Below are 144,179 nucleotides of genomic sequence, written 5' to 3'. Positions count from 1 at the left end.
AGAACGACGGCGCGGCCGAAAAGTCGTCGTCGACCGCCGACGACGGTGGCCACAAGCAGCCACACCAGCAGCAGCGGACCGTCGGCAGCGGCGGCGGTGGCGACGGTAAGAAAGACAAGTCGGCCGCCACCAAGGTGGGTTCCAGGGCCGCGGAAACGCATTCCAAGCGGTTGGGCTGGCTGAAGGCGTTCCGACGCAAGTCGTCGGCCGACACGAGTTCGGACGCGACAGCCGCGGCCGCCGCCACTACCAGCGCGCCGGCGGCCAAGACCGCGAAAAACAAGCAGCAGGCGGCCGCGACCAAATCGTCTGCCGCCGGTAGACAGTCTTCGTCGCCCAGGCAACAGCAGAAACAACGCGCCTCGTCGACAGCCGGCGCCGCCAGGCCGAGACAGCAGCAACAACAACAGCAACAACGAACGACACCGGTAAGCGACAGTAAAAAAATAATAATGGCGTTGCAAAAACTAATTGGTTTTTCGACCCTGTTGTTTTTTATACGTGCGTCGAGATATTTATTTTTTATAAATTCGCTAAAACAAAAGTTTCGTGCGTCATTTTCCCCCGTGTCGACGACAGCTCGCGTGTTTCTCCGGTATCAGAAACGCGACACGATTGTTGGTTCTGGGGGTGGTTCGTACAGTCGATCGCGCGGTGGCGGCGGTGGTAGCGAATGGCACGCGCGAAAACTAAACGTACTTACGCCACTTTTGTTGATGTTGCGCAACCGCACGTTTCGATTACAAGTATAATACGATTTATTACGGTTCGTTAAGCCCACCGTCGTCCCGTCACTGTGGTTAGAGGAGCTCTGTCCTGAACTCGGATCGACCCGCAGCGATGACGGGTGATGTGGCGGAAGATGACACGAGGGCGGGTGTCTAGTTCTTAGTCTCTAGGTGCTGTTCATATTAATTTAATTTTACCGCATTGAGTGGCAACGGCGTCCAGATAACGGATTAATAATACCGTAGTGCTGTGTGTATCTTATTTTTACCTTTTTTTATCTACCGTACACTAATGTATAAGTAGTAGATAATAATGCAATAATACGTAGAGAATAATCCGCTTATTGCGATAACACGGGACGGACTTGTGGTGCGCTTTGAAATCCCTCTCGAGATAAGTTGTTCTATTCGTCGGAAAGCTCGAATAATAAAAACAAAAACCGAGCGCAGTTAAGTCAACAACGTATGTTGTGTATATGATGTGTGGCCGCAAAACGTACCGCGTACTAATCGCCTCCTAGCGGTTATATTTGTTGACCTTTATAAACGGGAATCTAGGCGATAACCGATAATATTTCGAAAAATATCAATGTGTTTTTACAGTAAACAGTAAACATATTACTGTGAACGTTGGCATTGGGCGGCGAGATTACGCGTAAACGTGACTATATATCACTATATCGCTGTTTTTGTTGTCGTAACGTTTTTCGGTCGTCAGTTTTATCCACCGTAGCGGCGGCGAATGACGAAAAATGTGTAAAATCTGCAGCTCTTCATGCATTGGCCGTCCCAAATGTTATGACGGGCTGAACATAACACGTGTTAACCGCTATAGCAACGAATATATTAATATTATTATTTATCTTAATCCGATGAATTCTGGCATCGAAGAAAAAGTTGGGATTGATTTTTATTTGTACACATGACTCGTGTGTTGTTTTGTGGCGAGCGCCAGCGCGTTTGAGCTACAGAAGTATGTGTTAGTGTGTATGTGTGTGTGTGTGTGTTTATGTAGTTTGTACACTAGCCCGTGCCCATATTGATTATGTAAAATTGTAATAATAACATACTTATTACTTAAACCACACGCATATTGTGTGCGTGCGTGCGTACATTCCTCTTGGCGTTGCCAACCGATGTATCGAACCTAGTAGTACACCTAAATGTTATAATACTATATTTTTCTCTTGACGATAATAATTATTTTTTTTTTTTTTTTATTGTCATCGGTGGACGATTTTCAAGACCTAAAAACCGATGGAACAGACGATCACCTGGCATACAATGCACAGATTGCATCGCTGCATACTCGCAGTAGGTTTTTTCTCCAAAAATGTTCTTTAAAACTATTTCTAGAAATCACGACGATTGTCGACGCACCTGCGTGTGCGTGCGCGCGCTACCGAGATTTTAGTAACGTCCGTAATTGTCGCGGTGACGTGCGTCGTCGTTGTCTCGTAAGCCGTTCTGGTGTGTTGTACGCGCCGCGCTCCGATTATAGGTAAAACTGGGATACCACAATAACGTTTGGCAATCGGAAAGGGGCGTAAATTTTATTTTTGGCACACGTCGACACTACTATAATAATGTTATAATATTACACACTCGTATCATACGTTGCTGACCACCGTGCATCGACGGCGACGATGTTTTTTATTCTCTGCCACGATGACGACGACAATATTAATATATTTTATTTTAAATATGTTCTCCGCTACACATTGCATAATAAATTTTAATATGATATATCATTTTGGCCAAATTTTGTTATTTCATTTAAAAGGTTTTTAATGCCATTACGGGTTTGTGCCTGATGGACAACTGCAAAAACGTTGGACGCGCGCAGTCGCGTTTCGATTAAAACCATTCATTCGCTTTTTTGTCCGCGCAACGCAGTCATTGTCATTTTTGCATTCGCGCACAAAGGACCAACTGTATTTTTATTTATTGCTCATCTGAAACACACACGCTCTATTTAAATTACATTTATCCCTTAGTCACAAAAGTTGACGGCGGTATATTGAGTCATCGCACGCGAATACACGTGAGGAGAGTTGCAATAATAATAGTAAGCGAGTGCAATGTTGCAATGCACTCGTTGCACGTATGCACTACATAACATAGTAATAATATTAATATTATATTATAAGATTATTGTTGTGTTATTATTATTATTTTTATTCTTTCAAAGTATTGTCAGTTGTCGCCGTTGTCCGGCAAGGTCATCGTCGTGGTAACTACGCATCATTAAACATATGAAATAAAATGATCATAACGATTTTAATAATATTTAAACTGACTTAAGTGCACCTTGTTGAATGAGCGCTGGTCTGCCAGAGAAGTTTTCGATGCGTATTTGCTGTTTACCTAAATTTTTTTACTTGACAATATCGACAACGGGAGTCATAATAACGATAATACCACATGTTTGAATCTGTATAGTCGGTGGAATTTGCGTGGTCCTATAATCTGGACGAATACGTTGATTTTTCTCTAAAACACTCTTTATACGTTGTGACAATGCAGACGGTGTACGACCGGTTTTCGGGTGGTGGGAACTATTAATGACTTTACTGGTTTCGTTTATGTGAGTATATTATTATAATATTATTACATCACGCATTATAATATTTCGCGTATGGTCGTCTCGTCTGTTTGACGTACCTATGGTAATATTTTTTTCTTCGTAAATAGTATCTTTGATATTATATTTGTATTCTCCTTGAACGTCGTAAAATACGATAAAATATAATTGTTAAACGAAAGGATAATATTATTATAGTCGTTACTGTGGCAATGTCGTCTCGCATGGCCTTTACATTTTTGTCGTTTTCCATCTGGACAAAAACATTAATATAATAACGTGCGATACTGCAATTAGTTCAGAAAAGAATAACAACCGTGTAATTTTTATTAACGCGCATGGTGTTACGACACATTTGTTTGATGAATAAAAATTTTTAAAAAAACATTATTTCCCTTTTATTTCTCATAAACTTCGCACACTATATTTTATCTCGCGGACCTTTTAATTTATTTTTATTTCATTCAAGTATTATTTTACTTTTTTCTGTTACACCGTGTCCGTGTACAAGTATATTATATGGTAAATGGTTGTAACTCGGCATTGTTGGAATGTGCAATAATAATTTTTTTTTTTACATTTGAATATTCTTATTTTTTACCTTATACTTATGGTTGAAAAATGAATAAAAATAAAAATTGTATGTTGTGTCTGGTTATCGCGATGGTAACAATTCGAAGCAGTATATTATTTTTATTTCCCCTTTAGATTCGTTGAATAATGTAAAATATAAAATCATATTTATACTCTTAAATAGATTCAAGTATATACAATTATATAGGTAATCTGTTGTAAGTTTTGACCTCGTAAAATCTTTTTTCACCAGATTTACCATTTATAAAACATATTGATTATTTGAAACAAATTAATAGTTTTAACTTAGCGTTTAAAAAGCATTTAAATTTAATACATAGTCACATAAGTACATATATTATAATAAATTGTAACTTCCATTATACTGAATAAGATTAAAATATGTCTGAAACACGTGACGTCTGGCGATATTTTTTCAACTGTATGGTTTTTGTTTTTAATGTTACGTTTTATAATTTAAGCCACATATAATTATCAGTTAATTGGTTGTAAATTACAGCTAATTGAATGCCATGCTTAGGAATTACCGACACTACTTGTAAATTTACTTTATATTTAAGTACTATGTGTACGACAGAATTAATTGAAATGTTGGGATATTACTAATATTGATAATCGTAATTTTCGACACATAAAACTACTAAATAAAAAAAAACTAATTTCTTAATATAACACTCACTTTTCAGGGTCAATTTATGTTATCGAAAATAACGTGTCAATATAATGTGCAAAGTGCATATTTATTTTGCTGAGCGATTATAAAAAGTAAATCACACGTGCGCGTTTTATTATTTAGTTTAAATGTTATTTAACAAGCCATGTTTCCTCGTGGAATTAAATTTGGGAAAACAATTTAAATTCTAATTTAATCAAACAGAAAATGTATGCATTTTAACTAGTGTATAGAAGAATTTAAGAAATTAAAAATATACCGACTAAAGGATTAAACCTAATTCGTACATAAATGTCTAGCTTATCGGATAAAGCCGTGAATTTGCATCGATAGGTAGGATAATTTCCCGCAATTATTCATATATTATTCGAATAATCCCGTATGTATAATTCATAATAGTTTTTTAATCAAAGTTGACAAATGTTAGCACGTGAAACCTATGAAGTATCCAGGAAAGCAAACGTTTAAAAATATTAACCAATTACTGCACACACAGCACCGTATCATTCAGTATAAAGGAGACTGCCGGCTTGATTAAAACTTTACAAAACCGTTTTGATAGTTTATTTGTTACCTAACTACCACACAGTTAGGAGGTGAAGAAAGAGTATGAAGGGTCCTTGAATTATTATTTATTCCTGGGTGTTCTTTCATCACACTGCATTTATCGAACTTCCTTTTACTTTTTATTCACTTCGCGGGTACGTACATTATGGGCTATATATATAACACATTATAAATTTGTTTATTTTTTTTACTCCCGCCGTTCGATTTCAAAGAATCCATAAAATTATTAACGACAATAATAACATCAACAACAACAATAACAACAACAGTTACAGTTACAGTAATTATTATCCAATTTTATTTTTATTTTTATTTTTACGTCTAAAAATCGGCGTATGGTTTCTTCGAGCAATGATTTACGATGGGGAAAGAAAAAGGGACTCGTACAATATTATTTATTAAAATTCCAATGTGGCCGACTCCGCTCAGGATGACGTCATCAAAAAGAAGCCGTTTAGTGATCAGACCTCACCCCCACAACCCTCTGTTGGTAAAGTTCTTCTAACACTAGCCGAGTGTTAAACTTTTGGCAATAGTTTCTATTTGTTCAGTAGAATTTTTATCACTCAACTGCTCACCGTGGTTCTCTTTTTGAAAAAGCCGATCCAAGTTTAGACTATAAAATAAGACAGTTGCGTTTTTCATCCCTACCGCCTCCTCATCCTTAACAATATTTTAATAAATATTAACGGCAAACGCGTAAACTAAAAGCTAACGAACAACCCTCGCCGGGTTATTTATTTTTATGTTGTGCGCCACCGAGTCTGTGTCGTGGGACATGGGTGGAGTGAGTAATACGGGAGGAGGACGTCGATGAAACTTTCTAATCGATACACACACATACTACACCACGAATGCCGTCGCTTGTCGTTCCATTTTCGTCACAGTCCCAGTAAATAATTATTATTATTATTTAAAAATATATTTATTATAAATGTTAATATTATATTTTTTATAGACAACGGTAATAACGATTAGCGTGTGTACATATTTTGTTTGTCAGCGGTAAACAAAACAGACCGAGCGAGTGTAACGAGCTAAACTCTTATTTCGTGCACACCGCGTACGCGTTATATTTTCCCACCGACGCTCAATTGTCCGTCATTGCCTCTCTCTTGCTCCTTTTTTTGGAGTAGGTCATTGTCTCATTTATATATATATATATATAAAGAAAATAAAACCCTTTGGTATGATATTGCCGCCATTGTGGATCGTTTAACAACGGTGTACCTACACGATGGTTGTCCTAAAAAATCGATATTGGCAGTCGGTATACTTTAATAGGCTTGTATAATACGCGCGCAATAAAAATAACTCGTACGTGCGGCGCGCCCGTATAATTTTCAATACGTGCCTACCTCTACTCCGCCTTAAAAAAAATATTTCTATATATTATAATACCGTGTATGTACGCACACATTATTGTTGTTATTATTATTGCACGAGTAAAAACAACAATATTTAATCGCCGCAATGGGCGCAGAGTACACATCACACGTCTATATTATAATGCCGTAAGTAGGTTATGTGCGATGTACATTGGTCGTTGTCGTCGGAGGGTTTCAGTCGTGTTCTGAATGATGAATTTATTTCCGTTTTTTATTGTCTCCCGTTTTGTGTTTTTACGTGACAAAACGATGTCATCCTTCGCACTCACGCTGTGCTCGGTTTATTGCCGATGCCGTTTTCGTTTTTAATATTTAACGACACGCGCGCACGCACATTGTAATGTAATAAAAAAATTGATAGGACGTCACCTATATTTTATGATCAATCGGATTTTGAGATGCCGATGTGGGTTATTACAGGGGTTAGATTGATAATTCACCTCAATTGGCCGTCAATCCAGACTCAAAGTATCACTTTTTTCCATTTATAAAATTGTGCCCTATCTATTTATTTATTGTATTATTATATGCGATATACAGAGATGAATCAATTGAATATTATTTAGTTAGTACCGTTGCCATCACATATCTATGTAATTTTTGTTTTGTATATCAAAATATTGTTTAAACATTTTTTTTCCCAGCTTGTATTATTCGTGATGTATATTTATAAACGGCAAACATACCTCGACTAGCCTGTCGTCATCGAAGGGTGAACATATTGTCGGTGCAGACACGATTTCGTATACCCTCCTACGCCGACCCACCCATAATACAATCCCTTACACTAGTCCTCGTCCACCCTCGTCGATAACACCGCCACAACTCTGCTTCCGAGCACGTTGTTGTGTGCGCACACGGCATTGTGAAGCTCGGCCCGACTGCCAGGCGCCCCATGTTGCTTATAATCGCGTGTATGCATACCGGGTGTGTTCTGGGAGTTTCTTTTCTCTCTGTATCTGCCGAACATGGGTCGCTCATATTGTTCATCATCGTAGTAATTCGGTCGAATTCTTGTAAAAATCTTCGTCATGTTTTAATGCATTTCTTAACCCACGACGTGTATAACGAACAAAAACAAACAAAACTAAATACTTAATACTTACTCCGAAACGAAAAAAACCATAAAACCTTTGTTGTTTTCTACTGAGGGTAGAAACACGAATATGGCTGACGATGGTTTATTTTACAGAACGACACAACATGTACGCATTAGACATCTACTCGCTTCGCTGTGCAAATACTTGATAACTTTTATTATATCATTCATTCTCTTGTGAGTTGTGTAATGTGTATTTTGTGCATATTGGGCGCGTTCTCTTCGTTTGCCTCTGCCGCTGATGCCGCGCACCAACTAAGAACTACCCGATCTACTTATAGCACGGACGACAAAGTGTTCTTGTTTCAGAATGTCACCGTACCAGCGTTATTTTAATCGGTTTATACGACCACTACCCATTTCATAGACGCCACGACCCAACCTCAGGTCGATTTAATCTATATATACCCTCTACCCCTCCCCTGACATTGCATGGACGCAAGAACTTGCACATTATACACACTACACGATTACAATAATACATTAACGATATTCGTGCAACGTAATGCGTTTGACCTTTTGAATTCTGATATGGGAAAATTGACTGGCTCCGGAGTGACATTGAGTATATTGTACGGCCGGTATAAGGGTTCCGACGAATCGACTTGTCACGAAATCGGTCGCTTGGTATTGTTGCGTGTCGTGAACGTCGCGGAAAATAGTTGTGTTCGGCCGGACATAACATAATAATATCATATTAAATATTAATGTTATATTATTGTCATGGAGATTTACGTTAAGAGCAGGACGTTATACCCGCATAACGTGTTGTTTCCGTGTTACAAACGTCACAACACATTTTTATGATTAGATTAGTCCATTTAATTCTGTTATTTGTAATATTAGATTAAATTGATCTACTTTAAAAGAAAATTAAAGGTAATATTATTATTTAGAGAGCACCCTTCGTTGGCTTTATTTTTTAATATTTCAATTTTATAATTGTATATTTTTATGAAATTTTAAGACACTCATAAATTATTTGATAATAAAAATATCAAAGAAAAACCTTCGTGACGTCCTGGATAATATTCTTACCTTAAAGTTTTACAGTAGATCACTATAATGACAATTGAAAACAGATATTTTGAACAAAAAAATTGTCATGGTACGCGTTATTAAGACAAAGACAAACACATGCGGGTAGAGCGTCCTTAAAGATAAATTACGATCGTCGACGGTGGACAGAAAACAGTTTAATGACTTTAATGTCATCGTCTTCAATAACACGGTTGTGTATCATGCCGCCTCTGGGAAACACAATACCAATATTAATAAAATCATTTATGATATTTATACATATAAACCAATCGACCGAAGACGCAGTATTGTTTTTTTTTCGTATGGCATCGTGATAACGATGATATTATTATATTTTATCGTACTCTCAATTCAATATTTATCATTCGAAAACGTATAATATTATTACGTTTAGGAGTCGACGACGATAAATGGATAAAAACGTAGTGATATCCATCGGCAATGCGAAACGTTCGCAAACGCCTCGACAAATTGACAGAAATATAATATTATACTCATGATATTGAAATACGTTATATCTTAAAATTAATAATATTTTAGTTACTATACCTAACCTTCACTAGATGCAGTGCCCTTTTGTGTTATCTTTGTCTTACAACCATGTACAGTATGGAAGAATTGTGTTCAGCAGTACCAATTTTGTATAATAAGCTTCATTAAGTAGATAAATATTATTATCAAACTTTAAAATAAGAATGTAACTTGTAAGTATTTTTTTCGTGGTTTTTTTACGATTTATTTTTTTTTCAAGCAAATTATGAGAATATTAATATAATATTATAATATTATTATTGTGATATACGTCATACTCATACCTGAAATATTGTAAAAACCCACGATAAAGCACAGATAGTTGATAAATTCTCTCTATTTTTGAATTGAACGTATTACACCAGGTTGGAACTGCTAAACATAAATTTGATTGTTGCGTGTTAGTAAGACGAACACAGTACACAAATTTGTGTTAAGCTGAATTCATTTTATGTAGTTAGTTTTAATATTACAGTAAATTAATTTAAGAATATTATTTGTGTCCTCTAATCGGTTTTTTTCCGGCATTAATTTTATTGCAAGTTTTAATTTAAAAATTATGTACAATATTATGACATAAAAATCTACATAATTCGCTTGAAAATTAATTATAACATAACAAAATACTAACGTGAGAACTTTGATAATATTTGTACATTTACTATAATATTAGTATCAAAACTAACAATATAAAATAGATAGTGCTAAACGCAAATTTGCCGTGTTATATCTTTATAAATTATACCAGATAACATGTAGGTATCACGTCTTCTTAATCATTTTACAGTATAGTTTGATTTTATAAAACCATCAAAACTTTATATTACTCGGCAACCGTCGAAAATCTTTTGATCTGTTCTCAAAATAGTTTTGCGATGCATTATGTGTACAGCGTTTAATGTTTTATTGTTATTTTTTATTTACCCAAATGATTGCACATAATAATAATAATAATAATAATAACGACAATTATTTGTCAATAATTTTTGGCATCGACGGCGATATTATGCAGCCCATCCAGTTGTTGTTGTTGTTGTTGTTGTTGTTTAACGTGGTTATCATTTGTATGCGTATGTGCGACAGGTTTTTGTTGGATGATGATGCATTGCTTTAAACACATGATAATACTATATAAACCCACTTCTAAATTTACTTCCATTTAACGAATTTTTTTTCCATTTTAATACCGTTTATAAACTTTGTTAAAACTAACAATATTGGTTTTAATGAAATTGATAATATTTCCCACATTTTGTTGTATAAAAACTACAAAATATGTATTATGTTTGCCCACAAACGAATTATGTTTAATATTTTTTTTCCATAAACGTATTTAATCTGTATTTATTGTTTTATTTATTTTTTTATTTTTTTTGAAATTCATGAGCTTAATCTAATAAAAACACGAAACCGCCCACACTATATAGACAGTGACTTTTATCTGAGTTTGTTGTTCGTTTTCCACTCAATATCATTTGCCTGTCGGACACTTTTAATTAATTTTATTCACTATAAACTAACTAAAACCAATTTTGCTATAGATGTATTAAACTAAAAACACACAAAAGCTCTTTTAAAACTTGAAAATCAACAGCGTTATAAATTTAAAATTGTGTTATGATGTTATGGATTTTATTATATTTATTATTTTTATATTTACATAATACGCAAGGTTGAGTACTATTAATTCCATGGCAAACCATTTGGGATTGTCAGGGTAAACGATTTCAAATAAATATCACGATGTCGTTTAAAGTGGGATTTACGTCCAGTTATGTTTATTGTAACTTTTTTGTAACATTCCTAAAACGTAAATATTAGTTTTTCCATAAAAATAAAACAGCTTATACGTATGTGTATATGTGCTTCATTCTAATAAATTTTTATATTCGTGTGTATAATATTATATTATGTATTTTCCTTGTTTTAAGTTAATTTGAAATCACTTATTTAATCACACGTAGTGTGTCAAAGTTTACAAATACAGTCGGGAAACGAAAGTGTCATGAAATTTGTTGATGTTTTTTTCAGTATTTTTAATTTTACAACTAATAACTATTTGTCAAAATTATTTACATAATTATTATACATAATTATTTCGTCTAATCGATCAAAATTACGTCAAAAAATAATTCAAAGTAAATTATTTGTAATCACACAATATTACTTATCCTTATCGATTTTTATGAAAAATAACATGATCGTATGTATTTAAATTCTTTTTATTATAACTGTTCTATAGAAATATTACTTATATTTTTATGTATTCTCTGATTTAAACTATATTTATCGTAAAAAATATATAGTTCAGTAAAATTGTAATTTTAAAAGTATATTTTAACTTAATGTATTTTTTTTTATTATGATGATATTGATTCCATTTTATTATTGACCACACACACATTTCGAAGGTCCTAGCTGACATAAATATATCATATTAGAAGGCGTTTTGCGTAGGCAATTCAATAGCGCCCTTGAACATTGTTACAAAATAATGTAATTCGCTTCACGTTTTTAATTACACATTAATAGTGCTAAATAAGCATATACTGTCGTTAATGTTTTTAATCATTAGTCTCAATTAAAATTGTATCATTTGACATAATTTGTTTGAATTCAAATTAAAAAAAAAAATGCACACGCGATGCCTGTTTTGAATTGTGATGTATTTCAATGAAGACCAATTGTTATATTATATGAGTATCGTCATCATACCTACGTCGCATAACGCTATAATACTTGGCCAGAAATATATTTTATTGTAAAAAACAAAATTATAAATTCTTGGTATTATTCATGCACCAAATCCGCCCCTGGTCAAGTAAAATAAAAAAACATCACGCACGTGTTTAACCGAAATAAGCGTTTGGTTATTGTTCAAATTATTTTCAGGACCCGAAATAAATATTATATAATTTTTAGTTGTAAATTAAGTCAGGAGAATGGTGAAAAAGGTGTCAATTGTGTTCGACGCATTAATTCGATTACGTATTAATATTTAATAGGAAGGTTGCCTGGTTTGTGGTTCGCTTAAGTTTTAACCGTCGTACGATTTCAATCATTACTATGATTCGCAGTTACTCTTTCAAATCCCTTAGAATTTTGAAATTTGTGGAATGTCATATTATTTTTTAGCAAGTAATGTTTCGTTGTTTGTTATATTGTATTTCAATCAATCCGTTCATGAATGACCTCGTATATCACGAAAAAATAATATTATGTTTATGTACAACACAGATATATACAGCAAACTAGATTGGTTAATTGTGAGAAGAGTTGAAGTTACTTCAACCACTATGTTGAAAGCTCATTGTTCTTTAAAGGTGTGCGACCATACACCAAAATGTAAATACGTAAATTACGGGTCTCTATGTGTTAGGTTAAAAAATAGTATACATGATAAAATGTGTAACCTTACCACCCCACAGGCTTCAAATTTCAACTTCATTCGGAATGAATAAAAGACGTATAATAATAATATACACTAATAGTGTTATATAGAAAACTTTCCGATCAAATTTATTGTAAATCTATATCTATGATGTACGACGACAACGAAAAAAACCTGAATTTGTCGTGCGACCTACGAAATGATCAGGTACGATTAGATCTGGCGATCGCGTATCGCTACGATACGGTAAAAAGTAACTAGATATTACGTGGGTATTAAGTGCGTGGGTACTACACTATCGACTATATGTTTGGTGCGCGTGTACGAGTGTATGCGTCGTAGTAGAATTACGGGCGCAAACACTTTACCGGCGTCGATTATAATATTATCATCAAGATGATTATGACATTATGACCGGCGCAAAGACGAGACACTCCCTCCACACCGGTGCGGTGCTCCGTGTATGCCGACGCTTGGGTGTGCCGCGGCAAAGTTTTCCGAATGGCGTTGTTTGCGGTGTAGACGACCGAGCGATAATATTATTATTACGAGTATGAAGTATATATACCGTGTATGAAGTACTCGGGCACGTCGGGTTGACGTTTTACGGTTTTCAAAAGTATGGCGAATGGGTGTGAATGGAAGACGTCGAAAACCCTGTCGGTTTGATATTATTATTACAATATTGTGTTTAGAGGTATGACGTAAATGCGGGCGCGCGTGCTATATCGATTGAACGCCGCCGCCGCCACCACCGTTCGCGGACAAAGACGTCGTTTCTGGCTGCGGAAATGAACAAGGGGGGGCGCACGCGCGCGCGCGCTCTAACAAGTCGCGGGGGCGCGGTGTTCGACCTGTCGTGGTCAACGGGGAGGCGAGTGGGCGGTGTATGCGCCCTGCCAGCGAAAAATCGCCACGGCGAGATGCCGCCCGTGCGCGGGTCGAACGCCGCTCCACATTTGTCATTGCGCCACGCACTTCTGCGGGCGGTGGGCGCCTAGAGATTTTCCAAAAAAAAAAAAAAACCACAACGCGACGAAAACGTCGTGATATCCTAAACGACTATTGTTGTGTACGAAAAATAGACGGCTTGGTGACGCGTGACGTACAAGACGGTTCGGTCACGAAATTGATTCCAACGCTGGTTAAGTCCGCGTGAACCTTTGGAGATTTTAAACACACTTAGTGCGTGGTTGGGTTAGGTCGCGTTCGATTCACTTATTCCGGTGTGCCCCGTTACGTTACCGTGTGATTATTGAATTGTTGTAATAGTTGTACGTTTATTAATTAAAAGTTAAAAAGCATATTGATGATAAAATAATGTATATAACGAGAGACTACGTATTTAGGTTGATGGGGTTGCGGTATTTTTTTTTTTATTTTTTTTTGAGTAGATAGTTTTTGTCATTTGTGTGTACGTGTTTATCTGTATTTCTAATATACGCGTTAAACTACTAATTAAAAAGTGTATTATAGGTGCTTAGGTATATGTAGCCGTAGTTATGATAAAGATTTTTATTAATCCGTCAAACTGAAATATTGAATTAATTTATTTTTTAATCTCTTCTATTTAATATAACCTTAGTTTTTAATTGTATGTAACCACTTCGGTAACATCAAATCGGCAAATCTTCGATTGCACTTTAATGCAGTGCATGACTTATCCATATGTATATAATATTGTGCTGACAATACAGGTCTTTTGAGGTCATGTGTAAAACAATGACAACAATAAGAAGCTATATTCATAAAAGTTTATCAGCAAATCCCTTCTGTGCTAAGTATTTATGTCGTATTTATTATTTTATTATCCGTGGTTTACAGCTACGGCGTCGTTTATCATTTTTTGTATCATGTTTAAAAGTTAAGCTCGACTTAACTTCGGAAATTTTCTGTTAGATTGTGGCTAGTGAATATTGTCACGATTACAATGGCCAATCAAAATACTATAAAGGTCACACGACTCGGTAGATGACTTAGCCGTGAACAGTGAACCGAAATTAAAACGATTTTTAATCCATAAATATTTGGTTTTTTAGGCATTTTATTTACTAGCAAGCCGATCTGTTGATTTAAAACCGTCTCAACGCTGCTCGTCATGTAATATATATTTAATATTACGTTCCCGAAATAAAAACGACGCGCGTACGTCGGTCGTGTCATGTCGAAACGATATTATATTATCATTATTATTATAAACGTGTTGATCGTCGCAGGATCTAGATCTACCCGCTACCCACACATCCGCTCAACCCTCTCTCGCGTGGCGTCGTGTCCTCTCCGAACCGCTGGCATGTGCCGTTGACTATGAGCTCTGCCTCGTCGCAGCTTGGTTGTTCAGCGTATTTATTTTTACACCAGGAAAACGATTTTTAACGTTGGCAAGTCGTCGCGGCATTTGACTAAAATACATATGCTTCGTGCCCCGCACGCTGCTGATCGTCTGGCGCACGGTAAAAACCTACCGACCCCCCGCGCACCGTTATCGACGATAATAGCAGTAATAATAATTGCCATGCACTGATAATAGTTTAAGATTTCATATATTATTATTATAGGTTGTGCAATAAAGATTAATCAGCGGTCAGATTTCTTTCATCATCGCTGCCAGTCAGTCGCGATTCTTTATTATAAAATATTACCATCATAATAACAATAAAAATATTTTATTTTTTTGTAGTTTAAAAAGGCTGTCAATTTTTATATGGTGTAAACTACGAATTAAAACTCTTAATTTAGATAAATAAATGTAAGAGATAAGCTTAAAATATGAACTAAGGTTACATACGTATATAAGAAAGTCGAAAATCAAAGATTAATATATATTGCGGAACGGTTATTTAGGTGACAATAGATGGTAGAATAAGTAGGTATAACAAATAGGTGGTAGATTTTAGCATTAAAAGAAGAAATAAAGTTAAAATTTGCATTGTGGCACCGGGATAAAATATATTATATAAATAATATTTTGAATGAATTAAGGATAAGGCAGTAGTCGTGATGAATGATGATTGATTATATATCTTGAAAACGAATTAAGCGTAAGACAAAAATTTGTTTCGGACATGTTCTAATTTTAACTGATCCTTTGCAATATATAGATAACACACTACTCCACCATACTTTAAAATGAATAATAATTATAATAATAATAATATATTGTACTTTTGTTAATCATTGATGTACATAAAAGTTTTATTTGCGATATATATTTTTTTTTAAACCGCTTGTATTATTATTACTATCCCTCTCGCCGTTGTCGATGAGCGATTGTTTCTCGGTTTTTCAATAATTATAGTGACTAACAGCTGTAGGTACAAAATAAATGAGTAAATGCTCGTCGGTCCTGTAGTATTGATTTAATGTTTTTATGACACAAATTATAATATTGTTAATTCATTCGGCTAAAAATGTTTTTTTACATCTTTGGTATCTGAACAAAATGTCAAATCATAATAATATAAAACACTTTAATAATATTATATGCGTGTCTGATGTGTCATTTACGTAATTACTTATTTAAAAATAACTACGCTATGTTTTCGGTTCATTGACCATTATACGTCAGTTTTTACAGTAGTTGTCAACTGATAGTTCAACAATTGATATTTTTTGTTTATTAAAATTATAATTATTTTTGCATAGGTATTTTTTTTTGTTGATGACTTTTTTGTATTAAGGTTCATTTTTGAAACTATGGAATACATTTATCACATAATTTTTCTTTTAGTGAATGTAATATTATTATCATTTATCGATATTCGATAGACCTTTTAATACCTACGTAAATATTGATAAGAGTTCAATGCCCAGTTGTAAATCATAAGACACGTGGTAAATAAATTTTTAAAAACGACGTTTCAAGGTTTCTCGATTTATTTGTTTGAAAAAATTTAATATAGGTGTTATAATTGCATTATTTCTTCATGATTTACTTTCCTAATTTAAGGGTAATTTAATATTAAAAAAAACGACGAAAAAAATTATTTCACTTTTCGACATTTATTATTGTGTATTGTGTTTTATTATAAAATAATGACATAATCAATTAAACAATGTAGTGTTTTTATTTGTTAATTTAGAAAAATTTATTGCATAAATCGATTTAATAAAAGGCAATGAATGTTATAATTATTATTACGTTGACCACTTACCGACCGACCTTCTCTACAATTATAAGTACAATAATGTTCAATAATCTTTTCATGACCTAGTTTCTGATTTATCTCTTAAAAAGTTATTGTTTAGTACCGAAATTGTCCGGTGTTATGAGTATTTTCATTCATTCGACTTAACTTTTGGACTGAATATTGAAGTTTGTTTACTAATGTATACAGCGCACATATTAACAATTATCAATTATATCATTGTCGATCAATTTTAGAAATGAGACCAGGTCAGCGATGTTAAATATTGTGTTATTGTAATACAAACTAAATAATATTCTACTATTATTGTTCTTGTTCGATATTAACATTTTCTTTTTTACTAACACTTTGTATGTTTAATACTCATCATCAGCACTCACATCGATTTATTGATAAATTAGTTTAATAATTAATAAATTGTAATAGCTATTATTTCATTTAGTGTATTTTTAATAAATGATTTATCATATCTGTGCAGTATTAGCATACTAAATCTCACCCAAAATTCTCTGAAGTCTCCTTTATTTCTGTCGTAAATCTAACTGCTGCGGGGGCTTTTACGAGCTCACGTCTGCGCCTTTATATAAATACGGTTTTCGATCATTTAGGATAGAACACAAAAGATAGTTATCAAGCATTAGTATCAAAAACCTAACAAAATAATCTACGTTGTAATGTACAATATGAATTGGTAGTCTACTAAAATAAAAAACAAAATTTTGACACCTGTTGAAAATGTCAACAGATTATGCACACAATATAAACTTAAATTATACGACACAATTCGTTCATCGAAACTATAAAAATTCTGAACATTTTGCTGTTTGATAATCTCATCCATCATCTACGTTGCACAACACAATATAATATATACATTTAACACATTTTTCTTCTTTTTTTTTTTTTTTGTTGTTTGTTGAATAACACATATTAAACTGATATGTGATAATCTGTAGTTCGATTAAAAACTGATTTTTGTATATAATATATCATATACACAAGAATTATCCTAAACAACAGAAACTTTGAAATAATGTCTACTCTATGACATTTCCACGGAAACCAATTGGTTAACCTGCTGCTATAAATTATTTTTAGTGCCAAAACTACCGTCACTTATTACTTTTTTTTTCAATAATTTTGTTACTATAAAAAGTCAGCAATATAATGGCAGAATATACATTGCAACCGTTTTCGATGTTAACGTAGCAAACCGACATTTTCTTCAGGAAGCGATATTATAATTATTAGCTTTACAGATTGTTATTCGAACGTTTGGTGGTTTATTAATTTTAATAATTATCATTTTGATCGTAATGTAACTTTGAAGGTCATTCGGTATTGTTGATAATTGATAAACGATTACGATAAACGTTTTTACACGATTTTATTTTCCATCGCGCACGTATGTCTGTGCAAATACACGCATATTACGTGGTGCATTATTAGTAAGAACGTAAAAATCACATAGGTTCATTACAATAGGATATCGTTAGTGGATTGTTTCTTAAAACAATTGTGATTTTTTAAATTCGATGGGTAGGTTAGATGGTTTGTTTATTTGTTGTGTTGAAACGCGTGTATCGTCATAATTAACTACAATCGTAAGTAATAAAAACTAGACGACTCCGTCGTAAAAACATCAAAGAAGAAACGAAAAATTGTACACCAACCTACGTGTGTATAGAAATAAAACCCGTTGTTTTGATATCCTTGAATTAATATTGTGCAATAGAAATTCTATCGAATTAAAAATTCTTTTATATTATTATAAATGGACAAATCAATTTTTTATAGATTTCCCGAGTTTTGTGAATACTTTTTTTTTTAATTTTCTTTATAAAAACGCATTCAAAAGTGTATACGGATAGTCGGATCGCCTAATGTTTTAAATACATTTTCTTTTTTTAAATTAACCCTAAATAACTAGCAGTTTTGATTATTGAAAATTGGAAATCGGATGACACAATACTTCCAATAAAATGAACTACATAGCCACATTTATATAGTGTACATTGGCCGTTAGCACTTGCGCGTAAAAATCGACGACCGGAAGTATGTTGTGTTGTGCTATGCATTGTTTGTTCGTTTATTTGGATGAGCCGGAAAAATGACAGGAAATAAAATAATAATCGCAGGATTTAATAGTGTCATTGTGTGGTGTTAAAACTTCTATTATAGGATGCTGTTTAGTGTGAATCCTGTTAGAAATGTGTGACGTCGTTGTTACAAAAATTAACGGAAAAATAATTAAAACCCATGTAGAAACATATTATACAACTAGGTAGGTATTTTTATTGCTCGCGATATTACAAAGTTAATCAAACGTACGATTATAATTGGCAAATGCCAGAATATAAAAAAAATTATTAATAAAAACAATAGCAAATAGGTATATTGATTACAATTTAAAAATCAATAACGTCGGTGTATTATAATGGTATAAATATCGATAACAACGAATACGTTCTAATGAAGTGAGCTTTTATTTTTAACGTTATTATTTTTTACCGGTCTAAGGATGTTTTATTTGTACATATACATGAAATATAGGATTCGTAATGAGTTGAATAATATTATTAGGATGATGAGCGGTATTATATTTAATTTGATCATCAGTGTTATTATTTAACAAAACTTTTCAGTACCTACGAGAAAACAATAATATTTTAAGTTACGCGTGTTTAACTATATTGTAATATTATAATAATCGTGTACGTTATGATTTATGGTCGTTGCCGGATTTGAAATCGTATTGTTGCATGCCTGTAACTATTTAGACAGCTGCTGCTAACTGACTAATGCAATTGATTTGATTTGCATGCAAACCTTTTATTGAGCTAATTTTAAAAATGCATAACTCTTATACATAATCCTTTCGCGTATTATGCCGTCTTTTAAAATAGTCCAATGATTATTTAATGTAATCGTTACTATTTTTCTAATGTCTTTTATATATCGACTACATCCGCATATAATCATTACACAATATATAAATTAATAAAAGGCATAAATAGTTTTAAAAAACAAATGGATAAAAATTAAATTTGAATTTTCAGTTTTACAATATAATTGTTAGATAATTTTTCATTTTATTTTATTCAAGTTTCATCTGACCTAATTAGTACTAACTCAACAAACAATTATTTAAATAAAGAAATATAATTGTGAACTATAAATGACCAATTGTATAATGTACATGTATAGAACTATTGAAGTAGTACATGTATATAATACAATATATTGTTTAGATCTCTTTTCTCTGTCTCTATAAAACAACATTACTTATAAGTTTTAACGTACCTTCATGTATTTTTCCAATTAGCTTCATCCACTCTGAGAATTGAACCAGACCAATTATAATTAAATGTATAGCATTTTTCTCTCGAAATTACAAGTCATCGTTTTTTTTTTTAACCTACAAAGTTCAACTCTGTCGTTATAATTTATTAAGAATCCATTAGACGTGTTTACTGTTTAATTGTTGGTACTTGGTATTATCATCGTTTATTGAAGTTTTCATACATTATACATTCAAAGTTATTAGATAACAAAAAAAAAATTTGTTAAATAGTTTCATATTTCCACGAATTCGACTAGTACATTGCTTAAATTTAATATTAACTTAAATAATTAAATATGTTATTAAAGGTAATAACTAAATGGCATTAAAACATTAATCATATTTTTAAGTTAAAATAGTATAGTGTCATAAAACATGATATGATTATTAATTAAAAAATATGATGATTAATTTTGATTGTTACTGACGTATTCGTTTTATTTTATTTATTTTTTACATTGGGGTTGATATATATTTCAAAAAATTAATAAATGTGAATTTTTTTATTTAAATGATTTGATATTTTTATTACTATTTCTATCAATGTATGTATTTTTTATTACGGTTCTTAAACACAGTGTCTACATTTTGTAATCGAAAATTTCTGGACTAATTGTCGTCAATCATACTACATACACTGAATCACATGAATAATAAATAATTAATATTAATTTAGTTTGAACATGAGGGTGATGCGATTTAAAACCAGTTTTATTATTGGAATGAAAATTGATTGACCTTTTAAAGTTTTTGACGAGCGACGGCGTTGACGGTGACGACGACAACATTCGATACGATTCCACGACGAATTGAAAATTATTAATCGATATAAAGTGTTCGTATTATGTATTTGAAGAGCTTAGGCTTTTTCAGTCGAAGATGATTAAAAAATATACTTTACATGTCGTCCGTGTATCGTTATCGTCATTATGACGTACGGAAAACAATAGCCGAGACACAGGTGCGATATTTTAATTTGCAACTCCGATTGGACGCGACGAGTGATGTAAATAAGTTATCGAATATGCGGTTGCATTCAAAGCGTGTTTTTGTCGCCACTTGCTACCATTCGGTAAAATTTAAAGAAAAAAAAACACATAGTATTCAAGAATACATAAAATTGTTTGAAATACTTAGTCTGTCAAGCGGGGACCTTACACACGCACATCTTTACACAGGACTTAACGTCATAATATCGCATAATATAATGCTCGTGTTGTCGTCGTCAGGATTCCGCGACAGTTGGACTTTGTGTCGGCGATTATCTACCGGCGGCGACTCGTTATTAATTTCGATCGACGATTTGTGTGTGCTATCGTCCGACCACAGCGTACGTCATCGCACGTTCGAAAACGTTCAAACGAGTTTTTCCGTAGGGCCGACGACTTGGGAAACGAAACGCAAAGAAAAAATAACAAGAATAACACCGAGACGAAATGGACCGTGTAAAAATCTCTCGTCGACGGCGCGAAATGGAAAATTGGAAATCAAAGGCTGGCGGCGAATAACAATATTATTACCGTAGTCATCGTCCGTAACGCGCGTCCGGATTTCTATTTGTTTTTGACGTTTCGTCGTCAGATTTTCTATTCCCACATCGGCGGCGCGCGCCCGAATAATGACGGCGATCGGGCGCGCGTGTGGGACCCGCGCCCGAGAGTAGTTTCACCTGACGCGAAACCGCGGCGGCGAACGCGGTGTCGTTGTGCAAAAGTGTGACAAGCGGCCGCCGAACCGAAAAAAAAAAACAATATTTATCTCGACGGTGCGACGACGTTCCTATTTTTTTTTTTCCCCATTTTATTGTTATTAATCTTTTCGGCGGCCCACAACGATTCGACACGTTCCCGACAAATATTTTTCAACCCACAGAAGAGCCCCCCGCTGCCTCTACCCCTTCCCGAGATTTCTTTCTTGCAGCGGCGAACAAAACGCGCACACCGAACAGCAACTATAATATTATAATAATGTACTACCTCTCCTAATGTAATAATAATAATAATAATAATGTATAAAACACACACATACAGAGAGAGATGACGAGATAGCGAATGATAGAGAGAGACGGACGGCAAAAAAACAACAAATTGGCAACGTAGTCTTCTCGGTCGCGGCGGTTGTACGCGCTTGACGGTGCGGTGCGTGTGTAACGGCGACAGCGCACTCTGCTGTTCGGTTGCGCCAACAACAAAACTGCAGCGGCGGTGGCGAATCGACCAACCAACAGACAGACCGATCGACGAGTGCACACGACGGCAGCGGTGGGACCAGTTTCTTGTCGTTTGTCCGAGACGGTGGAAGTGGCGCGCTCGGGGTCGTTCCGGAGGCCTCGCAGACTTAGTGCCGATCGCACGTCGTGTTTGTCCGTCCGTTCGTCTGGTGGTCTTTTGACAGTTGTCGTCGGCGGTGGCATTTACGCGTGATCGCCAGCGATCCGATCGTCCAAACGACGATATTTTCTTCCGGCTCGGCGGTGAACCCTACCAGAAGCACGTCATCCACATAACGACGCGATGTCCGTTGCTGCCGCTGCACCGACGACATCGTCGTAAGTCCGGGGACCGGGCAACGTACCCCAATTTTTCGCCAGTCGTCGTGCCCCCCTAGTCTCGCCGCAAGCTCTCGCCGGACGCGAACACCATCCGGCCACCGGAACTCGCGACGATGAGCGTCAGCTACATCACTTGGATGCATCAAACCGACAGTCCGGTGTCGCTACCGCCGGTAGTCGAACACCTAGCCGCCGCCGCGGCGGCCGCGTCCCAGCCACTGGCCGCCGGCGCTTCGGCGTCCGCGCAACAGCAGCAGCAACAGACGGCCACGGCGTCGGCCCAACAACCGCCGCCGGCGTCTTCGCTGCAACCCGCGGACCCCGCGCTGTCGTCGCTGCCGTCCACGTTGCTGCCGCCGCCACTGCCGCCGCCGATCGTCCAATCCTCCAAACACCTACCACTACACAAGGCGCGCGTGCCCAACTTGGCGTTGTCGGCCACAGTTTGGCTTCCGCCGCATCTGCAGACTACGCCCAAGACGATGGTAGCCGGCGGCGCTGCCGCCTCGGCCGCAGCCTCTGCCTCGGTCTCGACCGTCTCAGCGGTAAGTCGTCGTCGCACCACTCCGGCGGCGGGCGTAGTATTATTATACAACACTTGGTTATCGTTTCTTTTTCATATTTTCGTTGTTGTCGTCGACGTCGTTGGTACACATAATGAAACATATTGTAATGTAACTGATTAACGGAACGAACGGCGTTGTCGGTGTGTACGTGTGAGGTGGGTGGTAGGGTTACCGCCGGCGGTACTTTCACGTGCCGCCGAGAGGCATGCCCGTTATCTACTTCAGCGTTACCATTTTATAACGATTATTATAATATTATTATAATTATTATTATTATTATTATCATTATTATCATTATTGCTCATACTACGATTATTATTATGTTAATATCATTATTATAATAATATGTATATACTATTATTGTACGTGCACGAAAAGAAATGCGCATTATCGCCGTCGTCTCGAGCGCGCGCGCGTATCAAGTGCCGCCGAAAGGATTAAAAACGTTTCGTTTGTAAGAATTAATTAACGTCGTCTTTCGACCAGGTAAAAATATCGTGGTGTGGCAAGTCGCCCTTTCTCGTGTAGAATAATGATCCCCCGTTGTATGTGACTGACGTCAGTGGAAACGGGACGGTGATCGGCTTGCGGTTTTTTTTTTTTTTGTCCTACCGATTTTTTTTTTTATTTTCATATTATAATGTATAGTTTTTTTTTTTTTTCACGGTCGCAAATCGGACTCGGTCCTATGTTTTTTATTTATTTATTTTTTTTTTTCACCGTTTTCGCTCGGGCCGGCACGCATACACACACAATATAGGTACACGCAATTATTATTATTATTTCGCCTCGTTTCCTACCGAAAATCACCGTACCGGAACAATCCATTTTACTCGACGGGTTCACAATACCGTCGTCGTCGTCAGCGGCGGCGGCGGCGGCGATGATTATAATGATGATAACAACAGTGGTATACCGTGCCGCCGAACGGTGTCCGCGGACCGATGATTTTCGCATGTACAGATATAAAATGTAAACAAAAACGTATTCTCAACAACAACCATATCAACAATAATAACGATGATAATAATATTATGTGCGGTGTACACGTTGTAGTATAGGTCTGCTCTATGCGGTCTCTGCGACGATAGGTTTTACAGTTATTGTGTATGTGTGTGTGTAATAATATTCTCCTCTACTCGGTTCGTGGTCGACGTAGGTACTTCCCCTCTCCGCAGGTCGCACGTACATGCACGCACGCACACGCGAGACCGGAGTTCTTCAACGCACACCGATCTCCGCGATCCAGCCAGAAAACACCACGCCCCGCTCGGCGTACCCATCCGTCGTCGATCGTCGTCTTGTGTGCATTAAAACGTGTATTATTATTATAGACCGTATATTGTATACGACGAGAAACGTTCCGTCGTCGGCCGAACGACTGCAGCCAGCCACAGCCACCTGTCCACATATTATTAGTCATCATCCTTGTGTATGTCGGTGGACCAGAAATCGAAGGGGGAACGAAACGGTGAAAAAAATAACTCAAAAAAAAAAAAAAAGGTCGTCTCCGGTGTGATAGGATATATCTATACAATATATATTGAAAAATATATGACAACGAGCGCAACACAATGCTCCAATAATACGACGATGGGGTTTTCGCAGACTGTTTTCCGACGCGCAACCGTCGACGTGTATATATTTTAATATTATATTATCGCGGACGGCGCAGGCCTCCCGCTGTGGGTCGCCAAGTGCCAACGTTGTCCGAAACAGGTGATGCTCTCGTGACTATCGATTCATACGACGAGACTTAAGAGTGTATGCCACATGTCGGCTTTTTTGAGACTATTTCGGCCCTCTCGGACACCGCTTTTTGTTGTGTCGTCAGTCCATTTTTGTACGGGTCCGCGAACGCAACACATCCTCCTCCCCGTCTATAGACATTAAACATTGATACAGACGTAGCGTTGTATGGTAGTATCTATGTGTGCCAATACGACTAATACCGGGGTGTTAGTTGCCAACCGCCCAACATTATCCATCTCGTTTGTTTTTACTCCCGTTTGAAATATATGAGTTTGTCGCTGAGAAGCTTCTATGCAAGTGACAGAACCATCGTTTATCTCTCCGTTATGCGTTTGGGGACCAAAAAATCATATGTTTGAGCTGGATATGACTGCCTTGTAGTATTCGTGTCTTGTTACAAATGTATTCGTCATAATATCCTCAATTTTTATAATCTGCAATCGGGTAGCTTACGATGTTATAAAGCGCATATAATTTATATTGTCATATGATATGAGCCGTGTGCTTGCAAGGTAATTCACCTCATGACGTGTTTATTTTGCGAATTTACACGTTGTTTCATCATTATTGCAATAATATATTACATTTTTTTATTATTAATTTTATTCCTGTTTCGTTCTTTTCATTACTATTATTATTTCGCTAGTGGTTTGCGTTTTAGAATTAGATACAATTTGAGAGGGGCAGGTGTAGTATTCGAATACCGAAAGAAAACTGCGTATTTTTCGCAATCTATATTTATACAGATGCGAGGAATCTATGCTATTGCTGCTGTACATTCGGACGGAAATCGTACAGACACGAAAAGATGCATTTGGTATTCCAGTGTGTATACGTATTTCTACGTCGTTTCGTCTCGTGTCCGGGCCGTAACATAATATAAAATAATAAATATTATATTTTAACGATTCGGTTTTATTTTTTTTTACCCGACCAGCAGCCGGTCCCGAGAGTCTGAAAGCGGCTTACTACTACCGATGTACTTTCATAATGCATTAAGAGAGTATAATATATTATTTTATAGGTATGCCGTTTTATCGATGCATTTTTTATTTTTTTATTTTTGTTATTTTCGTATGTTTCGATTATAAACTCTTTCTGCGCGTGCGTGTGTATGTGTTTGTATTTGTATAATAGGTACGACGAGGGTCGTTGAGTTCTGTCGGATTTTACGTAACTATTTTACATTTTCTTTCCTCTTGAGTTTATGTATATTATGTATGTTATATTATTATACAGTTGTCGTTGCGTCACAATAAAAATATATGTACTTCACACGACAGATGATCGGCTTTTCTGTTGAGTCGCGTCGGTATTTATAATAACGTTATAATATATTATGCCATGGGTACAGTAAAAACGTCATTATTATTCTTAAAAAAAAAAAATAAATAAATAAATAAAACGATAAACATTAGAGTATAAATTACCAGTCTTAATGTTATTACTATAATAATATATTCTATGCGTATTAAGTCTCCGCCGATCGAAAATTGATGAAATAATTTTACCATATGTGTGTGTTTTATGGCTTGCACGCGCGCGTTGTATCGTGATTTAATGCAATAAGGGTGATGGTGCTGTCTCTTCTCGATCAGCCTGTGTGTACGCGATTCACTTGACTACCGTATAGCATGTGCATTTCAAAAAAGTTATTATTTTCGTTGTTTGAATTTTAGTGTATATAATATACAGACACGCGTTTATATAAATGACTCTTATTTTTATATATAATTTATACTGTACACTTGCACAGTATATTTGGTAATAACGTTAAATTATTATAAATTATTGATTTTATTATTGTCGTCGTCGTGCAATTGCAGGCTGCCAACAGTACGTATGTGGGTGGTAATATTTGCAAACCCTTGTTATTTTTTATTCAGATCATTATCGTCGTTTATTACTTTTTTTCCTGGAACTGGCGCCGCCTTTACTGACGGGTGGGGAGACATGAGTAAATATCAATAGCAACCTACGCAGTCCCATCAGTATTGATCACTATAAAGGAGTGTGTATTATGTAAACACTACACACCCTTCGTGTCCAAAATTTCAACGTATTCACGGTACACCCAGAGTAGAATATCATTTTGCCGGTAGTCGACTGACATCCCGTCTTACCTTTCTAAATCGTCTTATCGAGCGCAAAAATGACTCCTATAACTGTGCTTCACGTACCAAAATCGTCATCCTGCACCTGTCTCACCAACACACACGATCCCCTACGCGCCTATATGGTCATGTGAATAACGTCGATTTCCGATCGTCTGAAAACTGTTTTCGGTTTAACATTATCGCAACCACTACCGATTTGCACCATCCCGCGCCCTGCCGTGTCCGTTTTACCCCGATCCGTTTGCTGTTCGCGAGATGTGACTTTTGATTCACGGCTAGAACTTTGTAAAATTATAATCAAAACGATTAGGGACCTCTAAATATGACAAATTACCCCGCAACGCCAATGTTCTTGTATTGGCCGATCACAAACCGGTAACGATTTGTCTCCGCGTATACGATGTGCACCACGTATACTATTATCAATAAATGGCACGACAAGTATGTGTAGTTTAATATAATAATACGATATTGTTGTGAGTTACTCAGCCCCTTAATCGATGTGTAAGTATTATATACTATACGACTATCGACGCTAACGGTACGTTACCATAAATAAATGTATATCGTTTCTTGGTTGTAAAGTCGCTGTGATAATATAGCGATTATACGCGATTGGAAGTCTCTGTGACTATACGATGCGGCATCGGGAGAGAAAGAGTGACGGAGACGGAAAAAACCAGTTGCGATTTTAACGAGGTCGAATGCGGCAGCAACCGTCGTCATCGTCGTGCAATGACGGCAATTGATTGTCGGCGGGGGGCACACCGTTGCATCGAGTGTACGATGAAATTTCGGTCATCGTCGATTTAGTATACTATAATAGTGATAATCAGTGTTCGTAAGTTCTCGTGCACTAAAAAATGTACATTTATGTCTCACAATAATCGCTCGATTAGTGTGCGAAAAAAAAGAAAATGATTTTAAGTGTAATAGGCGCGGAAAATAAAGTATTTGAAAGCATCGCTTGATTAGATATTCAAAATAAAAATTGATTGGCGTTGAGAAGGCGCCGACCCAGATAATATTTAACGATTTCAATTATATTTACTTTTTAACAAAACCTCGAAATGAGCTAAAATAAGCGTGATAAAATCGCACATTTTGTGTTACTTTATAACTGCTCAAATACGTGCTTTATCTGCCGACTCGAAGTGTTATTTTAGCGTACATGCATTGTTATCTGTCTGTTCCAACCCGCTTGCAATCACGTAGACCGCATGTAATATTTGATATTTAAAACCCTGCCCATCAAGCAGTGGTGAATGCCGAAAACAACTAAATGAAAAAATTACTTTTAATATTTAATTTTATGTATCTAATGTAAAAAATACCTTAAAAAAATAAAATAAACAAATAATAATTATAATAGTTTTACAAATATTTAGACTTAAATATTATACATATTAATGAGATTAATTATGGGTGATGAACAAATTTAAAAATATCTTTTTTTTGTGTTTTGATCTATTTGTAGTAAAAAAATTGGAAATTTTCCAGTAACTTTTTATAGAGATTCACAGTGGCTTTTTTACCGATACTTATTTTTCACTTACCATCAGCGGTGTTTATTAAAATAATATTCGGTTTCTCTACCGCAGCGTTGTAAATAATATTATATTAGTGATATCCCCAAATAATAATAATAAAAACATATATAAATAGGTACAATTAAACAAATAAAAAACAACGCTCGCGTTACGTCGAAAAACAACCGTAACCGGTTCGTCGAACCGTTGGAAATTACTTGAGACTTTCACGCATCGAAAGACTCTGCAACAGTAATATTATTATAATGTATAATATACATTTATATATAATATTATACACCTCCTACCTCCCTCTATGTATGCTGACGCGGCCCATCTCTGCTATGATGTATACTCAAGACGTCGGATTGACGCGTTTTATCGAGCTTCTCATAACCATATCTACAATATACCGTGTTTTTATTTATTCGTCGCCGCGTGTCCGTTTTGTCGACGACCAGAGTATAATACTCTAATACGTATTTACCCGGCTCGTCGTGCGTAAGCTCCCCGTAAAGAACGCTGTGTGATTCATTAACATATCCATAAAAAGACGTAGTCGTTTGTCGTCCGACTCGTGACGTCGTGCGATGCATAATACACGGTCGCTTACTGCCATGACTAATTTTATTATTTTTACCCGACTGCAATCTAAACAAATCGATAGGACGTGTGTGCACAACGTGTAATATTCGTATATAGAACATCGCCTTCGCCATCAATACCCGTCCGATCGACGATTATTTCGTCCCGAACGCGGCCTTTCGAAATGGCTCGTTATTCCGATCTAAAATAAATGTTTGAAAATCGAATCGCGTACGGTTACAATAAATTATTATACGTCTTTATAATAACTAATTGATTTCTGTTTTGTCGATCCATTCGATGTAAATTAATGAGGGTGGAAATCATCTAGCGATCTGTCAAAGTGAATAGGGATCTAAGCCATGCATACAGTAGTACTCGCACGAAACGACCGTGGAAAATATCAAATGTTTATGGGTTCAAAGTTTGGTTCAAATGATAGGCTGAAATTCGGGCGATTTGTTTCTTATCCCCGTGATACATTTATTGTAATAATATATTCCATGCTTATCAACAATCGCAAAATCGATAATTGGTCTCAGTTTGAACACGATTCCGGGGTCATCGCCTCTTCTGTCATTCTTACGGTCATGTCCTATTAATTTATTTATTATCTAAAAATGACATATGGTATATATAAGTTGATATTATGGAAAAAAAAATTATTAACTTAGTTTAAAAATAGTCAATCAGTTTTTTTAATTAGTATGTGGATCTCATAAAGAGTATTTTATGCCTATACATGTTAAATATGTATTTTATTATTTTATCAAGAAATATACAAGAAATAATAGTTATCAGTTACTACCATCATGAGAGTATTAGATCATTTTTATTTAAAGCTGTGTTACCTAACACAGTAGTTAACGTATAAATAAAACCAAAAATGTCAAAAGCACATTTAATTTTAACTCGTTGGATTATTTTTAAATCAATTGAAAAAAGCCAAGTTTTTACAACAGTCAATTAAATTATATAGCCAAGTTAAACCTTTTATCTAGTTAATACCTTCGATATTATCCACGGTGATGATGGGGGGGGGGGGGGAAGTGGAGGTATTTGAATTTGGCATCGTTTACGTTGTAACTGGCCACTGTGACCACCGTGACTCTACTTCTCGTCGACAAGTCTATGGCTCGGCGTACCGGGCTTGTAAGAACGTTAAAATAATGTTCCTAAATATCGTTATTACCTCATTTGTCGATTGCTACGGCGTGTGTCGTAACCGTGTGCCGCGTACCTACATAATAATATTACTATTACCAATAATTTGCAGCGCGTTTTACCACAATTATTCGTCATCATAATAATATCACCATAGCCGGTGTCGGATAGTCGGATTACTTTCGTTGCCCCGCCGAGTATAGTGTTATGAATTGCTACGGCTAGTGCGATACACTATATCGCGTCTATAGCCTCGAAAATGTGTATGAAAAAACATAAAACCGTGTACACGCGTATTCAGATACAACCGCGAGATTACCGCGATGACATAATGTGTTTAATATTTTAATTATCATGACACCGACCGTAGTGTATCGATGTGCCGTAACGTTACGCGATTTTACTCGACCGTTCCAAATTTCCAACGCATAATAACGATTGTAATTATATAATGATCGTAATATCCGTGTGTGGTATGTACAAACACACACGAAACGCTCGATCGGCAGCCCCGCTGTTTTCCGGAGATCGTTTTCCCCGTGTGTCGGCTTGGCCGTTCCAATCATTGTGTTCGAGTCGTTGTAATAATAATAATATCGTTCTCGGCGGACAAAAGACCCCTACCTAACCCGTTTCTGCCTACGGTGTAGGCACAGGATAAGGTTAGGCGTATGTCGTCATCGTGTATTGTGTGTATCTCGATGATACTGAATAATAATAATAATTGTTATTATTACTATTATTATTATTATTGTTCACGGAAAGTTGGTCGAAAGACGTTTTCGCGTGACTATAACAAAAAGAAAAATATTTAAGTAGGCGAAACACAATGTGACTTGGCGACTGCCGCCAATTTGAAGAGGAATATGTTATACAGTACCTATTATAATGTAGTAATGCTTCTATGCTGCTTGTACGTCATCTCATCGTTTACCTATTCATCGAAAATGGTATTTTTAAATGACATTTCATTTTATTTTTTTCGGCGGAAAACGAGAATAATGGATTGGTTAGTCGTATGGCGTTTCCGATGTTTATCTCTATTTTTTCATACGTTTCAATTGTATATTCCTTGAATAAATATTTATCCATCATTTATTATTGTGTTACATCTTGTTTGTGACGGCCGCCACCCCGCCACCGAGCCGTAAAAAAGTATATCACCTATTGCCACCGTCAGCAAACTTTAATCTAGAAATTCGTTATTCATCATCGATATTTCTCTATATATAACAAAATCTCAAGTTAACGTTTATGTCTAGTAGGTATGTCATTTATATTTGAATAGAAAAAAGATAAATGCTCCTTTGTTGACATTGTGTTTCTTTACCCATATTATTACCTATTATAATCATGTCCTAGCATAATATGTGTTCGCTGTATTGAATTGCATTATTTCAAATGCGTGTCTCTATTTTACAAATGCTGTACAAGCTTATTTTAAAATATTGTTTAAAAATATTTGACGTATGGTTTTTATGAAAAAATATAAATAAAATGTGCGACTTTAAGGATTGTCTTGTTTATTTACTATAAAATCATGCATTAATTATATATTATTTATTATAATATTTTATTATTATTTTTTTTTAAATAACCGTTTATCAAAATAACCGAGTACAACTGGTAAAACAGAGTCACCAGATGGCTGGGTGATACATTTCATTCGGTGGCGTAGCGATAAAAAAACAATAGTATACCAATTTAACTTCTCCGCTAACAACGATTTCTCTGCTCTTCCGGCCGATCGTTGCGTAAATAAAAATGATATGAATGTATTATTAACGGAATTCGTACAATAGTTATTTGTCGCATCATCATAGGTACATGAAACGAAAACGTGACAAGTTCAGAGCCGTATTTATACGACCTCTACTTGCGACGATGTCGAATTACTGTTTTTTTTTTTAACTGTTGCGGATGTTGTGCCCCCTATGGTGACATTCGGTAACGGTGGTGTGACGAGTTATTCCGTTACTATCGCGTGCAAATCATATCATTAAATTTTGCGTTCGAATGAATAATTAGATACAAAGAGACTTAAGATGAGTTTTGGAGGACCTCCTCCTATTTTGCATTATTTTACACTAATGACTTACAATAACATATTTGACTATCTTTTAATACCACTACACCTTGATTTTTTTCATTCCAAAAGGTATTTTACCTTTCCGAAACATATTGCAAAAATGTAAAAATAAAAACAATATTGCAATAAGTTAGGTAATAATATATTTTTTAAATTTTAAGCGGTTTTCCATTGGAGTCATTGTGTCATGTTTTCCACATTTTTTGTTATACTATAATATTATATAGTATTCACGGACCAAAATATTGTTATAAAATCGTCCGACAAAGGTCAAATCATATTTAAGTTTATTTCAAGACTAAACGTGCGAAATGTCTAATCATCTTTGTATAACTAATACCTAAATATATTATACCTACGTCACTTCACAATTACGCAATACGATAAACATAACCAAATATAGTTAGGTTGAGTAGCAATAGTCCAATGTTTTGTTTTTTTTTTCTGTCATACAGTTCAGCAGCCGTGGCGTGTCGAAACCGATTTCCTAATACCGGCCACAACTCACAAGAACTGTCGACTATGGTTGAGATCAGTTTTCCTCCGTATCGAATTTTCGCGTATGTGACGCAATTTAATACGTTTGCAACCGACACGTGTGCGTGTCCGGACAAGCGTATTTTTGTAATTCTTTTGAGTGTTCGGTGGGTCGTGTTTACCTACGAAGTGCTGAGTTTTATAGCTGGTTAGGTTGTGTTCTACCGCAACGCTTTCACTTTTCTTTTCTCTCCGATCGTACACGACTGCGGAAAATTATATTTATACGATAACTACGTCAAAACGGGGAAAATCGCGTTCGAAAATGGGCCGACGTTCTGGTGGTGGAATGTGAAACAAAAAAAAAAAAAACCCTGAATAAAATGAGTATCACACGCGCAATTGTTCGAAAAATATATTCCTTATATCGTATATAATATTGTGTAATACTATATTAGGTTTTTATCATATTATATATTATATTTACTACAGATATAAATAATTGGTACATCAGCTATTGTACATCTGTGTCCTCGCAACTTCACTTTTTTGTTATTTTTAAAATTACCCATCATATGCATTGTGTTGTATACGTCGATATTTCAATTTTTTTATTCTATTTATTATTTATGAAACGTGTATATATTAATGGTGTGTTAACAAATTTTCTCTGCTTTGTTTTTTACAGGGCAGTGATGCGGCCACAAATAGCAGTTCTACGGGAGGAGGAGGAGTTGGAGGTGGTGGTGGAGGCAGTGGTGCCTCCACTGTGACAAGTACACGCGGATCGTCTCGCAGCCGTTCGTCTGAAGAGCCGCACATTGGCAAGTACAAATTGCTCAAAACCATCGGCAAAGGCAATTTTGCCAAAGTCAAACTAGCCAAACATGTACCTACCGGGAAAGAGGTAAATTTCATTTTAATAAATATTTAATATCGTTTAACCAGCCAACTAGAAATCTTAATGGTCTTTTTGTAGGTCGCGATTAAAATCATTGATAAAACTCAATTATTACCCGGAAGTTTACAAAAAGTACGTCCTCATTTTATTTATCTAAATAATTAAACGATTGGATCATAGTTATTATTATTGTATTTTTATTTTTACAGCTTTTTAGAGAAGTTAGAATTATGAAAATGTTGGACCATCCGAATATAGGTGAGTAATGCCAACTGAAAATATTGCCAATTCTGTTAACCATTAATTATTTTCGAGTCATTTACATTTAATAATGTTTATTGTTATTTTTCAGTTAAATTATTACAAGTTATAGAAACTGAAAAAACATTATATTTAGTTATGGAATACGCTAGTGGAGGTGAAGTATTTGACTATTTGGTATTACATGGGCGCATGAGAGAAAAAGAAGCAAGAGCCAAATTTAGACAAGTACGTATTATACTATTACTGTTTGAATAAAAAAAGTGTGTTAAAAATACTCCGTGTTTTTAGATTGTTTCAGCAGTCCAATACTGCCATCAAAAAAGAATCATACACAGAGATTTAAAGGTAACTAAATCATGAATTATAATAATTACTGTTTGTATACCTTCAATAATTACATTTTCATTTTTGTTTTAGGCTGAAAACTTATTACTGGATAGTGAAATGAACATAAAAATAGCAGATTTTGGATTTAGTAACGAGTTTACACCTGGTGGTAAACTTTATACGTTTTGTGGTAGTCCTCCATATGCCGCACCTGAACTATTCCAAGGTAAGATAATTTATATATTTTTTTATAAAAATAGTCATTTAAAAACTATTTTTTACAGGAAAGCGTTATGATGGACCAGAAGTTGACGTTTGGTCATTAGGAGTTATTCTATATACTTTGGTTAGCGGTTCTCTGCCTTTTGATGGTTCTACTCTAAGAGAGCTAAGGGAAAGAGTATTGCGTGGCAAATATAGAATACCATTTTACATGTCAACAGATTGTGAAAATTTATTGAAAAAATTCCTTGTTTTAAATCCTCTTAAAAGAGCATCATTAGAGGTAAGATATACTTAGTTGTACAAAAATCATAATTATAATATATTGTTTATATTATAGGTAATTATGAAAGATAAATGGATGAACTTGGGTTGCGAAGATGATGAACTAAAACCTTATGTAGAACCAGAACCAGATTTCAAAGAACCGAAACGAATAGGTATATCTAACTAATGCCTCACTATTAGTTATTTAACTATGAACATGTTTAATGTGTCTTTACTTACTTCAAATATAGTTAACATTTATATTTATAGTATTTTTTTATTTGTTTTATTCTAGTCTGTCGAGTTACAGAAACATTAGTTGGAATGGGTTATAGTCGTGCAGAAATAGAAGAGAGTTTATCTCAAGCTAAATATGATGACATATTTGCTACTTATCTTTTACTAGGAAGAAAATCTAATGATGTAAATATTTGTATTATAATACTTCAATAACGAAATTTGATTTTATTAATCATTATTATTTCTATTCTTTATAGCCTGAAAGTGATGGTTCTCGATCTGGTAGTTCATTATCTTTAAGAGGAATTACTGGACCAAATCCTGGTGTAAATAACGCCAACAATGTAGCAGCCGTGAACAATACTAATCAATCACCATCACATCGAGGTGTACATAGGTCAATATCTGCTACCAATTCCAAACCTAGTAGAAGGGCTTCATCTGGTGGTGAGACTTCTGCTTTGACCACAAATCATCCAAATTCTAGCAATGTTCCTGCTACCAATAATACGTCAAACAATCAACAAACAACCCATAATTCTACAAATAAAACAAGTTAGTGATATTACATTTTTAAATTTATGAATTCACAATTCAACAATATTATTGCAATGTTTCATAAAAACAAATGTATGTTGTCCTTAATTATTATTGTTTCTGATAAATTAATGTTTTAGGTACCACCAATTCAACCAATCACAACCACAATGTGGCCATTCCAAGTACTAATTTCAAGCGTCAAAATACTATTGACGCTGCTAGCATCAAAGAAAATACAGCTCGATTAAATTCTAGACCTGAAAATATGATAGGCATGTTTGCTTGTATTTTTTTTATTTATTATTGATTAGATTTTTATTACTCTTCTCAATAAAATCTAGCAAGCCACTCGTGTTATAATTGTAATTTGTTTATTTTTAGGACCCAAACAACGGTCAATGGCTCCAGGAGGGTCAGTGGGTAGAAGGAGTACAATCAGTTATGACGCTAAAGCAGCAGTATCAACTCCTCCCGTAATGGATCCAGCAAGGTATACCTTTAACAGAAATCACACTTAAAATGAATACTATTATAATAATGAAATGTTATGTTAAATAACTTTTTATTAATGTTATCTTGTTTTTCCTTAACACTGATTAATCTTCTATTATAATAATATAAACATTTGTTCATTCATTTTATTCTATTCATTATTATTGGTGGTAAGATGATAATTTTGAATTAATGTTTGCAATGCATTGGTAATCGGGTTTAGTGCGTTGGCTGTACCTAATTCTGGTTCTGGATGTGGAGATACACGATCCAAAGGTCACGTCAAATCTGCCTCTGTGTCTAGTGCCACAGAACACGCCACAGAACCTCCTGCCCACCCGAGGTATTCCTCCCGTTCATAATTTTATAACTGTGGCTAGATTGTTATATCGTCTTTTAGATCGTATCAAATGCATGTTGTGTATTGTACGCATTTTAAACATTTGAAAACTTTTGAGCATATTGTTCCTCAAAAATACTCTGTGGATAGAGTTAATCTTTTCAAAATTCATTTAGTAAAATAAAATAAATTTTCTGCTCTGCTTCCTATTACTTTGGGATAGTTATACATTGTGCAAAATATATATTCCATGGAAATATTACTACTGTCTATTACAAAAGACTTGAATATTTGTGCATGTATTTATGTTGATCATAAATTATACCATATAATTGGATTGCTAACTCTCATAAATATTTTTTTTTCATTTTAACTAACCGTGTGTATATACAAATGGTCATTTAAATTAATACTCATTGCTATGTTAATAATTTTCACTTGTTTAATACTAATATATTAAACATTAAAATAAAGCTTTTAAAACCATTAACGATTTAGTTAGGTTTGCATGATTTTGTATTATTGTTTTGCTACTAATAAATTTCAAATAGTGAAAAAAAAAAAATTGACAATTTCACTCTGAAGATTATTTGTCATTTTGTAGCTTCTTATAAGTTGATGTCTTATGAATGAAACTATTGCATAAAAATTATATGATAAATGATATTATTATTAAAAAACTGGTAAATGTTTTAATGAAGTAATACGATATTAATCATAGGAATATTGTCCTGTTGGTAAATTAAATACATTTAGTACAAACAGACAATGCATATATATTTTCATGTATAAAATACGTTCAACAATATAAAGTTGCTATATTTTTTTATTTAATGACTAATATTATTGTAATTATCAATGTCTTTCAATAATAATCAGTTTTTTAATTTTACTGTCATGTCAAAATTTTTTGTGATTATAGCTTTTTCGCTCACACTTATGTGAGTGTTTATGTATGCGTATATATATATTTAATAACATGAGTTTAAAATAATTTTAATATACTTATTGGTAATATAGGGGTGTTACTGTATCACCTGCGTCACCAGCAGTCAATAGCCGACAGCCATTCCCGAGGAATGTGCCTAGTCGTCAGACCTTCCATTCAGGTCAAAACAGACATAGAGGTTATACTGGCGTTGGACCTACTAACAACACTGGAAGTCCACATGATCCATCTGTGCAAAGGCCATCATTCTTTTCAAAAATATCATCCAAGTTTGTTAAACGGTAAGTGTGTAATTATTTTCTTTTTTTTTTGAAAATTCATTATTCCTCAAAATATAATTTATATTTTATAAAATCCTGAAAATTCTTGATCTTATGATTAAACATATTCCATAAATTTCTAAATAAAGAAAATATAGGTCCCTGAAGTTTACACTCTAATTTAGTTTTTTTTTTTTAAGTGATTAACTTATTCAATTTAATTTTTGTAAGGCCTATATAACAAGTGAGGCGGTTAAAATTAATTTAACCTATTTAAATTACTGTTTTAAACTCTATTTCTAATGCTTGCATTATGATTTAAAAACTCTTAAATGTTAACCTTAAAAATATTCTATATATTTTTAATCCAGTTTAACATCCATCCACTTCTCCACTTTATTTTAAATTAAAACTAATGAAAAAATCCACTGATTATATATTACTAACATTGATTGCATTTTACTCGCAGAGGCCTTACTTGTGAAAGCTTGTCTTAATTATTATTATAATATTTTTTTTTTAAGTTTTATTTAGCATATTTAGGACAATTTTGTGTGCCATATATCATTCAATAATTAAATAATTTTAATGATTTGCATATTTACATGTATTATTAGCGAACCTTGCATAATTGTCTCAATAAAAGGCAGTGCTCAAAACAATTTTTAAAAATTTTAACACATAATAATCTATTGGCTAGCTTTCACACAGATACGGTCCCTGCACAGATGATTATTATATAATTTTTTATGTTTCTGTCATTTTTTCCATCTTGTGATCGATGCTTTTTTTGTGTATATGTGTGCAGGACCACTCCCCATTAATATGAAACAAAAATACCAAATAAAAAAATCATACATCCATATCCATTCATATATCACACGCATGCTACCACTAAATTATGAAGAAGACAAGCAAAAATGGGGCAGGCGGGCACTTAACTATTTTGAGACAATTATGCTGGGATGCCGCTACTCGCCGTTGACATGCTTAGATCTAAAACTTTTAAAGTTATATATTTGTGTATAAATCTACATATATATATATGTGTGTGTATGTGCGTGTGTGTATGTGTATATTTCCATATGGATACATATTTATATTGTTCCAAATGACTAATCAACAGTTACATTTTTGTCCAGTTAAATCAATAATAACCTACTCTCTCATTTAAACCTCATAATTTATGTTGATTGCATTTTGTAATATTAATTTTATTTTAATTTTAATTTAACTGCATAAGACATAACTTATTGTGTTTTATTATATTATGATTACTAGATAGTATATGTATTACTTATTTCTACAGACTCTAAATTGAAATTAACTACTTATATACATATATACTATATCTATAAATAAATATACTAATATGTATATATATAATTCCAATAATAATTTTTTTTTCTATGTATTTTCTAGTCCCCGTACAACTGTTGCATAATTATGTATTTTATTATTTTAATCGTTTTCTGGCCTATATTTTATTACTGTATACTAAAATGATACATATATTATTATTATTATTATTATTATTACTATCATTATTATTATTATTATTATTAGTCATAATTATTCCTTAGTGTACAAACATTATTTTTAAGCCAATGTTATTGTCTTTGGATTTGTAATAAATTGTTTGATATGTGGCATACATTTGTTTTTTTAAGTTAACACACCAAAGTGTTTTGTACTGAATATGTTATACCCAAAATTTATTATGTATATAATCATAAAATCATAACAATTGTGTAAACCTACACATTTTTTTTTACCTCTATAAATTGGCATGGCTGTTGCACGATGCATAGAACTACTATTATAACATGAATTACCAAAAAAAAAAAAATTACATTTATCTGTTGTGTATATAATATGCATAAAAATATACATGATTTATATGTTTATGATACCTAAAATCTTAAACCTTATACTAATAGATGAGCCTTCCCTATATTACATACATTTTAACTGGTAAAGCACACAACACAATTTTTCAGTTGATATTGATACCAATTGTGTGTGTCTAACTGAGTATACATAATTTTATAAAAATATCGATGTGCAATAAATATATTGTATCATCTAATGAGCATGTACCTTGTAATTTTGTAACATTCAAATAGCTCACTAGCTGCTCCACCTTAACTACTATAATATGCCATCTATAAGTATAAAGTTTGTAGATAGTAAGTAGTGACATATATTGTGTTATATCTGTCATAGCAAAAATACATAGCAACAATCCTTTAGGTGGATTGTTCATCTGCTTAATTTGTGTATTCCATACACTTACATATCATCAGGTATAATGAATTAAACTGGCTTTTCACATTTTTTTTTTTTTTTTATTATTTATTTTTTATTATTTTTTTTTATATTTTTGTTTTGTTTATTATTTTTTTTAGTTTTGTTTATTTTATTTTTTTTGTTTATATTTTATTTCAGGCCAATGGATCAAAATCTGCCCAAAAATAATATTGTTAGGTATGTAAAATCAAAACAAATTCTGCCTGATATAGGCTAGTCCAAACGATTACTAACCTACTGTTTATATTATACTAACTAAAAAAACAGCAAATAATAATTGTAATTTTATTTAATTATTCAGAACTTTTGATTAACCCTTTAATATAAGAATGAGCTTAGGTTACTTGACATATGAAAAGTGCATAATTTAATAAAATTGGTAAGACCTCGGTTTATCTAAAATAAAAATAAAAATATTTAGGTTTCTAAAATTTGTTTGATTTATTTTTATTTTATCTTTATTAGATTGAAATATTTTTTACATAATTTATTTTTTTAACTTTATTTATTATTATTTAAATATTAATTATTAATTATACCGGTGTCTTTATGTCTGATAAGTCGTGATATATATATTTTATTCAAGAAATGGATTCATTTAGACAATTCAATGTATCCACTTCTTGCAAAAATCAATATGTCAATAATAATATCCTGTAAACATTCATTTTTTAACTTTGACAGTTAAACTGTATAAATACATAATAACTAAACAAACCATCAATGTTGAAATTATTCACTCATGGTTGTTTTTTTTTTATTGTTTTTGTATTTGTATTTGTATTTGTATTTTTTTTTTTTAGAAAAATCTTATGTGTCGTGCAATAACTAAAATCTCAATATCTTATTATTTTATTTTTACGCCTTTTATTTTGATAGTTGTAGAATTACTTTTAAATTTAGTTGTTAGATTTTATTAAAATTAAAATATCAAATAATATGTCCTTAAAACTATTTGTAAAAAAAAATTGTTATACTCATGAATGTCCTCAAAATTCCCCATAAAATTCATTAATTATGGATTACAATGAGTTATTTTTAATTATTACCTATATATTTTTATTTAAAACTGAAAACTTATTTGTTATTAACATTAAAAAAATATAAAATAATTATGATTATTAATAATGGATAATATGTCACTATTATATTATACTTCATCTACAGTCTACTTTATAAGTTTTAATAGTTTTAATTATATATCTACATATTATAATTGATACTAGATACAAACTTAAATAAAACTAAAATATTAGAATTATACTCGAATAACTTTATTTGATTATATTTCCTTGATTAATGCATCACATCAGATAATCATAGAAAGGTTATAGGTTTATAACACATCTTTGGATACTTAATTTATCTCCAACAGATTTACAATGTCAAAAAAAATCGATGGTATTATCATTTCTCATTATTAAAAGGCATATTATATTCATTTTTTAGAACTATAATTAGTTCAAAAGTTGAAAGTAATGTTAAATTAGGTAAATATAAATTTGGAAGGATGTGCATTCAGGCTCAAATGTCTAAATGTGCTATTAACTAATCTATATATTATAAATCATTGTAATGCAAGCTTTGGCATTCCATTCAATTTTCAATAAATTAAACAAAAATAAATATTTAACTAGGTAAAAAAGCTTACTGAAACCAAACAATTAATGATTGCCTTTAGACAGACAGATGTTTGTTTATCATCATTAACGGTGAAAATAGCATAAGAAATCTTTAAATAATGTATGAATTATACTTAATACATAAAACAAATTTGTAGTTTTACAAAATTGAAAACCTAGAAAACAACTAATATGCGCTAAAAAAAAAAACTGTTATGATCTTGTATAATGTTTTTAAAATACTAAATTATTCATGTTTAAAAGTATTATAGTTTTTAATAAAAATTGTTAATGAGTTAAAGATACTATTGAAAAATATGCATGGTATATATTATACAATTTACATATAATTGCAAAATTGGAAAACAACGAATAACCTTTACTTTTTTTATTCATTATTGTTGTAATAAGTATAATGTGTGTAGAAATATCTAACGGGTGAATATAATATCAATGGCGATGTTGGTCATTGAGCCGTCAGTATATTGTTTTTCAATTAATCCATTTAAATATAATTATTATTGTATTCATTACCTACGTATTTTATACACACCGTATTCCTATTTCATTGAATAATCTAAATTTGAAATTTTTAAAAACAGTAATACAGTGAATGACGATCAAATGAAACCCAGATCGTTGAGATTTACATGGAGTATGAAAACGACGTCTACAAGAGATCCAAACGAGATTATGGCTGAAATAAGAGAGGTGAGTTGTCTTCCCAAAAAATACGGCGATGGTAGATCTTGTGAAAATAATATAGATTCCCATAATTTATGTACAAACTATTATTATTATTATTATTTTATTTTATTTTTTCGTTATCAATTACAATATTTTATTACTAATTATGATATAAGAGTATAAATCCTGTCGCTTACGGATTGTCGTCGATTGTTAACATTAAAACGCGTTAAAAATAATGGGCCTAGGCATATTACCAGTCTTTGAGTTTCCCCCAAAATTGATTTTTAAATAAATCAAAATATTAATTTACGTACACCTTCCTACTCCAATTTTATGTATAGGCCCTGTTTAGAATGTAATACCTAGCTAATGTCCCCCGTTGCTACCCACTAATACGAACTGTAGAGCAAACAAATAATTATTGTGTCGTTAACGGAATTACTCCGTTGGGGAATAATCGGCTCCGAGGTCTATAAAAACGTATTTTAACGTCTTGCTACATAACATTTCGTACCAGCTAATTCGATTCCCGTACAATCTGATAAGGCATTCGTCGCCGCGGGTGTTCATCGCTATAGTAATAAAAACTATTGTTCCGATAAGACCTGTCATCAATAACAACGGTGATATCATAAGTAAACGGTGCACGGGAAATCCAACAGTGTAATAGTGCAATTATATATAGCCATGAATATGTTTATTATCACTTACCTCCTTACGGGCAATTACGATATAATTAACAACGTTATCGCTCATCGTCGGGTTCACTATTATTGCGCCGTCTGCCGTTAGTCGTGTTCAAAGATTGTGTGTTCGTCTCGACTGAAAGTTTGGCGGCAAGTCGAGGTTAGTGAACGACAACCGTGTGTGATTTCGATGACCGATTCGAACACGATATACAAGACGCGCGGCATGACAGAAGAAGACGTATCCGTAAACCCGACTTGACTCGACTTCCCCGCCACAGGTCGGGGGACCGTGGAATCCGTTGTTTTTAATTCTCCAAACAAAAATATCTAACCTTGCACAAACGCCGTTTTATTTCTCTTCCATCGCCGCCACGTCCCAAAAAACTCCGACAACTCCTCGAATGCGCAGTGACGCCCGTTCATCTCCGACGATTAACCGTTTTGTTTTTTTTTTTTGTCTTTCCCGTACTCTCCCGTACTACACAGGTGCTGGACGCCAACAATTGCGATTACGAGCAGCGCGAGCGCTTCCTGTTGCTGTGCGTTCACGGCGACCCGAACACCGACTCGCTGGTCCAGTGGGAGATCGAGGTGTGCAAGCTGCCAAGGCTATCGCTGAACGGCGTCCGGTTTAAACGCATTTCGGGCACGTCCATCGGGTTCAAGAACATTGCGTCAAAAATAGCCAACGATCTAAAGCTCTGACTACACACCGAAAACCTGCCGTCCGTCGACGAATAGGTTTTTTGGTTTCTCCGTACGAAAAAAAATTAATTATTACACACATCCACACATCGACCCGCAACACCCGCGCATGCGTGCGCACAGGCACACGCGGACCGGACGAGAACGAGAGCAGTGCCGCGTACACCATCGAATAACGATAATAACAATGATATGATTTTGTATTATTACTACTATTAGTTTTATTATTATTATTATTATTATTATTATTATGCCTCAAATATTTTATAATACATTATTATAATATTTTTGTTTACAACCGACAACGAACGCGCGTCGACTGCTACGACCAGCCATGACCCGGTATAGTCGCATCATACAAATACGTACACATTAATATACTCACCAATCTCTATTCCCTTATAAATATTTAAAAAGCAAAACCTTTTTCAAATATTTTCAGACAAAACGGCGGTTGAATGTCTCTCGCTCACCGCCAACCGTTGTTCGAGACAGACACAGCGTGTGTGTTCCGGTAAATCGATTTTATAATAAAAAAAAAAAAAAAAAAATGTTTTTTCAATGATTTTGTTTTCGTTATATGATTTTTACTTATTTTTAATTTTGATTTGATTTAATTTTTTAAACTTAATGTCATTTTGATTCAATTTTTATTTTCGATAATCTAAATATGCCTTTGATTTTTACTATATGAATTAATTTAATTAAATAAATATTGTTAGAAATGACAGCTCCAATCATCCCCACCCTCCACACATACTGTTACTTTAATGTAAATGACCAAAGTCTTATGATTTTTACCGATTTTTAAATTATTCTCTACTTTTACTTTAAACGTCTATCGTTCAAAATAAATATTTCCATGTGTACTTACTTCCAATAGATAATTGAATTATACAAATCATATTAATTACTAACTGTATTTTTGTCGGTTAGCAAACATTTGCTTTACTAAACTATCAAACATTTTGCTTTTCGGGGGTGTCTTGGGTGTTTTGAATTTATATTCGTCCGCATGCCCATTAGTTTTAATACTATTTATTTATTTATTATTATTTTTTTTTTCATGTATAAATTTAAGATTTATTATTATTATTATTAAATAATGCTCGTGAATGAAATTTGAGTTAATGCGATGTAGAATTTTATTTAAGTACGTGGGAATTAAAGGGGGGTTATAATTTGCATACCACTTTTACAATATTATAATCATATAATTGTCGACATCAGAAATAATATTGTAATCGGTAGCTCGAATACCACTGATAACGATTACAGGCTTAACCAATAAATATTATTACTATTTTTATAATCATATTAATATGTATGTATATTTGTTCTAAAATGCCCTCTATTATATGTGATATATCAATATTTGTGGCAATCCCCCTTCCTCTGACTGATGATCTACCATTATAAGCAGAAGTGTTAAAATATTTACAATGATAATATTATATTAATACATTGTAGATCATCGTATCTTATGAGAATTGACTCTCGCGTGTAATATATTATATATGTATATGTTAAATATAAATTTTATAACAAAGAGATATCGTATCAACGAAGATCTTTTTTATTAATGCATTTCTTAATAATACTCATATTGTAATTGGTCTCGCTAATTAAAAAATTGTAATTACTAATCACTACAATTAGTTCTGATATAGAATCAGCAAAGCGCTTTGTGTAATATTTTCTAAAAATTGTATGTATTATTGGCGCACCTATCTTATAAAACTTGGCGTTTCTAACGTTTTCCGTGCAAGCATAAATGTTGAGTAGATAATTTATTAAACAAAAAAAATATTTATAAGAAGTTTAATAAATTGTCTCATATATGTGTATTAACTAAATGTTTTGATACAAATCGTGTTTTAAGAAATCAATAGCTCTGTATGTAATTTGTATTTTTGCTATTGTGTCAAGTCTAACGAAATCAGTTTCGGCATTTGTTCGTTTTCATATTCCATGCATACAAATTACTATTGCATTTTACATAATTATTATTTTCTAAATTATGTATACATAATACTTATATATATATTATTATTATTATTATTATTATTGTTATTATGTAAAATAAATAATTTAATTATTCAGAGTAAATTTTTATAATGTCATAATTATTGTTTACTACAGGAAACATAATATTACTGTTTTATTAAGTAATGGCATTAAGCAATTTGGTGTTGAATAGCACAAACCTGGTAATCTGATACCTATTTAAATTGAAAATTTGTACTATTTCCTGCTTGTATAAAAAATATGATTTTCATGAGATATATAACAAAAAATTATGTGATATGTGAAATACTATTAAATTAAAAACTAAACATTTTTTTTTTAACAATATTAATTAGTAACAATTTTTAGTACAATAACAATAAAAGGTTATCAGACTTCACCAGTGACATTGCTTTAGCATTACACAAAAATAAAAAATGAATTATATATGTCGATAGATTAATATTAAATAAGTATATATATATATATATATAAATGTGTATTTTTTTTTTACTGTAGTCATGTAGACAATATTTGTTAATATCCTGAAAAGGTTATATCCACGCTGTGCAGTATGAATTTGTAAATTTTTTCTTTAAGTTGCGTTTGTTAAAAGCAATTATATAAGTTTATTATTTTATGATATAATTATATTTCTTTAGGTAAATTTCACATGAATCAAATTTTTCATTTTTAAGATTTTTAACAAACGTGACCTTAAAAATAGTGTAATCATAGTGTATGTTATAGTCCTTTTTTTTTATCGTTTAGATATTGTAACACCATTAAGTATAATGTAAGCATTTTTACAATAGGTATATTGTTTACAATTCTGTACATTTATATATATATATACATATAATATATTATGTATGTGTATGTAAAGACATATAATATATATATATATATATGTATTTAAAATAATTTAAACTATAATTACATAACCTGTATAATATAAAAATGTAGTTTAATGTAGGTAAACAAAATACCTAAAAATGTAAAATGGCTCGAATATCATAAAGCATTAGTCATGATGTAACACCATGCATAGTATGTATAATAAAGAACAATTTTTTAAAAATTATTATTATTATCAGTTCTGTAGGACTAAAATTTGTTTCAGTTTATAGTTATAATTATTTATTTTAAAAATAACAAGTACCTATTGCTTTGCGCCAAGAGTGCTAATAATACTGTCATATTTATTGTATTTATATATGCAAAAAAAAAAAATAATATTGAATATGTTAAATGAAATGCTTATACAAATTTTAGTAACCGTTTTAATTCTTGATTATGTAAAAAAAAAAATCATCAATCAATTGTTGTACATTTATTGTTTTCCCCTAATAAAGATGTATAAAAATAAATAAAATATATAATAAAAAATTAATTAGTTTGTAATTGTACAAAAAAAATAGTCTTCTAGATTCTATAGTTAGGTGCATTTACTCTATCAAAAGTATTATATCGTGGTTTAAAATATTACATCCATAAAAGTTTATTGGCAAATCATTTTTAAATAATATCTTTTAAAAACTGGTAGATACTATTAAAAAAGTTAATCATTATAATAATGTGGAATCTATATTATAATAATACTATAATGGTATTTTATATAAACATAACTTCATCATAATACTATGATGAAAGTACGGTGTTCCAAGATTCTGCCAATCCTCTCTGTGTTACTCTCAGGATCTGTGATATATTTGGCCTGGACTTGTGATCGACTATAATACAGCTATCTATGAATTTTGTAATCTACATATGTGTAAAATATAAAACATTTGATAATCGTGTGACAGTTTATATGGTGTTTAAAACTTGAAAGTTAAACATGTTTCATAAACAATAGAAATAAATAATAATTAATACTAAGGTACATTACAGTATTCATTCTACATTAAAATATATATTAATTTATCAATTAAAAAAAAACAGTTTTATAACTTGTACTAATGAAAATATTATTTTTATAAATCTTTTAAAAATGTATTAAAATAGTTGATTACTATACAATCTTGGGTCTTAATAAAAATCAATCCATATTTATTCTACAAAATTCCTTAACCTTACCATGAATTAGTGCATCTACAATTTAGACCTCTTAATATTTTATTCTGAAATAGATTTTAAAGATAAATATTTTGCTAAAAAATCATTACCTACTATACTTGTTAACACGTTGAGTGCCGCGTTATTTGTGACTGTTGTATAGTGAGTTTCCGCGCCAAAACTAGGCAGCGACGCCGACGGTCGACTACGTATCGACATCGGTTCTCCGCGCCCGACAAAATTATTATTTATAAATTAAGTTTATTATTTTAAGTTATAATAATTTTGTCATCAACAAATGCGTATCTATCAAAATAAATATGTAATAAATGCTATGTAAAATGTAAATAATATAGAATATACCATAGTCTGGGAACATAAATACAAACTAATATTGTTATTCAAGCAAAATGCAACATAAACATTATAAAAATAAACTATTATTTTTGTCAGTCAATTAGTAACAACACAAATAATATTATATTATTATATTATTATATTATTGGAAATTGAAACGCCGTGAATTCGTATCGCCGTCACTGTCGTCGTCATCATTTGGGGAAAAATAATTATTAATACCCACTAAAAATAGCTACGCAAAATCCAAATATACCGATGAAATCACGAGATCCTACTGAATAACTACATATAAAAATCAAAACTGTACGTCAATAACCGATTTAGAAATACGCCCATAAAGATACACATTACATTTGTCGACTACGTGTCGACCGCGGTTCTGGGCGCCCGACAACAGTTGTCGACTACGTGTCGACCGTGGCACTCAACGTGTTAAGTATCAAAATATATATATTCCAATTTAGCAACAAAAACTTGAATGCAGATTTTTTAGAATAATTATCAGTATCTAGAATATAATTAATTCCATATTATGAAAGCAGACATGAACAACAAATTGTTTAAAAATATATTACCCTAATAATCATGTTAGAAACTTTATATTTGTATATTTATTGATTATTTTAGTCAATAAATATTATTTTTTATTAAAAATTAGTAAGTAAAGACAGCCTAACTATAGAACTCATAATATTATTTTTGATACCAATAAATGTATTAGTATTAGATATTAACATTATATTTCTAATAATAATAATTCTAACCTTTAATGCAACCCTCTGAAAAACAAAGAAAATATAGCTTACATAGATTTTAAGATTGAAGACCCTTGGTCTAAATGATTGTAAATATTTGCATAACAACCATTAGATATAGCAATATAGAATATAAATACTGACCTTTATGGAATAGATGTCTGAAGGTATGGGTGGGTAAAATCCATGTATAATTCTTTTGGTCATCAAGTTCATGTCTAAGGTATTCAAATGAAATGGCGCCTGAAGTGCCACCAACTAAAACAAAACTACCAATGTGAATGAAGGCATTATAAATCAGTTAATTAAAACAATTATGAAAGAAACCAAACCAAATGATTGAAGTAGTACAGAGTACTACCTATACTGTTAGTAGAAATGAATACTTTTGTGTATAAATGAATCGGCTATCGGGCTATGACTTGTAGATAGTAGAGATATTATATATGGGAAAATATACAATTTTTACGTTCATATTTATTTTGTTATATGAAATGTTTATATTTACATTAAATATGTTAATTTTAAGTATCGTAGTGATTTCAAACGATACTTTATTGTATAAATATATTTCACATTTTTATTTTTAGTAAAGCAACACATGTACTGATTTTAAAATGATGTGTTAATTTTTGTGTGTATGTGTATATTCGATAAGTAGGTAGTTGATAAAATGCTTTGATTTTAAAATTTTAGGGTGGGTTTAGATAGCAAATTGAATTTACTTTGAATTTTAAAGAAGTTAAAGTAAAAAATTCCCAATACTTTTTTTTATATGTATATAATTGTGAAAATCAAAAAAAAAAAGTAGACAGGCGAGCACCGCTTTTCTGCATATTAGGCGTCGAGTTAATCACAATAAGGTTATTAATAATTTATTAAATTTAAATTAAATTATGTATCATTGAATCATTGTATATTTGAATACAAAAAACAATTTTGAGTGGATACAGTCTATCACCCTATACCACTAAATATATCTTGTGATATAACTATTAAAGTAATTTATTCTATTTTTACTAATAATTAGATAAGTTGATAAAGTTTTTTTCAAAAATATTGTATTGATTATGTTATTAATATTTATTTATTATAATTTATAACAATATATATTTATACCTTGTTATATCCACTTATATAATTCAAAATGTAATAATAACTTTCTATAAATACTGTAAAATAATAAAAATATATAATAGCTTAAAATAAATCAAAAATGTCATTGCGTGGTATAGTTAAATTTATAATAATATACTGTCGTAATTCACAATTGTTTTTTACATGCATTTGAAATTCGAAATTTAATAAAAATTTTCTGAAATCACAATATTATTGATCATACCACTAGTATATAACATATTTATAATTTTAAGTAGATATTACGAAAATAGTATATGGTTAGCACAAATGCACAATCAAACACGAAATGTGTAAGTAGAAAAATAATGGAACTAATGATAATTTATCATAGATAATGATTTTTAAATATTATATTCATTAAGAAAAAAAAACACTTATAACAGTCATCTAAGTATAATTACAAAGTATTAAATGTGCTTACTATAAAGCAAAATATTTTTATTTATTACTTTTTTTGCTGTTCACATTTAATTTTTAAAAACTATTTTTTAATGACGAAAGGAGCCTTTTAAATAGCTTATTTTAAAGTTTGATTGTCTAGGACTCTAGCTCTGGACTTGTATCCAGATTATTCCCAACTCTCCTAACGCCTTAAGCCTAATACATTAATTAACCATTAAATTTATTTTAATAATAAAATACTCAGTTTTAGACTTTATAAGTAGCTACAGAGTTATCCTCATGGTTATAAATTGTTCTAATTGCTTACCTAATTGGTATTAGTGTGTCAAGAAGTGTAGTATTTAAAACTGTATATCATTGATACGAATCCGGTAATAATTATAATTACATTTTATTATGTTATAAATCATAATGTCGCATACCTCGTATATGACACAAGCCATTGACCATATATCGCTATCAAAGTAATACTTTTGATGTAACATCCTCTCGGGGCTCATGTATAGAGGAGAGCCTAGCACCGATCTACATGTCATGTCTAGACTGTTCGTTATATTTTTGCTAAATCCAAAGTCGCCAAGCTTAATTTTTACTCCTCTCCACCGCTCGTAAAGCGAATTTTCTTCTTCTTTCAATCCGTATACAAAAATGTTGGCCGGTTTGATGTCTGCGCATGAAAAATATACCACAATTATGTTACATAATATATAAAATTATAAATATATCTCATATCAAAAAATAATAATAGTGATATATTAAGCAACAATAAGCTAATTCACACATTGAAAAAAATATTATTTAACAATAGTTTAAATTTTTAACAACAATTTTGGCATTTTTTATGAATTATAAAAATGTTCATACTCATAAAATTACTTGGTAGCTATTTAATGATTTAAATTAAGTAATAGATAGGTACTATAAAAATAATTATATTTAAAATTATAATTATGTTCAAATGGTCATTTTATCTATATGTCAATATTTTAAGATATGGTCCGTATAATATAAAATTGCATGTATAATTAAATATAATTAAATAAGCAATAATAATAAAAACTATTGTCATTGTAATTATTATTATTATTTTTTTTTTTTTTTGTAATCTAAAAATTGAAGTATTTTGGTAGCATAAACAGACGAAGGCCAACACTTGATACTTTCCCGGGGACTCTAATATGTTTAAGACTGAAAATTATTTAACATTTTGAAAAAATAATTGATACATATTGACTTGTATTATTATTTAAGTGTTTTTAATTTTTATATTTTATTAAAAAATAAGAATAAAATAAAAAAAATAAATAGAAAACTGTTGTAATGAGACCAAAAATGATTTATCCTCTCCTTCATAGAACACCGCTAAATAGTGAGCTTATTAGTGTCTACACGTAGTATATTAGCTAGTTTACAAGTGTCTTAATGAAATGGTTTTTAAAAACATTCAATCGGAAAAAATAAAATTTATTATATTATACCTCGATGCATTATTCTTGATTTATGCATGTGATAAAGTGCACTGGACAATTGGACGCCACAGGACCAAATGATCGATTCTTTAATTAGACTAAACTTATCGTAATGTTCATGAATAATCCGTCTTAAATCTCCGCCAGTAGCAAGTTCCAAGCCAATTTTCAATTCAAAATCCGAAAAATCCCACCACAAGCATCGTATTATATTTGAATGATTCAGTTTCTATTGATAACATAAATAATACATATTTTACATAGGTATTAAAAAATATTTTGGTACTGTTTTAAAACTTATGTAAATATTTTTGAAAAAAAAAATGAATAATTAAATTTCATGTAAGTACCTATACCTAGGGATTAAAATTAGTGACGTTGGTATGTTAAAATTAAAGTTTTATTAACAGTAGAGTAGTACAATAATATAACAAACATAGCTGCTTGATAGTTAATAGTCGCAATAGGTAATATATTTACATAATATAATATACCAGAGGCGGCCAAACGATCGATCGCGAATGATTTCAAATTCGATCGTGTTAGAATTTATTTATAGACTATGCATGTGAAAATTAATCATGGTAGTATAGTAACTTAATAATAAAAAACTTTTTTTATTGAAATCGATCCTTAAAGGTAAAGTATATTTTTAGTAGATCGTGACCAAAAAAAGTTAGGCCGTTCTTGATATATAGGTACACTCTATTACTATACAGAGAGACTCTGAGGACATGAATAAAGAGTGTATAAACACACATTCTGTGAGACTCCGTGTAGGTACAATAAATACCTGGTACATTCATATGAAAAATTATTATTTACATATTTTATAAAAAAAACTAAGATATAATAAACTACTGCTTCAATTTGTAAAATAATAAAAGTATTCCTAATTTTTTTATTTTTTGTGGATAGGTATTTAATATTATCGAGAAAACTTTTTTAGTAAGAGCATTAATATTTTAAAGTATTTTACTCACGTGCAGTATTCAAAATCATCACTAATATTCAAGTACAAGGTGTTTCATTAAGAACGTCAGATTTTACGAGTATCTTATTATTACTTAAGAGAGACGACGCCTCACCCGCAGTGTTGTCTGTCTTACATACATACAACATTGCAAATTTTCGTTCAGCAGAATCCATTTTATGTTGTTAGCTTTAACATTCGAGTAAATTTACCTATTATCAAACTTAAAGATAAAAATTTTATCTAGGCAATGACATAGAATTTTATTGATATTTTAATTTTAAATTGAGTTATAGCTATATAAGATATTGAAACTTTAAAATGCTCATAACTCACTTTAAAATTATAATATTAACAAAAGCCTATGTCATATTCTTATATTTAAGTTCGATAATAGGTAAATTTACTCTAATGTTAAAGCTAACAACATAAAATGGATTCTGCTGAACGAAAATTTGCCATGTTGTATGTATGTAAAACAGAGATAACACATGCGGGTGCGGCGTCTTCTTAGTTAGAAAAATAGTGTAGAACAGAAAAATTATATGAACATGTAGTATACATCCTCTTTTCTGATTTACGTGGGAAATAAAACATCTGCTAAGTCAGCAAGCTAAAGTTTTGGTCTTCAAATACCTAACCCATTATTCGCTGATACATATCCGAGTCTAGTTCATTAATAATTTCTTCTTTAAATTTTTCATTGGTTCGTGGTTATTTTCAAAAGTTTTGATATAACTCCTAAGAAAAAAATCTAGTGGAGTTAGATCAGGGAGGCTAGTTTTAGTCACCATTTCGTTGAAAAAGTCGACCCTCAAATTTTTCAAACAATAACATGAATAGATGGAACTAAAGTTTTCTTACGTAGCCGATTTCGATATATTTTAAATGTTATATTCCTACATAAATTGGAGAATTAATACTAAATGTTCATATCATTCTTTAATTTAAACAATTTTTTCTAATAAATTAATTACCAAATTAAATCAAGCGTTCATAATGAAACACTCTATAGATATTATCATAATCGTACATAATTTATAAGCGTAATGTACTAAATGGCTAGTACCTATCATCATAATTAGTACTTATACTAAATCTAGTGGCATAATATTGTGTATAATTTAGAGCCAAACGTAAAATAGTTGAAACTTATATAATGAACAACTTTTTAAACAATATATCATTGTACTACATTTACTCATACACTATACATCACGGTTTTTTGCGTTATTTCGATACAAGACTATTGAACGTGTACGACTTTTTAACGCGTGTTAACTTGATACAACTAGATTTCAACGCTTGTCAGTTCGATGCATAAAATTTAAAAAAAGTAAATTAAATTAAAAATACAGAATTATTGTTTATACACATGTATATAAATATAATTATTATATTCTATCAAAAATAATTAAATTAAAAATCCAGAAATATTGATGTACTTAAAGCTATAATTAATAAAATACTAAAAATTAGTAAAAATTAATAAATTCATATATTAATTAAATAAGTTAATTAAAATAACCCACCATTGAAGAAGTTTATCTCATAAAAATTATGTTGTTATAGCTTTTGTGGTATATTCTTTCATTTTATTGATCGTTTTTCTTTTCAATATTTATTTTAAATATTTGGTATATGATTATGTTGTTAATTTTATAATTTCATCTACATAAAAAACCAATATGTAATACACATTTCATAAAAAAAAATGCTTAATACCTTATAATACAGGTTTACCTTATTGTATGCGTTTATCCAAGCTTAACATACTTTCTCTTCATTGTAATATTTTTCTCCACTTTTTCGATCTTGTTTGCAAAGAAATCCTCTAAAAACAAGTAGACTTCGTTTACTTTTAATACAGTCCAACTAAATTTGTATTCGTTATTTTGTAAGTTTCTTGGTGAATACTCAGTATCGTATGTTTTATTGTTTGTAAAAGTGACAGTGGAATGCGTATTATGATGTTTCTGATAAATATTTAACGATACAAACGGCAATAAAGATAAACGTGATGTAATCAGAATTTTCCAACTTAATACATTTATATTGTTAATAATACCTAATGTACACAAAGTTTAAAAAATACACCGAATTGACATGTCGTGTCGAAAAGTCCCCGAATCCATCAATTTAACACGCGTCTTAATCTATAATAGTGTTTTTTCCATCAGATTTATTCCTGTTTTTTTCCGATTATTTCATAAATATCTTCATTTAATTTCGAATTTTCCACGAAATTTTTCATAGTATTTATGCACTAGTTAAGCCGAATTCCCACGTGTAATTTATAAGTACACGAACTTAATAGGCAAACAGACAAGTAATTTTTATATGTTAATTTTAGGATGTTCCGATAGTTAGTACCTATATTTGTATGATGGTGATGATTTCTTTTGACCAAACACTAGTTCTTTTATTATTGATGAAAATCTTTTTTTCGGTAATACATACCAATTGACAATTACATGTGTATCTAGTTAAATATCAATATTATACCTATAGGCACATATGTGCTATAAATAACAGACTAAACACTTTACGTAGCTTGTGCTTTATACTTTTATAGTTATAAATTACTTTATTATATTACAATATATTATCATTTATTATGCCCATACATTTAGATATCGAAGTTATATTATTGTTACTACCTAAGCAAAGTAATAAACACTCGTGTAACGTGCGTTGAGTGGGCCGTTAGGTGATTGGATTATAGGAAAATATACTGGGCATATTCCTGTTTTAAAAATGTACATAGGTAATATAATAGGTAATAGATACCACATCAAGTAATTATCTATATAATTTATGGTAATCATTTCCGTTGATAAAATATTTATGACTAATTTGAATGGGAATCACTAAAATTTAGAAAAACAAACTAAATAAAATATTCACTTTGACATACACCAACAAGCTACAGTTCACAAAAGATACTTAAAAGTTATTTATTTTTAATTTAACATTTTTTCTAAAAATACACATCACATACACATACAACATACTGCCATAATAATTTTTTTGATTATATATGTCACACGTGTAATATATAAAATATTTTAAACTGTTGTGGTTGTGCTATGTCAGTAGACAGTAGATATTACGTTGGACAGTTTTATCGCATGGATGGTCTTGTTGACGTCGAATCATATAAAAACACGGAGTATAATATACATAATAATACAAAAATAATTTTAAGCGTAATATTTGATTACTTCAATATATATTCTATAACTAGGTAGGATATCTTCAAAAATAAACACTCTGTATTCTGTAACGCCTAAAAGCAATTGCGTAAATTGGCCTATACTAACTAATGAGTGTACATAATATTTATGATGCAAAGTGTAACAAAAACAACTGACAATAATTAATGTAATCAAGTTAGTATCAACTATCAACTGTATAATTACTTTTATTCTTAGATATGTTTTTTTAAATTTAGATATTATATAACATTTTAATTACTATATATTAACAAAAATGAATTATTGATTAGAACAAAAACATTTACTTATAAGTATTAGTTGAATACATAATTTAGCTGTATCTATTACACTCTATACGACCATACAGTCCTCAAACTTGTATTTAAATTAAATTTAAATTATATAGGGCACTGAGTAAAAAATAGAAAAATTTATATAAAAATGAAAAATCGACACTCCGTGTTTTTGTGAAAAAATTAATTTAATTCCTACATATTGAGGAACTCGCCGCTATCATGTGGCCATGTGGATAGACACTACACACATAGATTATATAGCTATATTAGGTACTTTGGTAATATAATAAGACCTTTACTGCTATATGTATACACTACGAACACGCATGTGCATAACGATGAGTACGCGCACGCGTCAGTACATATAGTCATATAGGTAAGTATTAAGTATATATCAATATATCATTAGGTACTTCTATTATATATTTATGAATTATTTTATTGTTGGACATAACATTATTATACCGACCTTTAAGTTGCTGATTTCGTTCACGCAATCCCGTACGGTTTTTGGGTCGTGAACAATGTTCTGCAAGTGTACTATTTTTAGGGCAATGTGTTCGTTGTCCGGCTCTACCAGTGCTTTGTACACCGTACTGAATGTCCCTTTGCCCAACACCCGGTCGAAAATCACTCGTCTGCACGACTGTCGTTCAAGCTCACTCATGGTTAGGTTATTAAATAATAATAATTGTTACACTTCCAACCGCAATGAAGATAATATTATTAGAAACGGCAATAATGATGTTAAAATATACGCGTGCACACGTCCCCACGTGCGTCTGTCGAGAATCGCTGCGGTCGACTGCAACAGTAATAATTATTAATTGTCCGATTGTCCAGGCCAAAACGTTGGTAGGTACACGACTGTGAACGCCGTGTGCGAAATAATGTGGACTGATAACCCGACCTGCAATACCGCACGTATACTAATCGCACGATATGCGACCGCATATTTTTCATGTCTCCATAATGTCAATACAATGACATATAAATGTATATTGTATTATATATATAATAATAATAATATTAATAATAATAATGCAATAATTATAGTTTATAGCGTTCGTCACATCGTTAGGCAATGTTTTACAACGTCGCAGTACAGCAGCTACCGTAGTCGTAGCCTATACGTACCTGGTACCTATATAACCCGCGTATATAATAATGTATAGTAAGTGTCACCCACGCCGACTGTTGAATAATAATATAGACGTAAACATTGTCACCGCTGTCGATAAACACAGCCGACATGAACTCCATTCACCCGGTATTTTACTTCTCTATTATTTGCACCGTATAGATTGAATTTGAATACCTACTCGTATAACCTATAGTCGCCGTACCAGAGGCGACATTGCCGTGGAATAAAAGTTAATTAATTTACCGCTAATTGACAAGTGACGCTGTTCCTACTGAGTATACTTGAAATGTTTCAGAAACTGTATAATACGGTTCTGAAATTTATATTATAAATAATCAAACATAATTTTAATATTGTACCGTACAATAAAATAGGTTTCAAGAGATTATATGCTAAATATATTAATAGATATTATCGAGAGTATTGTTTCAGAATTTTCAACAGAATTAGAGCACTTTGTTAAATACGTAGGTAGGTAAGTATTATCAGATTCAAAAAAAGGGAAAAATTAAAGTTTGTACTGTAAAGTAGACTTTGAGCGTACCTCATTTTATTACTGTTTAATATATATGGATGAATTACATTTGAATTTAATCATTGCATTTGAAAAACGATTCTAGGCAAAAATTATGTTATTAGTTATTACTTATTACTAAGTATAGTCTGATATATTTATATTGCTGTTGTAGTGATTTATTAGTAATATAGTAGAATTAGTTAATTTTTCTCGAAATCGTAGCATTTATTATATTATAAATATTAATCAAGTATTCAAATAATATAATAATACATATATAAAATATATATATATTTATACCATATTACGAGTCAATACCACTTTACAAATGTAGTATCACGTTTTATAGTATAAATGATTATAAGTTTAAAGAGATAGAAATTTAATACTTCATAACTAGGGTTCGGATTTGAAAGCAAAAGCCTTTTTTTAAATAATAATAATAGAAAAATATTTGTCATTTAATATTTAAGACAGCGATTCTCAACCTTTTAACTTCCGAATACCACCTACCATTTTCACGTACCATTTAATTTAGAAAACTATATTTTTTCATTTTGTTTAAAAAAAATGTATAGAATATTAAAATTTATTAAACAAAAGTAAAATTAAGCATGTACAATTTGTTAAAACATAAATCAACCAAGCATTACAACATAATAGAGATTATTGTTTATCTAAATTTCTATCTTTAACGTGAGTAAAACCGACTATTTGGTTTAGTAATCAATAAACGAAATAATATTTTGTGTATATAATAATATTTTATTTGATGATAAATATTTATTTTTCATTCAAGTACCACCTTTGTGCTTTCTGCGTACCACTAGTGGTACGCTTACCATAGGTTGAGAAACAATGATTTAAGACGATGGATGTGTTTTTAATTTTACTTTTTTTACTTATAATGCATTTTTTATTTATAAATTCCTTTTTTGTGTTTAATTTTCAATGGATTTGATATTTTTATACACAACGCTCGTCTTCTGAAGACGGTACATTATCGTTTGTCAATTATTTTTAATGGGTTTTATTATCTGCAATATTTATCGAGTATTTGGTATTGCCAGTTGATTAGACGTTTATAAAAGTACCCATACTACGTATCTATATAGATTAAAATATGTTTATAAATTGTAACGTGTATAGATACTAGATTCAAAATTGTTAGTCAGTCCACAATTTTCTTTTTAATACAAACTAGTTAACATATATATAATATACAAACTATTTAATTTTTTATAAATTTTGTAATTGTTTTTTTTATAAATAAAATGCTTTTTTTGCCTTTTTGACATTTTTAATACTTTTTATATGAATAAATATAAAAAATTTTGTCTTTAAATCCGAACCCTATTCATAAATAGTAAATATATTTTTTTTAAAAATCATCAGATTTATCGTGAGCACAAGTGAGTATAAGCGAACACAGTGAACTATAGTAGAAGCTGAAATTTTTTCAAAACATCTCTGTAAACAGAAATGTAAGTACTTACTTACTACTATTTTTTATTTTTATTCTTTTATCTATATATATATAAATAAATAGATAAATAATAATCTTATTGAACTAAACTGTATTTATAATGAATTAACACTTACCTAAAAAAATTTTCTTTTTTCTTTTTTTTAAAAACTAGAAAAAACTAAAATAATAAAAATTTAATATCCAAACGTCATTAGCTGAAAATTTAATAACCTATACGATTATATATTTATACATAATAGGTACTATTTTTAATCACTATAACTTATTTTATCATGTTATTGATTAATGTTACGGGTGATTTATATTAAATATAAACCATGATTAGTGTATCACGTTCTTAAATTGAAATATAACATAAGATTTTTTTCTAATAATTATAAATGTTTTAATTTAAATAATTATTAATAAACAATATAATAACCAGGCTAAAGAAAATTAAAATGAACTAAAAAAGTTGTTATTTATTTTTCTATAAGTCTATTTTATTTTAATATTATTGACATTTTCTACCTAATGAATAAAAATAAAGTTTTTTAAAAAAATAACCGTGTATTATGTTTTGTATGTGAAATATTTTAGTACTTACGCATACTTTTAATTAAATGTTTAATTAGAGTAGTTTTTAGCTACAGTGTTCTACTTAGCTAGTACCAAGTTTTTTTTTTAAATGTCTAATCCTATTTTTAATTTAAGTTATTTAATAATTAGGTATTCGTCCAATATATATGCTATCTACTGTAAATATTTTATCTACGTAATTTTATGATAGGTACCTATAGTTTAGTATGATATCTACAGTGCTCGATTTAGAAAAAAAAATAGAAGGGGGACTCATCGAATGTTTGATAAACGAGCATTCCACACAAAATTAACCGTCACATTACCGTGGGGGCAAATAGAAGGGGTACGCTAAAATGAAATTAAAAAAGAAGGGGGGACTCCGTCCCTCCACGTCCCCCCCAAATCAAGCACTAGATATCTACCATATGTCCATATGCTGTATATTATATTATAATATACTTTATCATTTTAGAATTAAGATTAAGCTTTTACGGAAACCCCAAGTTATATTATATTTATACCTTAGTGAGTTAGGTAGGTTAGTAGATATTCTTTTATATTATACTTGTTTAGCGTGTGTTTGTGAGTTGTGTCGATTATATTATGTGGTTTTAATGTAATTTATTTATTAGTTATTATTATGAATTTGTCAACTATGAATTATTTATATCGACACATAATTCAATATGAAGAGATGTGCGAAATTTTTTTAAACATATGTGGTTTATTACCAATCGACCAAACATATACAAAAATTAAAAACCAAACAATTTTTGGTGGTGAGTTGATAAAAGTTCTGAAAATTGTCGAAAACGTAATTCGAAAGGTAATATGGAAACACGGAGAGCGACTAACATATTACCATCCCAACTTCAAATAGAGTGGTGGCGCTCGTCACAAAAACCAGCTGAAGACCTATTCAAATCATTCTTCGGAGCCATCAGAAATACGTATACATAACTACACAGTATAAAAAAAATGAAAAATTAGAAATTCTGCATTATAAAGGTAAGACAATTCACATTTATAGATAGTAAATACGTGTTGAAATCATACTTCACCAACATAAAATGATGGTAGATAAAATATTTACAGTAGATAGCATACTAAACCATCAAACATGCGGTAGATAGCATATTGGACAAATACCAATAATTATTAATTGATTATGTTTGAAATTAAAAAAATCATTTTTTTCTTACTAGTGTGATAACCCATATTTATAAATAGCTAAAAAAAAATCTATACATTTTGGAATAAAATGAAATCTGAGCAAATCGTTAACATAAAATATCAAATAGAACAATTATTGTAAATTTAAATAGCAAAAAAAGATGAATTTAATAAAATAGAAAAAATTTAAAAAAAAATTATTTTGAATATTAAAAAAAAATATCATATATTTAGAAAAAAGATTCTAACCTGATGAGAATAGAAGTGTTGAGAATCAAAAAAAAAAAAAAAAATTTAGATGAGAACACTATTTATTGATTTAGGTATAATAGCTAGAAAATATAATTGAAGAATAAATTTGCGCATAATCTATATATTAAATAACTTAAAAATCATTGTAAAAAAAATATTTCTTTTTCGATTTTTCAATTTAATTTTATGGATTTTTTTAAAAAAATATTAAATATTATTATTGTTGTTTAAGCGAGTTATAATTTAACCATGGAGGCATGGATATAGAGATATTTTATTATAAGTCTTTATCTATAGATTATAGATATATATCTATTTTATATAAGTCTTCCTGTCTTTCATAAAATAAATAATGTAACAAACAAATTTTAAAATAAATCTAAAAAATAAAATGAAAATATTAATTTAAGTTAATCATATAATAATGAACTCTATATTTATATGCATCAATGAAAAAAGGAGTACTAAATTTTATAGTTATTTTTATTTTTCTAAAAAAAACAGAACGATAACTGATAAGATAAAGCTTTTTTATGTATCATACCATAATATGACAAATTATAGCGTATTCGTTCTTAAACTGATAAATATCGTTAATCTTACTGTATTTATAAACCATATTTTCAACAAGCTGATTTTTATTTGATAATAATTAATAAATAATACCTAATACGTACATACACTTTGGATTCCATCTAGAGTGTTTAATTTATGAAATATCATCTTTTTCCCAGTCGTGTAAGATAAATCCACAACAAAAATATTCAACATTGCACTATCTTTTTTTTCTTGAATATATAAAACTGCTTTCAGTTAATGAATATTTATATTTATCTTGAGGTGAAATTAACGAAAATAAGTTGTACCTATGTTTTCAATATTGAAGAAAATGACGTAATTTCGAATATTTAGTATATGAATTATTTCGTTGTGTTGTACTAAAGAAACTTCAAATTAGATAGCAAAAATTACTACTAAATTTAAATGTTTTATAAAAATAAATGAAAATTTTTTTGTAGTAAAAACCTTTGAAAAAAATAATAGAACTTGATCGAAAGAAATGGTTTATTATTAACTAACTGAGCTGAAATATTTAGTAATTACTAATTAGATAATCAACTTTTAAGTTTAAAAACTTAAAACTAGAATTTACAGTGTAACCAATACACATGATATAATGTTAACAATATTTTTGAGTTATAAAAAAATGTTGTCGTGTTATCACGAAAAAAATGTAGATTTTCACAAAAATCACTGTTTTTTTATGTTTCACGGAAAAAAAATTAACTTGAGGGGCATATTCCAATATAAACTTTTTTTAATTTTCCTGTTAAAAACTACTGTAGGTACTGTTGTGAGCATACAAATATCTACTAGGTAGTAGGTACCTACTATTACTGGTGTTACTTGTTTTTGAATAACATGAACAGTTTTTGCCAATTATTGATTTTGCATAAAAATTTTTTATCTCCTACATTTTTAATTTTTTTTTCTGTTATTTTGAATAATAACTATAGGTAAAAAGAAAAAAAAGAAAAAAAAATAGTAATTTTAACTCTCGGTATAAACAATGTTTAAATTGTTATCACACCACTTTTAAAGTTAAAATTTTTAGTATTTTTTCAACTCTTAACATGTTTACACCATACACATACACAAAAAACATTTATCATTGTAAAATAAATACATTCATTGCTTCGCAAAAATCTAAAATACTACAAAAAAATAAATATAACTTATAAATAACTAACTACCATTAGAGACAAAGATACTGAAGTCTGAAATAAATGTTAATTTATCCGTCTTTTTAGCTTTGATAACTTTTTTTCGTATTCAACATTTTATCATAAAATTCTAATTCAACATACTTACATACCTATCATCCATTACAACGATGGAGTACACTTGAAATATACGCATATTTATAGAATATAAAAATAACAATAAAGCAGAGCACTGGTGAATGGTGATTGATATCAACTTGACCGTCGAATCGACGTATTTTCACTGTTATAACACGGTATCCACTCCGCATATGGGCCGTCACATTGTATAATAATATGGCATGTTAACACAGTATGAATTGTACATCAAATTAATTATAATAATTCTAAAAATGCTTGAAAATGTTATAATCTTTAGCATATCTTCTAAACACTAACATAAACTCTTGTTTATGACATCAATTTTTAAAAACCAATTAAATACTTCACTTCATAGTACATAATTAAAAAAAAGATAATTCATTAACTTCACCAACTATAATATAAAATAAATTGTCTGCACTGTTCTCTATTAGCTAATTTTATAATTTTTAAGACTTAGCATAATTGATTATTTAATTACTAAATGTATGATTGAAGTTAGAATTATAATTAAAAAGAAGCTTACACATGCACTTGATCAATTCTCAGCTTGTTTTTATAAATAAATTGAACTTAGTTTGTTGTTTTGTTGGACACCGTTTTGTAATAACATAAAAAATTAATTAACAATAAAGAGCTTGTAACTCATGTTAATATCTAAACGATTCCCTGCACTGGCTATACTTTAAGTACTATTACAACAGAATGTAATAATTGATCAAGTAAAAATGTCAAATATGACACAATTAAAAGGAATGGCAAGCAATTTTTTCAAGACTGTTCTTTGCACGTAACTAATGGGCTGTAACTAATTATGTTTTTGCTACCTTGATGATGAGTGAACATATCATTATCAATTGTCAAGTTATGATGTATATTTGACTAGACTAACAGGTAAAGACTACAGTGCCTTATAACAATTTATAATTAATTATAGATATTAGAATATTTTTATGGCTCCAACTTTAGGATAATTACAAGTATTAAGGTTTTGATCGTAGCAATATAACAATGTTAAAGAATTCTAATTGAAATTTATAAATATTTTACTTTATCACCATAAGGATATTTTCAAAATATTTAAAATGATTTTATGCTAATACCTATTTGGTTATTTATTCGACTATTCCACTATTTGTTTCAAGTTGGTATTGATTCAAAAGCAAATTAGTAACAATAATATAAATATATAATATGACATAATTTTATAATTAAAATAGATATAATTTATTTAGAAAAATTAATTTAGTATTATTATTATTTACTTATAAAATTAATGCTAATAGAAATATAATTATTTATATAATAAAATAAATGTATCAATATAAGCTGTCAGTCTTTGCTCAGAATCCATTATACATATTTATATGTAATGTATACTATTTATTATTGAATTCAAATACACATACATTACAGTGACTTAAGTACTCAATGACAAGGTGCATTCAATACCTATCTACTTATACAACAGTCAGTTCTCTGAGTTATTGAAAAAATCATAACTTTTATTATTCACATATTGACGAACTTGAATACTATAAATTAGTTGAATACAGATAATAAGTTCTAAATTCAACATAGCTTATTAATGTATTAATTATAATGTAATTAGTATTGTACATACTTTTACTTAATCTAATCTATTTAATACATTAGTTTTATTATTTACTGAAAAGGACGTTGAACCCACATGTATGTCTCCATTTTACACACGTACGACATAGTAAATTTTTGTTCACCAGCTTCAATAGTGTTAGTTTTGATATTAGAATAAATTGACTTATTATCAAACTTATAGATAAAAACATTATATATTTTCTTTCATTAGTTTTTTACAATATTTTAATTTTTAAGTGAGTTATAAGTATGAAAAATATAAATGTATGAAAATGCTCATAATTCATTTAAAAATTAAAATATCATAAAAAACTAATGAAAGAACACAGATAATGTTCTTACCTAAAAGTTTGATGATAGGTCAATTTACTCTAATAACAAAACTAAAAGCATACTATTGAAACTGGTGAATGAAAATTTACTATGTTGTATGTGTGAAAGACGGAGACTAAAGATGAGGGTACGATGTCCTCTTGACAAAAATATATTTAACTTACATATTCTGTTCCTAAATATAATCATAAATTAAAGAATATTATATTATTCTAGTAATATTAAAATAAGATTACTAAGCCTCAGTCTCAACTAATTATATTTATAAGTAAATACAAAAGTGACTATCTTCAGACCAATAAAATAAGATTAAATTTGTAAGGTAAAATAAATAATTTAAAGAATCAGTAGAATCAAACACTAAATTTATTAATGCATGTTTTAAATTTTTAAATTATTGTAATTTTCATGACTGAGTAATATAGTAATACAAAGTATTAGAAACCATGAACCTTTAGTTGATCAGACTTGGCAAGACCACATTTAGTTAACCATTGGCAAATATTTTCTCGTTGGTCTCCTTGTAACTGTAACACTTCACCGTATTCAGGATGATCAACCACTGTACCATTGCACGCAAACTCCTAAAATATTAAAATTATTTTCACAGAATAAATAATTTGTTAAAAATGTAAGACTTTAATACCTGTTTGACTTTAACATGTAATCTATGATAATAAATTAATTTTATCTTAAAGTTGATTATTATAAAATTGAAAGAAAATTGATAACTTAATATATTAAGCTAAAAACAAAATAATTAAGTGCAATTAAAGCTATTTTTTATTTAGGTATATCTTATATGAATATTAAAATTATTTTATTACATTTTTATGTATTGTACTGATGGTAAAATATTTTTTTGAAATAATTGATGAAATATTAAATAAATTTAAATATTTAGTTTTAATAAAACAAATACTTCATATTAGTTTCTAGGTATTACCATTTTGCAAGCTCGTACAATCTTCTTTAAATCATATTCAGATGATAGACCTTGAACCGTTGTTAATGTTTTACGACCATTACGCTGTTGAATTCTTATGTGAACAAGCCCATCTTGAACGTCATCATCAGCACCCTTGTTTGCATCAGCAAACGGGTCTTAAAAATAAAATATCAACAATAAGTTATTTTTAAGTAAAACTTGTAACCAATTATTATAAAAATAATCAAAATGATATGAGTGTAATTAAATAGACCATATAATGTATGTATCAACTAATAAATTTTGAAAAAATTATATCAAAATAATATATAGGAGTATATATATACATAAAAAAAAAAAAAATTATAAAACTCTAAATGATATCTGATCATTAGGGTCTACATTTATGTTCTTTGAATATGCCTAAAATATGATGCTTATATTCTTTAAAAAAAACTGCAAATCTTGCATTATCTAAATAATAACAGTTTTTATCCCTAAGAAATGGTCAGTATTAAGAATCATAGTGTTTTAAGCCTTGTTTCCAATCTAGTAAGACTGGTTTAGGTGGTAAATAAACATCTAAAAATTCTTCTTAATAAAAATATTACTATTGCATGTTTTTTTTTTACCAAAATTATACAAAAAAAATTATAGTAATTATCCAAAAATTTTTTTCCAGATACCTACTTTTTATTGAAATTATACAAAACTGGTATTTCTCAAAATGGACCAAATATTCCAAAATATATTAAACATGCTAATTATTCTATAACCAATGAAATATTCTCAAATATGCAAAAAAAACTCTTTCCAGTAAACTCAGTGTTCAATGAATCATCCACGATTTTTTTTCTCGTAAGACTGCATATATACAGTATCATTATGTAAAAACATATACTGATTATTTATTTTGGATATTTATAGTTAAATTTACAAAAATAAATAAATTGATAACAAATTAAATAAGAATAGAAAAATATAGGTAGTAAGTAATTTTAATTGTATTTTAGAGTTAACCCTAAATTATCTACAAATTACATTTAAAAAAATAACATGAGAAACTTAACATAGTTTCAGCTTTAGATAATTATAATCGAGATCAAAGTTTAGAACATTAAGAAATTGTTAAAAGGATGCTACACCCACATGTGTTGTATCCGTCTTACAAATGTACAACATAGCAAACTTGTTTTCACTAGAACCGATTAAATGTTGTTAACTTTAATACTCAAGCCAATTGACCTATAATCAAACTTTAAGGTGAGAACATCACTTGTTATTCCTTGTCAGCTTTTTACAACATTTGGATTTTTAAGCAAATAATGAGTATGTATAATACTAAAATATGAAAATGCTTATAAGTAACTTAAAAAATTAAAACATTAAAAAAAATCCAACAAAGTATATCAGATAATGTTTCTGGCGTTTAAGTTTGACAATAGATCAATTTGTTCTAATTTTAAAATTAACAATACAAAATTGATTCAACTGAAAGCAAATTTGCTATGCTGTTTATTTGTAAGACAAGGACAACATATATGAATATAGCATCATCTTATGAGTCTAATAGACAGGACTAAGTATACACAATGAAATCTAAAAGCTTTAATGGTTCAGTCTAGTCAGTAGATGTATAATGATTAAATCAAAGATTTTATATTAACATACACATACATGTTTCATAATAGTAGACGGTTTGACAGGGTTTAATAAAATGCATCAAGTAGAACCAGGTGAATGTGACTAAAAATAAATAATATCAATTGACGTCCAACACCTACGACCCACAACAAGGAAACAATATAAAACCAACGAGGAAAAATATTCATGTAAATAGTGGCTACCAAAGATGAAGATTAGTTGATTACTTAAGATTTGCTCTCGTTTATTTTGGGGACTGCATAAGAACACATTACATGCAATACCGTAGAGCTTAGCCGTGAAAACATGCCAACAGGTGTACCCAAAACAAAAGCAACACCCATAAACATGCTTGCAAGCCTTATGTTGGTAACACGCGACGAACATTTCCTGTAGTAAATGAAAGTACATTCCTACGTAGGAATAGCACGTGTCTACAGTTCACGGCGTTTCACTCGTAAACCACTAAGGAAAGTGTTTATGATCACAACCTCATGTGCAATCCTAATTTGTACTCACCAAAAACGTTGAGATTTTGGATTGACATGCGTACTGTTCGTATGTCTTGTTGTATCGACTGGCCCCACACAATTCCGCTTGGCGATAAAGAACTTAATTAGACACGTCTGTTGAACTTCACTAACTGAATAGGGACTTCAGGAACTGGTAAGAGATTCAAGAGTAAAGAGCCGGTGTGTCGGTGTGAGGGACGTGCAGGTATTATGTCAATATCTATAATATATATAAATATATATTATAATACTTCAATAAATTTTGTAGCGAATGATAATGACTAATGACAACATGATATCAAACTAGACATTCAGATGATAAGATACGATAATATATTATGATAACAATGGCGCGACCAGTGTGGGTAGTAACCAAACTTTATAGATTATAGAACGGGAAGATGGACTATTTTGTTGTGCAAAGAAATATTTGATATCTCTATTTTTGGTTTATAGAGTACTCTATGTTTTGGTCAATAATGATTGTCATAATAATATGCACTGCAGCTTATGCCCTACGCCCGCCCCTACTAGTTACTATACATTATTTTATTTACAGTAAAGTGGTTTTATACTTCAGTAAGTAGTTATTTAGTAGTTACTAGTTAAAATGCCGTGTTATTTCCACTTTATTTCAGTTTAAAATAATGAAATCAAGGAAAAATCCAAGATTGTTCGTAAAACAGAATCATTTCCACAAGGAATCTGAATAAATAGCAAAAAAAAAATAAAGGTATGCATGTGATATGAAAATTATTTGAATTACATGAAATTAGCGTATTGTTACGTTAAGGTACACAATTAATGTTCTCTGATCCAAAGTGTAATTATTAATGAAATGCTACAAGATTTTAGTTAATCCAATTTTTGTAACACTCATCAATATCAATTTTATTTTTATTTAATTAATTTTTGTTTTACTCATACTCGGCATATTCTATAGAATCTGTATAATGGAAGTATATGTAGTAAAGACTAAAGAGTTTATTCTTTAATCTTTATTACCATAGATATTAACTATGTTTATTACATATCTATCTATTCTATCTCATTGATTTTATCATTGAATATTCTATGATAACACAATATTTTCCCTAGCTTTTCATATCTCATCATAGTCCACACTGCACAGGCATATTATTTTAAAAATATAATATGTTTCAGATGTGTGACAAAATGCATTAGGAACATGTCGAGATTATGTTATTTAGAAGATGCCATTAACACAGATATAATACTTTATATTAGTAGTTATCGATAGTATAATAATATATATTTTATTCTCTCGTGTTATAAGTGTTTATGATCAGCAGTCGATATCACAGATATATACAATTTACATATTTGTGGTCGATATACTATCTATATTTTATTTTCTTTGCGACTGTAACAGATATTAAATTCGATAACTTATTAGTTATCTATGGTTATTATGACAATCAAGTCAAGAATATTATCTGTGTGCAAATTGTTATGCAAATATAATTAGTAAGTAAAATATTCATAGACCATAGTTCAAAATTATAAATTATGTATAGATTAAAAATACTAATATTTCGTTTTAAAATTGAAAAAGTCAACATGCATACAAAGACAGATAATATGTTTAACTATATGTTTTGTAATAGGTTAACTATTCACTTAAATACTTCAGTTACTAGTGCATGACTGGTTTGATTAAACATAAATTTGCTGTATTATATATATATATGGGTCAAAAACAAAATATAGTTCACTAACATACTCTAAAATATTTGTCTTACCATTTACTTTTTGTAATGTAATTTAATTCATGACTAAGTAATGAGTAAGATTTGAGATCCAAACTTTGTTTAAAGGTCTAGTTTTTTAAATGCCTAGGTTATGAAAATCAAGAACTTTTTAATTATAAATCAAGTGTTCAATTAGGAAGTCACAAAAAAGGTTAATTTTAAAGAAATGTTTAGATTACTGAAAGAAATATACTTTTTCAATTATTCTTACAAACATTTGTAATTATAAATTATGAAATAATATGAGTTTTTAAAATATTCGGTATTATTAAATACATACACATTAATACTGAATGAAGTTAGGTTTTGTAAAAATCAATAAATCTTTGAAGTGAAACACAGTATTTATCTATTGCCTAATTCATGTTTATTCAAATTATAATTATAATATCTTATGTTTAAGAACCTTATCCAAAAGCTAAAAAAAATATATTATCAAATTAATTCATTAATTAAAAAATGTTTTTTTTGTTATAAAGGTTTACAGTATTAACATAATTTGCATAAGTATTTTTTTAGTGTTTTTAGTACTATTAGTTGTTAAAAAAATGTATGTTTATTATTATTTTAATTTATTTTATATAGGTGCTACACAAAATTGTTCTAATTTAGTTATAATATAATATATTTATTTTTATAGTTGTAATGTAGTTGGTTGGTAGTTAGTAATATAGTTGAAGAATATATTAAGAAAGCCATAAAATAAGTTATCACTGTGCTGTATAGTTGATGTTGATTGTACCTTGTCATTGAGTAGGTTATTGTGTTAAATTTAAATTCAATGATAAATTATTGTAAATATTGAAAGACAATTTTGAGCTTAGATAGTCTAAACTTTCTCTATGTTTAGTATACATCATTATATTTCTATCAAGTGAAGAATTGACATAAATATTATTATTTCAGTAAAATAACTAGTTCTTCAAATCTGAGTTATCTATGAATTCTAATAAATATATATAAATAATTCATTTTATTGTATTTTTGTATATATTTTTAGTTATTTTATACAAAAATTATTTTAATTTTATGGATAAATATAAATTATTATTAGGTATTTTATTTACAGAATTAATTCAATTTACAACAGTTAGTATTATAACTTATAAATTATAGATAAAATATAGAAAAATGTGTAAAATATTTATTATTTTTCACTTATTAATTTATTTAAAAAGATATTACAAGTAACATAATACAAAACAATAATTTTTACACACCTCCTTTAAAATGAATATGTGTTAGAGATATAGTTCTTATATTAGGATTGAAACATTAGATTATAATAATACTTAAACACGATTTAATAAAATAAGAAGAAAAATTTAATTAACAGTAATAATTTTGATAACAATAAATAAGCTTATGTTAGATAAACTATAATATATAGAAGAAACTTGAAAATAAGATTAATTTTAGAATAAAACAAAGTTTTGAAAATTCAACACCCTTAGTAATTCAGGATATTTTTACCTCATCCAACTACAACTTTATATGGTTTACATTATGGTACCATATATTTTGAATTAACAACACTATTATATTATGTTTAAAAATATTTAGATTATAATTTTTAAGCAATTTAATATAAATTTTTAAATGCATACATAAAATAGTAGCAGTGATAAACAAACTCTTGAAACTAAATGATTTATAGAATTTTAACTAAGTTAACATTTATATATATGTGTGTATATATATAGTAATAAAATTATATTTTCACAGTAAAATAATATTTCTATGCTTATATGTATATAAATTGGAACAGAAATTTTTAAATAAATTATTAATATAAAATAAAATAAGCTCATTATATACAAAATCAGTATAAGAACTACTAATTAATTTCAGTATAAATATAAATAGTTTAATAAGTATTTTTTTTTTCAATATGTTTAAATGTATATTATAAGTGTAGCCTCAAACGTCAATACTATAAGAGATAATCAATTGCACAAGTGAAATATCTATTATTCTTTATTAGTTTTTTTTAGGTATAGTTTTTATGTTTTGAAAGATAAAAAAATATTTATAAATTAGTTACTTTTCCTATGCTTTTATATAAGCAATTTAATTTATTAGTTGCTAAGCATTATAAAGAATGATACATTTTTTTTTCAAATTGCTATTTATATTAATATTTTGTTTATTTAAGTTTAGTTCAAGTAAATTATTGTCAAACCATGATTTAAATAAGTTAAAAGTTTTATTAATTTTTTATGGAATAATATTACCATGTCATCAGCAAAACAAATTATTAAATATAATTTTATATTTTACAAAAATATTGTCATAACTGTTAACTTCATTCAGAATAATATCGTTTAGTATTAGGACTTTTCAGATTAACTATTATGTCCTCTATAAAAAAAAAAATCCATATTTAGTCCTAAATTGTTAAATTTGTTTATAACTAAATTATTAATAATACACTAAAATAATTAAAAATTAAATATTACTTTAAGTATACAACACAAAATTAAACTATAAATCAATACGTGTGCTATATTATACATTTTATCTTTATACTTGAATAGACAATAGCATAATTTTAGTGAGTATGTACAAAATAATAAAAATATTTTTATTACTTAATCATAGATAAATATTTTGTTTTCATCAAACACTAATAATATAAATATTTAACAATACATTGAATATTCAAAATCAATCATATAAAATATATTTTAAACAAGGCTTGCATTTGAAATAAAAATTTTGTTATACGTTATTTACAATTAAAATGTTATACACATTCTGCGTTTATTGTTATTCAGAATTAAAATTTTTATTAATTAATTAAATAATTGAAATACATTTTTTTTTTTTTTTATGATATATTTTATATTTTGTTAATTGTTATGTTTTGTTTTGTGTTATTTAATTATTTTTTTAATTTATTTAATTATAATTACATCAACAAATTTCAATTGTTTTTTGTCAAATATAACCTTTGCATGCCCTGATTTTAAAGCAATATTTTGAATACATTTTTGAGTAATATATTGAAAATGTAATTAAATACAAAACAATAATAGACTTTCTTTCAAATTATTTTTTCTCTTTTATCAAAATAATTACTATAACACAACTGTTATCTTGTAGGAATGAGGTTGTAATGGTTCGTCTACTAAACCAAAAATAGTTTGTTAATGATAAATTATATGATGTAAGAATATTATATTTTTAGTAAACTGAAAAACCAATAAATAAGCAAGAGTTTAAAAATTAAAACATAATTTTTGTAAGGTTCAAAATATAATTTATACACGCAACTACCATAGAATTGTAACAATATTTAAAGTTAAGATACATAAAAATAGATACTTGTATTCTAAAAATAGTTATACTTTTATTCAAATACCAGTTTCACTTTAGGACAGAGTATTTGAGTATTAACGCGAGTCAAAAATAAGCAGCAACTACTGTATATTCTGCATGAGTGTTTAAAATATGTTATTTATAAATAATTCAATGAGTTCTCCAATATTTTCGTCAAAGCCACTTATAAAAAACATACCATCACGACTAAAATTGTTTTGTTCAGAATAGTATCCTTTTAAACAACAAATAATAATCCTGGAAAAAAATTTTTGATCAAAAATTGATAATTTATCAACTAAACTAATTAATTATTAAGTAAGATAATATTTTTAGCTTACAATTAAAAATTATTATAAAAATAAGCATATTTTGATAAGATAAAAGCAATTTATCATAAATCAAGAAGTTTCAATAATATTCTTGATTTTTTAAAAATTTTATGTATAAAGTTCTTTACTATTTGATCAATATGCACTTTTGAAAAAGAGTATGAAAACTTATGTTTCTCATTGTTATCTAATAAATAAAAACAATTAGTTTTCTTCGACCAATATGATGTTTTATATGCTTATTACTCTACATACAATTTGGACAATATTCAAAAACATACTGCAAAAAAACTAAAAATTTTTATTTCTAAGAATATGCACTATGCAATCAAAAATATTTACTTTTTGGTTCTATATTTCTATATATTATGGATCTAGATATCTTAATTTTACTCATTTATAATAAATAATTAAAATCATAAAATTCTGACTAATAGACTTAATTAAGCAGGAAAATGTATCAAAAAAATATGAATATTTGAGCAAGCGTTATGATATTCCAATATTTGAAAATTTGATGTATAGGATTATAGGAATTTCTAAGTAAAAAGTCCAAAATCTAATTAGTTTATCAGCATCTACAAAAACATACTTAATTTTTGTGTTTGAAAAATATGCTTCATATTCTTTCTTGGCTTTTTTTATATTTTTTAAATCCATGTTATTAGTGCCCATAAACAGAAATACATCATACATTTGGTTACAACTCATAGACCAATCGAGAGTACTTAATGGTTTAATATTTTGAACTTGAGTAGTTTCTTTATGATCTTTTAGGGACTGAAAAAGAAATTTAAGTCAATACTATATAATTTAATAAAAATAAATAAATAACTCACCTGTCTGAACAAATTATTTTTTAAGGATGATGTTGCCAATACTTTTTCATAATCAATATCAATCATTTTAAATTTATCTGTATTGGATAAAGCACATATTGTAGGTATGCTGTTAGCTTTTAATTGATTTGGGTAAATTATTGATTGTATAATCAACGTAACGGCCTCAACAGCTTTGAGAAATCTTGTATGTTTATAATTACAGATAAGAGAATTCATATAATTTCGACTGTCATAAGCTATTAATAACCGGTAACTTGATGGATTTAAGCTCTAAAAAATGAATAATAGTTTTAACAATTCTACATTATTTTAATAATTAAAGTTAAAATTATATTAATACATCTAAAGTTATTTTCATTAAATCAGTTGATAAATTTTGTTCTGGTTGTAATGTAATGACTTTAGGAACTGCAGCTACAATTTCGTAATCTTTCCCCACACTATTCAATTTCAAATCATTTGTCAATTGGTAATTAGTTGAATAAAGTAGACTATGCATTGTTATGATATAATCGTATACCCATCGTTGTTGTATTTTTGATATTTTTTGCCTTTCACAGTCATTATCTTTTATCAGTAATTTTGGTTCAAATACTTTAATCATTTTTTTTATACCATACAATATATAAGTAATGTAAATGACATGACCTATAATATATTCAAACATATAAATTATATAATTATATAACAATGATTTGCTAATTACTTGGGTCATCTGAATGAAGATGAATCGTGTACATAATTTGTTTGTGATTAATGCCATCATAGCTCATATGGTTCATTATAGATTTAATTGTTTCAAGAGCTACTCTATTGAGATACCATTTTTGAATTGTCAATCGAATGGTTCTACTAAAACCTGAAGATTCTGTAGGTATATGTCCTGGAAAAAAATCTACAATTATTATTTTAATATATAATTATATTATACTAGAAAGAATTACCTCTTTCAAAGAGAATCTTATTAACAATATTACAAAATTTATAGAACATGAATAATTTCAATCCATCTGTGCAAATGGTTAAAACCATTTCATTAGCATCAGTCATCATTTGTTGACAATTATTCTTCAAATTAAACTTTGCACATACGGCCAATAAATAAATTAAATACTTATAATGTTGAAGATTTTTTTCTTTTTCTATCTAAAATTAAATAAAATTATTAATATTTTATTTTTTATAATAATTGTAATAGAAACAAACCTTTGAGATTATTGGAATAATAGAATTAATATCTTCAGTTTTATTTTTTATAATTATGTTTTCAATCAATTTTATACCAGTGATTTTAAAATCTTGTCCATATTTATGTTCCCAAAATGGTGTAAGGTTAAGTGAAGGAACATATGTTGAAGTTTTGTTTCCCAAGAATACAAATAGACGCAATTTATGTTCAATTAATGAATAATTAGTCATCTTGATAAAATAAGATAGTGCTAAACATAAAATGTTAAAAATATTAACCCTATACATAATCAAGTATACTTATGCTATTTTATCATAAAATATTAATTATAAAATCAATACTGTAACTTTAAGATATTATGGTTCATTCATCTGCAATATTATGAAACATGTAATATTATCTATCATATGTATAATATTATTACAACTAATCAGAACATAAACAGAATATTAAAAATAAACTGATGAGCATAACTGTTTTTTTCTACAAAGTTTTTTTTGATAAATCAAGTAAAAAACAAATATACATAGCATTGTGTAATCCAATTCTATTATATCGTATAACAAGTTGGGGAAGAATAGAACAGAAATAGAACAGATATTAATACATAGAATATTATTCAAAAAAATATGGTAAAAGTAGTGTACTCCCTTCCTTCTAATTATCAATTGGGAGAATTATTCAAGTATAGAAATATATTTTTTTGTATTTAACAATGTAAATACCTAAGAAAATCTGATAAAAAATCTATGTGAAAGTCAATTTATTAATACCAATGATATAATTAATTAATATCAAATAAAAAAGGTAAGCAATGAACTTGATGAGAATGAGTGTATTAATAATATTCTAAAAAATCAATATGTTTAAATTTAATACCTATCTTATCCTTATGTGATGCAAATGTTAATTTTGTTACTATCTACTATATTTTATTTGCGATCATATTTTTAATAGTTTAAGTATTTTACTATAAAACTTATTAATTATTATAATATCCATGAACTCAAATACGAGCTTATAACTCAGTTGGTGTATGTATTAGCTATTATTAATGTAATTTATTGTAATTAAGTAATTATAATATATTTGGCTGAAATAAATAAAAAAAAATCTACTGACAATAAATTATAAACAAATATGTAATATCTTATGATTTATCGTGTAATTTTATTATTATGTATTAACCTTAATATCAATTTTATTTGATATGTATAGTCCATTTCCATCATTGAGATTAGGATAAGAGTATTTTTCAAAGTAAAAATATTCTTTGTACTTATCAGTTATTGTTACACATATTGTCACATATTAACACTGCGTTATTCTAATTGAAGATACTTTTGTGATTTAAATTAATACATTTCCTTATCTTACTATAAAGTGGTTTTTTAACATTATTGCATATCTATGTTTTTTATAACAATATATTAAATTTTATAAATAAAAAAATGTTATTCTACAATCGAAAAAGAAGAATATGTTACTTATTGGTTATATTATCTTATAAGTAAGTATTTAAATTATTAAAATTTACTTGTTTTGCTTTTGGTGTCTAGTAAGAGACGAGTGATGATTAACTTACTAACACCCTTTTTGATATCACTATTGTCAAACGTCAGTAATAAATACTTATTAGTTAACAAAATACAAATATTATTTACTTACAATTATTTACAGTTACGAATGTTGAACTACTTGCTGGTCCTCACGTGTGTGAAATCTTAAAAACGGTGGTATTGATATTATAACTTGTGATTTAAAACCACGAGCATTGAGCATTAGAGAAATTTTAAATGTTCATATATTATGTCGGCTTATCGTACATATAGCCTTACGACCAAGATATTATAACAAAATTAGTACTTCTATTAGAAAATTACATTGATATTGTACTTGGTGCCTTGCGGTTACGGTAAAACTACTAAAACTAACCTATGACTACAATATGGAATATGAATAATTACTGCGTCACTGCCCACTGGTTAGTGGTTACTGGTTTGGAATGTTTGTAATATAATACAGAATAGATTAGCGTCGGCTAATGATAGGAAGAAAGAGGAGGATGGTTTACAAATGTCTCTTTTTGTTGTATATTGGTATGGAAACAACCATTATCAACGGGATCGCTACTATTCTTCCAATGTTTTTTTTTTCATTAACTTTTCTTCCAGTTTATTACCAACCTTGTATTTATTATTCGAACTGATCATTTTTCCAATGATATAATTCCCAATTAATATATTTTTTTTTTAATTTCAAACAACAATACTCTTATGAATAATTTTTGCACAAATTATTTAATAGGTAAGTACCATATAATATGATTAGTTTAGATCAATAGGTATCTGCATAAAACTATAAAAGATGTCCTAAGAGATTTGTTGATTATTTAATGCTTTTTCTAAATCTAATTTTTATATTCGTTGGTTGAACAAAAATACACAAATTTACAAAAAAAAAAATAATATTTTATTTGTTTTCTGAAAAAAATCCTAAACTTCAGGAAATTTGAAGGGAAGTTACAACGATCTATTGGCCACCCCTGGAATAGAATGATCAGTATATTGTATAGATTATAATTAAATTATTAATATATTCAAATAACTTACTACGTAATAACACTGTGGATTCTAACGCGTAGATACAGACCATATGTTTGTACAACATTAATGTTGTATAATATTAAAACTTAAAAGCACTTGATAAAAACTTAAAGCCTAGAAAGGCACATTTTGTGTTAAGTGACAAATTGTACACAATAGTTGAATACACACGCAGTCGTCAAATATTGGGTTAAATTGGGGATCCCTGGCTGTTTAATTTAAAATATGTTTGTTTTATTTTGTTAATGCCATGAGAGCACTTACTTAGTTCAGTATTAATTATTAATAAGCACAAATAATTATAATATATTTGCAACTATAATATACATACATATATGAAATTTTTAGTGTATTAAAATATTGCAGCACCCAATAAAAACTGAGCCTGTACCGAGGGATCCATTCTTATACATTTTGAATACACAAGAGAAAAATTTAAAAATTAGTAAACGTCATTTACAATTTAAGAAGTAGGTAAAAAATAATATTTTGAGTATTTCTAAGAATAAAAATCTAAACAAATTAAATACTTATCACTAATTTGTAAACAAAAAAAAAAAAATTCTTAAATATTAGATAGATTTATGTGTTTCACATATTTTATTTTAAACAACTCAAAACTAAAGTGATCATTATTAATATTTAAAGAATAACATGAATTTAGACCGATATGTAAAACACTATTGTCACTATTACCAAATACTTTTTATTAACAATTGGTATATTTACATTAATATTTTTCTTACATCTAGTGCTATGTTTATGATCAACTTGTGGAATTAAATATTTATGTTTATACAATTGAATTAAAACAAATAAATTATAGACAGGACAAAAGATTATTAAAAGTATATTTCCAGATTGATATACAATATGTGTATGTATATTGTATTAATGTTAAAAAGATATTACCTTTTTATATTAATTATTAAAAATATATCTAGCTTCTTTAAATATAGGTAAAAAAATTTGCCTAAGATATTATTTATATATGTTTATTCCATTTTAATTTGTAATATAAAATTATACCAAGGTATTTTATTTCTTTAACATGTTCTAGCTTAATATATTTTAGATTACACATATTATTATTTAAAGTTGATATACAATTTAATGAATGTATTATTAAATTTTTATTTATTTAAATATTTGAATCTTTCGATTCAAAACAAATGAATTTTGACTGAATTAGATTTACCTCAAACTTGTTTTTACAAAACTAAACATACATCATATTTAAACTTTTTATCACTTCGGTGTATAAGGCATCCCATAGTTTGTTTAGATATTAGTATAACCATCATTTATCATCAGAAAAACTTATTAATTTCGTGTTGTTATTTATTTTAATTTTAAGGAGATCGTTGATAAATATAGTAAATAGTACACCACAAGATATATTACGATGATTTTTTTTTTTAAATTCTATCATTTAAAAATGATTTAATTAGATTATTTGGTATTTCATGTATACCTATCATGTTTAATTTATAAGTAATATTTCATGACTCACACTATTGAAAGCTTTATGTATGTCTAAGAAGATTCCCATTACTTTAAAATTGTTATTAATATTTTTCCATACAAAATTATCAACCTAAAAAGAGAATGTTCAGTAGATAAATCTTTTTTAAAACTATAAAATCAAATTGATTTTTAGAAAAAAATAAATTTTTATTTAAGAAGTTGAGCATTCTATTTTTTATGCATTTTTCGAAAATTTTAGATAATGTTAATGACAAAGAAATTGATCTATAATTTCCACTCAATAATTTGTTACCTCCTTTAAATAATAGTGACACTACATTTTTTTAAAGTTGAGAGATATATACCAGTTAAAAGGGATTTATTAAAAATAATAGATAGTGGTATAGAAGGCTTTGGAAACTTTTAGTAATCACTGTGTTTGACACTGCGCTCATTTACATATTAATATAGGTATGTATATAATTATTTAAATAATGTAGCACGTTTTAACAAGCTTTGAGATGTGTGTTGATAAAGATGGGTAATTAATTAACTAAGTTTTTAACAAATGCTTTTAATGCTTTTCACACATTTGATTTGTATCACACTATCACGTATACTCTGTATTCACGCGTTAGGATACACGGGAAATTATTTTGAGCTAGCACCTATGCTCATTGTTGTACGTGGTGAGTTATTTGAATTTATTTTAATTGTTATCTGTGTATAAAGATCATTCTATTCCTTTAAAATGATAAATAATAACCATGTAAGTAATATTTTATTAAATTACAGGAACCTAATAAAGGTTGGTAAGGATCTTTAATTATGGCGACCACCGATCATATAGGTATAAATAAATAATAAACTCAATAGAATAAACATTTATTTTTTAATATGTATAAATATATGATTGTGTTAAAATGTCATAGAATAATAAAACTATGTGTAAAAGTATTTATGCTGGAGTTGTTTGAACTTTTGATAAATTTAACCCATCACCACAGATTTCTTTTTAATGGTTATTATGATATATGTTTCATAGACTGATATATATTATATACTTATTTTATAGTCCCAACCATTTTTTCAAATTTTATATACCTGCAGAACGTATGTCAAATAATTGAGAAGATATTTAATTTTGTAATCGAGACTTAACAAAGTAACTATAGTAACCTTACGGAATAGCTAATAGATACTTGCATAGTTGTATGGTTGCACATTATCGATCGTTCCTATTTCATTTATAAAAATATGTAGATCCAAATAAATCACCACTAAAAAGCTAGAAATTACTGCACTAGTACTGGTATGTTTCAATTACTATATAAACGAAACTATTATTTAATTACTAATTTTTCTTTTATATTTTATTACGAAATATTTGTGTTTGTAGTGACGCGGTCCCGCGTAATATTCCGTTTGAATTCAAACGGCCTTTACGCGGAAAACCGCGGAACGACTTCTCTATCCAACCGCCAGCGACGACGGACGACGCCGACGCACGATCAACGGCGTCGGAACGTCTTGACTGCCGATACCGCGAACCGATCCGACGACCGGTGTGAGAGTTTTTCACCATACGCCGTACGCGATATAACATCCGTTGGTTGTTACCATCGACTGTACTGTGAACCTTGTCTTTTTCCCTTGACCACAGTGACACTCTCACCGTGATATTCTTGTGTTCAGCATTTACTTTGTTGTTTATAATGTTTATATTAACACAATAAATCGACGACCACCGTCTCTTTTTAAACCCAACATCTTGTGTTTAATTTATTTTTGCTACCTGTCAACATCCCGCCGTCCCACTCCACCTCCAGGTACGCATCAAATTGGCTCCCCGAACAGGAATTACCGGTAAGTAAACACTTTTATATTTACCCCATACTACTACCTCATCGTTTTCCTATTGTGCAACTTGCAAATTTCTCCCGAAAACCACACGACAAAAACGTGGTTTGCACAGGCTATTACGGAAAAACCGGCGTTACGTAACATAATCAGATAGTACGTAACGATAGCCGCGCCACCTAATTTACGGACGCACCGAAATTACCGCGCGCGACGCTGCAAACACACGGGGAGTAGGATAGGTAGGACGCAAGAGCGCGATAAGACTTTTTGCACCACCACCCGCCCAGCGTCACCACGCAAGTAGCCAGCATACACACCACAAAACCGGACCGCCGCTGCCGCCCAAAGCACCGCCGTCGTCCCTAATCGCGATAGTCGACCGGATTACACACACATACGTACCCGCGACTATACATTATGGCAGGAAAACATATGAATGAGTTGACCGCTGCGGAGTTACGCTATGAATGTAGTCAACGCGGGCTAACGGAGGCAGGCACGAAGGATGCACTCGAAATCCGATTAGCTCAGCATTTCGCGGAGATGGGCCTACAGGCAAACTCCATACGATTCCAACCCATGGAAACCATTGGGCCAGCAGGAAACGACGCCGACGGAAGTCAGACGTTTAACGCCGGACAAACCGAGACGCAAATGGATGACCTTATACCCGCCCAAGTACCGCCAAAAACACCATCCACACCACACACATACACCGCCCAGCATACTACGGATATGATGCTATCAGCCCGTAGTATATTAAAAGAGGCACGGCAGTCGGCGGAAAGCGTGCTGAACAAGCACAGCTTGGAGTCGCGACTATCCATGCTAGAGGACTGCATGTCTCGCTTTGGCGAGGACCAACGCCGTATAGCGGAGACAATGCGCCGACTGGAGATGGGTATGACGCGCTCGGCACCGGAAAAACAACCGGAAGCTACCGAGATTAGCCGACCACAAGGTGCTGCGTTATCAGGACAACACCGGAACACACCGGAAGCACCGCCGTTACACAATGCACAGCCTCACCCGTATACGCACGCGGGAGTCAATACGGAATACGGAGCGAGAATTCCCGTGGCACGTGAAACACCGGCCGCGGGCAATCACCACGCAAACCGAACCGTACACTCCGATAACGCGTCGTATGCAAATAACATCACCATCAATCCACATAGTTATACAACACACCAGTCGACACTTATACCGTATGACGAGATACGCACAGTGAGATACTCGCTGCCGGAGTTCCACGGAACGACACCCGAGGATCCGGTACGGTTTATTCATAAGGCCGAATCGATTTTGTATAAGACACAGATTGACCGGACAGGCTGGACGAGCATTATCGAACCGCAGCTGAAAGGTGCAGCCAGTACCTGGTGGAACACCATTAGGATACTGGACCTCACTTGGGACGAATTTCGTGTTGACTTTTTGCAAAAATTCAACAACATGAATATTCAGGCCCGGCTGCAGACAGAGATAGTGTCCGTCCGGCAAACACCAACACAGTCGCTAACGGAGTTTATTACGCACAAAAACCAACTCGCGCGCCGCATCAATAACGGACCAATTCCGGTGCTAGCTGAACCGCAGCTAGTGCATACGATTGTCGGATTAACGCGCAGTGAATGTTTTACATGTAAGCGCTTTTACTAAAATTTTAAGTTTAATAACTTTACGATTTTAAATAATATATATATAATCGTAATATTTCGATAACCATTAAATCAGGATTTGTTTGGTAATCAATATCCATACTATCTTTAATCGTGTGGGGCACTAATAGTGGCGTAGTTGATCAATTCACGTTAAAATCTTTTTAAGTATTTCATAAATATTATTTTGTTACACCCAAAATGTGTAATAGATGTTATCTATCACTGTAGATATCTACATTTTTTGAATATGATTTACCTATGGCTATGCTATTAGAGACTTCATCTATAATGTTATATACATATTAATCTATTTCATTTACTAGGTACTTGCAATAGTTTGATATTATTTAAAAGTAATTATGAAAATGGCACTTGCTAATATTAATACTAAAAGTTTAAAAAAAAAAAATATTTATTAAAAAGTGTGCAGGATTATTGTATTTTGAGTTGGTAACACCGTTCAATTAAGTGGCAGCCGAAGACACAAAACCCGTTTTTATTGTTTTTTAGTTGGAATTCCATAGCCTGCACGTCGAGTTGTTCAACGCATTGCACAGTACACAGCACCTTGCCGTGGATACATCAGGATTCAGTATTCATTACATCCAGTTTTTGAGTAGCAACAAGTAGTAAGATATTCATATAGCAGACAGGCCATACATAATTAGTTTGTCATCGTCATAATTATCATTACAGTAAGCATAATATATTATTATTATTAATTTATTATATTATAATTATACACAATATATAAAATAATTTCGACAAATGAAATTTAAATAACTATGTAATTACTGTACTCCGATCAAATTTTTAATCCATTTTATTTTCTATTAAGGTATTATATGGTAAATAATTGTAATTATATGTAAAAAAAAATATATAATATTCATTCAAAATAAATGTTTAGTTACTAATTACATAGTTTTTAATTACATTTACCAGCTATTTTTATTATATTTGGTACATTATTATTCTTTTGCTTTGCACTTTACTCTCTTAACATAAGTATTATTAACAAATTAAGTCTACGTCCGAGTTCTTCTATATAATATTATTATCTTAACATTTATTAATATTACCATAATTTTCGTCGCCATCGAACTTGTAGCAATATATATCATAACTGCTAACACTTGTGCCGTACATTCTAAACACCTGTAGTGGTAATAACAATATAGAGCTACCACGGGGGTGAACAGCCATCATTGTTTAGCCATCTGTCTCTGTTTTCTTGCTATGCTTCGCTTTGAGAAACGCGTCATAAAAATTCCTGTTCGGGGTGGACCGCCCACAAGGAATGTCGAGAATGAACCGGTTTCACAGCAAGATGAGCTAGGGTTATTTTGTACTGGAGAGGTAGAATATAATAACAATATTGTATAGCAGTGTATTAATCATTGTTATTTTTTTATTGCACCCTACTTTTTTGGTAGGTACATATTATATATAAATCGAAAAACTACACCGAAGAAATTTAAACAATGAGCGCTTTCGATGGGATTATTGCTGCCGCTATTGAAACAACAAACTCGCAGATAGTATTGACACTGCTCGTTGTAGTAATATACGTCTTCACAGTTTTCTATCTGATATGGGCTGCTGCGTCTGCTGAACTACGGCGTAGGTCTACGGGCTATCGGCGAGGAAATGTTGCGGAGGTAAAAACATCGCAGTCCAAACCAAAAAAGTCAACATCCACCGCTGTAGTCCAACTGAAGAACAAAAATATTAAAAATACGAACACAGCACGACTGCAGGTACGTTATATCTATCTAATTCTATTGTATCTAGTTTGTATTAGGAAGTCAAACGTATAAATTCCTAATTATTTCCAAAATAATCTAAGCAAAATTTAAAAAAATTAAGTGGAAAAACAGGACTCTTAAACAAACACAGTTTTTGAAAAAGTTTCGTTTTTGTTGTAATTAAAAATGAATGGCTTTTAAAAGCTTGTAATTTTCACTAAATATTTTGGTTCTTTTTATGCTATTTAGAGACAAGAAATTTTCAACATTTTTATTTTTTTTCTGATTTTCTGTATAACAATAATTTTGTTTGTAAGTAAAAAAATAAAATGAATACAATCTTCCATTATTATGATAATAATTGTAAACATTTAAATTTCCGTTAAAAATAGTTTTTTAATTACAACAACAAAAATAACTAAAAAAAACCATCACATTTCGTTTAAATATTGCCGAGTTTTGCATATTTTTGATATTTTTAAATTGCTGTAAGTATAGTTTATAAAGAACCTTTCATTAAACCAGAATTTTTAAAATTTAAATAACTTAAACCAGATATATATTAATATTTTTCCGTTGCTTAGAAATATTCAAAGTCATAATTATGTTTTTAAAGTTATGATTAAAAAAAATATTTCAACGAAATTACTATTCCCGTTTAGGTATTTCCAATTAAAGAATTAATGATCGTAACATGTTTGGACACAAAACGATATTTTTACTTGGGATTCGGTAGAACGATTGGGAACACACATTTAGGTACACTTTTTTTCAGACCCCAAAAATCCATACAATGTTTGGGTAACAAAATATTTTTAAAATAACACTACGTTTGGGTACCAAAGTTTAGGTGCAAATTTTTTACTCTTATACTTTATTTTTAGAACCTATTAGAGTTACCCAGAAGATACTGCGAGGAGGTTGGCTCTTAACAGTCTCCCAAAAATGTTTATTATTTTATTTTTTATCATAAATTATTTTATTTTTTATATGATGACAAATACATATATTACGTATAAGTTCGTAGTCGCATATACTACGATAATATTCATCTAATACTAATTAAAATAATATAAGTAATTGATATTAATTGGTTTGGAAATAAAGTATATTACTATTGTAGATCACGTGTTTATAAAGTGTACCCAAACGTTCTCTGATTTAACAGGTAAAATGATAAAATACCTTTTATTTTGTGTCCAACTATTGTGTCTATTTGTACCCAAACGTGTTGGATTTTAGGTCAATGTATCCAAACGTTCAGCAGTCGAATTAATGTTATAATAGAATTATATTATTTTTTATTTTTATAATACAACGATATTTTTAATATTTGTTAAATATTAGATATATATATATATATATATTTGCTAAGATGTTAATTGTTGGTTTATATTTACAAAACAGTTGTAAAAATTTATTCCATCATTATTTTCAAATTTGTCGTGTAAACTGTTGGTATAGGTATAATTATTATATCTTAATTTCGGCTAAACATATCATTTATATTTGTTTAAAGTATTAATAAATACGTTAAATAATAATACATTAAAATAACTCGTTAATGCATTTTTTTTCTTTTATACAAAAAGGAACTGGTCAAACTTTTTTTACAACTCATAAAAATTAACATATAGACATATAGTGTATCTATGTAATTATAAATATAAAAATAATAATAACGTAGTATAATAGATAGGGAGGTGTTGGAGAGCGAAGCCCCACGTTTATCATCGCCAAGCACAGGTAAGCGTATAGGTACTCACAAAAAATTACGACTACATCACTGTATTTATTTGTTTAATATAATAAGATTGGTTGAAATCCAAATGAATAATGAATAAGTATTTTTTAATTAAATATAACAAGTTAAATATAAATATAAATAATAGCGCTAAAGTTTTTTGATATTTTGTTTGCAAAAACTATAAATTGTAATTTTGTATCTAAATACATTTAAAAATCATACTTCATCGGCATCGGCATTTTGGTGCATCCTACAATAAATATTATTTGGTTTGAATCCAGTGATTTTTTAGGTATACTCTTTGTATGTCAGGAATGTAAAAATGCGTCATCTGCATCAAATTATTCGATAACACGGCGAATTTTTTGTACACAGCGAAATTTCTCAATAACGGACATAATAACTGGGACATTTTCACAACTTTATCATAGGATTACCTCCGAATAGCGAACACTCTGAATAGCAGGCATCTATTTTTACCTATTATTAAAAATAGCAACCAATAGCAAAAGGCGTTCGCATTAGATTTAATAATATTAATAAATTCGTTCAACGTATTCATTATCTAACGATGTGATAAGATTCCAACGACTAATGACGATTATGACGAAAATATAAATGTCTTAGCTTCCAATATTTTGATTGTTTTGTTAGGCAGTGATTACTTTTGGATAAATGACGAGCAAATGTCGATGAGTAGGCTAAAGCGAAAGAGATTGTCGCTTCGCGAAAAAATCGAAATTCTCATCTTCTGTTAAAACTTTTCTTCTATAACCTTGGAAAATTAACTTACTATAGCGAAATTTCCAGAGATGGAAAAATTATAAACAAATCAAAAGGTGACTGAATTTTTCTCAACTTGATTGCAATTTTTACGTATAATAGATATTACCATAAATATTATTAAATCTTTTGAATTATTGTGTACATCTATATATACTAATATATAAAGCTGTAATCGCATTTTTTGTGTAAAATAAACTTGATAACTATCGGTTTAATTTTGATCGGATATTTTTATGTGTTTCTTATAGTCACGCGAATGTCATAAATTTAGTCTGATAAAGTTAGTAAATAACTTATTAGTTATTAATAATTAAAATAAACGAATATATTGTATACTTATATGTGACAAGGCGTCCGCGGGTTTTCAGCTACTTATAATCTGACTTTTTTGTTCGTTAAATAACATGTTTGAAATCGGTGCAACATAATTGCGCACTTAACCTTTTTACCTGAAAAACACAACACGATGCGCACTTAATAGTCTTTAAATTTTTGCTTCTGTTGAAGGTTCAGCTTCAGTTACCTATAAAATCGGTGGAAAAGCGGCATCAGATGATTTATAATTATTAAGTATATAATCAGTGAATTTAAAATTATCAGTAGGGCTATTTTCAATTAAATAAGCAAAGTCATCTTCTACATCTTAAATAATAATAATAATATTATTATGACATTCAAACTTGTAAAATAAATATCTTATTAAATTTATTATTTAAAAACTTATTTTTCTGTATTCTAAATTTCTAAGTATAGTAAAATTGTGAAAATATTTCTACTTTTTTTTTTTATAAAAATTATAAAATATTTTCGTTCTATAAAATAAATGACTTTAATAGCTTTATAAAAAAAAATGTACTTAGTGATATAAGCCAATAGAAATCCACTTAGAATTGTTCTTGGTATAGGTACAATGATATTAAATCAATGTATTCGATTCGAATTTTATACTTGCCATCTTTTTTTATTACATATATATAATATATAAAAACAATAAATAATAATACAACTTAAATTATTTATTTATTTAAATAATTACACAAAGTTTCACCACATAAATTATTTCAAATTAGATATATTATACTTATTTAAAAACGTACAAATGTTGCGTGTTCATTTGTTTTTTCGAGCATAAATAAAATTTATAAAATAAATAAAATTTTGATTTTGTTAAAAATATTATTGAGTTTGATTATTTAGCATACTTAGCTTTTCAATTCGGTATAATAGTTAAAAATTATTCTGGGTTAACCTGTCTCTGTGAGCTTATTATTTTATTTTTATATATTTATTTTGTATAATAAACTAATGATAATTTTTATATTTTAAAAGTATTAAGTGTGCACGAATGATGATTACGAGTGAACTTTTATTTTTCACAACAATAACAAAAGAAACATTAAATAATTTTATATATTTTGAAGATAAATAAAAATATTGACTTTTAACATTTTAAAAACATTTATTTTAAAAAAGTATTTATATTTTCTTTTGTTTATCGCAGATATGTGAGAGTATTATGCCCAAATCTGACACGATTGTTCACAATATTAAGGCTGAATTAAACCAAAAAGTAGAGCATCAAATGGAAGAAGATAACTTTATCACTGTTTTATCTAAACGTGAACGTCAACGTATTCATCGTAAGAAACAACAGGAGAAAAAAGAAAAAGAACAACAGTTAGAAGAGAAGCAAACTAATGTCAATAAAAATCAATCAAATCAACGTCAACGGGATAAGCCATTGCAGCAGCGAATCGTTACACCTGCTATCAATAAAAATACTAATACACTATCTAAATCGTCTAAGACAGTAGTTGTACTCAATGAACAACCATCGTTGCAGAGTTATCAAATCAATGATAGAAAGTCTAAAAAGTATAATGTTAAAATAACGAAAAAAAGGTTAAGTGTTGAGAATGACTCTTCGGCGAATTCTTTACAAACTAATAGTGACAAAGTGTTGAATGCTGAACGTGATATCCAGCTAAAGAAATTGCAGGCCAAACATAGTACGAAGACAAATGCATCTTATGCGAACCTTGAGAACTTAAAGCAGGCTGTATCTCAAAACGTGGTCACTGAAATGACTCGAATTGAAGAATGTATCCCAAATCGAGATTCTGTCAAGAACAACGAGAAACTTTGCAAAGAACACGATACGATAATCAAAGATCTACGCAAAGAAAATGAAAACATGCGCATGCAATATGAGTCTTCGATGAAGAATAATTGGACTGACAATGAATTTAAAATTGTGTTGGAAGGTGTGCGTGCAGAAATCGAAATGAAAGGGTTAGATGCAATTAAAAAGTTATTAGAGGATCACCAGGTAATGTTGGAGGAATTAAAAATGAAACATGATTTGGAGATTAAGGATTTACATACATATTATCATTTGTTATTAAATGATTTACAAATAAAACATGATAGAATGGTCAAAGATATACATTTGAGGCACGATATGCTAATAAATGGTTTTAGAAATTTTAATTTTGAGCAGAGCCAACGATATGAAGCTGCGATGCAAAATATGCGCCAAGTCAAAAATAAAATGAGTAAAGAGCACCAGGATGAAGTACGTGGTTTGCGCGAAAATTATGAGAATACGATTAAAGATCACGAGATTGCAACCAAACATTTATTAGAAGAAAAAGAACTTCTTCGTGCTGAGCACGAAAAAGTGGTTCAAAAACTGCATAAAATAAATGGGGATCGACATCATACCATCATAGAAGCAGTAAGTATACCAGGTAGCAAGCATACCAGCATATAGTACGAAAGGTTCAAATATTTTATACCTAATGCATTAATAAATTTTGATATATTATTTCAAGTAAAATAACTTGAATTTTTTCCTGTTCTAACAGTGTCAGCAGATAGCAAATGATTGCAACGATAACGATGCCGACACTAGAACAACCACAACAGCTGATAACGATACCAAGCAAATATTTTACGATACGGTATGTGTGTAATGTGTATAGCATACTCCAGCTGTGGGTCTTCAACTTATTCATTGGTTATGATATGTCTGTTGTTTGAAAGAAAGATAAATAATATTATAAAATTATAATAAGTATATACATTTTACTTAGCAAACTTGATGAATAAATTAAAATAACTTAAAAATTAATCGCATTTCATAAAATTGAACTGAAATGGGAGTTATTCTGTGAAAACAGTCTAAGTCAAATATTGAAGCACCTATCACATTAATTTTTTATTTATGTGTAGTACTAATTTAATACAACCTTGAAAAGTGTAAATTTATATGTATTCAGTTATTACTGTATTTCTACAATAGCATATACATATAAATTGTGTAGTTTTTGTTTTTGTTTTATGTTTTTTTTTTTTTTTTTTATAATTAACAAAGCTAACATATGTCATATAATAAAATATATGGTAAAAAAAGGGGGTTATGAGTGAAGACCTCTGGTAAATACTACTACACTTTAGTATAATTATTAGTTAAATACTTTAATAATGGATGTCATTGTGGGAATTATTTCATTAGTATCTAAACAAACAAAATTTAAATAAATTAAAAGATTTTCTTATCATTTTATCCTATTTACAATAATATACTTCTTAAATTTTGTAGGAGCAAAAGCTGATTCAGTTGCATGGATACACTTCCAGCAATGATTCTGATTGTTCCACACAAGATCTACTGTAGAAATTGAATGATGTTGAAGTCAATGCTTTTCAGTTGAATGCTCGTAGTTCACAAGAGTCATTGCAACAGTAAATAAGTAGATGAGGACAAAAGTGATATAGCAGTGGCTGTGAAACAATTACCAAATACTGATCAAAGGAGATAGATAGTGGTTAAATATTACTATTTTAGATACCTATATATTTTTTTTAAATTTATTATCCATTACTTAATTCATTAGTATTATTTATTTTCAGTAAAAATATTTCCTTTTTTATGTTTACTTATTATTTATAATATTTTTGTTTCTTTATATGTACAACATAATGTAACCTTTGGTTTGTACAACTATTAAATATTATATAATAATTATTATTTAATATTATATTATACTATACATAAAAAATGTATTATTTTTGAAAAAGGAGCAATTCTTCTTGAGTATGTAACTACTTAAAATATGTTAATAAATGTAATTAAATTTATTTTTACAACACATATGTTTAAAAATAATTGATCTCAAAAAATATATTAATTTGAGATGTATAAATATAATTATACTTAAACTGCTATTAATAATTTATTACCTACTAACATTTTAAATCATAATTCATAACTTAATAAAAACACATTTTTATCCTTTTAAAAATGTATAAATAATATTATTTTATTATTTATCTCCCACAAATTACAATCTTAACACAGGTTTTAAAGTATTTATTAAATAAGTATACACAATCTCAATAAAACACATTTGGATAAAAAGCTGTATTCAGTAAGTAGCATTTAAATTGCTTAAAATTCATTCTGTATCTGTTAAACCATAAATTTAAATTTTAAATTACAATAATTGTACAAAATTGTTTATATTTTATGCAGATAATAAGTTTGTATTCAAAATTATACTACATATTATGCGCATAATATGTGTTTATAGTATAAAATTATTGTCAATTTTATTTATTTTAATATAATTTATTTTCAGTTTAATTGAAAAACAAATTGCATGTATTTATATTAAAATGTATTTAAATGAATGTTTTTTCTTTATCCTATATTGACTTAAAAATTACTAGACCGTTTTCAAGCTATTCTGTATAAACGTAAAATTAAGAAATAGTTATTTCATATTGGATGCATATAAATGTTTAGCTGTGTATCTTAAAATCATCTTTAGTTGCGTTTTTAATTAAAACAAAAATAATATTTGTTATTTCTACAGAATATTAATACTTAATGAAATTTTACCCAATAAATGTAATGTTAAGCTTTGTTAATATTCCAAAGTATAATAAGAATATGAGATAAGAAAAATAAATAGCAGTGAATGTTTCAAGGGAAGAAGACATTCATATTTATTATTCTGCTTCTTTTCTTGTATCATTGGGTTTTGATCTGTATAACTATAAAAATAAAAACGTATATTATTTTTATCGAAAAATAATCAGTACTTGGTAATAATGCATTGTAGTTCTCAAATCACACTTAATCTTATTTAAAAATTAAATTGGATATCATTTTTAAAATATTTTGTCAAGTCCAGATCTTTTCTATGTATAGATTTTTAAAATCTTACGATATTTTTATTTATTTGCAAAATTGCATATAGTTAATTTGATCATCAAATTCACTTCAGAGTTCAGTTATATCCATTTCAAGTTTACTTTAATATTTTAACATTAGTGTTTCCTATATTATGTTGTTTGAATTAAATAATGTCTGAAATTAATAATGCAAATTCTTTATGATCAAATAATTATTTTAAAGTTAATAACACAATTTTACATTAGCAAATTAATTTGAATTCAATATTAAAATGTAAATATTCAAATAGATATTGTAATAATTATTTCCAATACATAATTAACTAGTTATATAATGTGAAACATAATACCAGTTCTTGAAAAATTAGCTATTGTTATCATTTTAAACAGTATATAAATTAAAATAATATTGTATATTATTTATTGAATAATTGATAATACTGTACAAGATTTTTCTTATTTAATACATACCTATATATCATTATTATTATATTATAGGTACATTATATTTCAATATCTAATTGTTTAAACAGAAAAACAATAAAGTTGAAAATACAAATGTCATCTTGTATTGCTTGTACGCAAAACATTAATCACTACATAAATCGTTGAGTTGCTGTCGTACTTGTAAGTTATGTATTTATGTCTATTCAGTGTTCAACTGGTAGTTTATATTGTATTTTAGATTGTCAATATAACACAATATATTCCTATAATAGTCTTTTCAATAGCACAAGTAAAAACATAATATACTTATCACTCGAACAATTTAATAAAATAATAAGTATTTTGGCATAAATATACTCTATTATTTTTTTTTTCACGTACTTATAACTAAAATATAATATTAATGATAATAGTTATAATTTAAATTTATAAACTTTACTGCCATAGTCTCTAGTGGTTCACAAAACTGACAATAATTGTACTATATCACTTTTATTTTTCAAATTATTGTTTGTTTATTAATTTCCAACTCAACACACACACACAGGTCTTATTCTTGCCTAAATAAAATTATATTTCACTTTAATTATCAAATAAAAAAAAAATGCCTTTGGGCTATCAAAAGTGTAAATATATTATCCTAATTTTTTTTATCTATGGAAACAATAATATATATATAATACACACCTATATTATATACCTCCACTAAAATTTATATGATGGAAAAGTGATAAAGCTAATACATTTCACATTATAATCTGTTTTATCACTTTTATAATATATATATATTCAAGTGAGACTAGTGAGTGATATATTCTCGAGACGTGGTATTACAAGAATATACACCGTTTCCCTAAAAGTACTTATATCGTATATCAGTTATATCCAGTCACCAGTGGAAGTAGAAGCATTGATAATTGATAAATACTTGATTAGTTGATTAACAGTATTTATTATTTATTTTAAATATAATTTATACATAGTTTAAATCGACGAAACATTTAGGTTCTCATCGTTATCGTAGTTTTTTTTCATACATAATATTTTTTTGTTATTATTATACATATTATACTGTACAGACGCACAGTAGAATCTTTTCCGAGTTAAAATCAAAAAGAGCATATCAAGTAATTTTGTTTTATAATATTTTGCGCATAATACATTATGATTAATCTATGTTGAATTATAAGTTAAGAAAATCATAAATCAGAAAATTATTAAAATACTTTGTGTTTGCACTACTGAAAAATGATAGAATTAGTAAACAGTAACAGGCAGATACAAATAATAAATAAAGTACATTTTAAACCTAGATCTCTAACTTTATATACAATATATGAATTTCATTTTGGTTCTAATGATATTTTGTAAAAATTATTCCATAGAAAATCATAAAACAGCTGAAAAACTAAGTGAATACTAAACAATGAAACTTATTATATTCAGTTTTTTTTAGATGTAATTGATTTTTAATTGTCTATGTTACTGTTTAAATTATATATCTTATGAGTTTTTGATTTTTATTTATTTTTTGGAGCTATTTGAATATTATGAAAACTCTTAAATTGAACATTAATAAAATTCTTATAATTTTTAATGGTATATTAATTATTGAAAATATTCAAACAGAATCTTTGAGACTGAATGATAACTATCCAGAAATTGTTGGATGGCCTTATGAGTTATTAAATGATCAACAGTTACTTAACAAATCAAATAAATTTAATGAATTACGAGTACTTAGTACCTATATTTCATATTAAAATATTTAATTCATTTATGTAACTGTTATACAAAAAAATAAGAACTGTAATTTATAAATAAATTGTCTTATTGACTGAGTATATAATTAATTTCTATGCTTATGATAAACTATAAAAAATAGAAAACCTAGAAATAATTAACTTGGCATATCTTTTTATTGTTAAAAGTATAGAAAAACAATTTATGCATTTTCATATTTAAATATTTGTATGAGTGGTCTAAAAGCAACAAATTTTACCAGTTTGTAAATATGAATAAATATTAAATGTTAACTTATTTAACTATTTTTGCTTTATTCAGGTATTTCAGATAATAATGGCAATAATTTAAAACTAAGTTCTAACAAAGTAAAGCATTAGTTATACTGTCCATGGATTATTTTTTCAAACAGAAAAGGAAGAATAAATTAAAAAGTAATTTTGGAAAAACTACCAAACAGTTTGTATCAAAATATTCTGCCAATAAGAAGAAAAATGATAGTTACTTTACATCATACTTAACAGTAGCACCAATCACTATAAAAAGTATTGTTGATGCAATATTTAGGTGGTTGGTATCATGGTGAACGATTCTGTAGGACTGCGATTCCCAAACTGTGCTCGGCATTTGTTTCTCAGGAGTCCCGTTCGTTTTATCATAAAAATTTTATAGTAAAACAGTTATTAGATTATATGTGTCTTTAATTGGCTTCTGTGACACCAGGCATTAATAAACTTTGTCTCAAAAATCAAGTACATTACTCACATTAAGACATACTTCAAGAGTGTGCCTATAACATTTATTTAATAAACTACTGTTTTTCAATAAATTTAACTATAATATAATATATATTATAGATTTATTCTCATTTTGTAGACATAAATTTTAAACAATAAATATTATTTTCTGTAGTTCTATTAATACTATTGTTTTATTTATTAATAAATATTAATAAAATAATAATATTTTTGTTCCTATATTCATATCATGTGTAATATAATGGTTCATAGAACTAAAATTTAATATTAAATATTGCTTGGAGGCTCTGCGAGAAAAAAATGTTTAAAAAGAGACTTTGAGGCTGAAAAAGTTTAGGAATCGCTGCTGTAGGATATAGGTTTACAAGCTATAAATTTTTGATAAAAGTAAATGCAATATGTACCGTATTTTAGTGTATCAAATTCACTGTTTACCTTCTATCTCAGATTTTATTTTTATACAATATCATTTGAAACTGACATCAGCATTAGGTACTTTATTTAAATATAAAGTTAGGTGTTTTACCAAAAATGATTAGGTTTGTGGTATAAATAGCTTAATATTGAACCAAATACTTTTATTATATCATTATGTATAGTAAATAATAGTTTATTCAATGTTGAAAAATATTAAGCTACTACAATTATTATTTTTAAGAATAATAAAATAAAATAAAATACTTTTATTTATAACAATAAAATATATTTTATATTTTATATTATTTTTCTTTTAAATATTCTACTTTGTCAAAATTTTAATTTAAAATATTTAGATGAGAAAAAATCTAATATATTTTAAAAGTTTAATAATTTCCTTAATTTTTATTGTTAAAAATCTTAATCAGATTATATTATTATAATATCTTATAATAATTATATTGTATATGTACTACTTCAACGATAGAATTAACGTATATTGAATTATATTGGTTGAACTCTTGGTGTATAATGACTAGTGTTGATACTAAACTTATTAATATAATATATCTTTTAGATTTTTTTTATAGATTTTATAAATACCTTTGTTAGTAAACACTATGAGTCTGTACATTTATAATTTTAAGAACTGTAATTTTGATGATACTTCTATTTTTTTTTTTCAAGCATTAATTTTGATTTTAATCTAAACAATAATTTATATTTTGAAGCACATATTATTAAAATATTAATTTATTATTTAAAATTTCCTAATTATCTTTTTATTTTAGTGTTAACTGTTGCAATATTTTGTTTATACAGTACGAATATTATAAATTAATTTACATTTATACTTGATAATTTTAAGCTAATCCGTGTACTCTACTTACTAAAAAGTTATTATGTCCCCAGTTTATTAATATAAATAAATTAATTAATTTAGATCATAAATATTATGATTAAAGAGTTATAGTCTGTATAAACTACAAATTAATAAATTTTAAACATACTTTTTTAAGTTTAAGTAGACATTTATACATATATTGATGAATCTAAATTTTAATGTGCATTTTATAAAACACATATTATAAAACATGTATAATATTACTGTATAATTATTTTCCAAATAATTTTTATAATAATAATAAATGTAACTACTACAGCTACTTAAACATTTTTTATAAATGTATAATGTATATGATGAATAACATATTATGTACAATGTAACATTGACACAGAATGAAATTCAACCTATCATACAAAGTTTTTTCATTATAAATTGGTATGCTAAAAATAAGTGCCTAGTACCTACCTAACTTTAGTATTCAACTTCACACTTGTACATTTGATATGTATTTAAAAATCTAGATCTAGGTATAGGTTGTTTGCTTATTAGTTATTTTAAATTAAATTGTGTACCTATGCATGATGTATGAACAAATTTTAATTTAATATTTTTCATAGTTAACGAAATTACATTTAAGCTAGGTGTTTCAAAACAAAAAAAGACATTAAGTTAAGGAAAATAATTTTTTTAAATAAGATTTTATCAGCTGTTTCTAAAATATTATTAGTTGCATTTGTTAAATGATTTATAATATTAAATTAAATAAATTAATAGATAGATTTTAAGTATTCATTGAGTGGTATATGTATATTATTATTTATTAATACGACATAATAATTAATAAGTAGTATTTTATACTCAATGGTAATATTATGTGTTACTATTTATCCTATTGTATATGCAACAAATCGTACATGGATATCACAATAACAATTATTACTATTAGTATAATTGCGTAATTTTATTATTGCTTAAATAGTTGAAAATAATTGCATTTTTTTGAATATATAGCTTGTCTGAATAAGTACAGTAATATAGTTTCTTTTTCGAAATTTGAAGTGTTTAATCAAAATAAATTATAAATATTAATCTATAATAATATTATCATTGTATTTTTCATACTATAGGATATGTATTGCAGACATTGTTGTTTAAAATTTCCATTACTAAAGATAAATGTATAGATTTAATTTAAAAATAATGAAACAAAATAAATTACTATCATATGTTTAGTATATGTTTTTATTTTTTTAGTTCCGTCGATGATGACAATACAGTGAAACAAAGTTTAAGTGAAGGGAAACGTTTAATAATTGTTCATGCTGGAGGAGAAGAAGGTTTTGTTCCCAATGCTTTACTAACATGGGAAGCTCAAAGCTCTAGTGGTGATTACCACGATAATATGAATAAAGATAATTATTATAAATGGGTCACAGAAAAATTACTACCAAATTTAAGTAAAAATTCTGTTGTGGTATTGGATAATGCGACTTATCATTGTCATCAATCTAATCGTGCTCCAAACTCTAATAGTTTAAAAAAAGACATGATAAATTGGTTGACTGAAAATAATATAAGTTTTAATTCAACTATGTTTAAACCACAACTTTATGATATAATACGTAAACACAAAACAGTGATGATTAAATATTCTTTGGATGATATATTAAGTAAAGAAGGCCATAATATTATTAGACTACCACCGTATCATCCGGATTTAAATCCCATTGAAATGATTTGGTCACAAATAAAACAGTACATTGCGAAACAAAACCATAATGGTAGCATCAAAAAAATTGCAGAACTATGTAAACAAAAAATGGAATCTATGGGTGGTTCTGAGTGGGGAGCAGTTTGTGCAAATGTGAAAAAATTAGAAGCAGAAATGTGGAAAAATGAAAGTTATATGGACATCGAAATCGATAAATTAATAGTAACGTACGGAGAAGATACAACTGAAGACAGCGATACAAGTACTGAAGATGAAAACGATGATTTAGGTGTAGTACCACTTCAGCCATAACAAATTGTTGATATTATGTATATTAAAATAATTGTTATTTATAATATTATTATGTACATTATTTATTATTATTATTATATTATTTATATTATTTTACAATTTCTACTTTTTGTTCTTAAATAAAAGATTATTATCAGAATATTTGATTTTAAATTAATATCGTAAAATAATTTTTGTGACAATTGTTGGTTTATTGATGTATTTTCGGTAATAATATTCAAATATGGAGAACCCCTGGCAACGACTGTATATACGTATTACTCACATTGTTGTACAATATTATTGTCTAATGGTGCGCTTCCCAATAATTACCGTACATTTTACTTAAATTAAAGGAACGGCCAATATATTAAACTAGGTAGTGATAAATATACCTATGGGGTACGTACTGACTACTAGAAAACAATAAACCTATTACACTATTCGTCGGAACAGTTTGTTCCGCTTGATTAGTATGGACGTATGGGGTGTACTTATAGTATTTGACACGTACTTCAGTTGCGGAAAACCTGTTAATGTTGTCACAAACATAATGATACTTATAATAAATTATGTACATATTATATTAATTTACTATGACGGTAAAATGTTTATTATTTTTTGCACAGTCGGTTTACGCATACCAGCAACACAGAAATCTTGATATTTGGCTCATTACAAAAACCGTTATCTGTACATGAAGATAATTGTAGTATAGTATAATTCATAACTAACTCGTGTTGGTTGTTATACGGACATGCGGTCATATAGCAAATAATTACCTTGTAATAATCGCATTCATACATAACAATGTGTACGGATAATGTTAAGTAACTGAGCGTTCTACATCTGATAATAATTTGATAAAGTAGGTGTTATTATTTATTGTTATACATGTCTGATATCCCCCAGGTATTATATATATAACCAATCTAATTTAAATAAGTGTTGTAATACCTACTGCGTGTCATGTCATGATTTATTTTGTCAATTTTTCGTATTCCCATAAAATATATAAATTCTAAAACAATAAAATTGCGAACTGGGGAAAGATTATAGCTGGCATAGGGAAGTATGAAAATCTAGTGGCCCGTGTATTTTTGAATAGACAGAGTTGTTACAACGACTAATTTATATATAGTAACCTTGGTTCTGTATCATTTTTAAAAGCAGTGACAACACATTTTACTTATCTCCATGTCTGACGTATTATTGACAACTAATACAGGGAAGATTTGAGATCTAAGGTTTTTCAAAAATTTACTATCCTTTTAAACAGCCATTTAAAAATAGGAAAACACTGTATTAATTTATATTATCAAAAAGAATTTTCATATTTATTTATATCTATTTATCTAATTAATTAAATAATTTTAATATTTATGGAGAAGTTTACTTCACATATTCTAATATTTCTTAAAAATTATTAAAAAATATTCAATAACATAAAAACATAGGCAAGGCTACGGCGTGTGCAGGTGCATACTTTGTGAGCTTTATCTAGGACTTAATATAAATTAACAATATTTGTCAAAATCACTAAAATTTAAAAAACTATTTTGAGTTCGAAATTTATAAAAATATTTCTTCATATGTCTAATATTAGAAAATTTAACACGAAATTTTTCATAAGTTTTTCTACCTATAAAAATATTAGCATAAAGTTTCAATCATTTTTCATAAGCATTTGAAATTCATTTTTTTTTTAGGTACCTATTAGATATTTACTCGTTAATTAACGATTGTTCATCAAATGATTTTCTTATAATAGTGCAATTCAAAAGCGATTTAATAATACAAGGTTCCTTGTAAATTGTTATAATAGCAGTTAAAAATTATACTATTGGTGATACATAAACATAATTTTTTTTTAATCATTTAAAGTTTACATTTTGACAAGATCTATCAAATTCATGGTATATTTGCAAATTATTTTGCAGTTAAAAATCAATAAAATACTCGAATTTTACAGCTAAGGATTAAAAATGTAAAAAAATGTCTTATAAGTAGTTCATTTACAGTGACTAAAAAATAAAAAATAAAAATATATATAAAGACGGTTTTTTTATTAGATATTTTAAGTTCAAATTTGAGCGAAATTAAATATTTAATCGAAGAATAATATTTTCAATTATTTTGTTGTAATTTAAAAATATTTATGGGTAAAACTTTTGAAGCATATAAGTATATTATCATATTTTATAAGCAAAATTACATTTTTAAATGTAATATTTTTGGGAAAGATTAATTTTCACACATACATGCTGTATTACTCATAGTTATATGAATTACTTGAGTATACTAATACTATTATAAATTATACTTATACCTGATTAGTAGCATAGGCTGGTAGACTGTCTTCTGATACATAAATATTGAATTTGCCCCCCGATATGAATGTCCGACTACACCTATACATAAATGCCTCTAAATTTGCATTCACAATTGATGAGCGCAATCTACTTTTAATGATTTTTAACTTACTTGAGCTTTTTTCATAGTTAACCTGACTAAAAGACATACTTTGTTTTTCAATAGCTGGCCTTTTTATATGCACTCATAGATTATGTTTTGGAACATTTTGTCATCAAAACTTGATGCATGAAACAAAACATAAAATAAAATATATATTTGTCAATTTGTCAGTACACACGTGATACGTTTATTTACTGTAATGTAATAATTAGACATATTTATAGCGTAATATGATATATTTTAACCTTTCAAAATTCCAACATCCCAGACCGACCCATAATCTTATAATTTTCACCGGCCTAGGAAGATAAATCTCCCTACAACACCTCTAGCCAGTACGTTACTGCTGTAACTTGTAAGGCCTGAAGTAATGAAGAAATCGCATAACCGTTTTAAGGATTTTATTATTCACACTAAAAGTATTTATTATTATTATTTTTTTTTTTTTTTGTCAATGAACTATACATCTCAACCATTATAAGACGATTAATAATTAAAAATTTTTTATTGTTTTGGTTATTTAAAAATATAGGTACAAGATATAATAATATGAGACGAATTAAATTAAATCGACGTGGAAGCAGGAAATAATTTAATATTTGGTCAGATTTCATGTTAAACGGACAACGTGCGGCGTGATTAAAACGTACTTAATCGGTAATTTAAATTTGTTTTTATGATTTAACGTTACACGAGTTTCAACGGAGCGTATTAATTTCACAACGATATATTACACTGACACATACATATCGGCTATCGTATCAAGTTCACTCGACAACCGACTCTCAGATAGTGAGACGGAATTAAACGAACACGGTCATTTAATACGGTGTATTATAATATTTTAATCACATAGCTATATTACGAATTCGTTATCGGTAGATATAATAGATAGGTATGCTATGTTTACCACGTGTGTACATACCGTTTGCTTGGTTCGCATTAGTCCAATTTTCCGATTTTCGTGAGCCCAATTCAAAAGGATCAAATGAGTGATAACTATTAAATGTTTGCTATATTGTAATAATTACGGACAAATTTGTACAGAGCAAAATTTTCGTCTACTTATAAAAATATTTTATCGGCTTCTTTTCGTTGCACACGAAATGAACTATACGTATGGTTAGATCAATTCCGTTTGTAGTCACATAAAAAATTATAATATACATTTATGTGTAGGACAACTATTTTAATAGTAAAAAATATAATTGTATTGATGTATTATATGTATTGGTAGAAACATTATAGTTATTTCAACTATACAGTTTTTACTATACTTAATTTAAAAAAATTAAATTTTTAATAAAATATAAAGTTAGTAGGTATACAGTACACTGTAGTAATTTACTTTTAAATTGTAAATTTTTATTAAATTTGGTATGGTATGTAAAGCACCATAATACATGGTATTTAATAGTATTCTACTAGGAAATTTTTTTTTATACCTATGCTTCTAACTAAATAACTACTTATTTCATTGTAACTGCAGTGTGGTCCGCGTTTAGAATATTTTTGTTATTCACGAAACACAATACCTAGCATCATTTAGATAGAATTATTTTAATAATCATAAAGTATCACATTTATTAACAACTTAATCACTTGGTGAAGTTATCGAATATTTTAATCTATTTTATTTGCAAGGTTATTATTTAATACCAACAAGAATATTGTTAAAATTTTGGGTAATCTTAGACATTAGCCAACGCATATTTGATAATGTCATAGTTATTATTATAATAGTGATCAATGATCACAATTTTTTCTTATAATATAAATAAATAAATAATTATAAATTAGGTATTTAATATTAAAATTTGAAATATTCTTTATTAAAAATAATTAAATTCAAGGTACACATTAAACGTTACATTAACACGCATATAAAATACGTATTGTGTGTAAGGGGTTGTAAAATTCTAAGTTGTAACCATTTCCAATGGATTGGGTAAGTTTGAGTATAGTAGGTACTAGCTTTACTATATTAATCTTATCGCTGTAAGTGAGGTAAGGTAACACATAAACGCTTTTAGTTAAGTAATATTGAAAATCTTATATAAGTAATACATTCTAAGAAATTTCTCTTAAAAAAAAAAAAAAAATGATTTTGTTCAGGAACTTTGAAGGGGGAAGGTGATGCAAATGCATCACTTGAGAAAATTTTTTTCAACGATTTGAACTTTTAAAATAAAAAATTAAGTACAAAAATGTTTTCCTAATTAATAAATTATGTCCATTAATTACATTCAAAATAGTAATTATTAAATACTTACTATGAAAAACTGTTGTATCGTAGTATTAACGTAGGTAAACAACCATGAGAAAATGGAAATACAACGCGTCAATTAATTTATTTATTTTGGTTATTAATGATATCATTATTATTTGTGTATTAATCGTTGCTTGTGATACATTGTTATGGGTACGTCATGTTTGAGCAACGAGTTATAATATATTGGTGTATATAAATAATGTATTATAATTTATAATAGAACATAATTTAAAGTTGATTAATAATTAATATTCATTTAAAAAGGTAAGAAAATAAAATAATTTTGGAACAGCAAATAAAAGAAATTATTGACGAGTTTGAATTGAGTTCTAGTTGGTGGACATTATTTTTCAATTATTGATATGTGCGTAATGTAAATAAGAAATTATATTTTCTTAGATCTAATAAACAAAATAAATTGATATGTTTTATAAATGATGGTATTTTATCACTGATGTGTAAAGATTTCATATTAATTTAGGGTAAAAGGCATTCCTGCTTATCTACATTTTCGATACAAAAATCTATACATTTTTATGGTTATAAATTATTAAAATGAATACCCAGACAAAGTGTAAAACGTAAAGTATAGTGTAGCGAATTTTTTTAAAAACGTTTTCAGTAACTTAGGGACTAACTTTATGCTTTTATTTAGTAGAAATGTACTTCTTTAGAGATAAATTATGATTATGTTAACTATGCAATAATTTTAAAATCACATATAATGCTGTTAAAATAATATATTACGGTTTATGAGGCACAATAGCAATGTTAAATTTTGGTGCTATAAATATGACAAACAACTTCTTTAATAATAGTCACTAATAGGCTTTAATTAAAGTATCCGATTTGTAATGATTAAAAAGTTCTTTATAGATTGTAATAAACAATGAAATATTATTTAATAGTTTATGCTTATTATAGTCTCCGTTTAATATTAATTAGTATTATATACTACTTTTTAGTTTCTAGATGTCTACGGAACACTATTATGTCGTAATAAATGTCAATTGCAGCGCAAATTCTATTTCTGCGAAAATATTACATCATTAAAATTTAAAGTTGACTGTGATTAGATAGGTTCATGCATTTTGTTTTCTACATTTACTGTACTCAATGCTGTGATGCTGTCAAAATTAAACGTCAAGCTGTAGTTGTTAGTTGTTACAAAACATTCTACATCACTTTATTTAAAATTATTTCACGTCAATTATAATTGTCTATACTAAATATTGATGTTAAATGTATTAAATATTATGTAAGCGCAAATAATTTCGAAAATCCAATTTGTTTAATAACGTTTTTTTTGAATAAATCTTAGAATATCATTTTTAAAGGCGTTCGTTTAAATTTAACAATGCAGGGATCTATACTAAATAGTATACATAGTGTTTCCTTTATACTGATATCATCTTCAGAAATAGTAAGATGCTTTTTTATCTTCAAAAGCACTAAAATACTTTTATCTTCAAGACATGATGTATAATATTTTTGCTAATTTTTTACTAATTACTTACTATGGATGTTTTAATTTTTTTTTTTAATTTTTTATAAATGTTGATAAAAATGACTATGCTCGAAGTATTTTAAAAATTTAATACAAGGTTAGGTTCTTCATAAGTAAAGTTGTGTGTATTTAATTATTTGAAAAATCATAAAATTATTTATTGTAATTACTAGTTCTTAAAAATTAAACACAAAATACTTTATTAATGTTTTTACTAAAACTTAAAAATATCAAAAATACATAATCACAATATTTTTTTCATAGATATTTCAATTTCAAATTTTGGCTTAATTGGATATTAAAAAAAAAAAAAAAAAATAATAATAATAATAATATATATTTATAGTTATTTTGTTGTAATTAAAAAAAATGTATTATTATATGGTTTAAAAATTTTATTATAATATATTATTATTTAAGCAGTTAAAACTTTTGCGCACAATGAATATTATTATTTACTACACACAATGAAATTTTCAAAATATTTAGATTAATTTTAAGCTATATTTTATACAACTTACCTATTTACACCGTTTTAATGTGTAATGCGCATCGTGTTAACTTATAAGTTTTAGTTAATAAGAGTAATTATTATTAGTTATTATTACAAAAAAAAATGTAATTTGTTTTTGGAAAAAATTAGTACAAACTACCGTATTACTAATAAAGAGATAAATTACTAATAAAATATCTATGAAGTATAGGCTAATAGATTGTTTACACTTAATTATTATTTTATTAGTAATAATTTATAATATCATTTAATTTAAATTTAATACATATGTAACAACGATCTACTCAATAAAAAGATACAGTAACTCCCACAATACATTAGCGTTTGTCGATTATTTATTACATTTTTACCTATATTTTATTTTTATAAATAAAAAAACAATCGTAATTATTATTATCGTTATTAATTTAATATTAAATTTGATTATCAGTTGTATCCTTGGTTTAATCTCTATTGTTTTAGTTTTGTATAAATATATGTATATTTTGAGTTATTCCACAATTATATTTGACACCTTGATAAAAATAATGTTTAGTGGATATCTTTTTGATGTTATAATAACGTGCTTAGATAACAATTATTTTATCGATATTTAATGGTATATAAACCCTAGAAAATACGATTTATTGTAACAGTATATGTGCTACAGAATAACTGTGTACGACTTAAATAATATTATGGCTGGTTTAAAGATTTTTATCACAGTAGCTTTGACGTTGGTTGCTAAGGTAATGAATACTATATGATTTTTAATTTTTAAATATAAAATAACATTACATTTTAATAAGATATTTTATTTGGTGTGATTTAGGATGGTGTATTTTCATGTTCATTACGAAGTCATAAACATGGTTCATCACAACCATGCTGGTCTCCGACGTCTAATTCTACTTCTTCACTAAACCTCACACCGGTTTCGAAGCCAAATACAATATCTTCTCCTTGTGATTCTTCAGCTAGTCCGAGTTCTTGTTCATCGAGTGTTCATGCAAATGGATCACCCATATCTTCTACACCAACCCTTTCTCCAGATTTGTCTTCGTCGGGATCAACACCATTAATACCACCCACGCCACCAGCGCCTTCTAATGTTACAACCATTTTAAAATCTATAATTCAAATGTTATCGTCTCCAGCATATTCCAATGTACAGGTAGATGGTAAAGCACCAACTTCTGATAATTCAATTTTACCCTCTTCATCTACATCGAATGCAGCACAGTTGCCTGCTTCTGTTTCAAAGCAACATACAACATCTTCAGCATGTGCCTCAGACTCCTCAAGTTCTTCAAGTATTTTACCAAATCCGTCGTGTAATTCAGTCCAGTCTATTTTTAGTACTGTTTCGATACCAAAGTTGTCATATTCACCATCAACACCGCCTACTATTATTGATACAGACATCATACAATTTTTACTCAATGTTTCGTCTTCAGTTCCATCATCTTCATATTTATCTAATACTAAGCCGACGCATTTATCACCACCATGTCATCTATTTACGTCAGCGTTAAACAAAAACGTTGTTCCAGGTACAAAATCATGTGCTATATCACACCATGTTGCGCCTTCGTTGAGTGTATTACCAGGTGTGACGCGCGGTTCATCCTCGCCGCCTTATCATCCAGTTCATGGAGTATTTCCAGTACCAGCTTCTGGCAAACCTCCAGCATCATTTATAGAACATGAACTAGAAACAGCACCTGAAGAATTTCCAGCTGCAAGTAATGTGCCAGTTTCAATACCAGTAGTAACTTCAACGTCTACTCCACCTTCATTTGCTGGTTATAACCCAGTCTTTATAAATCTTTTACTAAAACTAATACAATCCGCTCAATCACAAGCGGTTTCTTCTTCTCCTTTAACACCTACTAAAACCTATGATATACACATGCCAAACGTAACTCCTGTATCTGTTTTGGATAAAAAGCCACATACTATTTCACCTGCTTGTGCATCATCTTCTGAATCGTCTAGTTCTTGTTTATCAAATGTATTAAATAATCAGTCAAATAGTTCGATTTCTCCTTTTCAACAAATGCTGATCTCTTTAACACCTCCACCTGTTTCAAGCATACCTTTTGGCTATAATCCAGAATCCATGAAACTAGTCATTAAACATTTAATATCTAACAACATTTCTACTTCAACTTCATTGTCGTCATTATTTCCACTTCTTCAGCTTAAATTAAATGCCACTCCAACCGTTTCTTCTACCCATAATCCAATACCAACGTCTACTTTTAATAGACCATTATCCGATTTAAATCCTAATGTATTCAATTTATCGTCGAATAATACATTTGATTCTACTTCTGGTTCTAAAACCAATCAAAATACATCGATTACTAATAATCAAGATCTCGCTATTATTTTAATGAAGCTTTTTAGCGCTTCCAATGCTTCAAAAACGTCCTTTGTTCCTTGTTCACCATCATCAAACTCATATTCCAGCTCCACGTTAAATACTACTTCAATTTCACCTGTTCCTTGTATACCACCAGTTAGCTCATTGTCAGATATTTTAAGTAAATTCTCCAGTCTTAAACCCGTTTCAAAACCACCTTTACCTAGTATAATCTCAAGTCCCATTATTACACCATTATCAAATGTAAAACCATTATCGGAACAAAATTTAGCTATAACACCTACTTCGTATCCAATAACTCCGTCATCGGATATTAACCCATGTCGTTCAAAACACAAACGACTACCAAAATTGTCTAGTTCAACATTAACTGGTGTCAATCTATGCCTCAAAAATGTTAAACGACCGCATACACCACATTTACCATTACCATGCTCACTATCGCCTACTAAATTAAGTTCACCCGCCATATAATTAAATTAAATTATATTTAGTATACTATTTTATATTGAACTATACTGACTGTTATAACAATTGTTTAAAGTTATATATATATATATATATATGTTAAGATCAATTTTATTATTTTGGTATTATTATGTAAAATAATTGTTATAAATTATAATAACGATTTAGTATATTTTTGTTTAGATATAATATTATGTAAAATAATCATAAATTTGTTAAACTTATTTTTTATTTAATCATGTTATTTATTATGTTTGAAATAAAAGTTACAACCAGGAGTATAAAAAAAAATATAATTTATCGTTCCAAATTATTATTATACTTAAATTTTATCTAACCTTTGGTAAGTTTATTTTGAATTAAATTTAATTACAAATAATAACTGTTTTAAATATTTAAAAGGAAACGGTTAAAATATTAGTTAATATAAACTGTATATTATTAAAGCTATACATTAAACTGCAAAGGGTTAAATAAACAACTTGATAATAACACCAATTATTTGGTAATTTAATATAATATCAATATAATATAATTGTAACGATTGTTCAATAGGTATGGTACTTAACGTGTAACAGTTATTAGCAATTATATGTAGCATTAGTATAGTAATATGACTACTGTAAGATAATATATCATATAATACCATAAATTAAAAAGAACCATATTATTATCAAAGTATTATATTTTATAAATAAAAAAAGAAAATTATACAAATGCTCAAGAAAAATTTGCTTTATACAGAAGCATTTTACTTTCTAATTTTCAAAATTTCAAAATGGTTTTTAAATTTATTAATTAAATAAATTATATTCATGTTTTTAATTATTTGATTTAAATTTAACCTGTTTTAAATTTTATCATACCTCAAGATTGACATTTTTTTTTTTTTTTATCAATGCTTCACTAATAAAAATGAATGTAAACATGAGTTATTTTTTTAAAAAAACACTTAGCGTTTTGTAATAAGCATTATACCAAGTTATATAAACTACAAACATTTTTATTCAACTGTAAGACAACAGTTATATTTATTTCACGGATTTATATGCACAAAAACTATAAAGTATTGAGACGTGCTACATAAATATGTATTAAAAATTATGAAAATAAGTATTAAATATAAAAGTATATGTATTACATAATATAATAATAAAAATAATATCTAAACATTTTTAATTTTAATTGGTACAAAAAGATAAGTTTATAAATAGGTACGAATTAAATTTTACTCGTTCAATAAATAAACGAATTTTAACGTTTCTTTAAAAAAAAATAATTTATACAGATGATTATTTAGGTAGATATAAGCGCCTTTTCATTCTTTATTGTTAAAATTTAATTATTATGCGGTATTCAATATTTTTATTGGTGAAACTATAATACGTCTTGTTCGTTAATAAATATTTGTAAATTAAAAATAATTTTTTAGAATCATTAAAGTTGTTGACACATACTTAAATAAGCTTTATATTAATCTTGATAAATAGTCTTGATAAATTTTATCACATTGAGTTTATCCGTTTAAATACTTAATAATACTTTATTAGTTTTGAGTATCTAATATTTTTATTTCCGTGTTATTAGAATAGGGGCGGACTGGGTCAATATTTTAGGCCGAGAATTTTTTTTTGTCAAATCAAAAATAAACTGGCAAAAATAATTTGGATAATTTGATCATAACTCATAAGTATGTGAAAAATATATTAATGATGAAAAAAAAAAACCTGTATTTAAAAAAAAATAATGTGTTCAACATTTAAATCAGATATAAAATATACACATATTACACATATTATAACATATGTTTAGATAACACATTTTAATGTACTACCTATATTAATTTAATATTAATATTTTTTTACATTATTCGGTTGTTTTTTTCTTTTTCGTAATATCACTAATATCCTCAATTATGGCTATGATATTTTAATCTCATTTAACGCAAACAAATAAAATAAAACACGGGATTACGTTACATTACATCATTGTATTTGCTGTCCGCGAAAAGTGTGAGTGAGCATCAGCACCAGTACCGTAGTTGTTATTAGTTATTACGAGTATAAAAAATAATAATTTCAGTTTATTAATAAATCCCTATATTATAGGGTATTCGCTCATCATGTATATTTATATCTGTATGTATATTTCGTACATCGTATAAATTTTCTGAACGAAATATAAAGTAGTTTATCAAGAATACACTTGATCGCTTCATAATACTATTAAAGATAATTAACAAAAATCTAAAAGGAATAAATATAAAGTTGCATACAAACCTATGCTCTAGATCTCTAGTCATTGCTCATAAACACTATAAACTATTTTTCAGTTTTTAGTTTATTGTAGTATAAAAATATATTTTACTTAAAAACATTTTGATCGTGTTAATATTTTTTAATTTAAAAAACAACTCATGAGTTATGATGAATACAGTATTTCATTTTTTAACTTTTTTTACTAAGATTTTTTTACCAATATAATATCAAAAAATACTATAAAAAGTCTGAAGTTTTATTAATAAATTATTCAAAACGATTGGTTTGAACAAGAGTACACAGGTGATTCTTTTTTTAGTATCTATCCGGACTATAATGTTCTTTGTATAAATGGACTATAAATTATAAATCTGTATAGTATGTACATACACTATGAAGTATAACATAATATACAATTAAAATGATTCAATTTAATACAGATATGTTTATTGTATTTTGTATTTATAATTTAAGATATCTAGTTTGAGTAAAAATTAATTTTTTTGTAAATTTTATAGTTCATATTTAATTTGAAAATAGTAAATAAGATAAACCTAATATATTTTAGTAGGTACCTATATAACCTATATAAATATATTATACATTTATTGAACTCTTATAATGAATGTCTAAAAAAATGGATTTCATGAGATTTAAATTATAAGCAGATTACAGAATATAAATTTATATCCACAGTAGTGTATATTTTATAGGTGTACAGAATATGTGCTATAAAACGTACGTTATAAAAAACACATGTTTTGTGTAGTCGGTGGAGGTACTTTTATAAATCTGTATTAATGAATTATTTTAAATTTAGGGCTTTAAGATAACAATTGTAAGTATTATTTTAAAGTGTAATGTGTTTATAATATATGTATATATAGAGCGAATATATATCAAAATATAGAAAACATATAGCTTATATTTTTTTAACAAACAAATTATACACTCATCGTTACTTATTATTTATTCTTAACTCGTAAGCACTAACCAGTGATTTTTATCAGTAGCTTACTATATTTTTATTTAATGAAATATTTCAACACAATATATGTATTTAAACTTTATAATATGTATACATTAATAATTTAAGTTCTAAAATTGATAACATAAATAAGTAATTTAAATTAAATTGTCTGTTTAATTAACAAAATATATTTTCATTATTATATATGAATTAATATATACAAATAATTTGTAACAGTTTTGGTACTCTGGATAGGTAAGTATACTCACGATAAAATCATTTAGGCAATCATTTAAGATAAAAAATATAACTTCAATTTTACTTAATTAAAAAAAATATATATATTTGTAAAGCATAATAATATATTATATGTGTATCGCTAATACACTATTATATGGAGTACTCCACCAAATAAAAAATGAAAATTTAATTTCTTAAATATCTACATTTTTAAAAAAAAATGTATTTAATAAGACACTTTAGTCAATAACTATACATTACAAATACATATTTGTACTAAACTATATTATATAAAGTGTATAATATATTAAGCTATATACATACGAAAGTCAAAAATGTACCAAGTATGTTTAAACTATAGACGGAGAACATATTGTAACTGTTGTTGATTTTAATTTATACTATGCTTGGCGTCGTAGTGTTGGACTGAGGTTGCGATAGCGGTGCTAATGATTCGACGGCGGAAGCTGACGCGGAAACCGAATCGGCGGCCGGTACAGTGTCCGAGACCGTCGCTGCAGGGCTCCTTTCAGGTTCTAACGTAGAACCGGAAGTTTTTTGTGGAACGATAGACGAGTCAGATGATGAGTTGATAGAAGCCACAGCAGCAATGACGGCCGACCCGGAATCCGATGACTGAGCTACAGCGTTAGTAGATAAGTTATTTAGGTTCGTCGCAGATGTGGTCGATGGCTCGGTGATGACAGGTGTAGTTTCTGATGAAGATATTGATTGTGGGACGTTGATAGGTACTGTTGTTGCTGATTCTATTACTGTTGCTGCTGATGCTTCGATTTTAGTGTTTGTTACCGTGACGACGCCAGGGGGTGGAGAAGTGATATATGCCGCCGGAGTGGGTGTCAAAGGAGGATGTAAACGGTCTGAAGGGACTGCAGGATTTATTAGATCGGAGCCGGGTCCTGAAACAGACAACAAAAGTGAAAGGAGCTGTTGTAGTTCAACCGGGCTAATCTGCGGGTTAGGCGTTGGAGGATAAGGAGTAGGCGTTAATAGTACAGGCAAATTTGCAGGCATAGGATGGTGTACGGACGAGCTCAACGGCGGCAACGGTAGCCGATGTGGTGGTTCCTGTGTAGCTAAATACTCGAGCAAAAGATCAAAAAAAATTTTGTCGTTATTGGAAATACCAGAAACAGGCGTTAAATATTGCGGTTTTGTGACCGGCGGAGATGTGATTACAGGAGCTGGAATTAGCTGTGAAGATTTAAACAAACCGGGTGAAATACTTGAAATTTTGTTTAACGCGTTGGAGGGTTGCAGTCCGAGTGTCGGTGTCAAACATGAAATCGGTGTGTGTCGCAAGTTTGGAAAAGTTGGATCGGCGGCACCCGGACTAGAACATGCAGCCTTTTCTTTGTGATTTCGCAGTGTACACGAATGGACGCCATCCTATTTAGACAAACAGTGAACAATATTATAAAACGATAAAACGTTATAAAGTAGTATTATTTAGTTAATTTAACATAAGTTAATCCATGTTTTAGTTAACATTTTTGAACATTTTTGTTTTTACATAATTTTAAATCATTAAAAACATTTTTCTAAAAAAAAAAAAATATATTTTCACCTTTTTTTAAGTGACAACGTGAATTTGTTACAACTAAACTTTAAATACCTATAACTAATAAACTAATAGTCAATTTGATTTTTTAGATCGAAATATTTTAAAGAATATTTTACTTTGGATTATGAAGCAAAAAAAAAAAAAAACAAACAATAATAATGTATATTGTCATTCAAAAGATTAAAAACATAAAAAAAAAAATAATAAAATCAATAATTTTTATCAATAAAGTCGTTTTGTAACGACTTAAAATGATATAAAAGAAATATTTTCAAAAATATTAGCGTTTTCTGAAATAATGAGTGGTTTACATTATGAATGGATCATCTAGCAATATTAGTAATAAATACCTGCACGATCTGCAACGACACGACTGCTGCTAAAAAAAATGTCAAACTAGACATCATTCGTATAGGTAGTATAGAAAATATTGTTTAAATGGCATACGACAGAGTTCTGCAACGCACTAACTGATTTTCTCGATTGAACTCATTTGGGTTTATATAGGTATCTGCCGTTAAATGTCGATAACACAAACGTAATCGCGGCACGTTACCGCCACATCAAATAGATTATGTGATTTTATGTTCATATAAAATAACATTTCAATAACAAGGTATCAAATATACAACAATCGGAAATAGGAATGCAGGATATGATGGTGAAGAGATAGAGGTACACGCATTTATATGATACTCTGAGATACTCGCGAGATTATATTATGCCTATCAAGCAGTAAGTATTTTTTCTGATTTTCCGTAGTGCACATTTTTACATTTGAGTTTAATTACTATCGATTATGGGATAAATGGTGAATGTTTTTTTGGTTGCATAATTTTATAGTACTATATAAAGGTGGTGCATACCTTTTATTTTTCGTTGTTCACAAAGTGTGTCTCGCAGTACACACAAAAATAGCCATTGTTATAAAGGATAAAGCGCGTACCTACTTATAAAGTGTTAGTAATCTCATACGGTGACACGTTTTTTATACGCTAAGACTGGGACATTGTTGGAGGGCAAGCTATTTCGGTTGACATCGCTCAGTAATTAATTATCTAAATAATAGGGTATAGTGTATACGGTTATTATAAGTATAATATGGTAACGTGTTATATCATGTAGTATCACATGTAATGGCTAATTGTTATACTACATTAAAATATAATATATATATGTATCTATCGAAAATGCACAGTTTTTTTGAATTTCTATAGATTGTTGTATTATAATTTCTAAATTTTAAGTGCTTATTTAGGATTTGGTTTTGAATAAAATAATTTAATGTCTAATAAGCACGTTTTGAAATTTATTATTTTTATTTAAATTTAATTTATATAAATTATAAACAATATCTCATTCTTGAGAAAAGAATTAAACGCTTTAAATGTTTCATGTAATATGTATAATATATAATTAGCAGTTTTTAATGACTACGTTACCTGTGGTTCTTTTTTCCTTATACACTTAATATAATAATAATAATAAAAGAAAAAAAATCAAAACTGTTTATGTTTTATTAAAATTGTACTAGGCTTTAAGCTAAGAAATCTGGATAAAAAATTAATACACTTGCCACGTGAATAACTTACAATAATTACAATATATATAGGAATTAGGAACCTATCTATATTATGAAAATATAATTATGCCTATAGGCTATAACCTATACGATATTATACCTATGGTAGTTGTGTCGTATATCAGCTAATTGCATAAATGTATATTTATTAATTATAATTATGCGTTCTTTGAATCTACGAAGTTATAGTATCATACATTATTGAAAATAGTAATAAATCAAATATATAATGAACGTAACGTAATATTAAAAAAATTATTAAATTACAGTCTACATGATACCAAGGCACTCGTTATATCGACGCGCAATCCAACATTGCATAACTCTATTAAATTTGAAAGCAATGATATAATGAAAAATGATCGCATTTGATAACAATAGAATTCAGAGTGGAGAAAAAAATCATAGTTTTCGAAAAATAACAAAAATAATCAGTTACCTAGTTAAGACTTAAGACAACACATTTATATCATAAATCATAATACTATTATAAAACTAATCACAAATAGATAATTCATAAAATAAAATATAAACATGTATTCATGGCGTATAGTTAAAAATTGATAAAGTATTTTTAAATTACATTTGGATTACCACATGAATATTTATTTTTAAATTGTTAATTTATTGTTTGAAATTAAAATTTATATTAATTTTATAAAAAATAGTAAGTTCTCAATATCATCTAAAGAGTTTTCTCAAAAAGCTTTTCTTTTTTTTTTTTTAAATTTTATATACAATCTAATTAATATTACGAGATAATGCTAAACAATTAGATTAGACATTTGGTGTAGTAAAATATTCAAAATAAATTTCAGAAATTGACAAAGAGAATGTGAAGGGAATAATTTATTTAGTATTTTAAATAAAATATAATATAACATATAACGTTTATAAAACTATTCTTACATTTATATTTCTGATACACAATACCATACGGTTATCATTTGCTTATGAATAATATTGCTTATTTTTTATTTATTGTCAAACAATTATATTATTTAGTATCTAACTAATCGAAAATAGTAGTACCTATGATATATAATTTTTTATTTATATTTATAATTTGAAATAAGTAACACTCCTTTTTATTTATTTATTTTTTCTTTTATTAAAAATTGTTTAGATTTTTCTATACTCATAAGTTAACTATAATATTTTTTTAAATTGTATATTCTGATGAAAATTTATTGATAATGTTTATATGTTATGTAAAATATTGGAAACATCGTTTATTGTTTAATTATACTTAAAATATGGATAAACATAATGTCAATACAGTGGCATGCACTTAGGGCAAGTCAGCTAGGTTACCAAGGTAAGAACCTTAAAATTAGATAACAGAAATTCCATTGTATGATTTAATTACGAAGTATACTTAATATTTTACATTGTACTTCACTGATAAAAAATAAAAGATTATGTATTTTTGTATAGGCAATACACTGATAGGAATGTTCATGGTTTTGAAGACCTACGCCGTAAGTTTTACACGAATGAGAGAAAATAATTGTTGTTGTGCTTAATCTACCTATGTATTATTAATAAATAGTATCTTTTAATATTTTTTTAATAGTAAAAGAATTAAAAATTAAGAATAAATCGTAATTATACCTACGTTTCCACATCATGCAATGCCATAAAAAATTGAACTATAAATGCATAAAAAATTATTAAATGTTACTTTACGATAATCATTTTTTAAATTTTGGCAAGAAAACTAATAAGGAATTTTATATTACATTTTTAACGTCTAAAGTATTAAAGTTGAACATTTTATGATTTTAACTATAGAATAATATTAAAAAACTTTTATGATGTTGACTATTAAATTAATAAAAAACTAATGTGAATTTGAACTAACTTCTTATTTTTAATTGCAGTAACAACAGCTAATTAAGAACAACGTTAACCGACATATGACCGCCAGCGGTCATCTGTAATTCTCAAATTTTATACATTCGTGACCGCCGGCGCCCACGTTCATCATTGCTACCACACCACATGATCGCCGGCCACCATAAATTAACTTAGTTTTATATTATTAACTTTTTTATGTTTATTAATACAATAATATACCAAAATAAGGACGGTGGTATAGCAAGAATTATTACAATTTTTTGATAAAGGTACCTATAATACATTTTTTTTTCAATTTTTTTCAAATATATAATATATAAAAATTTGGAAAACATTGAAAAATATGTTTGGCGTATAACAAATATCTATTGAATGACCGTCGACGGTCATGTGACAGTCAACGTGTTTTTTCACGAAAAAAAAAAAATTGTCAAGTGCGCACCATTCTGCTGTATAATAAATATCGAGTGAGTTGATTAAATAGATGTGTTAAATTCGAGTTCTTTTTATTGAGCGGAAACGGGTGTCAGCCTATATCATAAAGTACTTATGTTTCATGAAATGTTTTTAGATAATGTGATTAAGATAATTTTATTCATTTTATTATTATAGTAAATTGATCCAATTATAGCCAAAAAAATTGCATTTAGTATATTATTTATATTTAATTATTATATGTATACCATATTACAATATTATTATTAACTAATATAAGTCAAAACCTCATTACCTACAGTAAAATAGTGTGAATTCGTTTATGTTATTAGGTACTATATGTAAAGTGATACTATCTATTTAAATAATATCTTTAAATTAATTAATATACATATTTTAAAAGTTTCATTGCGTAAGTAAATTGTATTATACATGTAAAAGTAACGTGACCTTAATTATTTTTCTTCAAATTGGGATACCTGTTCATTTTAATAAAAAAATCATATAATTTTGTGTAAAATAACAATTTTTTTATTGAAAAAAAAACATTTATTATTTATTTAAAAAACGACAAAAGAAAATGCAGTTAATATATTAATCGTAATAATAATAACAATAAATACTAAATAATAATACATAATATAATAATAGAGTCAAGCCCAGATTAATGGGGGCCAGGGGGCGCACGGTCACGGCGTACACTGATTTTGGGGGCTCATCTTTATTTCCAATATAATTATATATTTTTAATGCGTTTAAAATAGTTAAAAAAAATTATTTTAGTGGGTACAGTAGATAATTGATAATTATAAAATAAAATTGTTCTTAATTTTATAATACGAAAAATTATTAAATGATAATAAATATTAAAATAATTGATAGCGTATATAATTGGTAATAATTGATATTAAATATTCTTGATCGATTCGCATGAGGCGCCAGTATATAATAAAAATAATTTCTCAGCATTTTCCAAATTAACAAGAATAAAAAATAAATATAGGACAAGCCAAAATAAGAATAGTTTAACATCATTAATGTTATTGTATTTAGAAAATAATATTTTGCAATTGATTGATTTTAATGAAACTATTAAAAAATTTGTAATAGAAAAACCAAAGAAAAAATTTAAATTATTATTCTTTTTAACAAATACAGTATATATATATAACATGAATATAATAAATTATTATATAACTATTAATTTATATAGCCTTATGTATATTTTTTTTTGTGCTGACAAAATTACACAATAATAATATACAGTTTTTAAAATGTAGTGATACAATTTTTTTTTAATTAAAGTTGAAAGGGAGCCCACTAAGTTTATGAGGTGTCCTGAGACGCAATCTCGATCCTAAATCAGGGCTTGAATAAAGTACAATAGTAATTTTTATCTATAGACTGTGGACTATAGATTTTAGTATTTTACAGCATATATATATATTTATACGAGTATAGGTATGTATAAAGGTATACAGTATAAATTTATGATTATGATTTGTGATCAATAAATATCTACCAAAAGTCAAATTTTCTTAAAGCGGGACATTTTTAGGTTCTTTGGGGACAGCGGGACGTATGGTCAGTGGTCACGTTATGTAAATTTTATATTCTTATGAAAAATACTTTTAAATTATAACAAAATAATTAACATCGTTATACATAGCTTAAATATATTATTTTATCCAAATTCGAACTTAAAATGTCTATAAAAATGATTTATATTTATGTATTTTTTAGATTATTATTATTTGGTTCTATGATAAACTAATTACGTGAACATTTTTACTACATTTTCAAATCTTATATATATATATATATATATATAAACAAAAAAAAAACAATATTTTTTATGAATTTTCAACTATAAAATAGTTTTCAAATTTTTGCGAATTCAAAATTTTTAATTTAATTGCATGAAAAAAATTGTACCTGTGTCTTGTTATTTTAATATAGATATCTAAGAACAACTTATATGGGTTCTATATACTAAATTTTTAAATTTTTGTTAAAAAAAAAAAGTGTGAAAAATTTAAATTGTCCTAAAAATTTCAAAAAAGTAAAAATATTTAAAAAAATAAGCCACGTATAGAAAATTTAAATATAACTTTCATAGAGCATTCTTACTTCCTAGATAGGTATTCACGATTATTTATTTTTGAAAAACAAACAAAAAATAAAATAAATATGTTTGGTCAAATACTGATGTTAGGTACGTAAATATTTTTGTAATAGATAATTTTTTTTTTATAGATTTTCACAAATTTTAAGAAAATCACGGGAAATTTATACAATTTTTTACTCTTCTCAAGTATCAACTAGATTTATATTGTCATCAAAACCATTTTCTGCAAAGTCAGAGCTAAAAAGCGGGAACCAGACTATTTCCAAGGGCAGCAACAAAGTTTATAGTTTCTCAGTTTCTTAGTAATTCATAATTTGGGTTCGTCACGATTTCAGAAATTGACGGTATAAAATTAAATATTTTATCGACACAAAATGTGTTGAAATTTATGATAATGGGCACAGTGCATAATAATATACCTACTTACTGGTAATGATCAGTGGTCATATGATATTTGGGTGTTTATGATTACGGGCATAATGTATAATAATAAACTTATCTACTGGTAATGATCAGTGGTGGTATGATATCTGGTGGAAATGTGGAATGTGTATTTTCAATAAACAGATAACAACGATTCTATATTTAAATATTTTTAGAAAATAAAGTAGGTTTTAATATGGTATTACACTATCACTATAATAATAATTAATAATATTATGTTACTTCGAAACGTTTAAGTGGTTCTCAATACAAAACAATTTTGAAAGATGTATGCTTTATTTCTCCGTTTATTACTTCAAAATTTAAATTTAATCTCTTTATTAAAAGAGTTAAATAAAATTCCTAGTGTTCAACTGCTTGAAAACTTATGTCTTACTTGTTAAGTATTTTATTTACTGATTTAAATCAACGGAATACAAAGAAATATGAAGCAAAATCAATTTATAATAGAATAAAATTATTAAAATAAGTATTTATTTTAATTATTTGAACACCTCTTTTAGAAAAAATTGACATAACTTCAAATAGTTTTCAGTTAATTAATATTGATTTGAAGTATGTAATTTTCACAAACGATAAATTAGTGGGTTATACTATTATGTTTAAAAGCAGAGAAACAATTTCGAAATATTTTTAATGAAGCTATAGAAATGAATGGCATAAATACATTTTATTTGTAGGAAAATAGAACTAATTATTAGAATACATTTTTTTATGAAGAGCATTAGTTATACTTTTTTTCTGACAAAATGAAGTACGAAACATTTATTTCTATATTGAACGCATTAATAATTCAATTTAATAAAAAAAAAAGTAGAATATAAAGCTATACAAAAAATTTGGATTTTTTCAGATATAAAAAATGTTAAAAAATTATGTAAACTGCGGAAAAAACTTAAGTTTGTGAATTTTTATGTAAATGATTTAGAAGTAGAGAAACTGGTTTAATTTTAGAAATATATATCGAATTCCTTCATGGAAACTAAAAAAATGTAAGGAATGTTTAGATATTTCAATAATTCGTCGTTAAACACAACCATTCCTAACATTGTAATTGCATTGAAAATATTCATTTATATGCCGTGTTCTAATACAAGTGAGAAATCAAAAACTTTTTGCAATTATCATAACTTCATAAGTAAACGAAAAAACTTTAGCATTATGTATTTCAGATGAAAATGTTTAAAATGTGAGTTAAAATAAGTTAAATAGTATTAAGTTCATAAAACTCAAAGCTTAAAAAAAAAACATTTACATAGATTTATAAATTACTATTATTATTAAAATATATATGTAATAAAAAAACGATTTTATACATTGTTGATATTTATTGTAATTACTTACTACTTACGAACTAAATTGTTTGTTTATTTACTTTCATTGAATTGTTTATTTGGAAATTACTATACAAAGAACATGATATGATCAAAAATATCATATATAATGTTTACAGTAAAAAATGTCTCATTATTTATTACACTAATTTAATAAAATATTAATTTTAAATCTATACCAAGCAATTATATTGTTGTTAACATTGCTAAGATAAAAGAGTTAGATATTTGCAAACAATTTTTTTTATTTTTTGTCTAAATGTTTTAAAATCTTTCCCTTAAATCATATTAAATTGTTTACATATAACCAACTAGCTGACCCGGCCACGCGTTGCTGTGGCTAAAGTTTTTGTTATATTACATTAAGAGGAACAATAAGAGAACATCAGTCACGAAGTCCACTATGCTTTTTCACACAGATGGTATTTGTAAAAAAATATGGTGATCTCCTTATTTGACTTTCTACTACTATAACCCTTTGGTACAATGGATGTAATACGTTTGACTTTGTTCAACATTGTCTGCGCTCAAAATAGTTTTTTTTAAATAAAATTTTTTATTTAAAATAAAAAAAAAATAAATAAATAACGACTAAATTCAAATTGAATGTATCTAATTTACACTTAACAGTGTACTCAATGATGAGGTACACTTGAAACCACTCTATGCGTCAGATGGAATTTTCCGATTTGTTTTAAACCTGTTTTCCCTACTCCGCTAGACGTAAATATAGTTAGACAAGTTCATGTTGTATTCGTTTTTAACTATATTTCTACATATACATTATTTATTGTACGAACCAGTTATCTACATAATAGGTACATCTCGTTTATATATAATTACCTCTTGAACTTCGATAGTCAGTGTAGTCGTACTACATGAGTGGACTCCAACAAAAACGTTAAAAATAACATAAACCTACCGTGCGTAAGTGAAAAACGTCATATTCCACTTCCCCGACCACTACAGTTTTGGACGCATCACGCATACCATATGCTAATTATTCTATGAATGTACTCACTATAGCATTCTATAGCTAACTACAAGTTAGCTACAAGTTGTATAATACTATTATCTCTTGGAGATTTATAATTATTAATATTTTAGTACACCCAGTGTAATAAAATATCAATAAGGCTCTTAAGTTTAGTACCTTTATTCGACATGACATTTGATGCGAAAACTAAGGTTTTACTTAGGTATTTACATCCATTTTATAGATTTACCAAAATCACTCGCTTTGTTCTTGATTAATTTATCACGACAGCTTACGAACCCCTTGATTGTTAATTTCATAATTTTATTTAATCAATAAACAATTAATAGGTATTATTTAAAATTAAATAGATCACACTTTACTAATAATTTATAATTTTTTTGATCATCTTTGTGTTTTATAAAATAAATATAAATAATAAAAAACAAATATTTCGTATTTTACTTTTACTACTGGTATACCTATTGGTATTGGTATTATAAATAAAAGTACACAATTAATACGAATAAAAATAAATAAATATTAGTTAAATATGTTACCTAAGTAAAAAATCAATTATAATAATTATTTGTTAACTATCTAAAGAAACTAAAAATTGTTAAATTTGTCAATAAAACATTATGATCTAACAAAAACATCAATATAACGTTACATAATAATATGTTAGTGACGTACACGAATCATTGCGTAAAAAATAATTATTGCTCTTGAAGCACGCATAACAAATAAAAATTTTCATAATAATTAATCTAATAATATTCCTATTTTCTATTGTGTTATATTTAATTAAACTCAAAATATTACGTGTCTGCGGCAGTTTATATACTGTGTAAAGTATATAAATATAATATACATTGTAAATACCTATATTTGTAAGTCATATACAGTTCTATTATCACATAACGTTATACTAATTGTTTTAATAATACGAGTAAAATTATTTAAAATACATAAGCACAATTTTTTTTTATAAGCATTTAAAATTCAAATTTTAACTAATTTCGTAAAAATTGTGAAAATTGGTAAGTTGTTTTGCAGTTGAAAACTTATATGCTCATTTTTCTAGCTAAGGTTTGAAAATTCAATACAAAGTTCCATATAAGTAATTTATACTGAAACAAAAATATTTAAGAATATATAAGTTAAATTTTTTTATAGAAATTTTAGGTTCAAAATTGGATTCAAAAACATTATATGTATAGAAATATGAACATTTTATGTATACTATTACATTTTAAATACATAATGATATTTTTAAACGTGATATTTTTGGAAAAATTAATTCTATTAATAGTATAATAAATAATTATTTTATCTCATAGCAGTCATAGCAATATAATAAATCATAACAGAGATACAGGTACTTATAGTAATATAGGCTGATAGATTGTCTCCTTTCAGAATCGTATTTTGTATACAATGATAAATCATTTAATTCGAACTTAAAAAATCTATCATGGTAAGTAGTAACCAACTCGAAACTTTTTATAGGTGATACTGATTTGACCATTTTCTTTTAACTCTTTATTATAAAATAAATTACTAGTACGTTCAATTGACACTGAATTTCGGTTAATAGCATAAATAACATATTTTACCTCTTCGAAATAATTCCTTTAATGAAATATTGCTTTTATCCATTATAATATGTACATTGTATACCAATAAATTAATATCAGTTCTGGAGATAAACTCAAAACGAAATATATTTCTTTAAAAGTATTTTAATGTGAAAGCGCTTTTAAAAATACGATGCCTAGTATATTATGAAATTAATCAATCAACGTTTTGATATTTTTCTGTTATGATTTCAGCTACTCTGTGTTTTCCATGAACTATGTAGGTACTTACATATAGTTACATGGAATAATTTATGACAAATAATAAATTTTAAAGCTTCACCAAATTTCACCTTGTACAGAGAAGCATCTGTTACATAGTTACATACTTAATTCTTATTATAATAATTTTTAATGAAATATTTTGTAAGACCAAAAAATATTCATAAAATCGTTAAATAATTTTAAAAAAATTGCCTTTTGTAACTATTAAAACAATAGCTTTTGTATATTCTTCAGACAATAATTTTCCAATAATGAAACTAGCGACATATTATCCTTGTACGTCAATTGTCCCGTCGATTGAAAATACCTATATAATGAATAACAACATAGATCAATGATTCCCGATGTAGGCGTACTGCCCCTTGTGGGCTTTTTTAATTTTTAAAGAGGCGCTAAGGGGGGACGATTCTACTGTGACTTTCATTTTTATTTTTCATAACTTATTTCAATGAAAAGTACCTATAGATAAGTGATAACTACGCACAATCAAAAATAATTTAAGATAATATAAGTACCATAATTAATAAGCAAGCACATTTGATAAAATATGATAAATTTTTATAAATATAAACAAAAAAAAAATTAAATGTTTAATAATAATAAGTAAATTTTGATTTTATAAACAAGACGTGAGCCACATTTAATTATGACGAGAGTCGCAAGTTTTCTACCTCTACTATGTAACATAATATATATTATATAATACCTATATAATATTCAATATTAAATCAATTAAAATATTGTCATTGAAAATATTTTCCTACATCATTAAACAAATTGTTTCGTAATTGTGCTAAATACGTATGCTCTAAATAAAATTAATTGGAATTGTTACAACGTGAAAATAACACGGTAATTATTTGATAAATGATAACTAATATGTACACACATTAAATTTACAATTTTATTTGAATCTTCTGACTTTTCCGTGGTTCGTCACTTAGCAGCGTGATACGTAGAAGAATAATATATATATATACCTTTATAAAAATATGAACAAATGAAAAAATATTTATTAGACACTCTTGTTTAGTTATAAATTTGTATAATTTAGTTATATCAAATAGGTAATAATCAAGAGCCCTTTCTTTTTTTCTAATTTTTGAAGTGATAAGAGGTAGTACATTAAAAATTAAGATTTACTAATGAAATTTTAATTTTTTTTTCATTTAAAAATCAAAAGTTAATATTCATTAGAAATGAAATATAAGTGAGGGTAAAAGTATTCTCATGTACCTGTATGCCTTATGCATTCTATGTATCTATGTAAAAATCAAAATTCAACAATTTTTATTAGGGAAGCCAAAATGAGGAAGAAATACCGTTTATAAACTGTTTGTAGATGTGTCACACTGTGTCACTGTACAAACATATACTATATCTTATTCCTAAATAGTTAAAAACACGAATAAGACATCTTTATGATAACGCAAAACTCAATTTTTCCAGCGTGATGGCAGTGGCACGAAGCTAAGTAAAAAAAAAAAAAAAATTTAAAAAAAATAGCATAGAAGCCACTAACGTATCATAATTCATAACAATAAACCGAGTTATACCACTAAAATAATGTGCTAATTTCTGTTAATCCATGGGCCTGCTCTTCAGGACAAACGGCTGAACATATAAAGTTGTATATTATGGTATCAATCGATCAGAAATATTGTGCAGATGGAAACAGAGGAGCTCGCAAGCAGATTGGTTAGATAGTTTTAAAGTTATAACTAAAAATGTTCAAGTAGGTACTTTTAAGACCAATTTTGCATATGCAACGAAAATATCATAAATACCCTATTATGTCCCTCCCCCGATCCACTGCTTCTCTATTCACACTACTCTCATTGCGGCGGTAGCGACAACATACGACGATTCATGAATAATATTATAAAAAATAACAATAATAATAATATTAAAAAGTATAATGTCATATATATTCAATGTCTATGATTTAAATGATACAAATTCATATAAGATCTATGTAAAACAATTTTAACGTTATTACGATTAACATTATAGGTATCTACTATTATAGTTGGAATCGTTATATGTTATTCGCTAATTTTTTTTATTTTCTGTTACATTATTAAGTAGGTACAGTATATTTTAAGAAGGAAATGAATAATAAAATATTTTATTACCACTGTATTGACAAAGTAATATGCAGAGTTTTTTATTATAAAAAAATAGCTGATATCATACCGAAAAAACTTCGTTAGAACTCCGAGTAAAAAAAACTAAGTTAAAAAAAATTAAAATAAGTAATGATTAAATCTTTGCAAGACGTGATATAATATGAAAACTAAGTAAAATGCCATTTTATATTACAAATACTTATGACGACGAATAAAATCAACTATAAAGTTAAATGCTTAGTCAACATATTGTTTAACTACTTGACAGGAAGTCTACTTAAATAAATACAAAGAAGTAACCACTATAGTATTTTTCATAGTTAATAATTTATAAATAATATGAAAAGCATAATATCTGAATACGAAAAGACACATATCAACGGAGAAAATAGCTATTAGGTAAATGAATTATACATTTTAAATAGGTAATAGCTATATATTATTATTATGTAGGTAGGTTATTATAATTTATAATTTTAAAATTATTACTACCTACCTATAGGTGATATTATTTATTTGTCTTAATTGATAAATTTATATTATAATTTTGAAAATAAAGTTTGTTATGCAAATAAAGTATAATAAAGCATTACATTTTAATTTACTGTAAGAGTAAATGTTTAGATTTAAAAAAAATATATTACATTTAAACACTATAATTTATTATGTTCATAATGTTAAAAAGTTGATAAAATGTTGAAAAAGTTAATATTCTATCTTCATTATATGATTGTCGTTCAAATAAATGCCATTACCAAAATATTAATTTGTTAAATTATTAGGTTTTTTTTTTTATATGACTACTACTTAACTAAAGTACGAAATAATGGTTTTGAATAATTTAATTTGATAATAGAATAAGTATTAAGTATAAATGTATCATAATAATTCTACCTTCAAAGTATCAATACACACCAAACGTTTCGTAGCGATGGGTTCATGAGACATATCTATTACGTTCGTAAACTGAATATGCCCAATGCGAACTGCTGTTATCATCGACGAATATAAGACCACACGATATGATAATATTATCATTATCATTTTTTTTTTTCAAATTAAAAATATAAACAGAAAAAAAATTGTTTGTTTTTTTTTTATATTTTTTTTCTCTGTTGGTGGCTGGCTGTGTACTTTGCTTTGGCCATAATTTTATTTACGCTGTTTGACATAAATAATAACATAATAGCAATGTTCTAGTGACCTACTAACGCGTTGTCGGCCATGGTTGTGCATATTGCCCGTGTCAGATACTATGCAAATGCCCAACGAAACTGTTTTTCTAACATCGAACACCACCAGTTTCTCTAAATAAAAGGTAAGTTAGTATTTTTTTGAATAATACGTACATACTGCTATATGTCATTGGTGAATTTATTTTTATTACTGCTTGCTGATTATTTTGTGTATGGTCGATTCTTTAACAATTAACTCATTCATATGGCAGTTCCTAGCTTTTACATTAATGTAACAGTCATTACAGACTATCAAATTGAAATACGAAAGAAAATTCTAGGATTAATAATATTTTATTGTTTCTAATATAGAAGAAACGTGTAAACTTTTAAAAATATAAACATTAAATCACTGTTAATAAGAAAAGGGATTTGTATGATTTAATTATTACACAACAATTTAATCATACTGCACTGCTGACTCAAAAAAAAGTTTTTGTTTTATTGGCTAGGGTAGTAGGAACTTTATAGTATTGTTTTAAAGTAGTGTTTGAAGGTTAGTAGATTTATTGAGCCAAAATAAAAATGTTTTTTACCGAATTACAATGCAAGAATATTTTGGCATTGATCAAAATGTAAAATTAATGTCTGGTATGTCAGTACCTCTTCTCTTGGTGATCATACTTCTATAAATGACCTAAATGATTTTTTTCTATACCTTGAAAAGTCTGTATTACTCAGTTTATTTTTCATCAAATTGTACATGAAATAATATCATCTAAAATTATTAATTCTTAGTGCAAATGTCAAATTGTATAAATTCTTTGAAATTTTAATTTTAAATAGGACAATTGGCAATTTTTAATAAAGCTTAACTGATTACTATAAAGTGAGTTTACTGACAACTTTATATTATTTTAGTTCAACCTAATATCCGGAAGTGACACAGCATTGAATGTTATCAATATGTGATTGTCATTGCAGTAATTAGAAATATTTAGGTTTGCTTATTCTTGGGATTCCTAACAAAACAATAACAATATATCATTACTGTTTTTAGTTACCAATATACTATTAGTTACAACTTCGTTTCATTATTCAGAATACACATATTTTTAACATTATGATAACTACAATGCTATTTCATTTTCCATTGAACTTTTTCAAGAAATTTAGTTTAATTACCTATCAATTACAATAATGATTAATCTTTTTGACATACCTATGTTCTATATAGTTAATAAAATTTGAATCTGTATTATAAACTTTCATTAATTATTGAACAAATTAAAAAGTTAGTAGGTACAATAATATTAGTATAGATACAATAGTTTAACATTGTATTTAATATTGTGTATTAATTTTAACTTATGAGTTATAAATATTGTAGAATTTGCGATTTGTGCACGATTATTACAAATCACTCACCACAAAATACTTCTCTATTAATTCAAATTAGTTGGTCTGTAATTAGAAATTTAAGCGTTTCTACTCTTGAATTACTCTTTTATAATATTGACTGTAAATTTGTAATCTGTTTGTAAATTATTAAAAAGAAAGTCCTATTCATTTAAACCTTGTTATATCAGTTATATTTAAAACCTTGTCTTCAATAAATAACCTTAGTTTAAATTTATTTTTGAATGATAATTATTTATTCAATTCAAACGTTTTCACAATTATGTGACATTAATAGGTTTGAAAAATTAAGTTAAAACTAATTATTTAAACAATGTAAAATAATAGTTAATTAATACACTTAAAAAAATATCTTTTTTTTAATGTAGATATTACTATATACTTCAAGTTTTGATTAGAATTTTTTATTGTTTAATGATTAATTAAGTATCCAGTATACTAAATTTTAATTTTCAAGATACTCTATAGTTTATATTTCTATAAGTAGATTATGATTTTGGTAGTTACTAATTGATACTTTTTTGAATAATCGATGAAAATACAAATAGTCTTATAAATAAAGATAAAATATATAAAGCTAAAATTAAGAACAAAGTTACAAATTATAATTAATTTAAAAGTATAGATATATTTTATTTTAAATTACAGACAACTTTAAATAAAAACTAGTAATATTAGTGTATACAATTTAAATTATTTGTAATAATTCATTTTTTTTTTATTCTTTTAAATAATTTAATAATAATCAACTAATTATAGTTATACATATTTAATAACAATTATTAAGTTTATAGTGTAAAATAGTATCACATCTTTGTTCTTAAAATATAAAATAGTAATAATACTTATATTATAGCTTATAGATCATAATAATATTATAATTTAAATAAATTAAGCAATAAAAATATTATAGATATAATTATTTTTAATTTATTAAAACCTTTATTGTATTTAGTAAATATTTCTTATCGTTAGAGAATTTATAAGTCTGAACAATTTTGGTTTCATATTTTAAAACTATAATATATTTATAAAATATTGAAATATGAGTAAAAAAAAAATAAATATCAACAACTAATGAATAATGATTAATTATAAATAATAATGATTATTTTTTATCCTAACAAATTTTATTTAGACTTTAAAATACAAAGACTTATATAGAGGATTTTTCTAAACTTACCTTGGTTTTTGATTTTTATGAGTTAGATAATACTATGAAAATATTATTTTAATGCCAGCTAATGAAGTATGTAATGTGAATAGTTGTATAACTATTTACTTTCATTAATTTTTTTTTTTAATTTATCCAACCATGTGAATGGTTTTATTTTTGATTTAAAATATAACTCTTGAGTTTAAAAAGTAATAATTTCAGTCATAATTTTTGGATGATATAAATTACTTCTGAGTGTCATCTAATTGTTCCTTGATTAATCTTACACTAACATACGTATAGAGGATTCAAAATATAGACTAGATAGTAATACTTATTGCCATTTCAAAACTATTTATAAAAATGTCAACATTTTTAAAATACTTACTTTGATTTCAAAAAAAGTTTTTAAATCTAATTAAATATGTATAGCTTCACTCTTTGTACAACAATCAATTTGTTTTTTTGATAGTGTGATATAGTGTTATTTCTTATTATTTCAAAAGAATAGATAATTATTGAAGAGTTTAATAATCATTAATTTTTTTTTTGTTTTAGTTATTAAATGTGTAGTAGAAACTGCATTTTCAAGGATCCAAAATTGTTATTCCTTATATTCCTAAATATATTTTAAAAAATTTAAGTTTTGATTTATTTATTGATTTATGTTTTACAAAACAGTTATTAAATACCAATTACGTTTAATATTTATAACTATAAAGATTCGTTTTTATAATTTTTACTTTGATTAAGATATTTTTTTTTAGATTTAATATTTAGTGAATTGAATATAGAATGTATAGTGCACAGTTAATGCAATTACTAATAAAAATAATATTATCATATTTTTATCGTTCAGCTAATCAACTATATGGTTTGTTATGACTGATAAAAAAATATACTACGCACTTTTAAAATTCTCTATTATAAAAAGAAAAGTATTACAACTGGATTTCATATTTTCTTTGTGAATGATTTTTTTCTTACTCATTTTACAACATTAATAAAGAACAATTTTTAAGTCAAAATATTAAACTATTTAAATAAGAATATTGAAATTTAAATAATTAAAAATATATTTTTGAAGTTTTTGAAATAATATAATATATTTTATTCAACAGCTTTTTAAATTTCTTTTAAAATATTTGCTACAATTTATTTTAAAAATAAAATAAATAATTATTAGTATAATTCAGAAAATGTGTTTCATTAAATTATTGTGTTAAGTAAAGATAATTATCAAATTAAAATTTTTTTTACATAAATCGAAAAAACTTTAGAAGGTCAGTTTACAGCTCAATAATATTGTCAATAATAAAAGTGTTCCTTGCCATTAAGTAGGTCACTATAAGGGATTGTTAATTAGAATTCAACGTTAAATCATCAATTAGAAAAAAACAATTCTGAGAGGAGATGAACACTCCTTTGTTAATTATCATTAATAATTTTCCTATTACCATTGATTATTTATAATCAATGTTATTAGTAATAGTAGTAATGGTGTACATTATTTTATTTTTTTTTTAAAACATTGCAAACCTATTTATATTATACAGATAATGTGAATTATATTATAATGTAATATTATTGTTGTCAAGTTATAATTTATAGGTCAATACAGATGTACTGTATATTGTAAAACAGTTTGTATAGTTTTATGATATAAATAATTTAAAAATAGTCTAAAAATGATGAAAATTGTGTTTAGAAAATTTAATATGTACATAATGGTAAAACACTTCATGATCCTAAAATTTATGTTTTTGAATTACGAGACAATTAAAATTGTTAGAGAGAAATAACTTATTTTCGTTTAAATTAAAATATTCAACATTTTCAACATTTGAACATGGTTATGAAAGAAATTGTGCATATGTATTTTTGATATTTTTAGAATTTTGTAAGAATAACTTATAAATAATCGTTTCAACATAAATCGAAAAGAACCAAGGAAGTTACTGCTATTTAAATTGGTGGAGTGTATCTCATCATTGAATTTAATTCATTGTAATGAGTGTAATGGATGTGGTAAATGGTAATTTAAATTTAATAATAAATAATTGTTTATAATAAAAAACGGTTCAAAAAACTAAATTAAGGGTTTAAAGATTTACGTCAAAATTTGAAATACAAAATCTAGTAAAAAATTAATGTGGTTAATAAATACAATTTTTGTAATGAAAAAGTATGTGAAACTTTGGATCCAATCTTCAAACTCAAGTATAAAAATTAAAAAAAATAATGAAATTTTAGTAACTTTTATGAACTTGGTCAAAACTTGAAATTCAGACGTTTATAAAAAAATACTGTAACTATGTATTTTATCAAATTCTGAGGGATTTCGTATTAAATTTTCAAGCCGTTTTATTCTCAAATAAAAACTAAAAAAGTATAATTTTGAAAAGTGCTGAGAATTTTCTACTTTTGACTCTCCCTTAAGGTACCAATTAGATAAAATTTGCTTACACAAATCACCCTAAAAGTTAAATATTGAAACTTTATTATTACTCTTACCATTAATTTTTGACAAAATTAATTTTACTATAATAATTTAAAACTTAGAAAACAAATAACAGTTAATGCTTGAATTTTCATATTCAAGCATTTTCAACCATGATATAATTATTAATAAATATTGATTTTTATTTTAAGCTATTTAGGTATAAATATTTGTAATTTTTATTTTTTATTTTTTATTAATGTCTATAATAAGAGAACGTTACACCTGTATTTGTTGTCTTCGTCTTATTCTTACAAGTGCTGAAATGCGTAACATAGCATTGGTTCATTGGCTTAAATATTAAAGTGAATTGACTATTATAACACTTAATGGTAACTGCTGAACATAGATTTGCTTTGTTACGCACTCGTAAGTCGTAAAACGCAGAAAACAAATGCGGGTTAAGTTTTTTTACTAGAATTAAAAAAAAAAAATTGCAAATCCATATTTTATTTTGTGAGCATTTGAAGTTCAAATTAAAATAAAATTTTATATTTTAACTTAGGTATTTTAAAATTATGATTTTTTTAATTATTTCGTAGTTTTTCAAAAAATATTATAAGTAGAAATTTGAAACATACTACTACTTAAAGTATTGATTTTTTATTAAATTAAATACCTATTCAATATATTTAGACTAATTTTAAGTTATTTATATTATATTCCTTTGACTCACTACCATTAAAAATTTCGAAAATACATTTTTTTCAGACAAAGTTAGATATTTAAACAAAAGAAAAAGAACGATTTTAAAGTTATTTTAAAATATTATTTGTAAACTTAGAATCTTTTCTTCAGTTATTTCTTTACAAAATGGTATATTACTAACGTGAAGTATAAAGTATTTGTTAACCCATGTCTCCTTTCCTTTCAGAATCGTTTTTCTTAAACAATGGATACATTACTAAGTTAATAATACATATTTATTACAATTACTTACTCATTGACTAGGTATATATTGGATATATTTATAATACGTATACAAAAGCATACTTATATGTTCACTTTTATTAAATACTTGGTTTTTATATTAGATAACATGCATTTATATCAAATCTTATTCAAATACAATTATTATACATTTCGTTTTTTTAAATTAATTTAAATTTTTACCGTCAGTGATAATTTTTAAAAATAAATAAATAGTAAATATTGGTATTGGTAATAACGCAATGTATCGATCGGTCAGTCAGACGAGCACAATCAGCATATATAAGTAAGACGAGTAAATTTATGTATAATCTAAATTGTGATAGAATCTTAAAATTTTATAAATCCACTAATAATTTTCTATGTTCTTACTTCTAATACATAAACATTATATTAGCAATGCAAGTAGCGAATAAGTATTGTTAATTTTTTTTTCAATTTGTAAAGTTTTTTGATGGTTGAAGATGATGTTTCAAGTTCCATTTTGTTATTGTTATTCATTCTCGAAGGTGATTCAAAATATAACGTGCTTACAGACGTATATAATCCCCTCTTCGAATTTTATTCCTCCACAAAGTCCGTTAGGTACTGGTTATGTTCCCCTCTTATTAGATCGAGTAGAACACATGGTGAGCTAGCGACAGTCATCATGTCAGTGAAGAGAGACCGGCTCGATCAGGATCTCGTATTTTTTCTTATGGCATGCTTGTTATTCTGTTTGGCCTAAGTAATATGTTTTAATTTTTTTAATCTCTTTAAATCTTGATAGTTTAAATAAAGAATTTAATTAGTATGTAATGTTCATTTGTATTTATGGTGTGCAACAAAATAATTGGAGAAAAATGATTTCTGACCAACATTACTAGTAGTTATTAAATTCTGAGTAATTATTTTTTAATTGAACGTGAAATAAGTATGAAAACTAGTGATATAAACGGACAGGTAAGAACAATACCAAAGACTTATAATTATATCATACATATTTTTATGCATTTTAACGGTATAGGCTTATGTATATTATATATTCATACAGTTAAGAATTGATTTATACATTTTATTTAAAATTTTCGATTATAAATAAAATTTGTTTATTTTTAGATTTGACTTTGATTAGCATTTATTTGTTAAATACAATTTACTAATGTTTCAACAATCTTACGATATTATTTTCGTTTGAAGTATGTGTTTAGGATGTATTTATTAGATAAATGTGTTACAAAATATATGTAATGTCATAAAATAATATCTTCAATAAATAATCTTTATATTTGAAATATCTTGGAAAATATTTTGTTGTATTAACTCAAATAATCGATGTAATTGATCTGATGAAACAGAAAAAGTATTGAAACTATAATTTTTGTTTTTCTCAGATTATATTATAAAAATGGATTTTTTTAAATTTTATATTATTAACATATAACTCTCGCCTCGCTCTTGTGTTACTAAAAGGTATTCTATTGTTCTTTTAGTTTTATCAGCTAAACATCATTGAATTATTATTTTAATTTTACATATTATTATGATTTATTATATGTTTTTCTAGGAAAAATCATTAGGCCTTGTGCTCATTTTATAATTTTAATAAAAAAATAAAAGCACGTCCAGATGTATATCATATTTACTATATTAATGTATTGTAAGATTTCCTATTACGAAAAAAAGAAGAGTTTTTTTTGTTTAAAATGTTACATATATATATTAAATTTAAGATTTTTATTTTGAAAAGTATTTCTATACAAACTATTAAATTTTTAACAGGTAAAAATTAAATTCTCATATAAATTCTTAAATCATATGGTTATTTAGTAATTATTATAATTTATTTATATAAGTATAACATTATAATGTTCAGCACAAGGTTATTATTTGCGTGTAGTCATTCTTGCATTGTAGTTTGTGGTAACATATTGTATACTTAATCATTCTAGATATTCGTCGTTTCAATAAATTTGTTTATATGGGTATATATTGTGTGCTTAATAATTATATTTGTATGCTGTTTAATTGTTGAGGTCTTAAAAAAATTGTCATGTGTATCCACATAATTTACATCTGATGACTGTAAGGACACACGTTTAGTCTATATCTATACTAGATAAAAATGTATATATATATATTATTATAGTAAAATATTTAAATATATATTGTTTGTTTACGAATCATACGTTATTTTAACAAAATTATCACCAAATTTAATAGATATCGAACTCAAATAACCTTGTGATACAAAGTTTTCTGTTTTGCCAAAAATGACACGTTATTAATACATTTTACCATTACCTACTATAGGTATGAAGATAGTTATCAACAATTATGTTGTAGAACATACATGTTTTATTTTTTAAGATCAGTAAAAAAAAGTTAAAATGTTATTCATAAGTACAAAATTTAACGTACACAAAATGTATAAAGATCGTTGTAATTTCCAATGTAAGGAACTAAAAGATATTTATTTATTTGTAAATAATTTTAGGTAGTTTATTGTTCTCAGTTTTTGTATATTATGTTGGAAAACAATTAAAATAAAGTTATTTCTACAAATATAAAATTATATAAAAGTATATTGTATAATTGCAAAAATGTTTACACTATTTGAATTCTTACCTATATAATTTAACAATATTTTAAATCCGTAGTGAATAAGAATATAGATTATATATTAAATTATTTAGAAATAAAAAATAGTTAAACAGTCTTAAGTTGTTGCTCGTGCAAACACAAATGTTACTAATCATTATTTATCAAATGCTTTCAACCCATTATATTTATTTATAGTTAACTTAGAATCAAATTTGGATAATAGTGTCAAACAAATATTTAAATGTTTCTATGTTCGAGCAATTTATGTTTGAATAATATATAGATTGATCATTAATTTAGTCTGTGGTGCCGATGTCAGTTTTAAATAGTATTGCATAAAAATGAAATCTGAGATAGGAGGTACTAGTGAATAGTGAATTTATTACACTAAAATACAGAACAAATTTCATGTAATTTTTTTTCTTTTTTAGTAAAAGATATTTACAATTTGTTATTTTTAAAACAATAACTAAGTAGGTTACAATAATATATATTATAATTTACAGCACATGATTAATTTGTGGAGGAAACTGTTCACTAACCACACCTTAGATTCATGTACTTATGTCCAAATATCTATAACTTATATCTATAATGTATACTATGCGCTGTAGTTTACCATTGATCGCCACGATATCATCTACTCTCTTTGGTCAGTGCCACTGGATCTGGTCCAAACAACAACTAATAATTAATAATTAGTTAAAAACGTTGAAATAAAATTCTCTCGTTAGGTATATATATACTTTATGCTCGACCAAGAGTATATACCTAGTTAGATTAAATAAATCGATTGTAATAAAAGAATAAAGTAAAACATGTTTTGTTTTGCCATAAGCCTGTTTATTAAATTATTAATACGTCAATGTAAAATTTAAGTATAAATATTAATAAATTAGAAAAATCAAGTAAAACGCAGTTTATAACAATAAAAATAGGTATTTAGTGAGATTGTAAAATGGTAATGAGAAAAGTAATTTTGTTAATGATGTCTTTTGAAGGATAAATATCGATTAAAGCTATATTAAGTATATACTTATTGTTTAAAATAAGTCATAGATTGCCTATGGTTGTTTGAAATCCATTTGTATTTTGCGTATATAAAAGTAAAATCGTTAATTATATTTGAATGACAAAAATATATTTTTTAATAGGTGTTTTTAAACCTATCTTAAGTATAAGTGTGCTATAAAAATTCAGTCAAAATATTTCACACTATAATATATAGTACATATACTTATATCATATATGATATCACCAATGGTTTTAGTGTTGTGTTTATTATTATTATTGCTGTGTCCATTAGGTTTAAAATTAGGCAGTAATGAATAAAAATAATTCTAGATAATTTCAAAAATTATAATTTGTATAGTGATAGGTGATAGGTACATAAATTTGTATACAATTGTAAATATTATAATATTTGATTCTTTAAAAAAAAAAATTTGACTTATTTCAATATTATTCTAATAATTCAAATCAAATCAAAGTAACTGATATTTTTATTTGTTCATTACAACGTTGCAAATATAGTTTTCAAAAATAATATACTATTAAACAAGTTACATATTTACATATGTCTTGTGAAAATAATTTAACTACCTACATTTATTTGTCATTGATAAAAAAATTTTAATTATGACCAATGTCTTTATTTAGATTTAAAACAGTCTACTTGCCGTTAATATTTATATCATAACTCTAGCTCAGGTGCTCTTTAAATATGACTTAATAAACGATCGACAAAACACATTTAATTTTTACAATAGAACTTTGCATGATCATAAATTGCAACAAAATTATATAATAAATAACTTATATTATATATATAATAATATATAGATATATGATGTTTATAGTGATTAGTGTTGTAAGATACGAGTACAACTATAATGAATTATAATTAATTATTACTAACGTTATTATTATGTAAAAATTAACATTTATATTAACTATGTTCTTTTTAATTATATTTTCATCTACTCTTATTTATTAATATGATTAATTAACGTGAACTAGTTTTTACTCGCATTTTTATGTATATTATTTATGTTCATATAGTTTTAAAAACCTTTATTCCTTAGTTATAAAATCTTGAGAGATAAAACAATAAATTATAATTTAATAATTATTTATTTTATTTAAAATTAATACAGTAACTATTTTTCTTTTAAGAAAGTAATACTTGATAATTTATTTTTAATTATTTACATTAAAAATTATTTAAGCATATTATAACAAGTAACAACTGTCTTTGAAAGTCAATACCAAATATATTTTTTAAGAAAACTTCTTTTGAATATGTTATAAAAGATACACTGCATGATATCTCTTAATGTCTAATTATATACATATTATATAGTTTTATATAATTATAATTTTTCATAGTTTCTTAAAATTTTATATAATATATATCTATACACATTTATGTATAAAATATTTTTCATCAAAACTCGGTTTATGCTCTCTAGTCTCAAAAATTTGTTATTCTAAATATTACAATAGTTATATTTCCCAACATGACAATAATTAACAATATCGCAGTGTGCAAGTCGTCGCACTTTGCTCTGTTCAGCCTTATCGTTCCAATGGAGGTATACTGCAGATTCTGCACCAGTGAGATAAATTATACAACGAAGTCTATGTTGGGAGTGCTCAAGCACCGACCAGCACAATGTGTATGACGTGTGCTTTTATATAGTTGCACAAGTCTACGTTAAATATTGTTTAGGTACAAATAAAATGCATTCTCTTGAAAAGATATTGACTCTACAAATTGTTCGCTATTCTTTTTTTTATTATTTTCTAAAAGCACCTGTCAATATTTTATGTCAATAAAATACATATAATATAATAGGAGTATATTTATAGATAGCGACGCTACGAACACCACCATTACGATTTTACTCCGTTCCTTCGGTAAATATATGACTATTGACTAAATTTATATTATATGGTTACACAAGAGTTCTTTAAATATGACGAGTAATTTCACTATTTTAGTTAAGCAACGTGTAACAAATTAGTATTTATATGATGAATTCGTGACATTAACGCGTCTAAATTATGCTGCGTAGGTAGGTAGTTGTAATTGCGAGTACTATACTTTATGTATACTTGCCATGTCATTGTGTGTGTATATATATATATATTTATATATATACATGATATGTATAGACATGTTGAGAGTGAAGAGTAATATATACATGTATGTGTACAAATTGCGATTAAAATATAAGGTGTGACGGCAGTAAAAACTATTTTCGTCGGTTTTCATATACATTTTGAAAATATATTTAATATAGATTTAATATTTTCTGCTTTTAAAAATATCATTCTTGGGCAGAGATATAAATAAAAAATAAGAGTATAATATGGTTTATTGTACTATGCAGTTAGGTCGGGATTACTTGAACTGATTCTAGTTATACAGGTTTTATAAGTTATGATAATAATATTATGGTAAAATATGTCCCAATGCCCCATCAAAATTCAAGGCTTTAATTTCAAGTTTACCTGCTTAATATATGCATCTATTTCTTGCAATCTACTATTGTGTCTTGATTAAAATTGATAAAAAAGAAAAATCTTCATAAAAATATCAAAGCTGAAGGTTAATTTGATATTTGTTTTAATTATGAAAGCATGATTTTTAAGAATATTATTATTATAGCAAAGGATAAATTGAAGACATCTGAGAAATTTATTAACAAAACTAACAATAGTCGAAGCATTAAAACGATAAATTATGTATTGGTGTATACAAATAAGTTGTCTAAATCGGTTTACGAAAAATTTAACGTAATAATTGTAATACAAAAAAAATAAAATATAAAAGTTTTTATTTTTGTTTTTTCTATCATTGATCAACAACCATGGTTATCAGTTGATACATCTACATAAACATATTATTTAATTTAATTAACAATTTCTAGTGTATTAATTTCAAAATTAAATTTATGAATATGTTTGTTTTAAAAATTCTTTTATTTTGTTTGTGGTCCTAGGATTTCGTATAGATTTCATTTTGTATTCGATAAATATAATTTTTATTTTAAATTAAATTTTGTATGGCCATCAATTTTAGGATAAATCTGAAGTTGAAGTGATTTTTTTGACTGATTAATGTGTTTAAAGAGTCACCGAAAATTAAAAAAATGTTAGTCTTCTAAATTTGAAATACACATTTACTGATTTTAAAAATGGTAATAACATTTTTTAGCTTAATTCATCAATAAATAATAAAATATATACAATTATAATTTAAAAATTTATTAGGTAATAAAATACAATTATTATCAGATTTAATCTAATATTTCCTGTAGTGATAATTTTTATTAGACATGTTGAAATGTGTCCACGTGGTAGCATAGAATGTATATTTTACCTATAGAGTATTGTGTTATTATGCAGTGTTTTACTAATTTTTTTTTTTTTTTAATTATACGTGTTTATCTTTTTTTTATGTATTGTTATAAGTACATAATATAACGGTTTTTAACGTTCAAATAAATTTTGTTAAATCTTAAAAACTAATTTCCTTACAAGTGTGATAAATTAAGCATTTTTGTTATTTTAAAGGTGAAAAAGAATAATGTAGATTCTGAGTACCTACATAAAATATGTTATAGCTCTGTCCATAGTATGATGTAGCAAAAACGACATCGTATAATTAAGAAATAGTATTACAAATATCATGTAATGTGGCGTATGCACTACATATATTACAATATTTCATGATGCAACATTGTGTAGAAAATAATCACTGACAAAGCAGCATTTTGACATGATAGCCGTGCGAAACCAATAATCGATAGGATAAATGATAACTTCAGTGTAACATTTTACGATAAAATGTTTCGTACTCGAACTTTATAAACAATAGCGGTAATTTTGGTACAATTTTTATCAATACTTACGCATAATATATTTTTAATTTATAATCACTTATTAGTCGGAGTTTTAGGCTTTTTTAAGTCAATTTGAACATAATATTTATTTAAATAAATTAACGAAAGTTAACGCAAGTTAATCGATAAGCGTAATCATGTAAAAAAGAAATGTATATATATCATAGATAATGACCGTGTGTGCAAATTTCACTGAAGTATATGATACAAATATTTTCACTATAACTATTCATTATTTATTTATTAATTTTTTGAAAATCGTTAAAATTTATAAATTAAATTATAAAATATTTTTAATATTTAAATGTTTTACTTTTTTCAAACTTAGAAATATAGTTATAAACAAATTATTCGTATTTTTCGTAGTTCAACACGTTTTGTTTAAGTTAAGTAAATATAGCTATACTTACACATTTATTGTGCAACTACTTCAACTAATATAGAATTTTATGAGTCTGCCTAATAAGTATTTATTATAAAAATCAGTTGGTAGTTATCAAAACGAATTATAAAATATTGAATTTTAACTCAATCAATAATATTGTGCCCGTTTATTTATTATTATAAATGAAGTAAATAGTAAATAGGTTCTTGTAGATTCTATGTGTTAAGTGTACTTATTACATAATAATGAATTGATCACTTGTGAAAGGAGCTATGAATTGAATGGAAAACTTTCGGAAAAGAAAATTACCATATTCAGCGAACAATACCACTATTTAATTTGAAAAAAAATTATAACAATTAAAATATATCGAATTTGTATAACATAAAATGATTTAAATTCAAAATGCATAGTCTTAACTCTTTTTATAATAGAATATATTATATTGACATGCGGTTATTAATTTTTTTCATTTGTTATATAATGGATTAAAAGTCAACAGCTATATTGTGTATGTAATAAGAATGATAAAATTATAAAAACCATAAATTTGTTTAATAATATTTTGTAATTTATAAATTTTTTTTTTTATACTTAAAGAACTATTATTTATATTTTTGACTATTTTTAAAATTCGACATCTTTCATCAAAATCATCTAATTTTTTTTTCATTAATCGGATAATTTTGATTTTAAAATTAAAAGAAAATAAGAAACACTTTTCTCTTGTTTTATTAAAAATATGAAAAATATTCAGTTGTTTATCGACGACCATATCTCATATTGTTATTATCATCGTGATAAATATAATATACCTATTATAATTAAATTTAGCAAAAAATTTACATTTTACTTGTACCACATTTTTTTTTTTTATAACTGTTTTTGTTTAGAACATAATTTATAAAATACAGATATCGAACAAAATATTTTTTTTATGAAATGTACTTGTATTTATTTTGACAACCTGTATGAAACTGCATTATTTTCAATCGATATTTTTACGACGAATTGTTGTTTCATTTTATTATTCTTTATAATTAAAAAATTTTTAATCATTGAATAAATAAATGTATAATCTCATCTTTGATACTGAAATACATTTAACGAAGTCCTTGGATAATTGTTTTCTAATTGTTGTATACAAATAAGTTTGAAGGCATCTGACTATGGAATCGGTTGATAATTATGAGATAACATTAAATCTTGGTACAAATGTTTGGTGATGTACTGTATAATATTGCAAATTTTAGCTTTATAATAATCATTTTAAATCTGTCGTTACTTAATTTTAACATTAATAAATAGGCCAACCTATCATACAATATATAAGTGAGGAGGGCCTATACGTAGGCTTGTTTTGCTATAGTATGTTTATGTGAAGCAAGTTTTGAGAATTTTAAATTTTACAATACATTCACAAATCACAATTTAAAATTACATAATATCATTATTTTAAATATGTTATTGGAGGTTCAAAATAATTACAATAATTTTCAATTTATGTTACTCCTATAGAAAACTATCCTTGGCGTCATTTAACCCGTGGTTGTATAAAAATTATTAAAACCGACAATCGATTGCGACGTAGTATTGCATCAAACTGTGGTGCAGTGAAGCCACAGTACAGAACTCTGGTATATTGTCTATATTTATGAAGACAAAATATAATATAGCAACAATTATAGAACATAATATTATAGTACGTATAAATAATAATAGTCTACACGGCAAACCGTTATTGTAGGTATATCATCATTGTATGATACAGTCTTAATTCTAACACGCATAGACGCATAGTTTAATAATATTGCGCGCGCATTCGATCCTTAATCATAGACGCTTACAGTGTCGATGTGTTTTGTACGAGCTATTATACAGTTAATTCATTTCAGAGAAAGTAGTTATAATAATATAACGGTTGCAAGTGTTCGTATAGTCTCAAATAAAATCTAAACACACGACGGAAAACATAATAAGGATATTATTAATATGCTCTATTGCTATTCATCTATATATATATTAAATATATTATGTATCTATAGTATATAACTTGTGTAATATGGGTAGGTAGGTTATACTATATTAAAGTTTATGAGCAGTTTTTTAAAATGATGTAATATCTATAATGTCAATAGATTTGGAATAAGTTATCGGTATCTACATTTTTTATTGTGCTCTAAAATCGAATTATTTTTTTAGCAACAAACATTAAGAACTCAAACATTATGTACGTATTACAGATTATAGGCATATCTACAATCTATTGTCTATGGAACTTTTAATTTACCTATAACTTGTCAGTATTCTATTTTTCAAAATTATGGGATAAATTACCTATAATCGAAAATTTTAAAGAATTATTTCAATTACTTTTTAATAATAATAATGAATGTCAATTGTGTTTTTTATGTTTAGATTTTATGATATTCAATTAAATTAAAGTAACAATTGATCAAATAAAGTTAATTTCATAAATTTTATTAGTATGTATAATTTATTTGAGTATA

At 27.6% G+C, this 144,179-nt stretch overlaps 8 protein-coding genes across 16 annotated transcripts in view; 4 read left to right on the top strand and 4 right to left on the bottom strand.

The window, feature by feature from the left end:
- LOC112597131 (serine/threonine-protein kinase MARK2-like) overlaps positions 1-44,325 on the top strand; it is an 83,807-nt gene extending 39,482 nt beyond the window's left edge. For 2 of the 7 annotated variants that reach the window (XM_025343069.1, XM_025343065.1), the window contains 17 exons: positions 33,606-33,824; positions 33,897-33,950; positions 34,028-34,076; positions 34,171-34,307; positions 34,371-34,427; positions 34,500-34,635; positions 34,694-34,914; positions 34,972-35,071; positions 35,194-35,321; positions 35,396-35,693; positions 35,816-35,950; positions 36,060-36,168; positions 36,394-36,513; positions 37,531-37,740; positions 40,168-40,206; positions 42,254-42,362; positions 43,517-43,735. In XM_025343069.1, coding sequence (XP_025198854.1) covers positions 33,606-33,824; positions 33,897-33,950; positions 34,028-34,076; positions 34,171-34,307; positions 34,371-34,427; positions 34,500-34,635; positions 34,694-34,914; positions 34,972-35,071; positions 35,194-35,321; positions 35,396-35,693; positions 35,816-35,950; positions 36,060-36,168; positions 36,394-36,513; positions 37,531-37,740; positions 40,168-40,206; positions 42,254-42,362; positions 43,517-43,735 — 2,340 coding nt within the window. Of the gene's footprint in view, positions 429-22,346; positions 23,184-33,605; positions 33,825-33,896; positions 33,951-34,027; positions 34,077-34,170; positions 34,308-34,370; positions 34,428-34,499; positions 34,636-34,693; positions 34,915-34,971; positions 35,072-35,193; positions 35,322-35,395; positions 35,694-35,815; positions 35,951-36,059; positions 36,169-36,393; positions 36,514-37,530; positions 37,741-38,527; positions 38,913-40,167; positions 40,207-42,253; positions 42,363-43,516 lie in introns of those variants that run through there. The other 5 variants (XM_025343061.1, XM_025343066.1, XM_025343064.1 and 2 more) reach the window with 5 other exon arrangements.
- Positions 44,326-47,304: 2,979 nt separating this feature from the next.
- On the bottom strand, positions 47,305-57,207 carry LOC112597133 (serine/threonine-protein kinase nekl-3-like). Its single transcript, XM_025343070.1, has 5 exons — positions 56,883-57,207; positions 51,936-52,155; positions 50,880-51,124; positions 49,060-49,173; positions 47,305-47,506 (listed from the first exon to the last, which is right to left on the bottom strand). The coding sequence occupies exons 1-5, from the start codon at positions 57,078-57,080 to the stop codon at positions 47,384-47,386; spliced, it is 900 nt and encodes a 299-aa protein (XP_025198855.1). The 5' UTR covers positions 57,081-57,207; the 3' UTR covers positions 47,305-47,383.
- A 2,279-nt stretch (positions 57,208-59,486) lies between these two features.
- On the top strand, positions 59,487-91,692 carry LOC112597148 (myb-like protein X). Of its 3 annotated transcripts, none has more exons than XM_025343088.1 (6): positions 59,487-59,558; positions 84,015-84,199; positions 84,941-85,264; positions 89,287-90,522; positions 90,653-90,748; positions 91,390-91,692. In XM_025343088.1, the coding sequence occupies exons 3-6, from the start codon at positions 84,989-84,991 to the stop codon at positions 91,462-91,464; spliced, it is 1,683 nt and encodes a 560-aa protein (XP_025198873.1). In that variant the 5' UTR covers positions 59,487-59,558; positions 84,015-84,199; positions 84,941-84,988; the 3' UTR covers positions 91,465-91,692. The 3 variants fall into 3 exon arrangements, with proteins under 3 accessions (XP_025198873.1, XP_025198870.1, XP_025198871.1); XM_025343085.1 differs by lacking the exon at positions 59,487-59,558 and adding an exon at positions 81,101-81,843; XM_025343086.1 differs by lacking the exon at positions 59,487-59,558 and having other exon boundaries at positions 83,916-84,199.
- Positions 65,722-68,723, bottom strand: LOC112597149 (eukaryotic translation initiation factor eIF1-like). The gene is made up of 3 exons (XM_025343089.1): positions 68,456-68,723; positions 66,311-66,468; positions 65,722-65,948 (listed from the first exon to the last, which is right to left on the bottom strand). Exons 1-3 carry the CDS (start codon positions 68,481-68,483, stop codon positions 65,802-65,804), a joined length of 333 nt encoding a protein of 110 aa, XP_025198874.1. The 5' UTR covers positions 68,484-68,723; the 3' UTR covers positions 65,722-65,801.
- On the bottom strand, positions 74,363-75,765 carry LOC112597136. Its single transcript, XM_025343074.1, has 5 exons — positions 75,660-75,765; positions 75,422-75,598; positions 75,056-75,363; positions 74,713-74,985; positions 74,363-74,653 (listed from the first exon to the last, which is right to left on the bottom strand). The coding sequence occupies exons 1-5, from the start codon at positions 75,763-75,765 to the stop codon at positions 74,363-74,365; spliced, it is 1,155 nt and encodes a 384-aa protein (XP_025198859.1).
- A 14,925-nt stretch (positions 91,693-106,617) lies between the features above and the next one.
- Positions 106,618-108,925, top strand: LOC112597114 (uncharacterized protein PB18E9.04c-like). The gene is made up of 2 exons (XM_025343040.1): positions 106,618-106,697; positions 106,781-108,925. The coding sequence occupies exons 1-2, from the start codon at positions 106,647-106,649 to the stop codon at positions 108,809-108,811; spliced, it is 2,082 nt and encodes a 693-aa protein (XP_025198825.1). The 5' UTR covers positions 106,618-106,646; the 3' UTR covers positions 108,812-108,925.
- A 3,508-nt stretch (positions 108,926-112,433) lies between these two features.
- LOC112597125 (pollen-specific leucine-rich repeat extensin-like protein 2) lies at positions 112,434-114,350 on the bottom strand. The gene is made up of 2 exons (XM_025343051.1): positions 114,209-114,350; positions 112,434-113,683 (listed from the first exon to the last, which is right to left on the bottom strand). The coding sequence occupies exons 1-2, from the start codon at positions 114,263-114,265 to the stop codon at positions 112,670-112,672; spliced, it is 1,071 nt and encodes a 356-aa protein (XP_025198836.1). The 5' UTR covers positions 114,266-114,350; the 3' UTR covers positions 112,434-112,669.
- Positions 114,351-134,444: 20,094 nt separating this feature from the next.
- The window catches only part of LOC112597130 (long-chain fatty acid transport protein 4-like), a 44,294-nt gene continuing 34,559 nt past the window's right edge, over positions 134,445-144,179 (top strand). The window contains exon 1 of the mRNA XM_025343060.1: positions 134,445-134,733. Within this exon, the coding sequence (XP_025198845.1) occupies positions 134,707-134,733 (27 nt within the window). The 5' untranslated portion in view covers positions 134,445-134,706. The remainder of the gene's footprint in view (positions 134,734-144,179) is intronic.

The sequence above is a fragment of the Melanaphis sacchari genome, unplaced genomic scaffold, assembly GCF_002803265.2.
Source record: "Melanaphis sacchari strain LSU unplaced genomic scaffold, SCAv2.0 Contig37_pilon_pilon, whole genome shotgun sequence".
Classification (NCBI taxonomy): Eukaryota; Metazoa; Arthropoda; class Insecta; order Hemiptera; family Aphididae; genus Melanaphis; species Melanaphis sacchari.
The sequence above is the reverse complement of the archived record's forward strand: the minus strand, read 5'-3'. Positions and strand labels throughout refer to the sequence as shown.

Excerpts from the sequence above, each read along its gene's own strand:
- LOC112597133 (XM_025343070.1), bottom strand. The coding sequence starts at position 57,080 with ATGAGTGAGCTTGAACGACAGTCGTGCAGACGAGTGATTTTCGACCGG. Across the intron at positions 51,125-51,935 it reads ATCAAGAATAATGCATCGAG|ACATCAAACCGGCCAACATT; the intron begins GTATAATATAAT and ends TTTCATGCGCAG. Across the intron at positions 49,174-50,879 it reads TGGCTTGTGTCATATACGAG|TTGGTGGCACTTCAGGCGCC; the intron begins GTATGCGACATT and ends GTTTTGTTTTAG.
- LOC112597149 (XM_025343089.1), bottom strand. The coding sequence starts at position 68,483 with ATGTCAATCCAAAATCTCAACGTTTTTG. Across the intron at positions 66,469-68,455 it reads CCAAAATCTCAACGTTTTTG|ACCCGTTTGCTGATGCAAAC; the intron begins GTGAGTACAAAT and ends TTTATTTTTAAG. Across the intron at positions 65,949-66,310 it reads TTGTACGAGCTTGCAAAATG|GAGTTTGCGTGCAATGGTAC; the intron begins GTAATACCTAGA and ends TTAATATTTTAG.
- LOC112597136 (XM_025343074.1), bottom strand. The coding sequence starts at position 75,765 with ATGACTGATGCTAATGAAATGGTTTTAACCATTTGCACAGATGGATTG. Across the intron at positions 75,599-75,659 it reads TAAGATTCTCTTTGAAAGAG|GACATATACCTACAGAATCT; the intron begins GTAATTCTTTCT and ends ATTTTTTTCCAG. Across the intron at positions 74,654-74,712 it reads AAAATAATTTGTTCAGACAG|TCCCTAAAAGATCATAAAGA; the intron begins GTGAGTTATTTA and ends TTTCTTTTTCAG.
- LOC112597148 (XM_025343088.1), top strand. The coding sequence starts at position 84,989 with ATGAGCGCTTTCGATGGGATTATTGCTGCCGCTATTGAAACAACAAAC. Across the intron at positions 90,523-90,652 it reads ATCATACCATCATAGAAGCA|TGTCAGCAGATAGCAAATGA; the intron begins GTAAGTATACCA and ends CTGTTCTAACAG. Across the intron at positions 90,749-91,389 it reads AGCAAATATTTTACGATACG|GAGCAAAAGCTGATTCAGTT; the intron begins GTATGTGTGTAA and ends TAAATTTTGTAG.
- LOC112597114 (XM_025343040.1), top strand. The coding sequence starts at position 106,647 with ATGGCTGGTTTAAAGATTTTTATCACAGTAGCTTTGACGTTGGTTGCT. Across the intron at positions 106,698-106,780 it reads CTTTGACGTTGGTTGCTAAG|GATGGTGTATTTTCATGTTC; the intron begins GTAATGAATACT and ends GGTGTGATTTAG.
- LOC112597125 (XM_025343051.1), bottom strand. The coding sequence starts at position 114,265 with ATGATGTCTAGTTTGACATTTTTTTTAGCAGCAGTCGTGTCGTTGCAG. Across the intron at positions 113,684-114,208 it reads TGTCGTTGCAGATCGTGCAG|GATGGCGTCCATTCGTGTAC; the intron begins GTATTTATTACT and ends TTGTCTAAATAG.